The following is a 122036-nucleotide window of genomic DNA, read 5'->3' as shown; positions in this document are numbered from 1 at the left end:
ACTGATAAAAAAGGACTGGTGATAGATTCCACCTCTGTTGTTAGCGGGGAGTGCTTCCCTCCCTGCCATCCCTGCTGTGGCCATTTCTGGCAGCACACACAGAAACAGGGCAATTTATCCCCTATTTACCTGGGGAAAAGGGGACTCAGGGGGCTCCTGGGGCCCTGTGGCACAAGGCCTGGAGGAACACACCCTAATAAATGCCATGTTGCCCCAAAGCCACCTGGCTGCTGCCCTGGAGGCAGGACAGGCTCTCTGGCTGGGCAGGAGAGGGGCTGAGGGTTCCATGGACTTCCAGCACAGATCAGATCAGCTGGAGCTGCCCCTGATGCACTCAGGGGAGCCACCCCAACTGGGGGTTTGCCCTGGCTTGCCAGAGGCTTCCTTCCTTTTAAGCCTGCTTAATTTTATCTTGTCTTTCCCTCTAAAGAAGGAAATTCTGCTTGACAAGTTTTTGCCTGCTGGTGTCCACGTTTCGCAGTTTTTTTAAAAGGATTTGGTGATTTCCATTTTTGGGTTCTCTGGCATGCCCAAGAGACCCTTCAGTCCTCCTGACACAGCAAAAAGAAGGCTCTTTCCTCTGCGGGAAAACAGAGATGCTCTAGGAGGAGAAGAGGAGAGAGCAGAGGAGACCCGAGGGCTTACCTTGTGCACGTGGCCTGAAGGACTATGACCAAAGAATGAAAGCTAAAGAGAAAAATAAAAACAAAAATAAAAACTGAAAAGGGGAGAGAAGAGAGGAAAAAACGGAAGAGAAGAAAGAGATTAAGAGTTTACAGTGTGTTTAACTGAGAAATAAGCCGTGGTTACAGACAGAGCGCAACAAAACTCTCAGGTGAGAAGAAACATGGAGTGTGAAGCAAAGTCCGAGCGCTGGGGGCTCAGCTTGGCTCACCAGAGCTCCCGTGTCCCTTGGGTGGTGACAGCGACCCCCTGCCCCTCTGAGCCCAGCCAGCCACGGCCACAGGCTCGGGGGAAATGGGGAACATCAGCTGAGCTCCTCTGGCCCTATAAAACACCCCAAGCCCGGCCCTGCTGAGCCTGGCTCAGGCTCAGGCTCTGGCCCAGCTCAGCCACGAGCACGGCCATCCCACGGACAGGGCAGGGCTCAGCTGGGGCCATTCTGGGCTGGAACACACAGCCTGGCCTGGCTGCAGACCGCTCTGTGACACCAACTGTGGCTGCAGGCGAGGCAGGAGAGCAAAGCCCCCGCTCCTGCAGGGAAAGGCTGCTCCATGCTCTGCCTTTCCCGGGGCTGGCACGGGATGGGAGGGAACAGGGAGCAACAACCCCTTCCCCAGAGCTCTGCTGCTCTTCCAGGGCCACGGCCCCGTCCCTGCCCCAGTTCAGGCTGCCCCGAAGGGCAACAGGGAGGAAGGAGTCAATTCAAGCAGCTCATTTCCCTCCTCAGAGGGGCTGGTGCAAATGCTAGCTGTTTTCCTGGAGCTGTCCCCCTTTCTCACTGCACTACACGCACGAGCTCTCTCTAGGGTGGTTTCCTTGGCCCAGGTGAAATGGAGAATGGTCATGTGCACACACAGCAGCTGTTCCGTCTGCATGACCTTACCTTTTCCTCTAACTCTTTTATTTGTCTTTTTTGGCCTTCAATTCTTTCTTCTAGCTCTTTAATTCTCTGTCAGATTTCAAATAAAAAAATATTTATTAACCAACCAAATACAGACGTACCCGGGAGATGCATTAGTTTGGGGGATGTAAATCGTTAAGTGCTGTGCTTCCACCAGAACCAGACTGGGTATCGGGCTGCAGGCGAGTGCTCTGCGACTGTCACCGTGTGTGACAAAGCCAGGAACAGCATGCTGCCCTGTCTGCAGGGCCCAGCAAAGCCTGTCCCAGGCCTGGCCAGCTCGGGACAGCTCCAGGGGAGGCTGCTGCTCCCAGGGCCTCCCTCCCTGCAGGAGTGTGTCTTTTGTTGACAGAGTGACAGAATTATCCTTTGTCCCCAAAAAAGGAAAGAAGTTCAGAAGTTTTTCTCATGGATTAGGTGAAAAGCTACTTCATAAGACTTTGGGGACTTTACCTCAAACTTAAGGATAGCTAATTGGACACAAGCCAAAAAGTCCTGCCCGGGCAATTTAGTAGAAAAATAAGAGAATAAAGAAGCTAATGGCTTTTGTGAGGTGTTTTAGGAGTAAGATTTGTTGCATTTAGTTTAGAGTTTTTGATTTTACTGCCAAAACCTCCCGAGTGCCCCGGCCTGGGCGGCCCCACACCCACCTGCTGAGCGTGCTGGATGAGCTCCATCCTCTCCCGCAGGATTTGGGCGTCCCTCTCCCGGAGCTCGCTCATCACCTGCCGCTTCCACTGCTCCACCGCGCTCTTCAGCTTCTCCTTCTCCTCTTCTGAAAGAAGGTCGGAAATTTTGGCTCCAGCTTCTTGCTGCAGGGCATCATAGAGCATGGCTTCTAATTCCAGAATTTGCTAATCAAAAACAATATAAAGCTGTCAGCTCGAGCTTGTCCCCGGCGGGGCGAGGAGTTTGCGAGGAGCGGAACGCCCGACCCTGAAAGGCAACGGGAGCGGAGCGGGGGCTGCGTGCTGAGCGGGGAGAACTCCATCCAGAGGGAAAACACCCCGGCTGCCTCCACCCTGCAGGGCTCCCAGCACCCTCTGGGCCCAGCCTAGGCTGCCCCACAACCACGCGGGAGCCAGCTTCTCCTCCCTGGGGATGGGCCGTGACCGTGGGTGGAGGAGGAGAGGGAAAAAGCAAAGGCAGGGGTAAGGGGAGAAGGGAGAGGGGAAAGGGAGAAGGGAAAATGTAACCAGGAAAAGGAAAGAGGTTCATAGAAGACTCATTTTGTGAGTTACAGATATTTTTACGTGTATTTTTCAGTCCCTCAGCTCCCCTGCTCCCCAGCAGAGGACACAGCAGCACCGGTCCATGCTCCTGCCAGAGGGAACAACCCCCAGCCGTGCGTGTGCAGCACTTTGTACCAACCAGGGGAAAACGCCTCATGGGAAGACATTCCCAGCACCTCCTCTGTCAGCCCCAGGAGGGTTTGTGCCCAAGGAAGTGACCCTGTCCTGTCCCGGGCAGGCAGATGGACCCTCTGCACCCCTGGGACGGAGAAATGCGGGACACGGACTGCACCTCCCCGGGGCCACCGAGCATCCCTGCATCCCTGGCAGCCCCTGGGGCAGCGGGTGCTGGCAGGCAGGGCGCCCTGCCCTGGAGGCCGGGACAAGGGCTGCTCCCCGGGCAAGCCAGCAGCGGGCTGGAAGCTTTCTCAGCACGCTCGATGCGGAGCGGGAGAGGAGGCAGCAGCTGCGGCACCCTGCACAGCCCCGCAGAGCTGGGGCGCCTTGCAGGGCTCTCCGCGGCCCCGGGAGAACCCCCCGCAGCAGAATCCTGCATTGCTGAGGCTGGAAAGTCCCCTGAGCCCCCAGGGCAAGTGTCCCCAGCACCGCCGAGGCCACCGCGTCCCCAGCGCCACACCCACAGGGCTCGCCAGTCCCGGCCGGGTCTGGGGACAGCTCCGCTCGGCTCCACAGCGCCTTTCCAGCGGGGCTGCTGCCGGCTCCGAGCGGGCCGGGGGGCGCGGAGGGCAGAACGCTGCCGGCTCCGAGCGGGCCGGGGGGCGCGGAGGGCAGAACGCTGCCGGCAGAGCTCCGGCACCGCGGCAGGGCCGGGTACTGCTGATAACTGGGGATCACTGGCTAATAACTGCTGATGACTGGCTAATAACTGCTGATAACTGCTGATGACTGGGGATCACTGGCTAATAACTGCTGATAACTGGGGATCACTGGCTAATAACTGCTGATAACTGGGGATCACTGGCTAATAACTGCTGATGACTGGCTAATAACTGCTGATACCTGCTGATAACCAGTAACAACTGCTGATAACTGGCTAATAACTGCTGATAACTGGCTAATAACTGGCTAATAACTGCTGATAACTGGCTAATAACTGGCTAATAACTGCTGATAACTGGCTAATAACTGGCTAATAACTGCTGATACCTGCTGATAACCAGTAACAACTGCTGATAACTGGTTAATAACTGCTGATACCTGCTGATGACTGGCTAATAACTGCTGATGACTGCTGATAACTGGCTAATAACTGCTGATAACTGGCTTATAACTGGCTAATAACTGCTGATAACTGGCTAATAACCGGTGACAACTGCTGATAACTGGCTAATAACTGCTGATACCTGCTGATGACTGGCTAATAACTGCTGATAACTGGGTAATAGCTGCTGATACCTGCTGATAACTGGCTAATAACTGGTGATAACTGGCTAATAATTGGTGACAACTGGTGGTAACTGGTTAATAGCTGCTGATACCTGCTGATAACTGGCTAGTAACTGGCAGATAACTGGTTAATAACTGGCTGATAATTGCTGATAACCAGTGACAACTGCTGATAACTGGTTAACAACTGGTGACAACTGGTGACAACTGATTAATAACTGGTGATAACTGCTGATAACTAGTTAATAACTGGTGACAACTGATTAATAACTGGTGACAACTGATTAATAACTGGTGACAACTGCTGATACCTGCTGAAAACCATGGCATCTCCATGGGGAAGAACACATCAGATCTGAGGAGAAGATTCTGCTTTTCCTTTTAAAACAACACCAACACCGTGCTAACCCCGTGCCAGCACAACGCTGCTGTTTGATACCTGGATTTCTGCTGTGCCCCAGCCCCAGCCCTGTCTGGAGACACTGACCCGGGCAGGAGAGGGGCAGGGGGACCCTCCTGACCCCAGAGCAGCAGCAGTGCCAGCCTAGGGCTGCCTGGAGCAGGAGCCCTGCAGCAGCCAGGCTCAGAGGTTCTGCCTGTTAATCCTGTTGGCTCTGCTTCAGGGGCATCACGATTAGCTGCTCCTCATCTCCAGGCACAAAGGAAACGTGGAAGTGGAGTGGATTTTATAGAGCAAAAGAGCTTTTCCCACTGGAATTCCAGGGCAGAGCAAAGCTTCCTTTGCTGCTCCCAGGCTGCATTTGTGCCCCGGAGCAAAGCAGTGCCTTCAGAAAATACAGGAAAATGCAAATAACCTCAGCCCCCTCTGCAGGGCTGACACTCCTTGCACTCACTGCTTCCCAGCAGCAGTCTGCCTTCAGCTGCACAAACTGCTGCTCAGCACAGGAGGTGATGGAGCCACAGAGTCCAGAGTGGGGCCTTGAAGGGCACCTTGTTCCACGCCCTGCCAGGGGCAGGGAAAATCCACTGCAAGGCGTTTTAGGGCTGGGACCACGGCTGAGGGGGCCTGTGTGCTTCCCAAGGCTTCCACTGTGCCCTGGCTCCAGATACAGCTCAGAATGTGGCAAAATCAGCCCCAAAAGCCACCCACAGGACAGAAAATGTACGGAGCAAAAGCTCCCCCAAATGGCTCAAGACACAAGCAGACAACAGGAGGCAGCAACAGAGGCATCAGCACTCACTGCTCCTCAGAAAGTGTAACTGTGCTCTAGGGTTATGCAGAACTGGGAAAATGAGATTAACTGAGGAGAAACTTCATGCTTTTTGTGGATATATGTATAACCTTTCTCCCATTGATAGAAACAAGACAGCTGATGACTGAAAAGATGGGTGAAATGCCTTAGGATCAGCTAATGAGGAACCTGACTTACAAGCAGTTCCATTTCAAATTCACACATCCCGGAATACCTCCAGCTGCTCTGGTTACAGAGGGGGTCATCGAAGATCCAAGGACATGTCTAGGCTAAAATATCTTTTTAAAAATATAAGAAAAATTACTGAAAACCTAATTTCCTTATCAGTCTTTTACTGAAGCTTTGGTTGATTTAAAACTGGTGTTGAGTAAGTTAATGTGCTGACCCTGCAGGGGCCACTCAGACCCAGGAGTTCTGCTCATGAGGCAGCCCTGGTTAGCTCAGTGCAGTTATGATATTTTATGAAAATCCCTTTGTTAGGATTTTCTTCTCCTGAGAAGCTGAAGGGCCTCAGCTCCAAGTGTGAACAGTTTGTGATCTGCTGCTGTGGGATGCAGCAGGTGCTTCCTCCATTGCTCAGTGTGGGATGTTTCTGCTTGGTGGCCAATCCAGGGGGCAGCAGCTCTCGGACTCTCTGGAGTCACAGAACTTTGTTATTCATTCCTTTCTATTCCTGTCTCGCCTTCTGATGAATCTCTCTCTGTGCTCTTTGTAGTACAGTTATAGTGTGGTCTTTTTTAATGTAATATATATCATAATATAATAAACCAGCCTTCTGAAATGGAGTCAAGATCTCTCCTGCCCTTCACCAAGTCCTGACTGCCCTGAAAACCACCAGACCAGCTCAGGGGGCAGGGGATTTGCTGAGCTCTGCCCCCGTGCAGCCCTTGGCACAGCAGCACTGCCCAGGGCACAGTCTGCACGGGGCCAGAGCGCGTGGCCAGCGAGCTCACCCCTGTGTCCCAGCTCGGCCACCTCACCTTGTGAGCCTGGTCCAGGGACTGCTTCCTGAAGTCCAGCTCGTCGTCCAGGTAGCCCTTCTGCTTGCTGAACAGCTCCTGGGGGGAAGGAGGGGGCTGTCAGTGACCCCACGGCCCCAGCCCTGTCCCCTGCTGGCCCCTCCCCGGTACCTTCTCGTTCTCCAGGTCCAGCATCTTCTGCTGCAGCGCAGACTCGGTCACCTCGATCTGCTGGAGCCACTGAGGAACAGAGCAGAGCCTGAGCAGCAACCTGGGCAGGCACCACTCAAACAGCAGAGCACAATCAGCCCGTCACTGTGGTTTTCTCCGAAAAGCCACATTTCCCAGCCTGGCCCTTCCCTTCTGCGTGGCTTTGCGAGCTCAGGCACATTTCAGCTGCAGCTGCATGAAGCGAAGCCCTGTCCTGTGCTTTGCTGGCTGGGACAGAGCCCAGAGCAACTCCTCATGAAGCACCGTGCCTTTGTGAGGGGAAACCACAGGTTTCACCTCCCTCAGCAGGCCTGCTCACAGGGGTGGGTGCTTCCAAACACACAGACCAGGAGAGCTGCCCCGGGCCCCCCTTCCCAGCCTGTGGTCCTTCCTTACCTTCTCGGCCAGCGTCAGCACAGTCCTCGCCTGGATGATGACCACCTGCTCCTCGTTGGTCAGGTTCTGCACCAAAAGCAGAGCACAATTACAACACACCCCAGGTCTTGCTGCTGACCCACTAGCTGGGCCACTGCCGTTTCAAACACATCTGGGATTAAATATGTCTGAGGAACAACAAACTGAGGCAGAGAAAATTAATACTGTAACGCAAAACCATTGCAAAAGCCACTGTCACCATTCACTACCAATCCTTGTCATACATAATTCCTCCAAAATTCTCATATTTACCAGCGAGAGCAGGGACACTGGATCCATTTGTACCCAAGAGGGACTAAACAGACATTTACACAGGACAAGATCGAGCTCAGCACAAAGAGCCATGGGGAGAGGAGGTGCAGTGCTCGTGCCATGCACCACCCTCGCTTTGTGCAGCCAAGCCATGATTTTGGGAAGCATTTGTTGAGATGCTGGCCATTCCACCCATCTTCTGTCGCTGTCTCAAAAATATCAAAGCACTGGAACTGGGCTCTGCATTGCATCCCAAGCTCCAGTGTGACCACAGGTGCACAGGAGAGGGGCCAGGGCCTGGCTCGTGTGGGACCCTGAGGCAGAGCCAGGGCAGCTGCTGAGCAGGGGGACTGTGGAGAGCTTCAGTGCCAGGCACTGCTGGGACACGCAGTGCTGTCCTGCAGGGATTGAATCAGGGAATCCTGGCATGCTCTGGGGGGGAAGGGACCTTAAAACTCCTCCAGTGCCACCCCTGCCATGGCAGGGACACCTCCCACTGTCCCAGCTGCTCCAGCCCCAGTGTCCAGCCTGGCCTGGGGCACTGCCAGGGATCAGGGGCAGCCCCAGCTGCTCTGGGCACCCTGTGCCAGGGCTGCCCACCCTCAGGTATTTACAGTCCTGGTACTTCCAGGTTGGGCCATGGTCCTGGGGATGGCATTTTGCTGCTATCCAGCCTGTCCAGGGCAGAGCTGGGGCAGCTCCTGGTGCCCAGCCTGGCCAGGGGCAGAGCTGGGGCAGCCCAGGTGCAGAGCTGTGGGAACAGTGGGGACCCTTCTGCAGCCCCAGTGCTGGGGTGGGGTCTCCCAGGAGGGTCCTGGAGTGGCTGAGGGCTCTGTGAGACCTCGGGCTGGAGAGGGGCTTTGCTCTCCTTGGCCCCTCACAGCCCTGGGGCTCTGCTGGCACAGGAAAACACCCACAGGACGTGAATGCCTTCCATGTGCACAGGGTGTGCAGTCATTCACTGCCACCTGCTGAAGGAGAAGCACTTGCACGTTTCTTGTTATTTACTTCTTTTCACGCTGCTGTTCTGACTTCTAGTTTAATACCCTGGTAAGTATCAAGGGTCAATGGGTTATTAGGCAAACTCAAAGCACACAGCTGCTGAAATGCAAAAGCAAAGCAAATGCAGAGCGAGCAAATCGGCAAACCGTGTGTGACCAGTGGCCAGAAAGCCCCAAACACCAAGATGACTCTGAGTGGCAGGGGTCTCAGAGGCAATGTGGTGACACAAGCCCCTGCACTGCACTCTTCAGGTGGCAGCAAAGCCTTGAAATGCCAGCAAATGCTTTGCTCATGGCCCAAACCAGAGGCAGGACAGGCTGTGCAGCACCAAACCAGGCAGCTGTGCTCACTCCACACGAGGACAGGCACTCCCCAAAGCATGCACAATTTATTAAAGGAACATACACTTACGGCGTTATCCCCTAAAATGTCCAGCTTTTTCATCAGCTCTGCCACTACAATGTCCTGCCGAGAGAGAAAGGGAGGAGCAGGGTCAGCCCAGGGCATCTGCTTTTGCTGAGGGAGAGGACAGGAAAGGAGCATCCCTTACTGTTACACCTTCAGCCTCGCAGTACACCTGCAGAGGGCTCTTCCCCTCCGTGAAGGGGCCGTGGTGGAAGGTGATGGCCGGGGACCGTCTCTCTCTCTCCTGGAAGGACAATAACCCCTAGTTACCCCCTGGGCGTGTCACACCACGGCACCATGGGATGCTCTGGCCTGGAGGGGCCCTTAAAGCTCATCCCACCCACCCTCCTGCCACAACAACCCATCCACCGCACTGGCGGCGTTTGTGGTGCTCGCGGTTCTCCTCTTTGAGCAGGAGCCTGCACGGAGCCCCCAGCCCCTCCCTGCCCCTCTGCAGTGCCCCGCAGGACGGGGGCTGCCCCAGGGGCTCACCTCCAGCTCCAGGATCCTGAACTCCAGCAGCTCGTTCTGGTCCTTGGCGTCCTGCACGTCGTGTTTGAGGCGCGCCTCCTCGGCCTCCATCTGCCTGATCTGCCAGAGCACAGGGAGGTGAGCCACGGGCAGGGCAGGGAGGTGAGCCACGGACAGCACAAGGCAGGGCTGGGCTGAGCAGGGCAGGGCAGGGCTGAGCCAGCAGGCAGCACAGCACAGGGCAGGGCTGAGCCACCAGCCGGGCCAGGGGACACAGGGCTGGCCCCCAGGGCCACTGTCCCCATGCACAGGACACACACGGGGCGAAGCCAGAGCCCCAGTTCTGCAGCAGGTTTATGAGTGTCTCATACCAAGCATGAGCTGTTCCAGCAGGGCTGTGCCATACAGATTGGAATATCGCCCCTTCTGCGTCCCTCAAGGCACAAGTGCAATTTGGATAATGCAAATAGAAAGGTTGAATACCTTTTCTACCAGCTCCTGATTCCTTCTGTACAGCGCCTGCTTCTCCTCAATCCACTTCATGTCCTTGGGGAGAAATGAACAAGGCTGCAGGGGAAGCTGCAGCACCTGCAGCAGCACAGCAGCACCATTCCCTGAACCCCACGTGCAGAGAGAACAACGAGAGCTGTGAAACTGTAAGCCCATCACTTCCTAAAATAACTTCCTCAGCTAAACTTGCCCATATAATGGTAACAGCTCTGTAGTACACAAATGGGATAAAAACATTCCAGCGATTAAAAAACTCTTTCAGGAAAAAATCTGGTTTAAATTAAAAAGGATTCTAACTATTCTAACTATGTGTTTGCTATCAAATTTCTATTTTGCTAAATACAAATTACATATTTCTGCAGATCTGGCAAACCAAACTTTATCTGGAAGCTAATCTTAGTCTGAGGAATATAAAACCCACAAACCCAGAACATCTTTTATCAGCAAGAACAACAAGAGGAGGTTAAGCTGGGAAGGCAATGATTGAATTATTTTTTTTTTTTGTTATATTTTATTGTTATAATTTATTTCATGAGATTTGAGACAAATATTTTTTGAGACAATATTTTATTGTCTCAAAAAATATTTTCTGTTTACTTTCATTGTTGTTTTGGTTTTTTTGCTTTGTTTGGTTGTGGTTTTTTTTGTCAGCAGAAGTGGTGCACAAGCTGCAACCAGCCTGGGAACCTTTCTGGTCCCCAGCAGAGAGGTGGGGAAGGGTTGGAGTCAGCATTACCTGTCCCTGCTCAGCCAGAGCCTTCTCCAGGTCCTCTATCTGAGCCTGGGACCGGTGGATTTCTGCCTGGAGCTGCTCACGGGTCTGTGGGATATGAGAGAGAAACGAAAAACCAAAAATTGATAAAGAATAATTTAAAAGTAAATTAAAAAAAAAAAAAAATCAAACTTTCTCCAAAAGACCAAACCGAATCCAGTTACAGAAAACATTTAAAACACCAAAGGCTTTTAACAAATGATTTTGAAAGTTCTTTGGCAGAAGAAATTTGCAGCGGAGCGCAGAGTATCAAATAATAAAATGTAATCAAATCAAGTCTGGGAGATAGGATTACTGATTTTGAGATTTAACTGGAGATTAACAAAATGGCAAAGCAGAGCTGGCCCCTCGCAGCTGCTCATGGCAGGCTGCAGCCAGAGCCTCCCTTTCTCCAGGAAACAAAGAGAATTATCGTGGCACAACTTGGGCACACCTGGCTCCCTTAAATTTGGGGCACGTCAAACACTCAGAGCAGAGCCCACATCACCAACTGGCACACTTCATTGACCTTTGTGCCTTCGGTGCCTTCTCTGTGACTTAGACCCTCATCTGTGATTTACTGCCACATCTACTTCATACCCATCTCTCATTTTTTACTGTGTTTGCAGCTTCCTGCTTGTTTAAATAGACACCACATTCCTGCACGTGCTTTCTGGAGGACAAATGGGGTTGATTTATTTGTTACATACTTTCACAGAAGGTTTTCTTTCCTTGAGCCATTTCTCTGCTATTTATCCCATTATTTACACGGAATGTGATTTTGTTTGCACGACCAGCCCTGGTGCCTCCTTTGGCCCACTGTGCAAAGACTAAAATCCAGTCACTCCCACAGCTGGGCATGCCTTGGCCCACTGGGATCTTCCTTCCAGGTGCAATCCCTGATGTTCCAGAGTAGATGATTGTTCTGGGAATGTCAGTTTTCATGCATTACAGCCTGGCCCACTCCAGTGTTCCGGGATAACACCTCCACAGAACAGGTGCAGGAACAAATCAGGGCTCTGCAGGCACACTTCTCCTGTTAAACAGCAAATTCCTCCCTTTCCTGACTGCACCCACCCTTGCAGGCTGGGCATGACCCATCCTGCCAGCCCTGCAGGGAGTCAGGGAATGGTTTGGGTGGGAAGGGACCCCAAATCCCCCCCAGAGCCACCCCTGCCATGGCAGGGACACCTCCCACTGTCCCAGGTGCTCCAGCCCCAGTGTCCAGCCTGGCCTGGGGCACTGCCAGGGATCCAGGGGCAGCCCCAGCTGCTCTGGGCACCCTGTGCCAGGGCTGCCCACCCTGCCAGGGAACAGCTCCTCTGTAACTCCTTGGCACACACAACAAGCTCCTAACAAAAGTCAGGCCAGCTGTCCAGAGCCAGGGCAACTCTGTGAGGCAGACAGGCAGAATAGCACAGGGCACTTTGCAATTTAATTAACAGAAAAATCTCAGCTATAAGCCTTCTAAACATTTTATGAGGACTCATGTAATCTCTCAGAGCCCAGAAGGAATTAAAGACCACGCATTACGTACTTAAGGCTATCTGCCCCAGTTCTTTATAGAAAAAGAGCTTACTTTCAAGGATTTCCTGTAAGAAATTCTCCCTGGATCTCCCTTGAACAGATCAGAGGTGAAGAGCCCGAGCTGCAGCAGGGGTGGGCTCTCAGCAGCCCCTTCCCAGGGGGGTGGCAGCAGTCAGAGCACCTGGAGCTGCCTGGCTGAGCCCTGGTGAGCTGGAGAACAGCCTGAGCCCGGCCACAGGGACCCCCAGCCGCCCTCCCAGCCCAGAGCCCCGTTCCCAGGCCACGCGAGCCCCGCAGACCTTGACTTCTCTCTCTGCATCCAGGGTGCCCCCGACCTGCTCCTGCAGCAGGGCGTAGGCGCGCTGCAGCGCCTGGTACTCCATGGTCAGCTGCCGGAACCGCAGCTCCGTCTCCTCCTTGGCCATGCCCTGCCAGCACAAAAACACAAAGAAAGGAGGGGGTTGGGTTTGTTTCCTCTTTAAAGTGCCAAAGTTATCCCTTTTGAAATGCAGTTTGGAAGCACGGTACAAAAAGCCTTGGTTAAGTGCCCTCAAGCTGCTTCTCCTCTGTCCCCCACGCATCTCTTGCATGCTCTTACCTCCAGGAAATGCAATACAGAAATAAAAAGACAATCCCTGCCTTGGAAAGATAAAAGCCTGCCTTCCATATAGCACACTAATGACTGCACCACCCTTTCTCACTGGAACAGGGAAAATCATCACAGTAAAGGTGAAAATGCAGCCTTCTTTAACAACAAAAGGTTTCAGTCTGGAAAGGAAACCAAGCCTGACAGCCTCCCTCAATTATTAAAACACGAATCCAGAGTTAATAGTTGTAGAAGTGGTGACAGCCAACATGAAAGGAGCCCTTCATCTTCTTCACCCTGCTTACAATATCCAGCGTGGAATGCTTTCATGTCGGGCTGACCGGAATATTTCACTCAACATGAAATGGAATTACATCGCTGGGTGCACGCATCAGCTTCCCGCTGCTGAACGGGGGAAGAGTGTCAACAGAGGAACGAACAACAAACAGGCTCATGCATACCCAAACACATGCAGATTTCCTGCAGTGCAGCCTGGAAAACATCAGGTATCTTGCAAGATGGAGCGAGGAGTTCTGCAGGCTCCTTTGTGCAGACAGGACTGCACACCTGCAGCCACGCACCACGAAAAGGCTGCACATCAGCAGGGGCCACGAAAAGGCTGCACATCAGCAGGGGCCACGAAAAGGCTGCACATCAGCAGGGGCCACGAAAAGGCTGCACATCAGCAGGGGCCACGAAAAGGCTGCACATCAGCAGGGGCCACGAAAAGGCTGCACATCAGCAGGGGCCGCTCCCGTTTATTGCAAGGCTCTTGTTAAGCCCAGAGCTGTGTAACGGGCCCGTGATCTGACACACACTGGGGAGGCATTTGTGGGGAAGCCCTGGCAAATACAAGGAGTAATCCCCTTAATTTGTATTAGGTTTGTGTGCTCTGCTCTCAGAGCCTCCGAGCCCAGCCAGGAACCAGCCTTTCAGGGGAGCATTCATCCCCTCTCCCTGCTCCAACACAGACCTTCCTGCTCGGTGCTGAGCTCGGCTGGCCCAAACTGCACCCGCCAAAATCTGCACCAGGCTCAGAGTGAGCACACCTCCCAAGGCCTGTCCAATTTCTCGGTTCTTTAGACCTGCAAACCTGCCATAAATTCAATATTCTTAGGATATGAGATTTCCAGCTTGGCGAGAAGTTGTGAAGTTACTGAAGACCTGAGAGTTGGAGATGCTGACCACCATGCAGGTACCAAATTTAACAGAAGTGTTTCATTTTGAGGTCTGAGGTGCCAGAATGACAGAACAGATATGAGAGAGCAGCAATGACAGATAGAAGTGATGGAACAGAGCAGGGATTTCATTAGAAACCAGCACCAAGGTCACAGAGCAAGAGGGGTTTTTGAGGAGTACCTCTTCCAGGTCGTCCTCGGGCGTGCAGGGGGTCTGGTCAGTCCGGTCGGTTTGGTAGGAGATGGAGGAACCATCAGACTCCAGGGAAGCCTCCTCGTCGTAGCCATAGAACGTCTCCACCACTGGCTTCTGACAGAGAGCAGGGTCAGGGAGTGGCCCTGGAACCTGGACAGACAGCCCTGACACCTGGACAGACTGCCCCCGGCACCCGGACAGACTGCCCCCTGATACCCAGACAGACTGCCCCCTGACACCCGGACAGACTGCCCCCCTGCACCTGGACAGACTGCCCCCCTGACACCCGGACAGACTGCCCTGAACCTGGACAGACTGCCCCCCCTGCACCCGGACAGACTGCCCCCTGACACCCAGACAGACTGCCCCCCTGACACCCGGACAGACTGCCCCCCTGACACCCGGACAGACTGCCCCCCTGACACCCGGACAGACTGCCCCCCTGACACCCGGACAGACTGCCCCCTGACACCCGGACAGACTGCCCCCCTGCACCCGGACAGACTGCCCCCCTGCACCCGGACAGACTGCCCCCCTGCACCTACAGATACTTTTAATTGATGAGTTACAAAACCGTACCAGATTTTGGCCTTTGGTTTTAACTTGCAGTGGGGAACTTTGGAAGGAGAATCAGGGAATCCCGGAACGTGGCAGGGACACCTCCCACTGTCCCAGGTGCTCCAGCCCCAGTGTCCAGCCTGGCCTGGGGCACTGCCAGGGATCCAGGGGCAGCCCCAGCTGCTCTGGGCACCCTGTGCCAGGGCTGCCCACCCTGCCAGGGAGCAATTCCCAATTCCCAATCTCCCATCCAGCCCTGCCCCTGCACTGGGAGCCATTCCCTGTGTGCTGTCCCTCCAGGCCCTGTCCAAAGCCCCACGCAGCTTCCAGACAGAATGTGACTCCCTGCAAGGCCGGGATGTGATGCTGAGGATGACAGAGTTCTCCCCCATCGACCTCAATTAGTTATTCATGGGTTCATTAGCTCCAGCCTCGCTCTAATTGTTCATCAGTGGATCACAGCACACTGGCAGCCCTGACATTAAACCTGACTGTGGCATTTCAGTGTTAATATTTACATTAACACCCTGCCAGGCCCTCATTAACCAGCATCCCCTTTTCCCTGAGCTCTAACCATCGCTTCCCTAACCAGCAATTTTCACATGTTACTAAACTCCATCATGAATTATTTACTACGTACACATGTTTCCAGGCAGCACCATTAGAAGATCATTTGGAGATGTGTTAATCCATAAAATTTGTCTGCTCTTCAGACAACCGCATCCCACCAGAGTCCCACGGGGTAAATGCAGAGCGTGAGAAGGCTCAGAATGCTCGGTGCAAACAGGTCCCCTGCCCCCCTGAATATCCCAATACAGCCTGCCAGTGTCCTTGAGCTGCATCCCCCAAACTGAAGTTCAGGACCCATTTGCAGACCTTGAGGAGAGCACTGCCATGGCCCCGAGGTGCCCTGAGCCCCCCAGCCCTGTCCATCAGCACGTCACCGTGGAAGGTTTTGTTTTTTACCTTAGGGATTCTTGTCATTTTTTTCCTTTGCTTCCGGAACCTTAGCAGCTTATCCCGCTCCTGCAGAGTCAGAGACGCGTGTTAGCTGTTTGCAGGGAGCAATTACTGAAATCAACCACGCCAGCACAAGGGGCCACTGGGGAAGCACAGGCAGGAATGTCCCTGCTGGCCACTGTGCCACACCTCACTAGTCCAGGGTTATTTACTCCAACATCTTTCAGCTTTGCCACAGACAGCTAGAAATTGCTCTTTATGTCCATGAAAATCAAGCTAAAATAAAGTTGGGGATAAGCTTTAGGCTGAGAGTTTGGGTGTCCCCTTGAGCTGCTCCCCGGGTGACCATGGCCCTGCAGCCCTTGCCCTGCCCCTGTCCCTGGTGGCTGTTGGTGGCCCTGGGAGGGGCACACACTGCAGGGCCTCTTTGAACTCTGCACTTCCAGGCTCAGCTCCTTCTCCAAGGATCTGCAGGTTCCCCTCTGCCTCTGGAGTAAGGTTTGAGCCCTTACTGCTGCCAACAATTTTCCAATTGGAGGAAATAATGGAATAATTAAATTCCAGGTTGGAGGGACCTAAAATATCACCTCCTTTCACCCCTGCCATGGCAGGGACACCTCCCACTGTCCCAGCTGCTCCAGCCCCAGTGTCCAGCCTGGCCCTGGGCACTGCCAGGGATCCAGGGGCAGCCCCAGCTGCTCTGGGCACCCTGTGCCAGGCCTGCCCACCCTGCCAGGGAGGAATTTCTTCCTCTTTGTGGCATTAGGTCGATTTTTTACAGTACTCAGAAAAAAGTCTCTGTTCTGGACTTGCAAAGCCCAGGAGTGCAGAGAGGGAAGCTCTACAGGGGAAACCCTCAGCTGTTCCATCTCCCCCGCCGGGGACAAGGGTGTGGTGACCTTGGGGACACTGACACTGCTGCTGCTCAGCCTGGTGGCCAGTGCCAGGCCAGCTGCAGGGACAATCGAACTCTGGCAATGGGAACAGCACATCCCATCAATACCCATCAGTGGTGGAAGCCCAAACGCCCCTGCCCACCACACACAGGAATGGGGCAAGGGCAGGCTGAGCACACCCTGCTGTGGGTGACTCAAAGCAGGGGCAGCCAGAGTGAAAAAAGGCAGTTCCAAGCAGATAGAGCTGCCCTGGAGATAGGGACACTTGCCCTTGGCCATCAGGGGAGGTGGTGGGATTAAAGCTTTCCTGCCCACCCTCGCTGTGCTTTTCTCTGGTGAACAAGTGCTGATAGAAAATCTGCTCTGAGGAAACCCCTGGGTCAGCTCACTGCTGAACACAGATGGAAGGGAGAATAAATGCTAGTGTACCCTGCCTGCTTTCCACGAACAGCAATTTAAAGCATACATAGATGAGGGGAAGGTAATGTCACTCTCACCATGACGCTCTTCACATAGCCAGCAGTCTCCAGGGTCTATTGAAAAAGAATGAACTAATGTCAGTAACTGGACAGGCTTAAAAAGAAAGGCAAGAAATAAAAGTTATTTTCTAGAGGAGTATCGTGATTTTGGTGTTTTTTGTTTCCAGGGACAGAGAACATGTTAAGAAGGAAGCAAAACCCCAAGCCCAGGATTGCAGACCCCTCCCTGCAGACAGGAATCTTCAGCCCTGGTGGTGTGTCCAGCTGAAGGAGCTCGGACAGGTTCCCTCCCAGATCTGGCCACCAGCACATGCAAGGACGTGGTTCTATCAGGCCAGGCCAATGCAGATTGAAAGGGCTTTCCCAAACCTTAACCACAGATAATTTCTATTACTACTAAGCACAGGAATGCCCATCAGGTTCCCCTGCTGCTCACTCAGCTCCCAGAACCTCAGGCACCCCTTCCTTGGGCTTCCTCTGCTCTGCCCTTGGGCACTCTGATGTGGGAACAGCAGCCTCCCATCTCACCTTGGAGAGCTCATCAATGATGTTTTGCTGCTCAATTACTTGTAGCCTCAGGAAATCCACTTCCCTTTCTTCCTGGCTGTGGTCAAGGTCATTTAGGGAGCTTGGTCTCCTTATCGCTCCAGTTCTTTGCCTCTAGAATCCAAAAACCACAGGGCAGAAGAGGAAATGATCAGGAGGGGACTGATCCAGGGACTTGTCTGGCCCTTCCCTTCACAGCAAGTAAAAAACATCTCTGTAATGGCTGCCCTGCAGCTCTCCTGCTCCCCTTCTGCTGAGCCACATCCGGGCTCCCAGTGTGCCGGATGGTCCTGCTCCTCCAGCTGGAAAGAGGGGCAGGGTCACGGTGCAGATTATTCCCCAGGGATGGTGAGGTGATTCTGGCAGGGAAGTTGAAGGTGAACCATGGAGTGCCAGGTTTGGGTTGGAAGGGACCTGGCCAGAAGGGAGCAGTTTCCCGTGGCACCTGCAAGTGTGGGCCAAGGCCTGACTGGCTCGGCCCCACCAGCTGCACATGCCACGCTCTCCCAGGAGCACGGGCACTCACCATGGCAATGTTCTCCTGCGTCACGAATTTCAGTTTATTCTCCATTCGACGTAAGGCATGTGACAACTCCTCATTCTTCCTACTGAGGCGTTTGTTTTTGTCCAAAATGGGCTTATACTGACTTTCTGCTTCTCTGAGACGTTTCAACTGAAAGGTAAAGAGAAAAATAACATCTCTGGAGGTTTTTCGTCAAATATATTAACTGCTTTCTGTAACTATCACTGTAGAAGTATTTTCTCCCGATGCAAAGCAGAATTATCAAAAACTCTTGGGATTTTCCATTGGGAAGAGAGCATTCCCACACGAGACGATGACATGCCTGTGCAGCCAGCGTTCAATGTGGGGAATGTACTTGCTTTTAAAAAATAAATACATATAATTCAAGCTAATGCCATCTTAAAAATCCATTGCTGCACGAGCCAAGAGGGGAGTGAGCGACGCGGCCCAGCCCGGGCAGCGAGCTGAGGAGGAGGCAGCCCCTCGTTCCAGGCAGCACAGGAGCAAACCCCGGGGTGTTTCTGGGACAGGGCAGCATGTCCCCAGGCCCTGGCACTGCTGCACTCACCAGCTCGTTCCTCTCCTCCGACAGCAGCGCGTTCCTGTCCTCCAGCTTGCGGATGATCCCGCTCAGCTCCGCGATTTTCAGCTGGAAGCGCCGGGCATCCTTTTCATCCAACTGCTGTTCCTAAAACAAAGATCAACTGCAAATAACTGCTCATAAGTGTACACGCCAGAGCACATTGGCAAAGCTCAAACTTTCTCTTATCCCAGAGCCAAACATTTCAAAATGTTTTCGCGTCGAGTGTAACCCGTGGAACCCAAGTGACCATGGAAAGCTGCAGGGTGAGACCAACGGAAAGTCAGGAGTGGAAATGTAACAAAGAATGCAAATGCAGAGGCATGCATATGCATATGTATGTGTATATGCATATGCAAATACAGCATCACAAATGTGATAATACAAGTGTGCAAACACAAAGTTTACAAATGGTAAACTTGGAAACAACAGAAAATATCAAAACTGGAGGCCGTGTTCCAATGATGCCACTGTTGAACTGAGAGCTTCAGACACATCGTCCACTCTGAGGACATGGTCATAAGAAACTGCTATTAAAATTACTGAATTACTGAATGGGGAAAATCCATGCAGTTGTGCATTGAATAAGCTCTTCTTCCAGAAAGCTGTGGCCCTTATGGGGTCCTAAAGAGTCACTCGTAAAGCCACAGGGGTAGCACTTGATCTGAGTGAAAATGCTTCAATCAAATTAGAAATGAATAGAGATATAGGTAGAAGTGTTCTCGTTCAGAATCAGAGGAGTTACAGCAACTGACAAAAGTGACAGACTTTCCCCCTTCTCTACAACTTGTTCTGGTCTTAGGCAGAAGTTGAGTACAACTAGAGAGAGGCAAATTAGTGCCCGCAGTGCTGGTGGCACTTTTGGGAGGTCTAGGGTTCCTCATTCAACAGGTGCAGGAGAGGCTCGGGCCAAAGAATAAAACAGATTGGTTTGCTCAGGTATAAGTTTACACTTGAACTGAGACAATCAAGGCTGTCGCAAAAGAAATCTTGATGAGGATCAGCAATGAGGACGACCTGCACATGTCAGAGGCACGAGGGCAGTTACCCGGGGGCTCTTCTGGGCAAAGGGGGGCCCCAGCAGGGAGGTGCCAGAGTTACACTGCAAAAGCCACTGCGGAGGGGTGACTCCAATCGAACGCTCTGGCTGTTGCAGAGGATGAACAGCAGAGAATAGGTGAGGAGCTCTTTGGTTTGCTTCGTGTCCTGCTGACAGAGAGCAGCAGAGCAGGGCTGCCCTGGGGGCTGCAGGCTCCGTGCTGCCCCGCAGCGCCTTCCCCGTCCCCTCTGGAACTGGCCTCGTACATCTGCTCCCCAAGCCCCAGCCCGCGCCCCCGAGAGCTCGCACACACACAGCACCGGGTGAGAAATGCATTTGCATCGTTTGTTGGCAGAGTCGTGTCAAACTGGCAAACTAAGGTGGGTGGCTGAGCATGGCACAGTGAGGAAAAGGAGAGAGAGAACAGAGGAATTCCACCCTGCTGACAAAACCAAACCAAACCAAACCAAACCAAACCCAAACCAAACCAACCGGGAAACAAAACGACAGAAAGCAAAAGCTCTCCCATGGCGAGGTTTGATTGGAAATCTCAACGGTTTGGGCACGACAAAAACCAGAGCACCAGCAGGTGCCTCAGGAGCCCTGCACAGCCATGGGACAGCTCTTGCTGCAGGGTGCACTCATCAAGATTCTGTCACTCGTTTAGGTGGAACCACGTGGAAGTGCTTACGGGGCTTCCCGAATGATCTGAAGCGTCTCCTGCACCACTTGCATAAGGAAGTTCCCGCTTGGGGCTGCTCAGATGCCGGTCAGACTCTTTGAGCTGGGACAGTTGTTCATCTAAAGCCTCCTTTTGGAGCTGCAGTCTCTGAGCATGCCCGGCTCGCACCCCTAACTCTCTCTCCAGCACGAAGACTGCTCTGTCCTTAAACTTAATCTCCTCCATCTACAAGGAGAACAGAACACAGTCACACAGCGCTCGGCAGCACAGGGCACCCCGGGGCGGCGCAGCCCCGCTGCCCTGCCACCCCGCAGGGACACAGGCAGTGACAGTGAGCTCCGGGCTGCAGCACTGCCCCTCTCCAGGGCCACGCTGCAGGAAACCCCTCCTTCGGCAGGCAGCTGGCAGGGGAATATTGGGAAACAGCCTGAAATCCTATCACTGCTGCAGAATATCGTAAAAAAAATTAAAGCTTGGCACTCGCATCACACTTGGATTGTTTCACTCAAACACTTGAACGATTCTGCAGCGTTTTGCTTGGATGCCACCTCTAGAAAATGTGGATTATTAATCTTTAAACCTCAGTATCCTTTAAATTTTCAAAATTCCTTGAAGAAATATTTTTTTAAATTCTTTTTTTCCAAAAGTCTCCCTTGTGAGCTATTCCCTTTCCATGAGAGGTTTTACTTACACATAATAAACATTATGCAAAATCATGAAGTGCTTAAATAACAAATCCCCTGTGACCTCTAACGCTCTCCTTCCCCTGTGCCAAGGGCCTGTGCACATCCCGTGGGATCAGCCAGGATCCGACCCCTGGGGTCTGGATGGAGTTCACCAGGGTGGCTGGGTCCTGCCAGTGAAGGAAATCCCTGATCCCAGCCCGGGGAAGGAAATCCCTGATCCCTGCCCGGGGAAGGAAATCCCTGATCCCTGCCCAGCTGGGTCCAGCCCAGGGAAGGAATCCCTGATCCCAGCCCTGATCCCAGCCCAGGGAAGGAATCCCTGATCCCAGCCCTGATCCCAGCCCATCTGGGCAGGGGTGCTGCCCACCCTGGACCCCCAGGCCCATCACCCACGGCTGCAGAAGTGGTCGCAGCCCGGGTGGCAGGGGTTCCACAGAAAGGCAGAAATCACACCCATGCCCCAGGGGTCTGCCAGCTGCTTTCAGACTCCAGAAACACGAGATATTTGCCGTTGCTTTTTGAGATTTCAGACATCTAATTTCAATGGTCAGTTTTTGAACCTGGCCTGCTTCAAATAAGAACATTTTGCCTTGTAAGAGCTGTGATAGTACTTTTATCTCTGCTTTGTCTGTAAACCTGGAAAAGATGACACAAGGAATCAACAGTCACCCCAAGGACTTTGTTTGCAGCAAAGGCCAAGGTGGCCCAGCCAGGGCAGGCGCTGCAGGTCACCCAGGCACCAGGAAAGCAAAACGGAGCAAAGGAAAGGGATTTTGGGTGCCATTCACTCACGACCCTTTCAACAATGTCTGTGATGGCAGCGTCTGCTGACTTTGAATGAAACAAAGACACAGGTGCTCCAGAGCACCTGAGGTCTTTCTGCTAAATGCCTAATGAGGAGAAACCTGAATGGATGCACAGATGAGAAGATAACACACCATCAAATGATTATTTGTTTAAAATAAGCAGAATATCGGGTAGTTAATTCTTATTCACACGGAAACAAAGACATATTGCAACAAAGGCAACACATGAAATTGGGAGGAACAAAGAGATGAGAAAACACAAAACATTTTACAGCATTTCACCAACAGTTTGTTTTCCAGGAAAAAAAAAAATCCCTAAACACAACCTTCATAGACCACAAGCAAACATCAGCCTTGACATCGTCCTTCACCTGAGTAAATTCCCACACACGACATGCACAAGGTTGTGCCTGCAGCCACTGACAGACAGAGACAGTGTGGAAACAGCACAGATGGAAGGGAAAGATGTGCCTCAGCACAGGGATGAGAGGAAGGGAAGGCAGGGCAAGGCGCCCCCAGAACTCACTGGCAGTGCTGTGGGTCCGTGGGCACGCTGCCCTCGGGCAGGGCCAGCCTGGCCTCATGCTGGGCTGTGCTGGGCTGTACTGGGCTGTACTGGTGCTGTGCTGGGCTGTGCTGGACCAGGCTCCGGCTCCTCTCCCTGCTCCCAGCCTGCCTGGTGCTCCGGAGCTGGGAAGGGGCGGCAGTGCAGGAGCACCCACCCACCCACCTGCAGGCGCCCGCTGCACTCCAGAGCCGCACGAATGCTGATGAATATTTATGTGTCTGCTGGTGGAGGCAGCCCCAGCACAGCTGGTGCCAATTACAGAGCAGCAGCCGTGCTCGGGGAGATGAGCTGCCCCTCGGTGCTCCCGCAGCTCCAGGCTCTGAGCCGTGACTCTGGCAAAGTTATTACTGCCATCCTCCTTCAAACCCAGGCTGAGGGTCCTGCCTGGGACATCTGTCCCTGCAGCCTTCCTGGGGCTCCTGCAAGCTGACAGATGCTGACAAAAATGGCCTTTGAAGCTGCCAGGGCTTGGGGTCAAAGGCATCCCCCAGGCTGGGGGCACAGAGGAGGATCCCTGTCCAGTGGAAGCACATCTCCCCAGAGTCTGAGCTGGCATCAGGACATGTCAGGAGACCTGTCCCAGCCTCGGTGGGACTGCCAGGGCGCTGGCACCTGGCTGAGACACCCAGGTGGGGAGGGACAGGGTGGCCCTGGGGTGTTCCAGCCCTGGCAGAAGGGCTCAGGCACAGGGGACACACACCCTGCTTGCTCCCCTCCCTCCCCAGAGCCAGCCCCAATGCCCCCCTGTCCTGGGCACCCAACACCAGCACAGGGTCCTGGAGGGTTTGGGCTGGGAGGGAGCTGGAAGCTCAGCTTGGTCCAAGCCCAGTGCAGCCACAGAGCCACTGGGAATCCATGAGAGGAGCACAAACCCAGTGCAGCCACAGAGCCACTGGGAATCCATCCATGGAGCACAAACCCAGTGCAGCCACAGAGCCACTGGGAATCCATCCATGGAGCACAAACCCAGTGCAGCCACAGAGCCACTGGGAATCCATCCATGGAGCACAAACCCAGTGCAGCCACAGAGCCACTGGGAATCCATCCATGGAGCACAAACCCAGTGCAGGCACAGTTCCACTGGGAATCCATCCATGGAGCACAAACCCAGTGCAGCCACAGGGCCACTGGGAATCCATCCATGGAGCACAAACCCAGTGCAGGCACAGAGCCACTGGGAATCCATCCATCATCAGCTGGCCTGAAAGGAACCCCTCAGAAAGAGGAGGTTCCCTGACCCTCCTCACACTAGGAGTAATATTGTCTGGCTTTCATATACAACAAAATCCTTCAGCCCAGGTTTAGTTGGAGAAAAAAAAAATGTGGTAAATGAGGGTCAAACCAAAAATGACTAAAAAATCCACAGGTGGAAGGAGGAACAATTCACCTTAAACATAAGGTGCCCATACAAATGTCACCAAACACAGCTGTGCACTATTTAAACTGGTTTAGAACGCACAAAGCACAATTTAAGGACGGTTGACTAAAATGAGACACTCTCTCCAGGGAGGCTGTTCTCACCTGTACTCGCTCCCATCTGCAGGGGCATTTCACTTCCTGAGGGCCAGCCTGGGCAGGACAGACAGGAGAGCCACGTGTGCCAGCACAGCACCGGGGCCAGAGCAGCCTGAGCACACCCAAAGACACCCCAAAACACCCCAAACCACCCAGCTGCCTTCCCTGTGCTGCCTGCAGTGCTGGGAGCTGTCAGCCCTGGCCCTGGGAATGACTGCAGTGAGGAGCTGGAGTTTATCTGGGGAATACCCAGAATCACAGACCCTGGAGCCCCAGCTGTGCCCGTGCCCACCCTGTCCCCAGCCCTGAGTGCCACCTCCAGGGGACACCTGCAGGGCTGGGCACTCCAACCCTCCCTGGGCAGTGCCAAGGCCTGAGCCCCCTTTCCATGGGGGAATTCCTGCTGAGTCAAAACCTTCCTGCAGCTTTTCCTTATTACTGGCTGTGGCTTCCAGTCTTCCTCAAACCCCCCCAGATTTCAGGCTGTGAGCACACCGTGCTGGACGTGGTGCTGCTGCCCCATCTCAGCACCTTTTGAAGCTACAAAGGCTTTTTTTTTTTTTTTTCCCCAGAATCCTGGAATCCCTGGGGCTGGAAAAGCCCTCCAGGATCAGCAAGTCCACCCTGTGCCCAATCCTCACCCTGTCCCCAGCCCTGAGTGCCACCTCCAGGGGACACCTGCAGGGCTGGGCACTCCAACCCTCCCTGGGCAATTCCTGAGCCCCCTTTCCATGGGGGAATTCCTGCTGTGCCCACCCTGAGCTGCCCTGGCCCAGCCTGGGGCCGTTCCCTCTGCTCCTGTCCCACGCTGCCAGGCAATGCCAGCACAGAAAATGCCCTGAAGCTGAGTCAGTGCATCCCGGATTCTCTGTCACCCCAGGCACCAGGGCCCTCCCCACCAGGAGCCAGCAGCTCCCACCAAAAGGGCTGAGGTGGAGCCCATGGAGCTGAGAGCACTGGGCTCCACCCAGGAGGACTCAGGGCTTGGCAAAATCATGGCACCAGGTAAAATCATGGCACCATGTCATTCCATTGGTGCACTGAGGCAATCTGATTCTTTCAAGCAGGGACTCTTAAAAAATTCGATTTTCAAAGGCAGTTTAGATCACATCCCGCTGAACCAGCCTGCTCCCTATAACCAAGACCATATTTATTTTACAGCTGCTACATTAAAGGCCATTAGTGGGGACTTTCCACGTGAGGCAGCAGGTTTATTTAGGATGTCCATTAGCCCCCCATTCACTGTGCTGTGTGAAATCAATGCCCCAGTGATGTGTGGTCAGAGGAGAATGTACTTACACTGCAGGATACTTGAACAGCATCAATAGAGCAGTTGGTTGTAAATCATTTTTAATATCCTCTTCATAAAAATAAAATAATCTATGAAAAACCTTAACAGCCTAAAGCCTGAGAGAAGAGGAGGCTAAATAAAGGCAGGGGACACTCCAGAGCTGGTGTGCCAGTCCCTGCCAGGCCCTTTGGGGGCAGGGCCCAGGAGATGCTGTACAGCATCCTCCAGGGCAGGGGTCCTGCAGCTCACACTGCCAGCCTTTGACCTGGGGCCAGGCTGCAAGCTCCTCGGGCAGTCTAAATTCATTTAGGGCTCGGATAACAGCTAAGGGCTCATGACTCAGAAGACACCTGGAGGGGTGTGTGCCAGGACACTGAGGCTGTAAAGCAGCATGGCAAACACAAAACGATGGTGACACCACACGGATGCTGAGACAAGACCCAAAACACACCTCCTGAGGGCAGGGCTGTGTGCCCGGCCCCTGGGCAAGGCAGCAGCCCCCGGCAGCTCGGGAGTGCACAAGGCAGGGGCTGGGACAGCAGCCGTGACCCCCCGAGCCCCACAAGGTGCTGCTGGCCTGCCAGGCTCTGCTGCAGAGCCTTCCCTGCGAGGGAGCTCCCTCCCATGGGGATTTCTCCCTTTTCCAAGCACCACCACCCCTTCCAACCTCCCAGCTCCCTCCCAGTGGGATTTCCCCCCTTTTCCAAGCACCACCACCCCTTCCAACCTCCCCAGCCAGTCCCACACGGGCCAGAGGAGAACTCCAAGGCCACAGGGGTGCAGCTCTTGCCTTTGAGAGCGGAGCTGCTGCAGCTGAGGATCCAGGGCTGGGTTAGGTGAGGGCAGGCCGAGCAGCCACACACCTGAGGGCCAGGTGAGCAGGGCCAGGTGAGATCCCAGCGACCTGCTCAGGTGGGAGCCACACAGGAGCAGACCCAGCCCTGTGCTGGGGCACAGCACAATGGTGGGCATGGAGAGAAGTCCCCTGAAAGCCCTGCTGCGTGGGCAGCACTCAGGGGTGCAGGAAAAGAGCACTTGGGATTGGGTAAGCCTCGCTATGGGATGTTCATGGGAAGCAGCAAAGGCAGGGAAAGGGAGGGACCAAGGTGGATCAGGAGGGAAGGCTTGGTGAGGAAACAGAGGCATAACCCAAGACACACAGCTGTTGTAGCATTCCCCTGACCAGCCAGGAGCCTGAGGGCTCTTCCTGCTGCCTGTGACGTGAACAACACCCCCAGGCTCTCCCGTGCATAAAGAAGTTTCCCACGAAACATCCTAATACTTTTAAAAACCACTTTGCCCTTTCTACCAGTGAATGTAAACAGAGCTGGAGCGAGCCCCAGAGTCTCCCCACCCGCCCAGCCCCGATCATTTCCCAGCAGGAGCAGAAGCAAGAGGAGCAGAGGGCGACACGTACCAGCCTGCGGATCTCCCTCTCGCACTCCCTCTTGATGCGGGTGATCTCCTCCTGGTGCAGGTGATACACGCTCCTGATCTCCGCGGCCTTGATTTTGTCAGCTTGGATCACCATCGTCAGAGCCTCCTCCACCTGCTTCTTAGCCCCCTTCAGCTCGGAAATCTCCTGCTGCATTTTGATTTTCTCCACCTCGAAGCCCTTCTTGGCCTCCTCCTTGGCCTCGGAGAGCAGCACCGTCTTCACCTTGTCCGGGGCGCCGTCCCGCACGGCGTTCAGCAGGGTCTGCAGCCTCTGGATTTCATTGTCCTTGATTTTTATTACTCTGAGCAGCTCAGCTTCGTGCTGCCTCAGAAGAGTTTCTCGGACAGCTTGGAGCTCTTTCATTTTGTCTTCATGAAGTTTGACTTTGAGCTCTGTGACCACCACTGTGCTTTTATGCTGCTCGTGCTCCTTGATCTGCTTCACTTCCTGATTCTTCTCCCTTTCCAACTTGCTGACCTATTAGGAAAATCAAGAAAGTGTAGTGTTTTCAATCGACCAAACAATGAATACCTATCACGATATCATTTAAAAATGGTACAGATGACTTTACAGTCTTACACCTCAGTGCTGGTATGTCTGTGTCTACAAACCAGTGGTAGCAAAGACCTTTCTTTCACTGCAGGCTCATGTTTAATACACATTCAGGAATCTGCCAGCACCTTCTGAGTCCTCACTTTATTCTGCAGAAGCTCTCACAGCACATTACCCCCAAAGTAAGGGAAAAATCAGATGCCAGGGCCATCACTCCGGCAGGCAAGCCAAACCTGCACGTGCACAGGCAGGGCACAAAAACCTCTGTGCAAGCTCCTGCGAAGCCCCAAACAGCTGCATTTCACCAGATGGTTCTTAGGTGATGAATTATTCAGCAGAAATAACCGACTGTACCTGACCACGCAAGGCTCAAGTGACATTTCAGTTTAAAACCTTGCCACAAACTCTAGAGAAGCCATGGCCAAAGTGGCTGTGAAGGACGGGGAGGAGGAAAACAAAATCCTCAGCCTTAAAGCTGCAAGTGCTGCTCCACTGCAAAAGGATCAACAGATGTTCCATTTATTCATACCTGCGTGTCGGATTCATGGTCTAAAATGGCTAAAAGTGATGCAAATTCATGGAAAAATGCAAACTATCACTTTGTCCCTGCACGGTAACATATTTCTATTCTGGAACCAAAAACCCCCTGAAGTCTATCAGCGGAAACTGGTTTGGAGAATTGGGGGAAAGCAAATGAACATCCCCTGCAGAGGGCAGGAGCTGGGAGCCCTTAGAGCCGAGGCTCCAGCCCCGTGTGCTGCCCCTCTCCCAAAGGCTGAGGGAGAAGCTGTGCCTCCTTGGAATCTGGGAATTAGCGCAGGGGGCACAGCTGAGGTTTAGGACCGTACATCTGGGTAAGCACTGGGTTTGGAGGAGCCTGAGAGCCAAACCCAAACGAAATTAGTGTAACAGGGAAAGAGAAGAACCAGGTTTGGAGGTGTTAGAGTACAAAACCCAAATGAAATTAGTGTAAAAGGGACAGAGAAGAACCATGTTGGGAGGTATTAGAGTACAAAACCCAAATGAAATTAGTGTAAAAGGGACAGAGAAGAACCATGTTGGGAGGTATTAGAGTACAAAACCCAAATGAAATTAGTGCAAAAGGGACAGAGAAGAGCCAGCAGAGAGGATCCTGGCATTCCTGACCCCTCCAAACGACCCCGAATGCCCTCCCAGGAAGGGAAGCTGCCCACCTTACTCTTCTCCTGCTGGAGCTCGATCTGGATGTCGGTGAGCTTGGCCCTGAGCTCCTCGTTGGCAGCCTGCAGGGCGGCCAGGGCGTCGGGCTTGTCCCCCCTGGCGCGGCTGCTGGAGCCCCTCTTGGCCATGGTGAGGGAGGCCCGGCCCCGAGCGCGCCGCTCGCCGCTCTACATCTTCTGGGGCCTGCAGGGAGGGACAGCACTGTCACCTGCCAGGGGACACAGCACCCAGCACGCCCCAGGGCCAGCTGGAGGGGCTGCATTCCCCGGGCTGGGGGTGCCAGCACAGCTTTGCTCAGCTGGAAGGGTCAGCTGGAGGGGCTGGGGGTGCCAGCACAGCTTTGCTGGGTGGAAGGGTCAGTGGAGGGGCTGGGGGTGCCAGCACAGCTGTGCTCAGCTGGAAGGGCCAGCTGGAGGGGCTGGGGGTGCAAGCTCAGCTTTGCTGGGTGGAAGGGTCAGCTGGAGGGGCTGGGGGTGCCAGCACAGCTTTGCTGGGTGGAAGGGTCAGCTGGAGGGGCTGGGGATGCAAGCACAGCTGTGCTCAGCTGGGTGGAAAAGTCCTCTCAGACCATCCAGTCCAACCCCCAGGTGCCCAGGTGCCACAGCCAGGCATCTGCACCACCCAGGTGCCCCAGGCCTTCACATCCCTCCAGGGATGGGGACTTCCCATCTGGGCTGGACAGCCCTTTCCATGGAGAAGGGCAGCCCAGCATCCCACCTGAACCTCCTCTGATGCTGCCTCTCGTCCTGTCCCTTGTTCCCTGGGAGCAGGGCCTGTCCCCCCCAGCTGCACCCTCCTGCCAGGCAGTGTCCTGCTCCTTCATCTGGACAAGGATTGTCCTGGAACCCACACAGGGCAGAGGATGGGGAATTGAGACAGGGCAGAGCATGGGGAACCCACACAGGGCACAGAGCATGGGGAACGCACACAGGGCAGAGGATGGGGAATGCACACAGGGCAGAGGATGGGGAATGCACACAGGGCAGAGGGAACCCCCACAGCACAGAGGATGGGGAATTCAGACAGTGCAGGGGATGGGGAATGCACACAGGGCAGAGGATGGGGAATCTACACAGGGCACAGAGGATGGGGAATGCACACAGGGCAGAGGATGGGGAATGCACACAGGGCACAGAGGATATGCATACAGAGCAGAGGATGGGGAACCCACACAGGGCAGAGGATGTGGAATTCAGACAGTGCAGAGGATGGGGAATCTACCCTGCACAGAGGGAACCCACACAGGGCAGAGGACGTGGGATCCACACAGCACAGAGGATGTGGAATTCAGGAGGGACATCCACCCACCAGTCCCTGGCACTGCCACGGCTCAGAGACAGCAACCACTGGGAAGATTTTATTTCTATTTTCATAGAATCATGGAACCACAGGATGGTCATACAACAAACTTCCATTGAAAAGTGCTCATACTTGGGAAAACATTTCCAACCTTTTTGAAGCAATCCTGTTCACGTGGGCAGCAATGCTCCTGGCTGGGGACCCTCAGTGCCTCGGTCTGTCCCTCATGGTCCCAGCACAGCAGAGGCACTGTCCCTGTCCAGGCACGGGGACGGGGCTCAGCAGGTCAGGGCAGCTGCAGGGAGAGAGCAACCATAAATGATAGCAGCAAAACAGCAACAGAACCCACCCCCACAACAACATCGTAATAAAAAAAGGGCCTGGATTGAACTCAAGAGCAAAAGCCTGAATCCATCAGGAAGAAAAGAGCCAAGGGAGGCAGCTGCTCTGGGGGTACAAAAACGGGATACAAGGCTGGGAGAGGGCTGGAGTTTGAAGGGCAGAGCTGCTGAGAGACAGAGAAATCACACAGGACATTGGGTCAGAGAGGGGGAGGGAGGCTGAGACCTAGAGAAACAAGTGGGAGAATAAAATAACACTCCTGATATGAACTGTCCAAACCAAGGTGGTACAAACAGCGTCAGTTCTGCTGTTTCTCAGGCCGGTGCCTGACTTTGGAGCCTGGAAGTTCCTATAAAAAGAAACATGTTTGATTGGGCAAAGAAATAGAAATGAATTAAATTTTAAAGGCATTGCCTGTGAAATCTGTAACATGAATACATGTTCTTTGCATTTAAGATTCTTGCTGCTTTGTGCGAGCAGACACAACACACCAAAGGAGACTTAAAACCCCCTTTCTTTATTGATAAAAAATGGGGCAGCCTGTAGCCAGAGGCACAGAGCTGTACCTGCTGCAGCAAACGAGCCCTCTGTGCACATTACAGTTATTTTCTTAGAGGATTCCCTCGGAAGGCAGAGGCAGCGTGAGCCAGGTTAGTTCACAACCCGAGGAAACGAGAAGCAGCCACCAACAAGCTTCAGCTGCTTGCACGTGAACGGCAGACAAACCATCACTTGAATGGCACAGGGATTCGGGAGAGTAACTGCTGACAGGATTCCTTTGGACAGCCAGGGCTGTGAGAATTTACATTTGTGTGCTTACAGAAAAGGAAACTCGGGAGCTGCTCCCGCAGAGCAGAGTTTGCTGGGTGGGAACTCTGTCTGAGGCCAGTTTGCAGAGCACAGATCCTGGCACTTACAGTGCTGCAGCTTTTTAATTTTCTTTCAAGTGTTCATGCCAAGCAGCTTCTTGGATCACTGAACCCCAACTCCTGGGCCTTGCACAGTCTAGGAATGAGCACTGTGCCCACTAAACCAAGTCACAAAAGTCCCAAAAGTCCAGCCCTGAGGAGGAGTGGAGGGCCCGAGGAGGATGTGGGGACATGAGCGTGGTGAAGGATGGCCGAGCCCAGGTGTGATGCTGCAGCCAGGTGTGTGTGTGTATACATATTTTATATATTTTTATATATTTAAATGTGTATATCTGGCGCTGGGGCCAGCAGAGCTCAGTGCTGGCTGCTGCCCCAGCTGAGCTGCCCTCGCTGGGTTGTTGTTCCCAGGCTAAGAATGGAAACAGGGCTGAGGAGGGCACGGCAGCTCCCAGTGACAGCCACGACCTCGTGGGGGACAAGAGGCATTGTCGGAGCCACCACAGTGGTGGCTTGTGCTCCCACAAGCGTGGCCCTGCAGCAGGAGCAGCCCTGGGCACTGGGGCCAACTGCCAGGCCGGGCCTGAAAGGACATTTATCACAAATACTGGGAGGAAAACAGGCCACAGCAAGGCTCCCAGCCAGCAGCAGGCAGGAGGGGGCTCCTCCCGGGCTGAGGGGACACAGAGCTGCTCTGCAGGGCACAGAGCAGCTCCCCCTCCCCAAGCAGACATTCCCTGGAACACCAGCCACCCGCCCCGGGATTTTCCCTTTATTTCTCCAATGAGGCACACAGAAGGGGCAGCTATCAGACACATCACCTTAACAGAGCAGAAAGGTCATGATATTTCTGATGCTGGGAGAATAGGTTATGCATCTGATTCGTGGCATGTTTGATATTGAAAACAGCATCAATAATGCATCAGAGCTGCCTTGAGCAGGGCTCAGCGCTGCCTTTGCCTCCTGGCTTGCAATTCAGACATCAAGACTAATTGGGAAATGTGTTTTCTAGGTAGTAGCTGCAGAAATTAATGTTTCACCATGCTTAAAAATAAGTGAATTATTCCCTACCCAGGGTACCAATATTTGAAAGCAGAACACTGTTCTTACAAATATGGAACATGTCCAATGTCTGCCACAGCCCTGCAAGCACCGGTGTTCTCTGGTTTTGACAAATTGTTCTGATTTATTAGTTTAAACAAACCTTTTCTGAGCCTCTGGTGCACCTTGAAATATTATGATAGAAAGAAAATGTAATGGCCGAGTTCCCACTTTTCCACATGAGTAATACCCGTGCTCCGTTTGGGATTGCACCAGCCTAGAGATCCAAATGCAGGAAAATGAGTTTCCCTCTGAAAAGGAATTTCATGCTAAGCCATGCAATCGTGTCCCGTGCTGGAGCTGTGCTTTGGGCTTCATCCACATAAACATTTGCCATATATCCATAGAACCAGGATGTTGTATGGCTGTACATACATATATCCATAGCTGCGAGGCGAGAAGGGAACCTGTGGGGAATGGCGTGGGAAAAGGAGCGAGCAGGCCAAGGCAGGAACGTCCTGCACACAGGGCTGTGCTGTGCATTCCCTTCACACGCACACGCCACGGAGCCACAGGCAGAATCCAGCCCTGGGAGCCCCGGGGCTGGAACAGCCCCCCAGCCCTGGAGCCCCAGCTGTGCCCATGCCCTCCCTGTCCCCAGCCCTGAGTGCCACCTCCAGGGGACACCTGCAGGGCTGGGCACTCCAACCCTCCCTGGGCAATTCCTGAGCCCCCTTTCCATGGGGGAATTCCTGCTGTGCCCACCCTGAGCTGCCCTGGCCCAGCCTGGGGCCGTTCCCTCTGCTCCTGTCCCTGTTCCCTGGAGCAGAGCCCGACCCCCCGGCTGTCCCCTCCTGGCAGGAGCAGAGCCACAAGGGCCCCCTGAGCCTCCTTTGCTCCAGGCTGAGCCCCTTCCCAGCTCCCTCAGGAACTCTGCAGCCCCTTCCCAGCTCCCTCGGGAGCTCCCCAGCCCCTTCCCAGCTCCCTCAGCCCCTCCTGGGGCTCCAGCCCCTTCCCAGCTCCCTCAGGGATTCTCCAGCCTCTTCCCAGCTCCCTTCCCTGCCCTGGACATTCCATGAGGATTTTTTTCCTCCGTGCCCTTCAGATGGAGACTAATTTGATAAAATTGTTTTTTTCCAACATACAAGCAGTGTGGGTGGCCCAGCCCAGAGCTGCACAGAGGCACACCTGGCAGGTGCATGCTCCTGCTGAGGGAGGTCAGGCTCCCCACCCTGGTACCTACAGCTGCCTGCTGCAGAGCGAGTCCCCACTCCCAGAAGGGAAATAAACAACCAACCAACGCTTCCCAGGGCGAAGGAGGCCCTGAAACCTATCTTTCATGATATAATATCTGCTTTAAATTAAAGATAATTCCGCCCCTCACCCCCCAGGCCCGACGTCTCTGCAGATGGAGTCTAGGCAAAGTTTTGCTGAGGATTAGATGGATTCCAGCAGCAGCTGCAACAGACACATGTCAAATCCCCACTGACCTGGATTTTTCCTCAAAGATTAATCCTCCCACCGTTGTTGGCTTTAAGTCACTGATGGGCGATCATGTCCTCTGTGAGCTCTGCACTTGCAGCCTGCTCTGGGCAGCCTCCCCTGGTGCGTGAAGCTCCCTGCCTGTGCCACACCCAGGGGCTGAACTCCCACCTCTGCTTCTTCATCCTAAGCCTCACACAGTTTTTTGGGTTTCATTCTAAGTGCAAACCATAGGTGGGTGCCAATTATGAAGCTAATTATGGTTTACAGGGAGCGCCTGGAGCTGTGCCGAGGGTTTGGATGGATTTTAGGGAAAGGCTCATCCCAGAGGGTGCTGGGCAGTGTCCAGGCAATGGGCACAGCCCCGAGGCTGCCAGAGGTCCAGGAGCCTTTGGACAGCGCTGCCTGGGGGGCCCAGGGTGGATTTTGGGGTGTCTGGGCAGGAACAGGGTGATCCTGTGGGTCCCAGCTCAGGACAGTCTCTGAACACAGTACACAGACACAATCCTGCCGAATCCCAGCGGGTGCACTTTGAGCAGGACCCCTGTTTACCTGCACAGCTCCCAGGGCTAATTTGCAGAAAGAGCAACAATTAACTAAAACAATTAACAATTGACTAGGTAGGAAAGCAGTTTCTCCTTTTTCTCAGACAACCCCCAATATTTAAGGTTCAAAAATCCATTGGAGCCTCTGCAATAAACTCCAATAACGCACCCCTGCAGATGATCTGCTAAACTGCAGCAGCTCAGCGTCACTTGGGGAGGACTGCTCGTGGGGGATATATCTCAGACCCAATTCCACGAGTTTAACAGCGTGTCACTGCCTTCCCTTGCTCGCAAACAAGCTGTTAGAGCAATGCCATCCCTTCTCCCGAGGAATTCATGCCTGTATAATTAACTAAATCAACTGTAACACAGATGGCATCGCACGATCCAAAAGCACTTGATGGAAACATTTTAAGCATGTTATTAACATCCCCAAATAACTATTTAATGCTACCTCTCCAACCCTCTTCGGCACCAACACACAACACAGCTGGATTTGAGGATGGCAAAGGCAGTGTTTAATTGCTACGCTCTTAGAAAAGATTTTCAGTTCTTGGATTTATTCAATTTATAAATGAGCTTGAAAAATAACAGACTCAACGGTGGCAACAAAACCACTGTGCTTTGGTTTCAGAATTAAGGTTAATTTCCAGACTGATTCATCATCATTAAATTCAGCTGTGAGGAGCTGGGCAGCAGGAGAAGACACTGATGGGAGTAGGAACCTTTCTTTAGGCTGACCCAGACAACCCAAAAACTCCATTTCTATTTGACAGTGAGTTTCACTTCTCAGTAGGTGTGTGCCCAGCTCTAAATCAAGACAAAAATTGACATTTCACAGCAACAGACAAGAATTTGAATGGGAAGTCGATTAATCTCCCAAATGCAAACAGCTGGGAGATGTCCTTCAGGCTCTAGTGAAAAGCTGCTCCTGCAGCCTGGAAAACTGAGGATCAGATTATTCCAAACCTGATTTCTCATTACTAAATATGCCGGTTTAAATGACCTTTCTGTGACACCTGCTGCGAGTCCCCTGCCTCGTGCCAGCCCCCCTCTGCCCTGTCACTGACCGTGATCCTCACAAACACAATAATAAACACAGAGCCAGAAATAAACACAGATAGTGATTTAGGAGCAGAGAGGAGCGTGCCCAGAGCTGTGAGGGTGGCACCCGCGGGGCAGCAGTGCCAGGGATGAGCACTGCCCTGCAGCTCCACTGAGCACAGCACCAGGAGGGTGTGAGGCCTCCCTGCACCATGGCAGACCCAGAGGAGGGGAAGAAAAGGCTGCTTCACCCTCACTTGAACATTTCCAGCCCAAGCACCCCAGGCTGAACAATCTGCCCAGAGCAGCTGGGGCTGCCCCTGGATCCCTGGCAGTGCCCCAGGCCAGGCTGGACACTGGGGCTGGAGCACCTGGGACAGTGGGAGGTGTCCCTGCCATGGCAGGGGTGGCACTGGGTGGGGCTTTAAGGTCCCTTCTAACCCAAACCATTCTGGGATTCTCTGATCCATTTCTCTGGGAAGATCTTATTTTCAACACGAGAACTCTATAACCTTTTTTTTACCAAGACTAACAAAAAAAAAAAAAAAAAAAAAAAAAAAGAGGAACTTCAACAGCTGCCACTGCTTGTGCTCCCCACTGGGTCACTAAAATTGACTTCCTGGAGTTCACCTCTGAGGCCAAGTGACTCATTCATTCCCAAGTGGCCTCTCCTGGCTGATGCCTCCTCCCGGGGAACCCCTGCCCTGCAGGAATCTCCCCTCAGATGTGCAGATGATCGGGAAGAGCACCAGCCCTGCTTTCCCGTGTGAAATGTGCTGCATCATGAACCGGGGGAGCATTGCCCCCAGCAGCTCCAGTTACAGGCTGCAGAAGCTGCAGGGCAGCCCTTTCCCCCGCTGGGTCAGTGTGGCAGCTGGGCAATCTGGGATTTGAGCTCCGCATTCTCCAGTCTCTTAGCCCTCTGCATTTTCTCCCTCAGGGAAAGTGGCTCTGGCACGGCGCTGATCCTCAGCCAAGGCAGGGCTGAGCCCATCTGGCTCCTGAGCCCGCCTGGTCCCGACGGCTGCTCCGGGAGCGCCGCACCGGGCTCTGCCCGGCCGGGACGGCAGCGGGATGCTCCCTGTCCCCCAGCTCGGAGGGATGCTCCCTGTTCCCCCAGCCCGGGGGGATGCTCCCTGTTCCCCCAGCCCGGGGGGATGCTCCCTGTCCCCCAGCCCGGGGGATGCTCCCTGTCCCCCAGCCCGGGGGGATGCTCCCTGTGCCCCAGCCCGGGGGGATGCTCCCTGTCCCCCAGCCCGGGGGGATGCTCCCTGTCCCCCAGCCCGGGGGGATGCTCCCTGTGCCCCAGCCCGGGGGGATGCTCCCTGTGGGGCTGTGTCCCCCCAGCCCGGGGGGATGCTCCCTGCGGGGCTGTGTCCCCCAGCCCGGCCTGGCCGTTCTCGGGGCACTGAGGGAGGCCGTGAGGCTCTGCAGAGCTCTGGGCACCCGGAGGGGCAGCATTAGGGGCAGCATTAGGGGCAGCAATGGCTGTGGTTGCCGGCTCCGGGGCAGCCTGGGAGGTTTTTAATCCAAACGATGCACATTCACACGGCTCATTACAGCCAGGGGAGAAGCCCATGGCCAGCAAGCCCTGCCCAGCAAGCCAGCAGGCAGAGGGGCTGAGACACGTGGGCTGTGCTGGGGCAGCAGAGGGACCTCGGTGAGTCCTGGAGCCCAGAGGCGACGGGAGGAGAGGATGGAAATGCGGAGCTCAGTTCCACAAGGACGCCCCAGGGTCAGACACTGCCGTGATTCACTGCCACAGCTCTGGAATCACAGAATATCCGAGCTGGATATGGCCCACAGGGACCACAGAGCCCAGCCCCTGGCCCAGCCAGGGCATCCCGAGAGGAGAGTGAGCGGTGTGGTGAGTGACAAGCTGCAGCCACGGTGGGGATCCCAGCACAGGAGCTGCTGCTCCAGGCAGGAGATTCCCAGCTGTGAGCCCCAGGCCCGGAGCAGGGGCTGGCACTGCTGGGTGTGCTGGTGACCTGGTAAAGGGCAGGGCGTAAAAACCTGCTGATAACAGAGCATTATGTAGGTCAATCAGGAAAGAGGACAAGCAGGCAAAAGGAAAAAAAAAAAAAAAAACAAAAGCAATAACCTCAAACTAGAAAAAATAGGTAACTTAGCAACACGAAATTCAATCTGTGAAAGTACAAGATAATCTACATTCAAAAATACAATTTGACATATCCTGCACACAGAGATTTAGGAGGAAAGATCAAGTCATCGCTGAGCACATCTGCTGTGCACACAGCAATGTAAATAAGGTATTACAGAGGCAGGAGATGTGAAATCAGAGGAAAAGCATTGTGATGCTGCAGAAGGCTAAATGGTAGGCACTCATTAATCCACTCAAATTCTCCTAAATGAAACATAATAGGTGACCAGGCAATGGAAGAGTGAGGCTCTGGGATTTTTTGGAAGGACATTGAACAGGAAGTTATTAAAGGATTGATACTGTGCAGTGAAAAGGATGTTTCAGTTACTTTTCTGTACTAATGCAAGAACAAGAAACCACCCTGTGGGCGCTGGCAGGAAATGAAATGATTTTTCTGGTGGCAAGATGAATCTCCCACTTGGGATCACTCACCACAAACCCTGGGAGCAGCTGCCCATGGTTCTGCTGCTCCTGGGCTCAAGTCATCACTGGGCAGGAAAAGGCAGGAGCTGAGTCCCTGGTGCTGGCACCAGAGCGGCTGCCACAGGTCAGGTCAGGTCAGCCCAGCCTAGCCTTTCCAGCCCAGCCCAGTCCAGCCCAGCCCAGCCCAGCCCAGCCCAACCTAGCCCAGCCTAGCCCAGCCACTCCAGCCCAGCCCTTCCAGCCCAGCCCAGCCATTCCATTCCAGCCCAGCCCAGCCCAGCTCAGCCCTTCCAGCCCAGCCCTTCCAGCCCAGCCCAGCCCAGCCCAGCCCAGCTCAGCCCTTCCAGCCCAGCCCTTCCAGCCCAGCCCTTCCAGCCCAGCCCAGCCCAGCTCAGCCCTTCCAGCCCAGTTCAGCCCAGCCCAGTCCAGCCCAGCCTAGCCTATCCCAGCCACTCCAGCCCAGCCCAGCCCAGCCCAGCCACTCCAGCCCAGCCCAGTCCAGCCCAGCCCAGCCAAGCCATTCCAGCCCAGCCTAGCTCAGCCCAGCCACTCCAGCCCAGCCCAGGCCTTCCAGCCCAGCCCAGCCCAGCCCTTCCAGCCCAGCCTAGCCTTTCCAGCCCAGCCCAGCCTTTCCAGCCCAGCCCAGCCCAGCCCATCACCTCGAGCTGCAGCAGGCAGGGCAGGCCAGGACAGGCACTCCCTGGTGCCTGCACTGTGCCCTTGGGGGAGAGTATTGTCCTCATCATCTAATAGTCCCTGTGCTGCAATCACAGCTCCTGCGTTGCCCTTGCCAGGTGCAAGGTGGAATGGGACAGGTGTCCTGGTGACAGCTGGGAGAGCCCTGCTGGGCCAGGAGGAGAGGGAAGAGCCCAGAGGCTCGGGAGGGGTGCAGGGGGCTGGCAGGAGAGGTTCCCAGCTCAGTTCCTCGGGGTGAGAGCAAGCAGCCTCAAGCTGCACCAGGGGAGGTTCAGGTTGGAGACCGGGGAAAATTCCTGCACAGAAAGGGCTGTCCAGTCCTGCCAAGGGCGGTGATGGAGTCACCATCCCTGGAAGTGTTCCAAAAATGCAGATGTGGCACTCAGGGACATGGCTTAGAGGTGAACGTGGTGGTGGTGTGGGTCAAGAGTGGGTCAAGAGTTGGATTTGATGATCACCAAGGGTTTTTTCCACCTTATAAACTCTGTGACTTATGATTCCATGATTCTGCTCCATCCCTCAGGGATGTCAGCTCAGGCCACGGTGACCTGCAGTGGTCAGGAGCGGGAGGTGGGCTGATCACCCACACATCAGCAACACCACAGCTCCTAAGGATGCTGAGCTTTTAAACACTTTTAAAGCTTATTAAAAAGTACAAGGAAAACATGTCTAACAATAAAAACAACTTCAGATTTGCTTTAAAAACCAAATCTGCGATTGAAATGACCACAATGCCCTGGAAACAGCAGCCTAAGAGCATTTTTCTGTCTAGATAATAATATCTTGGCAGCATTTCAACAGAACTAGAATTACTTTCAAGTGTCAAATGCCACATTTTACTGGTGCTCAGGAAATGCTCCCGTGTCCCTGTCCTACCTGCAGGTTCTCTGCTGTAAGGGAGCCCTCCCGTCTTTCCTCCAGCAATCCCAGCTCCCTCCTCCCTAAATTCCTCTGGATTGGACACCCAGTTCTGTGGGCTCGAGGAGATAAAAAAGCTCCAGGAAACAAACACCTGGGACCGGGTATCTGCACCCCGGGACCGGGCACCGGCAGCCGGACACGGGGGCCCGGACGGAGCTGTGAGCCGCAGCAGACAAAGCCCGGTGCAGGGCTGGAGCAGCCCCGGGCCCGGGCTGCGCGGGGGTTTGCGGCGGCGAGGACAGCCCGGAACGGGAGAGCGGCTCCGGCACAGCCTCGGCACGGGCGCTGCCGCGGGAGAGCTCCGCCTGCCCCGGCAGCGGCCCCGCACCGAGCTGCCCTTGGCACCGGGCACGGCTCTCCGGCCGCTCCGGGAGCTGCCAGCCCGGGGCAGGGCTCGGTCCTGCCCGGGACACGCATCCCGAGCCGCTGGCAGCGCCCGCAGCCGCTCCGTGCCCCGGCCGGGGCTGCCCGGGATGTGCCGGGATGTGCCCGGGATGTGCCCGGGATGTGCCGGGAATGTGGCGGGATGTGCCCGGGATGTGCCCGGGATGTGCTCGGGCTGCCCGGGATGTGCCCGGGATGTGCCGGGATGTGCCCGGGATGTGCCGGGAATGTGGCGGGATGTGCCCGGGATGTGCCGGGATGTGCCCGGGATGTGCCCGGGGTGTGCTGGGATGTGCCCGGGATGTGCCCGGGATGTGCTCGGGACGTCCCGGGAATGTCCCGGGATGTTCCCGGCATCTGCCTCGGCACAGCCGTGCCACCCCCACCCTGCGGGCCACCAGGGCCGCCGCACGTTCCCACGGACACATTCAACTTACAGAGCCCTTTACTGAGATGTAAAAAATCCTCCCAGGCCAGAAAAGCACCCGGGCGGATGCCGGACCCCTCCGCTCACCTCAGCTCACCTCCAGCCCGGCGGCTCCCGGCTTGTCTCGGCTCCAGCTCCGAGGGCTGTGACTCAGCAAAGGAGCAGCTTTTCATTTTTCAGATGGAACTTACCAAAGCGTGCCAGTATTACGGGGAGGATCTGCTTCCTGCATCCGCCGCTCTGCCAGCCTCTCCCGAGGTGTTCCCACTGAACCCTCCCCATCTGGCTACGTTACGACAACAGGAAACGGCTTCTTGGGGGAAAAAAATCAAATGCAAAGCCTGCCTGGGCACCGGGGCTGGGCGAGCAGGGAGAGACTGCCGGCCTCCACCTGCGCCGGCTGGAAAGCAAAGGGGATGTCTCCCTGCCAGCCCGGGGGCTGCGGGGCTCTGAGCCGGACAGCAGAGCCCGGGAGCCGGAGAGCAGAGCCCGGGAGCCGGAGAGCAGAGCCCAGGAGCCGGACAGCAGAGCCCGGGAGCCGGACAGCAGAGCCCGGGAGCCGGAGAGCAGAGCCCGAGAGCCGGAGAGCAGAGCCCGGGAGCCGGAGAGCAGAGCCCGGGAGCCGGAGAGCACAGCCCGGGAGCTGCTGTGCTTGGGCTGGGCTGGAGCAGGAAGGGGAACAGGAATGGGAATGGGAATAGCAACAGGAATGGGAATAGGGAAGGGAATGAAACGGGAATGGGAATGGGAATGGGGCTGGGAACAGGAATGGGAATGGGAACAGGAATGGGAACGGGAATGGGAATTGAACGGGAACGGGAATGGGAACGGGAATGGGAATGGGAATGGGAACGGGAATGGGAATGGGAATTGGAACGGGAATGGGAATGGCAATGGGAATAGGAATGGGAACGGGAATAGGAATGGGAACGGGAATGGGAATAGGAACAGGAATGGCAACGGGAACGGGAATGGGAACGGGAGCCCCTGCCCCAGGAGCCCTGCCCGAGGAGCCCTGGCAGGATGGCAGGGATGCCAAGTGCCCCACGAGTGAGGCTGGCTCTGGGAGGATCCCTCCGGCCTTTCCACAGGCTGCAGGATCCCCCTGGATGGGACCAGGCTGGGAAAGAGCTCCTCACCCCCAGCCCTGAGCCATGGGGCAGACCCCACCACGTGCCCGGGCTCTGCACTGCCCCAGCAGGGAGGGACAGCCCGGGGGTCCCCGAGCGGGGTCTCTGTGAGCTGGGAAGGGTCCCCAGCTCTGGCACAGCCCACACCTGGGCAGGTGCCTGCAGGAGCGCCACAGCTCCAGGCCCAGCAGCCGGACACACGGACACTGTCCTGTCCCTGCCACCCTGCCCTGCCCCTGCACTTGTGGCCAGAGAGAGGTGAATGCTCAGCCTGCTCCCGTGGAAAGCTGGAAGTCACTTCCAGAATGATCCAAGCAGAAGTGCTCCAGAGTCCTGTGACAGACCAGCAAACACGTCCTTTAATTACAGAAAGCTCTTCCCTTTGATTTTTTAATTAGAAGCAAGAATGCAGTCCATTTCCACGAAAGGACTGTCTTGTTTTCCTTCCTGTGCTGGCACCACCGAATCCCAAACACAGCCTGCAAATTTCCATGGGTTTCACAAAGTCCTCAAGGTTACAAAGCTTCTGACCAGCAGGGTTTGAGATGCAGGGTGCTCCAGCAGCAGCCAAAGGCTGGTGCAGAAGAGATAAAAAGACATACATGTAGAAGAGATACATCAAGAATTCTGACATCTCTGCAGACATAAATCTGTTCAAACCACTAACATATTAGTGACCATCAGGTACAGTTTTCAGGTGTGAACCAATGAACAGCATCTTCTTTAAAAAGAGAAATACCAGGTGCAGTTTAGAGCTTTAGAATGGATTCAGTGAGTGAATGAGTAAGAAAGCAGAAGAATGAAATTTTCATGTCATGCAGGAGACACGAGGTGAACACTTCAACAATAAAATAATAAAACCAGAAAAGAAAAAATCAATATTAGCCTGAGGCACTAGAGAATCCCAATTTAAAAGAGCCTCCAAACCCCTGGGAGAGCAGGGCTGGCTGTGCTCCTGCTCACAGCAGCCCCGTGCACTGGCCTGGCTTCAAAGGGAAGGGGGCACCAGCCCCGAGCCCCCAAGGCCAGAATCCAGCACACTGCCCCTAATTACACACCAGCACCTGGGAGGGGGAGACTGCCCCTAATTACACACCTCTGGGAGGGGGAGGCAGACCCCAGGAAAGGCTGGAACCTCTCCATCTCAAACTCTGCCATTTCTTTCAGCAGTCTGACCCTTGTATTTGTTATATCCTTAAAATGCCAGGTTGGTTAGGGTTGGAAAGGAACACAAAGCTCCTCTCGCTCCACCCCACCATGGCAGGGACACCTTCCACCATCCCAGGTAGAATGTCCAACCTGCCTTTGGACCCTTCCAAGCCATGCCATGGGCTGGGAGCCTTCCAGCAGAGTAGGAAACAAACCAGAGGGGATGAGTGAAATGCCCTGTTTGGAGCTGAACAGGGGCTTTCAGTGCCCAGTGTCCCTGTCCTGCCCTGCTCCCCTTTCCTGCAGGATATAAACCAGAGGGGATGAGTGAAATGCCCTGTTTGGAGCTGAACAGGGGCTTTCAGTGCCCAGTGTCCCTGTTCTGCCCTGCTCCTCTTTCCTCACCAGAGGGGATGGAGTGACATGCCCTGTTTGGAGCTGAACAGGGGCTTTCAGTGCCCAGTGTCCCTGTCCTGCCCTGCTCCCCTTTCCTGCAGGCTCCCCAGCAGCCCCAGTGGGATCCCAGAGCCCTGCTTGGCCCTGCACAGTGACACGTCCCTGTCCTTGCTGCACTGAGGGAAACACGACTTTCTTCCCTGGCAAACGGCTTGTTCCAAGCAGATTCTGAAAACAAACACACGCTCAGGAGCAGCTTCCCCAGGCACGGCTGGAGCCGAGCGCTGCTGCTGCCGTTGCCATGGAGGCCAAAGCTGCTGCTCTTCTGCCTTTTCCTTCCTTTTGAAAAAGGGCACTGGCTGCTGCAAGCGGGGACTGAGCCTTCCCGTGAGCCCAGAGGCTGCGGGCACACACAGAGGCGCTGTCTGGCACACAGCATCACAGAATTGTTCAGCCTGGGAAAGCCCTCCCAGCCCATGGAGTGCCAGCTGCGCCCGGTGCCCACCCTGTGCCCAGCCCAGAGCTCTGAGTGCCACCTCCAGGAGCTCCTGGGACACCTCCAGGGATGGGGACCCCACTACCCCACACAGCTGCTGGGGCGAACTTTGCTGCCCGGAGCCTTTTTTGGTGGTGGATTTGTTTCTCAATCGTTTTAGTCAAAGCATGAAGATGAGAAATTGAGATGCTGTCAAAAATGAGACTGAAATGTTTTAGAATGGCATTTGAATTTTTAGAAGCACTTATGTTTAATTAAAATCAAGAATTTTAAAGCCCTATTTTGCAACTGCAGCCCGTCTGGAGCCAGGCTGGCACACCTGGGGGGCTCACCTGGAGAGGAGCAGCTCCAGGGAGAGCTCAGAGCCTGCCAGGGCCTGGAGGGGCTCCAGGAGAGCTGCAGAGGGGCTGGGGACAAGGATGGAGGGACAGCACACAGGGAATGGCTGCCAGTGCCAGAGGGCAGGGCTGGATGGGAGATTGGGAATTGGGAATTGCTCCCTGTGAGGGTGGGCAGCCCTGGCACAGGGTGCCCAGAGCAGCTGGGGCTGCCCCTGCATCCCTGGCAGTGCCCCAGGCCAGGCTGGACACTGGGGCTGGAGCAGCTGGGACAGTGGGAGGTGTCCCTGCCATGGCAGGGGTGGCTCTGTGGGGGGATTTGGGGTCAGCTTTGAGGAAAGCTCCTTACTCAGCCAGGAAGGAGGATGGGGTTTTTCTGCTGTTGCCAAAGGGAAGGGAGCTATAAATGTTGTTCTTTCTCCTTTATCATCTCTGATGACTTAGCATCAAATGCTAAAAATAATTTTTATGCTTCATCTTCAAAGTTGATGTGTTGCAATCTTTTTAAAAAAACCAAAACAGATCCTACATCCCAGCAGGAATATTACAAATATTTCAGCATCCAAATGAGACTTTCTGAAGAGGTGCTGCAGGGCTGCCCAGTGTGACATTTCACACAGAGCTGTTCCCTCTGAGCGCCCTCCCAGCCCTGTGCTCACGAGGAGACAGCAATTGAGACGGTGGCACATTTCTGAGAGCAGGCTGTGCTCAGCACCCCCTGCCCGTGGGCATGAGTGGGATCAGGGACCCGGGCCCGTGGGGGCTGCAGAGCAAATGGCACAGGGTTCTGATCTCCAGGGGAAAGCCTGGCCCAGTGAGGTTCCCCCTCACATTTCCGATGCTCAGTGCATTTCACTGTCAGCAGTGGGCAGGACACAAGGCAGAGCCAGCGCTGGGCCTGAGCATGAGCGCACAACGGCACTGAAACACAACTGGTGCAACAAACTGCTCCCACCAGGCCTGCGTGGCTGATGGCCTAAATTTAGATGTAACAAAACTGATCTGGCTGATAAAGAACGTGAAAAAACATCTCAGAGAATTTTACTCTGTGTGAGTCAAGCTGGCTTGGAATTCAGAACTCCAGGGAAACTGGAAGGCCCTAAGCTGGCACGCATGTTACTTTAAAGAGATGAGTGTCGTTAGTATGAAACCAGCAGCCATGAAACAACGTCCCTAAAGCCACAAGCACAGCACCCTCGGGAAAGCTGGAGCACCCTGGTCACACCAGGGCTCATTAGGGACTGAACCACCCGGTGCCTCTGAGTGCTGGTGTACAACAGCACCTCAAACTCCATCCTGTAGTTGTGATATTTTGTGAAAATCCCTTTGCTAGGATTTTCTTCTCCTGAGAAGCTGAAGGGCCTCAGCTTCAAGTATGAACAATTTGTGATCTGCTGCTGTGGGATGCAGCAGGTGCTTCCTCCATTGCTCAGTGTGGGATGTTTCTGCTTGGTGGCCAATCCAGGAGGCAGCAGCTCTTGGACTCTCTGGGAGTCACAGAAATTTATTATTTATTCCTTTCTATTCCTGTCTCACCTTCTGATTAATCTTTCTCTCTGTTCTTTGTAGTATAGTTATAGTGTGATCTTTTTTAATGTAATATATATCATAATATAATAAACCAGCCTTCTGAAATGGAGTCAAGATCTCTCCTTCCCCTCACCAAGTCCTACCTGCCCTGAAAACCACTGCATCAAATGGTGACCCCAGACGTGTCATCAGAGTCCCAAAGCTGCAGCTGTTGTTTGAACAAGCCCCGGGTCCTTGCTGCCTGCCCTTGCCTCCCGTTTGGGGATGTGTGAGATGTGAGCACATCCCTGCCTGTGCAGACAGCCCTGCCCGGGAGCCACGTCTGCTCCCTGCCACTCCCTGCCGCCCGTGCTGACTGACACAGAAACAGAAGCAGGAAAGGAAACGTTCCTGCCTGGGTAATACTCTGCGTCTCAATTCAGTCGTTGACTGGCTTGTTTTTAAACAGCAGCAATGATGTTTTTAGCAGAGCATTTGTTTCTCGTTGGTCCCATGTTTATGCAGAACGCCGAGTTGACCCACACTTGTTCCCCTCACAGAACTGTTCCTGCTCTTACAGCAGCACATACCCAAACCTCAGCCCAGCTCCTGGGAAGAAAAAGAGCCCTCACACTATAATGGCAAGGAATTTACAGGGAAAGGAGGAGAAAAAGGTTTTACACCAAGACTCTTCCCCCAAACTTACGCAAGTCCTTTACTGGGCTTTGTGTTGCACAACAGCAGAGTCCTCTGGGTGTTCCAAGGGGGCTCACGCTCCTGAGGGGTGGGGATGTGCCACCCCCCTCAGTGCCAGACTGAGTGTGACCCTCTCCTGCCATTCCAGGCCAGGCTGGACAGCGCTTGGAGTCACCTGGGCTGGTGGAAGGTGTCCCTGCCCGTGGCAGGGGGTGGAATCAGAGGAGCTTTAAGCTCCTTCCCACCCAAACCAGCCTGGGATGCTGCTGGTCACTGAGCACTGCTGAAGAAACTCTTTCCACACACTCCCATTTCATATTTTCCCTTTGAAGAGACAAAAATAACAAAAAAAAACCCACCCACCCACCCCCCAAGCTCCTAAAACACCAGGAAACAGCTTTGAGGAGAAAGACCATGTTTATATTTGTCTGCTCCTGCCCTTGATGCTAACTCTGACACCAGCCTTAGTGACTGTCCCCACCCCTGTGCCCCTGCTTTTCCTGGCTCAGCGTCCATTCCCACCTCTCATTTCCTGCAGCACAACTCTAGGAAGGCTTTAAGCATTCCTGGCTGTGCATTCTCTTCATATCCATGATCTATCCCATTTGCTGCATTCCTTGCTTCTCCACTATGTTTTTTTACTCGATTTGTGGTTGTAAAACCTTATCAAGCCAAAACCATGTCAGTGCTAGGACACACACTGATATTTTAGTAAGAGGGGAATTTGAAAAAAAAAAAATCCAGACCAAAGAAAGCAAAAAATTGCCTTTGTTTAGGAAGTGTTGCCTGGCAGAGCTGCCTCAGGCTGGAAGCAGGTCAGGCTGCTGGGCCTGCTGCGTGACTGACAGGGAACAAGGGGCACCCACCAAGCAGCAGCTCCTTTAACTCCTGCTGCACCTGAGTGTGTCCTAAGGGAACAAAACCTGATGGGATTCCCTTCCACTGCCACTCTGCAAACCAGCCCAGCGCAGAGCTTTGGCAGCGCTGGTTTTGTCCCTGGAGACTGGGACTGGCAATACGTGGAGCTGGAATTTCTGCATTCAGGAGCCAGCTGTGTATTCAGGAAAGGAGAGAAAACCAAACCCAACGACCACCCTCTGTCCCAAAGGCTTGTTTTGATTTGTCTCTGGCTGTGCTGCTAAATCACAGAACTGTGATCATGGCTGGAAACGACCCCTGAGCTCACTGCGTTCAGCTGTCAGCCCGGCACAGCCAAGGCCACCACCAGCCATGTCCCCAAGTGCCACATCCACACGCTTTTTGAACACCTCCTGGCCAGCCTGGGGCAGGGCTGGACAAGCCTTTCCATGAAATGTTTTTCCCCAATATCCACCCTGAGCCTCCCTGGCCGTTCCTTCTCCTCCTGTCCCTGTTCCCTGGGAGCACACCCCGGCCAGAAGGTCCCCCCAGCCCCCTTCTCCCCAGGCTGAGCCCCACAGGTGAGGGGGCAGAGGCAGAGCAGTGGGGCCGTGATGGGCAGGGGTGCCAGGAGCCCCCAGCTCTGTCCCCTGGGCTCCCTGAGCCCCAGCTGCAGGGGGAAACACCGGGGGAAGAGCAGGCACAGACAGCTGGGAGTGCCAAACTGTGCGAGGAGCCCTGCAGAGGCAGCTCAGACAATAAAGGGTTCCCCCGTGGTGCCCAGGCTGCCCAAGCCCTGCAGGAGCCTCCCCAGCTGCTCCCAACAGCTCTGGGGTGTACCAGGGCTGCCTTACAAACCCCAAATCCATCCTGCCTCCTTCACTGACAGCTCTGGGGGAACAGCTCTGGGGTGTACCAGGGCTGCCTTACAAACCCCAAATCCATCCTGCCTCCTTCAGAGACAGTTTGGAACAGCTCTGGGGTGTACCAGGGCTGGCTTAAAAACCCCAAATCCATCCTGCCTCCTTCACTGACAGCTCTGGGGGAACAGCTCTGGGGTGTACCAGGGCTGCCTTACAAACCCCAAATCCATCCTGCCTCCTTCAGAGACAGTTTGGAACAGCTCTGGGGTGTACCAGGGCTGGCTTAAAAACCCCAAATCCATCCTGCCTCCTTCACTGACAGCTCTGGGGGAACAGCTCTGGGGTGTACCAGGGCTGCCTTACAAACCCCAAATCCATCCTGCCTCCCTCAGAGACAGTTTGGAACAGCTCTGGGGTGTAGCAGGGCTGCCTTACAAACCCCAAATCCATCCTGCCTCCTTCACTGACAGCTCTGGGGTGTACCAGGGCTGCCTTACAAACCCCAAATCCATCCTGCCTCCTTCAGAGACAGTTTGGAACAGCTCTGGGATGTACCAGGGCGGGCTTACAAACCCCAAATCCATCCCACCCCCTTCAGAGACAGTTGGGAATGTGGAGAGCTCAGGCAGGGAAAAGTTGGGATCCACCAGTACAGCAAGTTTTAAATTAGTCATTAGTAGCCACAGTAGAAATCTCAAAAGCGTTTTGATTGGAGAGAAATGGCTTTTAACCACTGCAGGCATTATCTGGGATAGAATGGATAGATCTTGACCACTGAGTGTTTTCCAGTTGCTTGCTACACTACACAAAAAGCAAATGAATCTTCCTTCAAGACCATTCCATTGTACCATAACCAAGTGTCACAAACCCCAGGCAAGGATACCCCGAGCCCAGCACTCAGAGGGGACAACGGCACAGCAGAGATCATTGACAACGACACTGAGAACAAGCACTGGGAGCAAACAAAGCAGGCGCCGTGGCCAGTGACTACTGCCTGATCTGACACGTGCTGGTAGCAAACTCAGTTTAACACCCCCTGGCCAAATCCCGTGGTGCCTCAGCCCTCTGTGCCTCACGCCGGGTAAAACCTGGCTGGTTACAGGGGTGGGATGAGCTTTGAGGACCCTCCCAAGCCAGCCCAGCCCATGATCCCACCCCGGAGAGTGAGGGAGAGCTGCGGGGTCGCAGCCCAGCCCGCAGCCCTTCCCTGGGCAGCAGGGCCAGCTGAGCTGGAGCCACCCACAGGGACAACACAGCCAGGAGCATGAGCTGGGGGGACAGAAGAGCCACCTTCTGCAGCTTGAAGTGACCTTTCTGAGTTCCTGTTGGCACGTGACCTTGTCAAGGTCGAATGAGCACAGCGCCAGTGCAACAGCTCCAGCCCCAGCATCTCCACTGGGCTTCAGGACAGCCAGGACTCCACACCCTGCTGCTGGCTGCGTGGTTGAGGAGACCATTTATCCTCCAGACATTCTCCCAAGCCTTTCCCAGCTGCCTGTCCTCAGGCACTGCCTCTGCTCCACAGAGGAAATCCACTGAACCCTCATCTCGATTGCACAGCAGCAGTGAATAACAAACCCCTGATCACGTGTGCCTGAAAGAGCTGTGTGTCTGCACAGGAATGAAGGGATTTTCAAAAATCTGCCACCGGGTCATTCTCCACTAGAGTCATTCCTACAGAATTCTGCTCAACTCGGAGGCCTTTGGGGGTTTGTTTGGGCATGGCACGTTTGGCTGCAGCTGCAAAGGAGAATCAGGAATTAGCTTGCCAGGTGAAGTGACTGGAGACATGGATTAGCATTTTGCCTCCACAGCAGCCAGCACTCGATGCTCTGGGAGAAGGGAGCTCTCCTCTCCTCTGCATGCAGGTACCTGCTCCTGGCAGATAAAGACAGGATCCCATGAGCGATTTCGTTTGGATTTCTGAAGTATTGGCTAAATTTGTCTGTTTTTACCCTAAAATATATTCGTGCAAATGTTGCTATGTGTCTTAAAATTGTTCAGTGCTGTTAGAGTCTCGCTCCCAGAGTGGTTGGATGGGTTCAAATCCTACATCCCAGTCAACCAGGATGGGTAAAGTTTTTAGGACTTGCTTTTTAAATTATTTTTCCGTTTAAGCCGAGCCTCTGTTCCTGATCTTACATGAAGAGCTGCAGCACAGAAGGTGACAAGCTGAGAACACATGTTTTAAGGGAAAATGTTAAAGATCATAATTTAAAGGCCTTCACTTGTTAACATTCGTTTGCTGATGCTACTTTGAATTCAAGCCATCTGCAATAAAAAGTAATACTTTAGAGATGCATTTTAAGGAAAAAAAGCAGCAAAGTTTTACTCTTCATGCAAACTGACAGTGCACTGGGAAACTTGGTGAAACTTCACCACGTGGGAGGTGTTGACAAGTGAGCATATACTGAGGGAAGGGTGTACAGGCACACAGCTCCACAAATACATCCCAGACTGGTATTTGTCAAGACAGCCCGTGAGCCTCCAGCACATTCTTTAAAGCCTTATTCAAGTGGGGTGTTGTTTTCTCCAGCAGGGCCCTGGTGGCAAATGCTCTTTCCCGTGGCCTCGCACTGGGCCCACTGTCCTCCTAAACACCTCTGCAAACACCAAAATTCCTGCCAGTCTGGAATTTGCAGGTGAGGAACAAGGGGTTATGGGTCAGGGAGCTGCCAGGAGCCAACACAAACCAGGCAGAAATTCCACTGCAAACCAAAGTAACCTGCCCTGAGAAACTTTCAGTTCTGAGCATGTATCAAGCACCCAGCAAGCCCTCACACAGAGAGAGGGGCCCAAGTGCAGAGGCTGAGGATGCTGCGTGGCAGCTGAGAGCCCAGGCTGACAGGTCTGAGTCTTTCTTGCCAGGAAATTATTATTTTGTACTACACACATTTCTCTGGCTGTACCACAATGTGTGAAATAACAGGCAAAAGTCAACGGGACTCCAATGTGTTTTCTACTCTCTGTCTCCATTTTTAGCAGTGTCAGTAGAGGCATCCCTCAAACTGAAAGGAAAAGGAGTCTGGATGAGATAAACCACATTTAAAATGACTGAGAGAGCAAGCAGCTGGGAAGAAAAATAAGAGAACTTTCTTTTTTTAGGCTAAATAGCATAGAAAAGAATCAAAAGCCCAGGGACCTCAAAGCACATCCCATTCCAGCCCTGCCATGGACAGGGACACCAGTGTCACACCACGTCAAGTGCTCCAGGGCCCGTCCAGCCTGGCCTCGGGCTCCGCCAGGGACGGGAGCCTGCTCTCCTTTAGGACAGCATTGCCATGGAAGCAGTTCTGAGACTCGCCGTGCACGAGCAGGAAATGCCTGAACCAGCTCCTCGGCGAGCACAGACTCAGGTGATTTACCACAGCGATTCAGCAGGGCCTGCAGCACCCCAAACAGCAGCACCCCAAACAGCAGCGCCCCAAACAGCAGCGCCCACGGCTGCACGGGAGGCTCAGCAGCAGCCTCAGCCTGGCATGTCAGCTGCATCACACACGACAGAGGCTCCGGGAGATGCTGAGAACAGACGGAGCAGGAAGGTGCAGCTGGGCCCCAGTGCCAGGCAGAGCCAGCCCCTTCCTGGCACCCGAGAGCAAAGCCCTGCACGTCAGAGCCTGAGGGAGAACGGGAAACAGCCCCAGCACGGAATGCCAGACAGCACACCTGGAAATGCAGCCCACAAAGCCTTCAGGCAGCAGGTGGGTCGTGTGCAGCAAATCTGTCTGTCTGTCTGTCTGTCACACTTTACGTCCATATTTATAGATACATTACACAGGTAAGCACTGATTAATAAGCACAGGAAAGCACCAATTAAGGAGCATAGTTGGCACTCATTAGTGAGCACAGGTAGATGCTAATTAGGAGCACAGGTAGGCAAAAACCTCAGTCCCTCATGCTGCACACCGAGGGAGTCCCTGCCTGCAGTGCACTCCAGATAAAACCTGCAGGCTGCTTGTGCTGTCACGTTCAAAGAGATTTTTAACATTCACACTGCAAAAGGCTGAAAAAATAATCCATCCCTGCTGCAGATGCTTCTATTTTCCCTCTCTGTCCTCTAAACGGGGGGATCAGATGAGAAGTGATGCATCGATTGGTCCAGGGAAGCACTGAGAGGACAGAGAAGGAAAATAAAACAAAAAACCACTAAAAATCCCCCAAGCATAGAGTAAAATGTGCTCACCACGTAGCCGAGCGCGGATCCGAGCAGTCGGAGGAGCTAAGGACAGGTTTCCCCGGCAGGCTGCGGGATGAGCTCAGTGCCGGCAGGCTCAGCCATTGCGGAGTCACTGCAGCTCCGGCAGCACGTCAGCACTGCTCCTGCTCCAGAGCCCTCCCATCCATCCCTGCCTTCCCGAGATCAGCACTGCTCCTGCTCCAGAGCCCTCCCATCCATCCCTGCCTTCCCGAGATCAGCACTGCTCCTGCTCCAGAGCCCTCCCATCCATCCCTCAATTCCCGAGATCAGCTCTGCTCCTGCTCCAGAGCCCTCCCATCCATCCCTCAATTCCCGAGATCAGCACTGCTCCTGCTCCAGAGCCCTCCCATCCATCCCTGCCTTCCCGAGATCAGCACTGCTCCTGCTCCAGAGCCCTCCCATCCATCCCTCAATTCCCGAGATCAGCTCTGCTCCTGCTCCAGAGCCCTCCCATCCATCCCTGCCTTCCCGAGATCAGCACTGCTCCTGCTCCAGAGCCCTCCCATCCATCCCTGCCTTCCCGAGATCAGCACTGCTCCTGCTCCAGAGCCCTCCCATCCATCCCTGCCTTCCCGAGATCAGCACTGCTCCTGCTCCAGAGCCCTCCCATCCATCCCTGCCTTCCCGAGATCAGCACTGCTCCTGCTCCAGAGCCCTCCCATCCATCCCTGCCTTCCCGAGATCAGCTCTGCTCCTGCTCCAGAGCCCTCCCATCCCTCCGTTCCATTCCATCCCCGTCCCTTCCCAGGCAGCCGAGGATGCTGTTCCAGAGGATGGGCATTTCCAGCTCCCCGAGGAAGCCAAACTCTGCATCCAGCACAGCTGGAACCCGCACGGAGCTGCTCCTCCAGCAGGGCTGCCTGGCTGGAAAGGGCAGGGGGGGATTGAGGGATACTTGGATTTAAAAACAGCTACCAGGCTTTGCACTTGCTCCCAGGAATAGAGATGGGATCAGTTTACAGGATTGTGGAATCACGGGCTCTTCTGGGTTGGAAGGGACCCCAAATCCCCCCCAGTGCCACCCCTGCCATGGCAGGGACACCTCCCACTGTCCCAGCTGCTCCAGCCCCAGTGTCCAGCCTGGCCTGGGGCACTGCCAGGGATCCAGGGGCAGCCCCAGCTGCTCTGGGCACCCTGTGCCAGGGCTGCCCACCCTGCCAGGGAGCAATTCCCAATTCCCAATCTCCCATCCAGCCCTGCCCTCTGGCACTGGGAGCCATTCCCTGTGTGCTGTCCCTCCATCCTTGTCCCCAGCCCCTCTGCAGCTCTCCTGGAGCCCCTCCAGGCCCTGGCAGGCTCTGAGCTCTCCCTGGAGCTGCTCCTCTCCAGGTGAGCCCCCAGGTGTGCCAGCCTGGCTCCAGGGCCGAGGGGCTCCTCTGGACTCCCTCCCTGGGGCCCGTGTTCCATGCAAGCCCACCCCTGTGGAAGTGCAGGGCAGACATTGAGGTGTATCTCTTACAGGAATGGCATTCCTGGGTGCCAGCGTGCTCTGCCGTGACCTGGCAGTGCTGGGAGGGTGGAAAAGGCAGGTGTTGATGCAGGGCCCTGTAAGGTTTGACCTGAGGGCTAAAACACATGGATATAAAGCAGGTCTGTAACCCCCAGTGTGCTGTAACCCACTGCTCCTCATACCTGAGGAAATACCCATTGTCAATACTCACCTGCCCACTAAAATTCCCTTTACATCAGAAACTAATCACAAATATGCAAAAAGAAAATGCATTTGGGTCCAAGATACTTCTAACAGCCCCACACAAAGTTCTCTACAAGCAAATAGGATATAGGGCATATTTGTTTGATTTCGTGTTTTCCTGACATGAGAAATAGCGAAGACTGGGAAGAAGACTGGAACTGTTCCCAGTGTATGTCCATGAACTGCTGACAGGAATGACAGAGCAATCTGAGTGCAGGGCTGGGAAGCAGAAACCTACCCTGGAGCACAGTTTCAGTTTTAGAAAGCAGGGTCTGGGGTTTTCCCCGTTAAACAACAGCTAAGTATCTGGAACTTTGCACTGAAAATCTTCATTTTCCCTCCATCCGAAGCTCCCAGCTGTGCAGGACAAGAAACACGTGACTGCTAACCAGATTCCTTAGAAACGTTTTTGTGGATTCCAACGCCGCGTTTTGTGGATCCTGTTTTTGTGGATCCCAACGCCGCGTTCCCCCTGCCTTCCCCGCTCAGTGGTTCAATTATCCTTTGCCAAAGGGACATGTAGTGGCACTTGGAGACAACAGGACTGGCTGTGGCTCTGAGAGCTGTGACAACAACAGCTCTGGGACAAATAAAACTGGCATCTATTTTTAGAGCTGAATTGCAACACTCTGTGGGAGTTCGTAAGCAAAACAAGTCACGTCGCAGGCAGGGTTGTAAGTGACCCACACAAGAGCCCAGCAGTGGTTTGCATCACTCAAAGAATGGGGTTTGTTTTTCAGCTGGCAAGTGCTCAGGAGAAGCATTCCTCTGGCAACTTCCATGGGCCGAGCTGTACGAAAATGGGAATGGACTTTAAAAACCTGAAGGTAGTAAGTAAAGAAGAGCTGAAGGAATTTTCATGCTCTGCTTTTCTGATTCGCACTGGAAGCGGTCACAGTTTCTTTCATTGGGGGACTGGAAAGCAAACCAGCAGCATTGGTTTGGTTTAAGCCCTGGTTTGTGCCCTGTCCAGCTGTGCCAGCACAGGTTCTGAGCTCCCTGTGACACCGAGCTCAGGTCAGGCAGGACCAATCCACACCACACAGGCTTTTTATTAACTCTCCCAATGGAATAAAATCAGAGAATCAGCAAATCTCACAAGGGCTTGGGCTGCAAGGCTCACTGTGTTCCACCCGCCGTGGGCAGGGACACCTTGCACTGTCCCCCATCACAGCCTGGTGAGCAGCAGCGGCACGGAAATGACACCAGAGCAGCTGGGTGGTTAATGATGAACCTGATTCCAAGAAATGCTCAGCACGAAACACACGCACGGCTCCATTTCCAGAGGCAGCCAGGGAGGTTAATGACCAACCCTCGGTGGGATGCAGACAGGGAGGGCTCAGGTTCCAGCGGGGTTTGCACAGGAGAGCGACAGTCACCGAATCATTTGGGTTGGGAAAGCCCTCCCAGCCCTGGAGCCCCAGCTGTGCCCATTCCCACCCTGTCCCCAGCCCTGAGTGCCACCTCCAGGGCTGGGCACTCCAACCCTCCCTGGGCAGTGCCAAGGCCTGAGCCCCCTTTCCATGGGGGAATTCCTGCTGTGCCACCCTGAGCTGCCCTGGCCCAGCCTGGGGCCGTTCCCTCTGCTCCTGTCCCTGTTCCGTGGAGCAGAGCCCGACCCCCCGGCTGTCCCCTCCTGGCAGGGAGTTGCAGGCACATTTTCCCAAATCAGTCCTGAGATTCCCACTGTCTCACATTGTACTGCTAGGAAGGGAATGCATTACTTTGATTTTTATTAGTAAGAAACCAAAGAAATGTCGGCTAACATTAGCAATGTCTAAACTAATGCAAGTTTTTCACGGGTTTGGGATTACAAACAACTTCTGTGCAATGCCTGAAATACCTGTCCCTCATGCCAGGCCCAACCCAGAAGCTGAAAACAAACACAAAGTTGAAGCTGTCTGAGCAGCAAGCGTGACTCCGTACCCAAATCATCGCCTTTGTTATTCTGTGGAGGAGATGGTCACTGTTTCTGGCTCAAAGGGAATTAATCAATACATGACTGCTCTGTGATGTGCAAGTAAATAAGATTAGAGCGAGTCCCAGTTGTGCAGAGGATCGCTGTGCAACAAATTGATAACCTTTCAAAGATATCATCCAACAACAGGGAAATTCACAATTTTTTCCTGATGACAGCACAGTGTGTTTCTGCCAATAACCCAAAAGTTTCTGCCATCAAATTATACATGAAAATAAAAGCATTCACCCAATGACCAATGAAAGAGCAGCCGGGGCTGCCCCCGGATCCCTGGCAGTGCCCCAGGCCAGGCTGGACACTGGGGCTGGAGCAGCTGGGACAGTGGGAGGTGTCCCTGCCATGGCAGGGGTGGCTCTGGGGGGAGTTAAGGTCCCTTCCAACCCAAACCCTTCTGTGATTCCATGATCCCCACGTCCCTCCTGAGGCAGGCAGCCCTTGCTGGGTGCCCGCAGCGCTGTGCCCCCCGTTCCCCACAGCCGAGGCAGCGCTGCCTACAGGAGAGGAGCAGGTCCCAGAGGCAGAACCGGCCATGCCCCTGATCCAGGCTGCAGGAGAGGAGCAGGTGCAGGAGCCAGAACCAGCCATGGGCCCCGAGGAGCGGCTGCCGAGCCCCGAGCCCCGGGAGGCAGGCTGCCGGCAGCAGGGAGCAGCAGAGCGCTGCGGGAGGAGCAGAGAGCGGCACCGAGCGCAGGCACCGGGAACCGCTGCTCGTTACCCGGTTAAACCCGCTGCTCGTTACCCGGTTAAACCCGCTGCTCGGTGCCCGGTTAAACCCGCTGCTCGGTGCCCGGTCAAACCCGCTGCTCGTTACCCGGTTAAACCCGCTGCTCGGTGCCCGGTCAAACCCGCTGCTCAGTGCCCGGTTAAACCCCTGCTCGGTGCCGGGCCGAACCCGGCGTTTGCTCCTGCCACGGACAGCTCTTCCCTGCTACAGCAGAACTGGTTCCATGGCCCTGTTTCTCCATCGGCTGTACAGGGTCATGCCCACACCCCTGACACCCCGGCCCTGTCCTTCTGGGATGGTTATAAGGCAACATTCCTCACTCTCACAATAACTCACAGAAATTCACCTATGTGTTTCACTTGGGCTTTGTGACTCGGCTGCAGAAAGGCACAGGTGAAAACAGACAAGGTGAAAAAGCCTGCATGCTTTAATTGAGTTAATAAATCAGTAAAATCAGGCTTTATGCATTTGTCTTTACAAAGTCCCAGCAGTAAATCAGTATCTGCTTTCAAATAACAACACGAGTTAAGTGGTTCCCGCTGTCAAGAGCCCTGATGGCATAGCGTCAATTAAAGACCAAAAGGAGAAGATTTCTTTATTATCTATTATTTATTTATTTATTATTTTTTAATTTTCTTAGGGCTGTTCTGTGGAGGGCTAAGAGTCGGACTCGATGATGCTTGTGGGTCCCTTCCAACCCAACCATTCTGTGATTGTTACCTATTTTAAGGCCACACATCATTCGCTGTCGGGGCTGGCTTAGCGGCCGCAAGCTGTGATTTTGCAGGCGGATGTGTCTGCTGTGAAACCCCCTCCATGTCTGCTGTGAAATCTCTCCGTGTATCCTTTGAAACCCCCCGTGGATCCTTTGAAAACATCCCGTGGATCCTTTGAAACCCCCCGTGCATCCTTTGAAACCCCCCGTGCATCCTTTGAAACCCCCCGTGTATAATTTGAAACCCCCCCTGGATCCTTTGAAACCCCCCGTGCATCCTTTGAAATCCCCCGTGTATCCTTTGAAACCCCCCCGTGTATAATTTGAAATCCCCCGTGGATCCTTTGAAATCCCTCGTGTACGCCTGTCCCGTGTGACTGAAGCGCCCTGAGGGAGGCCCGCGGGCGGGCAGGCCGTGCGGAGTGCTCCGCGGCCAGAGAGCGGGAGTCATGAGGGGTGTTCTGAGGGATGGTGTCCCGAGGGATGATGTTCTGAGGGATGATGTTCTGAGGGATAATGTGAGGGATGATGTTCGGAGGGACGATATCCTGCAGGATGATGTCCTGCGGGATGATATCCTGAGGGATGATGTTCTGAGGGATGTTCTGCGGGATGATGTTGTGAGGGATGTTGTGAGGGATGATGTTCTGCAGGATGATGTTCTGAGGGACGACATTCTGCGGGATGATGTCCTGCGGGATGATGTTCTGAGGGATGATGTTCTGAGTGACAAAGTTGTGAAGGACGATGTTGTGAGGGACGATGTTCTGAGGGATGACGTCCTGCGGGATGATGTTCTGAGAGATTATATACTGAGGGATGATGTTCTGAGGGACGATGTTCTGCGGGACGATGTTCTGAGGGATGGTGTTCAGAGGGATGATGTTGTGAGGGATGATGTTCTGCGGGATGATGTTCTGAGGGATGATGTTCTGAGGGATGATGTTCTGAGAGATTATATACTGAGGGATGATGTTCTGCGGGATGATGTTCTGAGGGATGATATTCAGAGGGATGGTGTTCTGAGGGATGATATTCAGAGGAATGATGTCCTGCAGGATGATATTCAGAGGGATGATGTTCTGCGGGATGATATCCTGAGGGATGATATCCTGCAGGATGATGTCCTGAGGGACATCCTGCGGGAGCCGTCCCCGCTCTCCCGTCGCCCGCCCGGCCCCGCTCCCTCCCGCCCATCATGGCGGCCCGCGGTGCGCTGAGGGAGCGCGCGCCCCGCCCCGCCCCGCCCCGCCCCGCCCCGCGGCGCTGGCCAATGGGCGGGCGGCGCGGCGCTGACGTCACGGGCGGCGCTGAGGCGGCGCTGGGGCGGGCGGCGCGCGGTCAGTGCGTGCCCGGCCGCCCGCCAGCCATGTCGCGACAGAGCCCTCAGGAGGAGAACCTGCAGGGTAAGGCCGCGGCGAGCGGCGCCGGGGGCCGGGGACGGACCCGCGCGGGGCCCTTCTGGGTCGCGATACTGGGGGATTGCGGTGGCAGCTGTGCGCGCCGCAGTGCGTGCCCGTCGCCCCTGTCCCAGGGAGCGGGCTCGGTGGATGTGCCTGTGGGCAGGGCTCGGGCCAGTGGCGGGGATCGGGTGTTGGATAGCACCGGATTGGCCGGGGAAGGGAAAAATCCCCGCGCAGCCACACACAGCGCGGCTGGCACGGGGCTTGTCGCGATTTCAGGGGCCGTTCCCATCGCTCTGTGGAATTCTACTTCTTAATTCCCAGCGTTGAAAGCTGTGTCTTAAGAAAATGAAGCTTCCCAGCGCTGCTCCGGTGCTTTGCAGTGCTGGCCTGTGCTCGCACATGTGTCCTGGGCTGGGCTATCGTGACAGACCCCTCTGTCCCGAGGCCATCCCCGGGACTCGTCTGGCCGGGCTGCATCGCCTCTCCTGGGCTTCGGTCTGTTTGTGTTTCCAGCTTGATAAAAACACAGCTGCTTTTATCTTTAGATGGTGATATCACAGCCTGCTCCGTGTGCTCCAGCACAGCCCTGCTCTGAGGAGTGTCTGAAAGGGAAAGGGAAAGGCAGGGAGAATTGTAAACCACATCTTCTGTCCCCTTGCTCCTGCAATCGCAGTCCCCTCCCTGCTTTATCCTGCATTCCCAGCGCTGTACCCAGTAAGATTTCAGCAGATAATTTGAGCTCTAGCGGTTGTGATGGTTCTTTGGTAAGAACTTGAGCTTCCCTGGATTTCAGGGGAAAGGGTAGGGAAGGGTTTGTCTGGCTCTGAACACACTCCCTGCCACATACCAGGCACTGTCACGTGGAGGGGAAAATTCCCAAACAAACCCAAACAACAACAAACCAGCTGGGAAGGAAAAGGGCTTTGGAAGGAAAGTGTCTCTTCCAGACTCGGTGGCCTGGAATGTTTGTAAGCAGCAGGTTTTGTGGTACTGTGGCTGTCCAGAGGGAGGTCTGTGTTTTCAGAAGGGAGATGCTCGTGTTGCTGATGCACACGAGGCAGTTTGGCTTTGTGCTGTTCCCGGTTGATTTTGGAGCCCTCGGTCTCCTCCCAGCCCGGATATCTGGGCTGGCTTTGCTGGTTTGAGGTTCCTGCTCCACGCTCAGCCTGCATCCCTGTGCTGCTGGAGGGCTGGGCAGGGACCCTGCAGCTCCAGCTGTGTGTGCTGTGCCTGTGTGCCCTGAGCAGCCCCAGCACCACGGGCCGCGTGTCTGCTTTCCCTGCTCATTCCCTGGGCATCCTTGCCCAGAATCCAGGGGATCCCCGCTGCCCTCCCGCTCCTGTCCCCGCTGCTCTGCTCCCTGCGCGCTGCTGGGGCTGGGCCACGTCTGTTCCACGCTGGGTTCCTCTGGCACCTCTGGAACTCGGGTGTTTTCTGTTCCCTGAGCTCAGTCCTGGGGGCTGGAGGGACAGGACATCCCAGTGCCAGAGGGCAGGGCTGGATGGGAGATTGGGAATTGGGAATTGTTCCCTGGCAGGGTGGGCAGCCCTGGCACAGGGTGCCCAGAGCAGCTGGGGCTGCCCCTGGATCCCTGGCAGTGCCCCAGGCCAGGCTGGACACTGGGGCTGGAGCACCTGGGACAGTGGGAGGTGTCCCTGCCATGGCAGGGGTGGCACTGGGGGGGATTTGGGGTCCCTCCCACCCAAAGCATTGCAGGATTCCTTAGGGAGGGAGCAGCTCCGGGCCCTGCAGCGAGCTGTCCCTGCCCAGGAGTTGTTATTCCCTCCCTTAGGAAAACAAAGCCCATGTGACCGTGTTAAATATACTGCTAGCAGCAACCCATGACAGCCCTTGCCTCACACCCGCAGTTGCTTAACAGCAGCACCTGCAAATGGCACTGAGGAAAGGCTGCACTGAGCAGGCCCTGCGCTCTGGAGCCCAAAATAATTTCAGCAAACTAACGGCTGAGCTTTGGCAGCAAAAGTCCTTGAGATTACTGTGACTGCCACCTATGTTGAACAATAAAAATTTAACATATCCCAGAATAAAAGATCAGTACGTGCGGAGAGAAACACAACGTACTGCTAGCAGCTGCCTCCCAGCCCCGTGAGCCTTCCCAGCCCGGCTGCCTGCCCTTGGCACTCCGTGCTGTGAGAGCTGGGAGCAGGGCTGGCCGTGCCCCTGCGGCTCAGCTGTGCCCTCTGCCCGCAGGGTCCTGGGTGGAGCTGCACTTCAGCAGCAATGGCAGCAGCAGCTCCGTGTCCACGGGCAGCCAGGAGCAGGTGCCAGCCTCGCTGTCCATCCACAACGGGGACATGGAGAAGATCCTGCTGGACGCCCAGCACGAGTCGGGCAGGAGCAGCTCCAGGGAGAGCTCCCACTGTGACAGGTGAGCGGGGGCTCTGCCACGGTCACCGTGGGGTCCCAGGGGTGTCCCCGAGGCAGAGACAGCAGTGCCGCACGCGTGAATTCACACGCACGCGCCTGTTCGTATGAACACGCGAGTGGCTAGGGGTGTGTGTGCTCCCACATGAACACACGAGTGCCTAGGGGTGTGTGTGCTCCCACATGAACACACGAGTGCCTAGGGGTGTGTGTGCTCCCACATGAACACATGAGTGCCTAGGGGTGTGTGTGCTCCCACATGAACACACGAGTGCCTAGGGGTGTGTGTGCTCCCACATGAACACACGAGTGCCTAGGGGTGTGTGTGCTCCCACATGAACACACGAGTGCCTAGGGGTGTGTGTGCTCCCACATGAACACACGAGTGCCTAGGGGTGTGTGTGCTCCCACATGAACACATGAGAGCCTAGGGGTGTGTGTGCTCCCACATGAACACACGTGTGCCTAGGGGTGTGTGTGCTCCCACATGAACACATGAGAGCCTAGGGGTGTGTGTGCTCCCACATGAACATGCGTGTGCCTAGGGGTGTGTGTGCTCCCACATGAACACATGAGAGCCTAGGGGTGTGTGTGCTCCCACATGAACACACGAGTGCCTAGGGGTGTGTGTGCTCCCACATGAACACACGTGTGCCTAGGGGTGTGTGTGCTCCCACATGAACACACGAGTGCCTAGGGGTGTGTGTGCTCCCACATGAACACACGAGTGCCTAGGGGTGTGTGTGCTCCCACATGAACACACGAGTGCCTAGGGGTGTGTGTTTCGTGTGTGCTCCCACATGAACACACGTGTGCTCAGGAGCCACAGCAGATGTCCAGGAGTGTCACACAGTGTCACACAGCAGCCCAGCCCAGGGGCAGCTGCTCAGGCAGTGCCACTAATGCGTGTGCTGGATTTTGGTGGGCTGGGAGGTCTCCAGCCTAAGCTGTGTTTGGGAAAGCCCAAACTGCAGGACTCAGACTCCGCAGCAGGACCTGCCTGGCCTGGCTGGGGGGGATTCAAACCAAGCCCTGCTGGCACTCCTCGTGAGCTGCCCGTTGTGTCTGTGCGAGTGCCAGGGCTCCCCCGGCAGCGTGGGCAGAGGGCTGGGGGGCAGAGCGGTGCCTCTGGTGGCTGGGCTGTGGCAGCACTGGGGGCACGGTTGGGGCACTCCTGGGCACAGTGCCCAGCTGCCAGGCTGTCACAGAACGCCTCACCTCCTCCTTTCCTGGTGCTTCTGTCCTGGTGCAGCCCTCCTCGCTCCCAGACCCCCCAGGACAGCCACAGAGCTCTGGAGATAGAGAGCCACAGCAGTGGGGAGAAGAACAGCTTCCAGGTAAGAGCCTCACCTGGCCGGGGGAGAGGGCAGCTCTGGCTCTGTGCTTTGGGCAGGAGCAGCAGGAGCTGCTGAGGCAGAGGCTTCCACAGCTCACAGCAACCCTGGCAGATCCAGCCTGGCTGTGTTTGTTCCTGACACCTGGGGATGTTTTGGTTTGGTCTTTCCAATCTGTGACTGAGATTTTTCAGAAGGATTTGCCCTCTCCCTTTGGCCGCTGACAGGGTGCATTTCCTACATCCCCCACCAATGCGCCTCCACCAATTCAGCAGGAATTTTAAAAGATATTTCGACAGCAGCAAGAATTTCTAGAGCCACCTAAATAGGGCAGACAAAAATACACAATTTCCAAGCCCCGCCATAGCTCTGATTCCAGGTATTTTAACATTAATACCACACCTGAATATGTGCTGCTTTGGAAAACTCCCTGTTCTGTCTGATTTCACTTTGTAGGTTTGTTTACCTTGCAGGGAAAATGAATAAACACATTTGCAACAAGCGTGGGGGAAAGGATGTACATTGACCATGTCTAATCAATGCAGGGCTTATTGCAGGATGACAGGCTGAAATCTGAAGTCTTCAATGTAATAAATTAGCTTTTCATATTAAAAAAATGACTCACAAAACATTTTGAGGAAGGAAGTATTTCAAGGAAGTGAATTTTTCTGCATCATTTCTACAACTCCTGCCAGACTCCGAGGACCCCGCTTTAGGTTAGCTAAATGTGGTACAGCAAGTTAATTATTACTGGAAATTATTATTTTATATTGTCAGAAACACCCTTCAGCTGTTTAAAGATCATGATTTAGACTCTGAGAACAAATAACCCCAAGTTAGAAAGCCGACAGAATTTCAGCTGCCTGGACAGTTTTATTTCCATCCTGTGTGTGTGTGCATCAAGAGCTGCTGGAATTCTGGGAGCAGGATCTATTTTTATCCCAAGGCCTGGGCTGTGTGGAATGGAGCCGAGCTGAGCCAGGAGCTCTGCCCTGACTCAGCGTTTGTGCTGTAACTGCACAGAGCTGGGGCTGGGGGAGCTTGTTCTGTGAGCACACACCTGCCAGGCTCACCTGGCCCCCAGCAGGGCCCAGGGACTGCAGCTGGCCCTGCCAGGAGCTGGACAAGGACTGCCAGTGACACCTGCCAGCTCTGAGCAGGGCCAGGAGTGCCTGTGCCAGTGTCCATCAGGGCTGGGATAGGGCAGGAGTGCCTGTGCCAGTGTCCATCAGGGCTGGGAACTGGGATAGGGCAGGAGTGCCTGTGCCAGTGTCCATCAGGGCTGGGAACTGGGATAGGGCAGGAGTGCCTGTGCCAGTGGAACAGGGCTGGGATCTGGGATAGGGCAGGAGTGCCTGTGCCAGTGTCCATCAGGGCTGGGATAGGGCAGGAATGCCTGTGCCAGTGTCCATCAGGGCTGGGAATTGGGATAGGGCAGGAGTGCCTGTGCCAGTGGAACAGGGCTGGGATCTGGGATAGGGCAGGAGTGCCTGTGCCAGTGTCCATCAGGGCTGGGATAGGGCAGGAATGCCTGTGCCAGTGTCCATCAGGGCTGGGAATTGGGATAGGGCAGGAATGCCTGTGCCAGTGGAACAGGGCTGGGAATTGGGATAGGGCAGGAGTGCCTGTGCCAGTGGAACAGGGCTGGGATCTGGGATAGGGCAGGAATGCCTGTGCCAGTGTCCATCAGGGCTGGGAATCTGGGATAGGGCAGGAGTGCCTGTGCCAGTGGAACAGGGCTGGGAACTGGGATAGGGCAGGAGTGCCTGTGCCAGTGTCCATCAGGGCTGGGATCTGGGATAGGGCAGGAATGCCTGTGCCCACTGGAACAGGTCGGGGAGCTGAAGATATTTCAGGTCTGTGCATGAGGATTAAGCGCTGGGCTCTGGGATTTCACTGCCAGGGCAGTCTTGTCTCGGGCACACATGGGATAATGGGGCGTGGGGTATGGGATAATAGGGTGTGGGGTATGGGATAATAGGGTATGGGGTGTGGGGTATGGGATAATGGGGCGTGGGGTATGGGATAATGGGGCGTGGGGTATGGGATAATAGGGTATGGGGTGTGGGGTATGGGATATGGGGTATGGGATATGGTCTTTGCCATTCGCACCCCACTCTGAGGATGGTTCTCCCTGCTCCTGCTCTTGGTGTGGGATGTGAACACTTCCCAGAAGGGGCATGGGAAGGTGGATGTCAGTGCTGGCTCGGGCAGGGGTCTCAGGCAGTGATCCCGGGCAGGGGTCCCGGGCAGGGGTCCCAGGCTGTGGTCCCGGGCAGGGGTCCTGGGCAGGGGTCCCAGGCTGTGGTCCCGGGCAGGGGTCCCGGGCAGGGGTCCCGGGCAGGGGTCCTGGCTGCAGCCAGGGCTGTGCAGCTGCAGCTGCCCTGCTCGGTGCTCAGTGCTGTGGCTCTGCTTGCAGTCTGAGGAGGATTTCCTGGAGAGGAGGAGGGAGGTGGAGCGGCTGCTGCGGAGGAACGCGGATTGGATCTGGGACTGGTCCAGCCGGCCCGAGAACATCCCGCCCAAGTGAGTGCTGCCACGGCTGCTGGGAGAGCTCCTGCAGCTCCTGCTCCTGCCTCAGCACCCCTCACCTTCCTTCCCCAAACGCAGGGAATTCCTCTTCAAGCACCCCCGGCGCACAGCCACGCTCAGCATGAGGAACACCAGCGTCATGAAGAAAGGGGGGATATTCTCTGCGGAATTCCTGAAGGTGTTCCTCCCATCCCTGCTGCTCTCTCACCTGCTGGCCATTGGACTGGGGTAAGGTTCAATTGAGAAAAAAGAGGAGATTTTTTTACCTGCTTTCTTTGAGGCCTGATTCTGATTCCCAGTTCCCTCTTTGTCCAAGATGGTTATTCAGGAAGTGCTTCCTGCCTGTGGTATTGCTGGATGGTTGAAGTTTTCTGATTTTCTCCCTGGTTGGGAATTTCTCAGAACAATTAAGAGGCAGGGAAATGAGGAATTCTCTACACTGGAACTGTAGTGACACAACACTCGGCTCCACTGGAGATGAGACTCTTAATCTCACAACTAGGAGATCAGCAAAGCAAAAAGCTAATATTGAATAGATTTTAAAATTCCACTGACATAGATTTAAAAATATTTAATATTATTTTAAATTACCCAGTAGATGTTTTTAATTCCTGGGAGGGATGGGGGGTGTTTCCTTTCCAGAGGAGCGTGGGGGCAGGTGCTGGGCCCTGGAGCGGGGGCAGCTCCTGGGGCTGGGCTCCGGATCAGTTCTGTTCCAGCTCCGCTGGCAGCGCTGCTCCCGCCGGCAACTCCAGCGGCGCTGGCCTGGCAGGGAGGGCGTTCCCGCCCCGGAGCAGCCTGGCTGAGCGAGTGCTCTGCCCCTGCCCGCAGGATTTACATCGGGAGGCGCCTGACCACCACGGCTTCCAGCAGCACCTTCTAGCGGCGGCGGCGGGGCCGGAGCGCAGGAGGAGCCCAGGAGGGGAGCCGGTCGCGGCGCCGCGCGTGTGTCCTGTCCGTGTCCTGTTCTAGTTTAGTCTGAACACGGGAAGGGAGACGCCGGAGCTCCCGTGTCACATAGAGCCTTCTGGATCAACCCCCGCTGGATCAGCCCCGCGAGCGCGTGGCCGACGCTGCAACGTCCCGTAGTGCTTTGTAGTGCAGTAGTGAGCGTTAGAGCAGCTCCGTGTTTAGTCAGCCCCAGCTTTCAGCAGCCCCTGTGCTGGGCCGTGCCCGCGGTGGGAAGGCTGGCGCTGCTCCTGCAGCCCCCGAGGCAGGCAGGGATGAGCCCAGGCTGCGGTGGCCTTTCAGACGATCCGGGAGTTGCCAGGGGCTCTCCTGCCCCGGCAGCTTTCCCTCTGGTAGGTGTTGCTTGGTTCACGGGTGGGAGGTGAAGGTGTCGAGACACAGAGGTGAGCACGTGGGTAAAACTCCGTCGGTTTGTCCCAGTTCAGAGGCAGGGTTTGGATTTAGTGCCTACTAAAAGCTGCTTGTGCCAGGACATTTATTTAACCGCAGCAGTTACTGCAGGGTCTGTCGCTTACAGGCTTTTCCTGTCCCACATCAATCTGCACATGAACCACAGGGTGGCTTCTCCTTGGTTTTTACTGATGCAATGCCTTTCCCTCCCGTGATTTTACCTTATTTAATGAGAAGATGAATGTTTGCCAAAATACCATGTTTTATATATTTAAATAAAAAGGTTCCTGGTGAACTCAGCGTTCCCTCATTCCTTTTTCTCCGGGGGCTGATGAGGCTCTTGGCCTCTGCCTGCCCCTTCCCACCGGTCCTTCCTGACATGGAATTGAGCCGTTTCCATGGAAACAGCATCCTTCAGCCCTCAGCAGGCCCTGGGCGCCCTGCCCTCACTGCAGCGCGGGGCGTGCTGCTCCCGAGCGGCTGCAAACTTGGAATTGCTGAGGCTGGAAAAGCCCTGTGAGCCCACGGGGTGCCACCCTTCCCAGCCCTGCCCCGTGTCCCCAGGTGCCACCTCCGCAGGGCTGTGAAACGCCCCCAGGGATGGCGGCCCCGGGCAGCTGTGCCAGGGCTGGGCAGCTCTTTCCAGGAAGGAATTTTCCTACCCTCCAATGCAAACCTCTCCCGAGGCTGGAGCCAAGAGCCCCCGCCTGCTCCGCTGCCGCTTCCCTTTCCCGTGCGACAGAGCAGCAGCTCCCTGCCGAGCAGCGGCCGGGCTCCGGCTGACGGGAAGGGGTTAAACACGGTGTCCCTTGGTCACTGCCATTGTCCCCCGGCTCCTTCCCCCCCGAGGGGACGCCCTGGGGCGGCGCTGGCTGCGGGGCACAGCGCGGCGTTCCTGCTCACCCGCTCCCCGCTGCTGGGGCCTGCAGGGGCGCCGCAGCTCCTCAGCTGCTGCCGCGGGCCTGCCCAGAGCCCTGGGGCACGAACAGCCCCGCAGGGTTGGGGTGGGAGGCAGCTGGAAGCCCCCCCAGCTCCGCCCCATCCAGTTCCACCCCGCCCCACGGCGAGCATCTTTCACTGGCTGGGGCGGCTCCGCTAGCAGCAGCTTTACCAACCTGACACTGAAACCTGGTTAGCTAGAAGGATAAAAATGCCATGACAACGGTCAAAAGCCAATTGAAAGTGGTACAAGCAAAGAGGGCTGTAGAATAGGAGATCCCACCCTCTCCTTTTCGCGGGTATTGCGCTTGTGTTTGCTGAGGAAACAGATCCACAGCCAGCACCCCGGCCACCCCGACCGTCCCAGCTGGAAACACCCCCTGGGCTGGCCAACTCCCTCCCACAAGAAGGAAACACAGGGAGCACGGCCAGGTAAACATTTAAAATTTATTAAACTTTTTGGTCAAAAGAACTGAACAATTATGTACAACCCCACGGATCGGCTCGAGCAGGCGTTGGGAACGCGGCTGGATCAACGCTGCAGCGACCCCCCAGTTCCACATCTCCAGAGATCCAAAGTGTCACAACCAACGGACAGGGCAGGACCGGAGCGAGCCTTTCCTGGAGAGCCTCGGGCTTGTCCTTCCCCTCGCTGGGACCCAGCGGCTCGGGGGCGGTACCGGGAGGGACGGCCACGGCTTGCTCTCGGGACTGGAACACGCCTTTGTTCCAGGGAAAACGGAGTGTAACCACGCTTGGGGCTGGCCGGGGGAAAGCTTGGGGCTCTGGGAAGGAGTTCCCAGGCTGCAGGCACCTGGCAGAGCGCAGCCTCCGGCTGCTGGGGGCTGCTGGACGCGGCCCCAGGCTCATCCGGGGGAAGGGGATGTGATTTAGGCCTCTTTGGAAGAAAAAAAAAAAAACAAATTAAGAAACAGTACCTAAGGCTTAAAACAAGTGAGCGAGAGAGCTCCAGCAGCTGCTGTCCCGCCCGCCGGGGCTCGGCGTGGCCGCCCTGGGCAGCCCAGCCCGGAGCGGCTCTGGAACTGCAGTGGGAAATGCAAGATTCTATGCCAAATACTTAAAATAAACTGTTCCCTTTGTGACAAATACTAAAAAGGTTAAAAACCATAACGCACGTCAGGTCTGCCTCTGGCTGAGGGTGAGATGTGCAGGAAGCTGCATGCCCATCCCCAGAGCAGAGGCGGCGGCGATGTTTTGGTTCCCTCCGTGCAAGGCCGACACTTGGTTAAGGCTGTGGATGTTTCTAGGACCCTTTCCATCTCCTACTTGGCACACACAGAGCCTCTGACAACAAATCCAGTGCAACTCCAACTCTATGACAATGCCATGGAAACTCTAAATTCAGAATCTGAAATACTACACAAAAAAGTTCGTATTAGTCTGCCAAAAACTCGGTGTTTTGGGGCAAACCCTGTCAGAGGTGCCACCAGAACTGTTCTGCAGCAGCTCAGGACATGCAATACAAAAAGAAGACTGAATACATCCCTCCAGCTCTAAGAACACGTTTGATAGGCTGTTATTTATTAAGTGGTCTCCACCAGAAGGTGTGGTTATAGGTACAGTTGGTGAGTAAATAGCCATGGACACCTGCCTAGAGCCCAGCTCAAGCCCTGCAGCGCCCCGGGGTCAGGCCTGGCCCGGGCCCGAGGAGGAATGGACAGGCATCAAGCACGAGAAATGTTCTGAAAGGCCCAAATATTACAGCAGAGAGAGCGAGAGAGAGAAATTACACTTTTATGACAACTTTTTCTTCTCGGGTGTTAAATTTTTTGGTCTATAAACTGGAAAGGAAGGCTCAGACATCAATAAATACATTTGTTTTGAGTGTTGGCCTCATTGAGCACCGTCCACCAATTCTGCCCCGGAGGGTCCTCCCCGAAAGGCGCGTGGACGCCCCCACCCACCGCAGGCAGAACCACGCCAGGAACTCAAAGCCAGGCCAGATGCTCTCCGATAGCTCAAGGGAAGTAAGTGCATCAATGTTCCTCACTGATAGGACAACAAGGCCTTCTGTTACAGATAAACAACTGAGCTGAACTATGTGAGACGAGACTCTGTCCGCGGGCGGCCGTCCTTAGTTAACCTTTTCCTGGAATAAATACAAGTTATTGGTGGCAGCTACAGCGATGATGTTCTCCATGGGGTGCCACGCCGTGTGCAGAATCTTCTTGTTGAAGTCCAGACTGTCAACGGTAATCTCGTCCTTCTTCCTCTTGCCGGTTGTGCACACTTTGCGCGGCTTGAGGATGGCACGAGGCTTGCTGCTCTCCCGGGAGGCCTCCAGGGTGGTGTCCCGGCGCGTGTTCCGCTCAAACGTCCGGAAGAAGTTGTTGTAAGATCCAGTCATGATTGTACTGGTTCAAGGAGAAGGAAGGCACGTCTGGTTAGAAATAAATCCACCCCCTGCTCTCAGCGCCACGCGTGACTGTCGGAGCACGCGCGTCACCAGGCCGCGGCACTCCACTCCTCTCCCCTGCACTGGACACTGCTCTGCTCCTCTGGGGCCTGAGCACTGCTTCCAGTGCACCACTCCTCTTCCAGCACGAGTCCCCCTGGTGTCCCCTCCTGCCACTGGCACTCAGCCGCAGTGACGCTTTGTTCATCTGCACGTGAGCAAAGCAGGTTTTCCTGGTGCTCCTCCATCCCTCTGTCCCTTGTCAACACAAGTCAGACTGGTCTGGATTGGAAGGGACCCCAAATCCCCCCCAGAGCCACCCCTGCCATGGCAGGGACACCTCCCACTGTCCCAGCTGCTCCAGCCCCAGTGTCCAGCCTGGCCTGGGGCACTGCCCAGGGATCCAGGGGCAGCCCCAGCTGCTCTGGGCACCCTGTGCCAGGGCTGCCCACCCTGCCAGGGAACAATTCCCAATTCCCAATCTCCCATCCAGCCCTGCCCCTGGCAGTGGGAGCCATTCCCTGTGCCCTGTCCCTCCAGGCCCTTGTAAATACTCTCTGGGTTCTTGGCTCCTCCAGGTACTGTGAGGCCACCCTGGGGCCTCTGCAGGTGAACAGCCTTTCAGCAAGAGCCTGAATAGCCTCTCCCAGCCTTTCCCCCCAGCAGAGCTGCTCCATGCTCTGATCATTTGGTGCCTCCTCTGGCTTCTCTGCAGCAGCTCCAGGTCCCTCCTGTGCTGGGCTCTGCAGCTGGGGCTCACCTGGGCACAGGGGCAGGAACAGCCCTGGCAATCCTCTTGGTGTGACCTGTCTACTGCAGGGTTTGTGCCCTCACATCTGTCACTCGGAGCTGTTGGCCTGAGTTCAGAGCAGCCAGCCCTGGTGCTGCCCAGGCTGAGCTGAGTTCAGAGCAGCCAGCCCTGGCCTGCCCAGGCTGAGCCGAGTGTAGAGCAGCCAGCCCTGGTGCTGCCCAGGCTGAGCTGAGTTCAGAGCAGCCAGCCCTGGTGCTGCCCAGGCTGAGCTGAGTTCAGAGCAGCCAGCCCTGGTGCTGCCCAGGCTGAGCTGAGTTCAGAGCAGCCAGCCCTGGTGCTGCCCAGGCTGAGCTGAGTTCAGAGCAGCCAGCCCTGGCCCTCTGCAGGCTGAGCTGAGTTCAGAGCAGCCAGCCCTGGTGCTGCCCAGGCTGAGCTGAGTTCAGAGCAGCCAGCCCTGGCCCTCTGCAGGCTGAGCTGAGTTCAGAGCAGCCAGCCCTGGCCCTGCCCAGGCTGAGCTGAGTTCAGAGCAGCCAGCCCTGGCCCTCTGCAGGCTGAGCTGAGTTCAGAGCAGCCAGCCCTGGCCCTCTGCAGGCTGAGCTGAGTTCAGAGCAGCCAGCCCTGGTGCTGCCCAGGCTGAGCTGAGTTCAGAGCAGCCAGCCCTGGCCCTCTGCAGGCTGAGCCGAGTTCAGAGCAGCCAGCCCTGGTGCTGCCCAGGCTGAGCTGAGTTCAGAGCAGCCAGCCCTGGTGCTGCCCAGGCTGAGCTGAGTTCAGAGCAGCCAGCCCTGGCCCTCTGCAGGCTGAGCTGAGTTCAGAGCAGCCAGCCCTGGCCCTCTGCAGGCTGAGCTGAGTTCAGAGCAGCCAGCCCTGGTGCTGCCCAGGCTGAGCTGAGTTCAGAGCAGCCAGCCCTGGCCCTCTGCAGGCTGAGCTGAGTTCAGAGCAGCCAGCCCTGGTGCTCCCCAGGCTGAGCCGAGTTCAGAGCAGCCAGCCCTGGTGCTGCCCAGGCTGAGCTGAGTTCAGAGCAGCCTGCCCCAGCCCTCTGCAGGCTGAGCCGAGTTCAGAGCAGCCAGCCCTGGCCCTCTGCAGGCTGAGCTGAGTTCAGAGCAGCCAGCCCTGGCCCTCTGCAGGCTGAGCTGAGTTCAGAGCAGCCAGCCCTGGCCTGCCCAGGCTGAGCCCGGGCCCCGGGGCCTCACCTGTCGGAGCCGTTCCAGCAGCACTCGAACTTGTCGAAGATGCAGTCGTTCTCGTACAGGGAGCACAGCTTGCTGCGCAGGTACTCGTGCACCTGGGGACAGGGACAGCGTTGGACACGCACGCGGGGCACGGGGACAAAGGGACGGCTCGGCACAGAGGGGGCTGTACCTGGTAGGTCTCCACGGGCCGGTTCTCCATGTTGAGGTCCCACACCTTGACAGACAGGTAGTCTCTTGTCATCATGTATCGCCCGCTGTGGCTGAATTTCACATCAGATATCGAGGATATTATTTCTGAAAAAAATGATCTGCTGCTAGGATCTTCAGGTTCCTCAAAAACTGCAGAGAGAACACACAGTGCCACATGAAACCAACGCCAGCTCTTACGGCTTCCATGTTTTCAGTACTGGACAATTTTAAATCAGTGACTAGTTTCTTTTTGAAGAAAGTTGCTCTTTGACAGCTCTCAGAAACAATCTCTTTTTTAGCACGGTGGTGCTCTAGGTCACCAGACTGCCAGATGTCCTTCTCCAGCATTCAGCTGGAGCACAGCACCAGCAAAGCACAACCCACAGGCCTTGGGGATCTTGGGGAGCAGCAAACAGCCGTGGGTACTGTACCCATCACACCTGATCTACACGCCAGCCAGCACAGCAGCAGGTGGCAACAGCAGTGAGTTCTCCTGAACACCAGGAGACCACTGGACCATGTACTGTTCTTCAGCTCTGAACCACAGCTGTACTAAACAAACACTGAAATGTGAGCAGCTACATCTGCAGCACAGTTGGTGTGATTTCAGAGAGCAGATCAACACACGTGTTGTTTAAATCCACGAGTCAGCCTCTGAAAGCAGAGATTCCTGACCCAGGCTACCCAGATCTCACTCACATGTGACAGACCCCTTGTAGCAGGAAGTGATTCAGTCACGAGCAGTTACAAATAAAGTGCTTTTAAGTGATTTAATGCAACACTGAACCGGATCAGTGGGGTGGCCTCGCGTTAGTCACTTCCCATTGCACAAGAATTTCCTCCTAGCTCCAAGAAAGGCTGCAGTGCAGGAAGCTGGCCTGGAAGTGTGCGTGTGGCAGGCACCCCCAGGGCTGGGCACACTGCTGGAGCTCAGCTCTGCCAGCAGGGAACAGGGACACGGGGCTGTGTGCAAGGCCCGGGCAGGATGCTCATGGCTTCCACAGCAAAGCCTTCTTCCCTCACCCGCCCACACTCTGGCGGCTCAGCAGCCAGGGGAGCAGCCACCCTGCATCCCTGGAAACTTCCAGGGCGTATTCCTAGGGATTCATCCTACCCTAGCAGCTGCCCTGGTCACCCTGGTGACAGGGGACAGTGGTTCTGGCAGCAGCAGCCCTGTTTGCAATACACAGAGGTGCAAGAGCTGCCTGAACTGGCACGGGGAGAGCAGACACCTTGAGAGGCACCCGGGCCGAGTGTGGCCAGCAGACAGGTGTCACTGTGCCCAGAGCACTCGTTCCCGTCAGTTCATGAGGCACACAGGGGCAAAGAGCAGCCAGCTGGTGCCTCACGCTACCCTGTGCCCAGCCTAGAACAAGAGAACTGAGCCGTGCCCAGCCTAGAACAAGAGAACTGAGCCGTGCCCAGCCTAGAACAAGAGAACTGAGCCGTGCCCAGCCTAGAACAAGAGAACTGAGCCGTGCCCAGCACCGCCCAGCACCGCTGGCCTGGCACTGCCAGGGAGGTCGGGACCCCCGGGCTGGAGCAGCACGGCCAGAGGGAAGGACGGACAGAGGGAAGGAGGGAGGGCAGGCAGGAAGGCAGGCAGGCAGGCAGGAAGGAAGGAAGGAAGGAAGGAAGGAAGGAAGGAAGGCAGGCAGGGAGGAAGGAAGGAAGGAGGGCAGGCAGGGAGGAAGGAAGACAGGCAGGCAGGGAGGAAGGAAGACAGGCAGGCAGGGAGGAAGGAAGACAGGCAGGCAGGGAGGAAGGAAGACAGGCAGGCAGGGAGGAAGGAAGACAGGCAGGCAGGGAGGGCAGGCAGGAAGGAGGGCAGGCAGGCAGGAAGGAGGGCAGGCAGGCAGGAGGGCAGGAAGGAAGGAGGGCAGGAAGGCAGGAAGGAGGGCAGGAAGGCAGGAAGGAGGGCAGGAAGGCAGGAAGGAGGGCAGGAAGGCAGGAAGGAGGGCAGGAAGGCAGGAAGGAGGGCAGGAAGGCAGGAAGGCAGGCAGGAAGGAAGGCAGGAAGGCAGGCAGGAAGGAGGGCAGGAAGGCGGGCAGGAAGGAAGGAGGGCAGGCAGGCAGGCAGGAAGGAGGGCAGGCAGGCAGGCAGGAAGGAGGGCAGGAAGGAGGGCAGGAAGGCAGGCAGGAAGGCGGGCAGGAAGGCGGGCAGGAAGGCGGGCAGGAAGGCGGGCGGGCAGGAAGGCGGGCGGGCAGGAAGGCGGGCGGGCAGGAAGGCGGGCGGGCAGGAAGGAGGGCAGGCAGGAAGGAGGGCAGGCAGGCAGGCAGGAAGGAGGGCAGGCAGGCAGGCAGGAAGGAGGGCAGGAAGGAGGGCAGGAAGGCAGGCAGGAAGGCAGGCAGGAGGGCAGGAAGGAGGGCAGGAAGGAGGGCAGGAAGGAGGGCAGGAAGGAGGGCAGGAAGGAGGGCAGGAAGGAGGGCAGGAAGGCGGGCGGGCAGGAAGGAGGGCAGGCAGGAAGGAGGGCAGGCAGGAAGGAGGGCAGGCAGGAGGGCAGGAAGGCAGGCACTCACACTTGGAGTGCTGGTCGCACAGCGCTGAGGAGCGCATGTCGCACAGGCGGATGGTGCCCTTGCTGCTGCTGTACACGAACACGTTGCAGTGGTGCGGGTGGAACTCGGCCGCCGTGATCACCTCCGTCAGCTCCTCCATGTTGGCTGGTTTGATGTCCACGATGTCTGCCACAGCTGGTCAAGGCCTGCAACGCTTCACACCCGAGCCCCTCCGGCAGCTCATCGGTGGCAGAGCTGAAAAATGCCACCTAGGAAAGCGGGGCGAGAGCTTCCTTTCCACAAGGTAAGGTACAGGAGTGGGGGACAGAATGGAGGGAGAACTCTGGATTTGACAAGTCACAGAATCCCAGAATGGTCTGGAGTGGAAGGGACCAGATTGCCCTAAGCCCTGCCCAGCCTGGCCCTGGGCACTGCCAGGGATCCAGGGGCTGCCCACCCTGCCAGGGAACATATTCCTTCCCACCTAACCCTGCCCTCTGGCTCTGGGAAGCCATTCCCCTTTGGCCTGTCATTACATGCTCTTTTAAAAAGTGCTTCTCCACTTTTTAAAAAGTGCTTTCTGCATCCCAAATCCACAGATGCTGGACAGTTTCAGACTCCTGGAGTGAAAGAATACCTCACAAGAATCAAAGTCCAGCAAGTCTCCCTAAGGCTCCTTTTTAATGCTTCCTACTGCGCACCAAATAAACCTCATCTCTTTCCCTAAAGCTTTGGAAAACCTGACCTATTTAGGCATCAGTACTCCTACAACTTTTATTTGACTGCAGATTTGTCAGTGTAAAGCACCCTTGTAAGTGTTAACAGTGCTTTAACAGTGTAAAGCACCTGTTACTTTTAGCTGCACAGGTTTGCAGAAAGATCTGAAAATTACTTCTGCAGTTAATGGCATAATTTGACATGAAAAAAATACTGAGATTTGGTTTCAAGAGAAGTGTCACTTGGTTAAGAGACCACAAACTTTGAAAGAAGTATCCACAGTAACAAAGGATCTACTGTTCATATCCAGCAACTCTTATTTAAGCTGACTGAACTTCACAAGTTAGGGATGCTCCCACAATTCCTCAGTTTCCCCTTAGAACTCAAACCCTCTCTGGTGTTTCTACTGACAGTTTTGCTCTGGAGGCACGCTTGCCCTCAGCAACGACTGAGCATCCCAAAGCCTGCTTTCCCTGCATTACACCTCCAGACTTCAGAATCCTCTTTTCAGCGCTGGCTTCTAACACCCACTCTAATTAGTAACACCCAAGCGAGTCTCTTAAACACAGGCAGCTGTGCACCCGCTGTGCAGAGGGCACCGAAGGATACTAAAGCTCCTGTTGGTGACCTCCAGGTGCCAGAGGTTGATGCGGAGGTCGTCGGCAGACAGGTACGTGGCGTAGTCGCTGTTGACAGAGATGGAGTTGATGTGGTAGGTGTGGGCGTTGGCGAAGGTCCTGCGCGGGCTGGCCTCCACCATCAGGTCCATGGGCTTCAGCGTTGGCACCTGAGCGGGCACAGAGCACACGGGCTGGGCACAGAGGGACTGCTGACCCCCGGGGTCACTGCTGATCCCCACACTTCACCCTGGCACAGAGTGACTGCTGACCCCCAGGGTCACTGCTGACCCCCACACATCACCCTGGCACAGAGGGACTGCTGACCCCCGGGGTCACTGCTGACCCCCACACTTCACCCTGGCACAGAGTGACTGCTGACCCCCGGGGTCACTGCTGACCCCCACACTTTACCCTGGCACAGAGTGACTGCTGACCCCCATGGGGTCACTGCTGACCCCCACAGGGTCACTGCTGACCCCCACCCATCACCCAGCACAGGGTCAGTGTCTTAGGAAGGACCCTCTGGATTGAGTCCGTTCCCCCAGCACTGCTGAGGCCACCACTATCCCCTGTCCCCAAGTGCCACAGACAGCTGTGAAACCCTTCCAGGGATGGGGACTCTACCCCTCTGCCTGTCCAGTTTCCCCTGCAGAGCTTCCTGCCCTCCAGCAGATGCACATCCCACTCACCTTCGATCCCCTGTCAACTCAGAGGCTGCCCTCCATCTCCTCAGCCAGATCATCAATAAACACCACAAACAGAACTGGCGCCAACACCGAGCCCTGAACCCCACAGCTTGTTTGATGGCAATTAATTAATTGCACTGCACAGATTTCTGTATTGATTCGGTGACTAAACACTTCTGAAATCCACTGAGCACAAAAAACACTGAGAGAGCACACGGATGCTGACTTTGGACACTGCCAGCAGGAAACCTCCCAGTCAAAGGCAGCCCTTGGTGCCTCTCCCAACAGCACGTGGGCTGTGTTTGTAAACAAACCCTGAGAAATGTCCCCAGACCTCAGACTCGGGGTGCTCAGGAAACTGGCAAGAACAGCCTCCAAGGAGATTCCCAATTTGCTCATCAACAGTCAGCAGCAATTCAGGCACACCTGGATGTCCTGCTCCCCCAGCCGAGCTCAGGGGTGCCTAAGGTAACCTGTCCTCCTGGAACCGGGACTGATCCAGCCCAGAGCTCCCTACCTGCCTTCCTGGTTTGTTTACACCAACTAACGACTACAATTAATCCATTACTCTTTATCAGGCCACTGTCCTATCGCAGCAGAGTGCTCCCAGCCTGGCTGTGACAGCACAGGTGCACCAGTGGGAAAGATCAGGAATGGGACTTGGAAATGCCAGGGTCTCTGTGTAAAGTGCTGCTTCTCCTCCAGGGCCACGTCCCCACGACCATGGGCACTGAGTTTCTGTAGCAAAACCTGGCAAGAGAGCCCCAGAGCTCCTGGTACACTGCGGCTCTCCAAACCCTGAGCATTTTAACACATGAAGGTACCTCCAGGTGAGGTTTTTCCTCCAACCAGCTCTTGTTCAGATTTGGCTCATCCATCAGCCCTTCTCCCAGGCTGCGGTGCCTGCAGGGGCTGCAGCCCAGAGCAGCAGCAAGTGCAGGGACTGGCTGGAGAGGTTCCTGCTGCTGCTGCGGCCCCCGTGCAGGACCGTGCCTTAAGGAGCTCAAAGTGCCCCCAAAGTGCCCCAGCTGTGCCTGCTCCAGCAGGGCAAGGCTGCAGAACCCAAACTCCACCGGGACCTCCTTCTACCACTGATCCCAAGGGACGTCCTCGGGTTTAGCTGCTCTCCCTGGAACACTCGCTCCCACCCGAGCAGCGGTGCACACACCGAGGCAGCGGAAATCCTTTCCCAACGCATCTTGAACACCCAAAGCTTCTGTTCAATGCTCAGCTTTGGCAAAAGCAAGACAAAGCCCAAGAACTGCCTCCAGCTGAAGTCCCTCCCATGGAGGGGGGCTCTGAGAGCAGCGAGAGCCTCACTTCTGCTCCTGCTGATGGTGGAACAACATGAAACCCAGGAAAAACCCCAACCCCCCCTTCATTTCTTGGGCTCCTGCTCCAAATGATCCCAAGTTTGGAACACTAACCCTGCCACTACAGCATGACAGCCCAAGACTATTCCAGTGCACATTAGGTTATCCAAATGCTTGGAACTTGCTCTAACAAACACACCTTCATCCCGCCACAGAATTCCAATTTTTGAGTCGTTCTCTTAGAAATACAGTATTTTAACAATGGAAGTTTCCCTCAGGCTTTCCAGAGGAACTTTTTAAAATAGTTTTTATCTCTAAGAACATGAAGTGTTTCCATTTTTTTCTGAAGGTTTCAGTGAGCCTGACACAAATACCATTTTTGATTTGCACATTTCAGTTTGGTAGCACAGAGACAGAAGAGCATGCAGAGAGATGCACAGAGTCAAGGAGCAGAGACGTACCCGTAGTTCTGTGACTCGGAAAGGCTCCCTAAGTCTTCCATCTTCATCTTTTAAATTATAACCTTCGGCTCGTTTATCCCTTTCACTTATTTTCCATAGTTTAATAGTTTTATCTAAAACCAAAAAATTCACATGCTTGAGAAGGGATTGAATACAAAATGAAATCAGTAAATATGGACTCAGCAGAGTGGACACGAGTGACCTGTCTGCGTTTCCCCTGCCTGCAGCAGAAGGACCCTGATGGAGCTCTTTATCCACAACGTGAGGTGCAGTTTGAGTAAGATCCCAATTTGTGCCCGAGCACTAAGGCCCTGTGCCTCCCACCCAGCCAAATGCCCCTGCCTGGAGAGAGTTTCACACAGCAAGCAGCCAAACTCCCCACTAAGCCCTGCATGGTCAGCTGAATGCCATCAGGAGACCACTGCTAGGGACCAAACCCCACAAACACATGAACTCCTTGTCATAAAGGAAACCAGGTCTGTCCCAGGCACCTGCTCAGAGGCAGCCAAAGGTGGAGATCAGGGTGTGTCCCAGTGTTTGGGCTTCCAAAGGAAGGCAGGTGCCAGGCGTTACCAGAGAAGTGCTCCCTGTGCAGGCAGTGAGTGCACACTCGTCTCACCCAGCGGGGAGATCCCTGGCTAACTGGAGCAAACCCCTGCTCCCCAGACTCCTGCAGAGCATTTCAGTGACACAGTTTAAAGAGTGCTTTGTTAAGACTTCTATCAGAGGAAATTATTTTAATTGCACAGACCAGTAGACAGAAGTCACTCCTGCTTTTAGAATTTCACCATTGCCTCACAAAGTGATCCAAACTGTTGGGAATAACGTATTCCTCTGATAATAAGAGCAAGTTTTTTCCAGAATAGTTAAACAGAATAGTTTAGGTTGGAAAATACCTTGAAGACATGAGTCTTACTGTTCCCACTAACCCATGTACCCAGTTCTACAATTTCATTTACAGATGCTCCATGATGCACCAAAGCTAAACAGACCCAATATTAACACAGCCAACATTACAATCAAGACGTATTTTGCATGTAATTAGAGAAGACATTAAAACAACCCCAAAATATGTCAGAAAAAAACCCCAAGTGTATGACAGGTGAGACAATATTCCAATGACAGAGTTCTTTGTGCAAAAGAAAGGGCCCTTACCATTTGTAGACAGCAGGAAGTGAGCAGCATTCTGTTGTGGTAACCACCTAATTTTATTAATTTTTTCCTCAATTTCTAGACTTTTCAAGTAGTCAAACTCAGGCTCATGACTCTGGAAGGTACTGTAAACATTGTATTCTCCCCGAGAGAGAGGACGGCTTTTAGTCTGCAAGAAAAAGAGCATTTCTTGAGGCTGGTGGCACTGGGTCCCTCAGAAATGGCCCCCACAAAACAACCACTAGAAACTGTCAGTCAGAACGTCAGCTTTTACAACAGCTCTTGAATTTTGAACCTTCAGTCTGGGATATTGTAGCCAGTTTAGCATCAATACAGCGCACACAGCCTTTCTTTAGAAATGTAATTTTATGTATAAATATCTGTGCACCCTTCAGGCTTTGCCATTCTCATGTGGTGGCTGTGGGAGCGAGGAACAGAGAGCAAAGTCCCAAGGCTCCCCAGATTTGCATTATCAGATTTGAGGCAACCTGCTATCAGGCTCTTTCTGAGTAAGCTGGTGTCAGTGGTTTGTGCTGCAGAGCAGCCCCAGGGGTGCAGTTTGCCCTGCAGTGTCTCGTGCTGTGGAGCCTCCATGCTCTCACTGAACTCTCACACTGCACATGAGTGCACTCCCTACACGCCAGTGACCCGTAAGAACTGTGGGCAGCTCCTCTCACCTGACCCCACGCACAGGTTCCCTGCACTCAGGGCGAGCTGCCTTGGCACTGCTGCTTTCCCTCACACGTTTGGCTGGAGTAATTGCTGCTTGCAAGTGAAGTCAGGTCCTGTGAGCCCAGGGCATGATGCAGAGCATTCCAGGATGCTTTCCCAAATCCCAAGTGTCTGGGGAACTGTGTAACCACCCTAAGCTGTCCCTGACCTAGTTAGCCAAATCTTAAATCCAAATTGAGTAAAAAATATGGCTATTATTTTAAGGTTCCAGCATTATACACTTATTTGAGATTCTTTCCTGCAATTCTGCACATGACAAAAGAAATGCTCCTCATTCCCAACTCTTCCCTCAGTTTCCCTGTGCTCCCAAGGAGACAGCTGAATAGTCCTGTGTGAACAGTCTGACCTGGGGTTTGTTTTCCCTTTGCCAAGGAAGTGCTGTGACAGGCAGGTTTTGCTTTATGAAACAACTGAGAGCCAACCCATAATAGTCCCCCTCCCCATCATGCAACTCCAAGATCCTGAGAGGTCCAGGATGTGCCTGAAGCACTTCTGACCTTATCTCTGGGCCTCAGTCAAGCCTCTGGCCACCCCAGTAAATGATGAATGAGCCTGGAGCCGCGTGGCTCAGCCAGGTAACATTTCAGCAGCGCTGGCACCTCACTGCCCCAGAGCCCCCAGAGCAGAGAGGGCAGGGCTGGCAGCAGCAGCACAGCCAGCAGAAATGCAGAACACCGGCCAGGTGCTCATTAACACAGCATCATCTGAGCCCCTGCTGCAGAAACCCCACAGCACACGGAGATCTGTAACATTCATCTACAGACAAGCTGAATTAAAATGCCATGATCAATTCTGGTATCATTTCTGGTATCATCATTATCAATTCCATTATCATTTCTGACCCAGGAGAATGCTCAAACCCTCAAATTCCCCTCAACTCCTCGAAGGAGAGAATATGCAGACACTGGTGAGAACTGCCATGTGGAATCCTGACTTTAAAGAACACAATCCCAGATTCCTCCCAGACATGGCAATTACTTCTCCCATCCCCACTGCTGCTCTGGATATCCCAGCTCAGGATGAACACACAGGAACATTACAGCACTGTCACCCAGCTGAACTCATGAAGAGGAGCTGTGGAACTGCAGGAGGGACAGTGCTCCCACCCTCCTGACGGGAAATGCTCAAGTGTTTCTGGAGAAGTGGCTGTTTCCACTGGTTTTTAAATACTTAAACAATTTTAAACTACCTTATCCTGTACTCCTTGCAGCTTATTCCCTGAACTTCTATTACATTCTCTCCCCAAGTATTGTGATTTATCTCAGATCAGCCTGACCCAGTAGAAAAATTCAGGAGAAAGTCCAAATTCTGCAAAGCGACACTGAGGACACCAGGTACATACAAAGAGCTCACTTGGATTTTGGGGACTTTTTTTTTTTTTTTTTGGAAGGAGGGAGAGGAACCCTCACAAAACCAACTTATCAAGTACAGTACAGGGCAGATACTTAGAAACTCATCTAACTTGGGGTTTTCTGAGAAAACTCTCCATTTAAGCCTCAGGGCATGAACAGATGAAGCGAGACTGTGCAACACAAGAACAGCGTAGTAACAACACTTTTGTTTTTTGAGTCACTGACCTCTTGTTCCCTTTGAAATATAACCACTCTGCCACCTTTGTCTCCTGTTGCAAGAAGATCACCAGTGTAATTAAATTCAACTGTTGAAATTATATCAGCTGTAAAGAGAACAGAAATAAACCAGCACTGTAATGTGGAAAGCAAATCAAGCAGTTCCAAGACTTGAGCACAAAAAAAGCATTACAACTCGTATTAATGCAATGACAAAATTCTTCATTTACATCCACAAATGAAGCCATGCTTCAAAGTTTGACACACTTTTATTGACAAGCTAGAACACTTACTCATTCCTCAGCGCAGGCCTTTAGTCACCAGAGGCACACTGGCTCAGGAACCCAAGGTGTGTGCTGTGGGCAGTGTCCATGGGATATCCCTGAGCTTCCCAAGGTGTGTGCTGTCCCTGGGATATCCCTGAGCTTCCCAAGGTGTGTGTGCTTCCCCTGGGCAGTGTCCATGGGATATCCCTGCCCTGAGCTTCCCAAGGTGTGTGTGCTGCCCCTGGGCAGTGTCCATGGGATATCCCTGAGCTTCCCAAGGTGTGTGCTGTCCCTGGGATATCCCTGAGCTTCCCAAGGTGTGTGTGCTGCCCCTGGGCAGTGTCCATGGGATATCCCTGAGCTTCCCAAGGTGTGTGTGCTGCCCCTGGGCAGTGTCCATGGGATATCCCTGAGCTTCCCAAGGTGTGTGCTGTCCCTGGGATATCCCTGAGCTTCCCAAGGTGTGTGTGCTGCCCCTGGGCAGTGTCCATGGGATATCCCTGAGCTTCCCAAGGTGTGTGTGCTGCCCCTGGGCAGTGTCCATGGGATATCCCTGAGCTTCCCAAGGTGTGTGTGCTGTCCATGGGCAGTGTCCACGGGATATCCCTGCCCTGAGCTTCCCAAGGTGTGTGTGCTGTCCATGGGATATCCCTGAGCTTCCCAAGGTGTGTGTGCTGCCCCTGGGCAGTGTCCACGGGATATCCCTGCCCTGAGTTTCCCAAGGTGTGTGTGCTGTCCCTGGGAATATCCCTGAGCTTCCCAAGGTGTGTGTGCTGCCCCTGGGCAGTGTCCATGGGATATCCCTGAGTTTCCCAAGGTGTGTGTGCTGTCCCTGGGAATATCCCTGAGCTTCCCAAGGTGTGTGCTGCCCCTGGGCAGTGTCCATGGGATATCCCTGAGCTTCCCAAGGAGTGTGTGCTGCCCCTGGGATATCCCTGAGCTTCCCAAGGTGTGTGTGCTGCCCCTGGGCAGTGTCCATGGGATATCCCTGAGCTTCCCAAGGTGTGTGTGCTGCCCCTGGGCAGTGTCCATGGGATATCCCTGAGCTTCCCGAGGTGTGGGCAGTAGCACTGCCGTGTCCATGGGATATCCCTGAGCTTCCCAAGGTGTGGGCAGTAGCACTGCAGTGTCCATGGGATATCCCTGAGCTTCCCGAGGTGTGGGCAGTAGCACTGCAGTGTCCATGGGATATCCCTGAGCTTCCCAAGGTGTGGGCAGTAACACTGCAGTGTCCATGGGATATCCCTGAGCTTCCCGAGGTGTGTGTGCTGTGGGCAGTGTCCATGGGATATCCCTGAGCTTCCCAAGGTGTGTGTGCTGTGGGCAGTGTCCATGGGGATTTCCCTGAGCTTCCCAAGGTGTGGGCAGTAGCACTGCAGTGTCCATGGGATATCCCTGAGCTTCCCGAGGTGTGGGCAGTAGCACTGCAGTGTCCATGGGATATCCCTGAGCTTCCCGAGGTGTGGGCAGTAGCACTGCAGTGTCCATGGGATATCCCTGAGCTTCCCGAGGTGTGGGCAGTAGCACTGCAGTGTCCATGGGGACACCCCTGCCCTGAGCCTCCCCCAGGGACCCCAGCCCAGTGTGTGCATCGTGCCCCGATGCAGGTGAGGCTGAGGCACACCTGCCTTCCCCAAGCACTCAGGGAGTCAGGAACTTCAGGAGCCTGAACAGGCAGCTCTGCTCAGCCAAAGGGGCAAAATAGAAACAAAATTCTTCAGCTGAGCTTCCGGAACCAGCTCCCTGCAGAAGCATCAGCGAGGACACATGGAAGCAGGATAGCAAAGGAAAAGCCCTCAGGACCCGCAGTGCCCTGGGGCCCGGAGAGAGCCAAGTGCTTATCCCCAGAGCAGCCCCAGCGCCTCTGGGAGGTGGCAATAAAGAAATAATTGCCACTGAACAGCCCCAGCCGAGGGGAGGTGAGATAAGGAGCGGGAAATGTCTGTCCCGGGGCTGGGGCAGATGGTAACAGACCTGACAAAGCACTCAGCAAACACCGCTCCTGCTGGGCCTGCTCACATCAAATATTGCATTTATGATGCAGATAGCAAAATTCTGAGGCTTCAAGTGTATCACATCAATTAGTTCCAGAGTGTGCAATTGGAGACTCCCTGGAAACTCCTTTCCTGGATTGATCTTGATGTGCTATCTTTGAAATTCCTTTCGATAATGCCCCACTCTCACCAGGAAGGTGATTAGAAACACTAACCAGTTTTCTCAACACAAATTCATTTTTCATCTTTTACCAATGATGGCCTTAAAAGTTTTTTCCTAGTATGGAGAAATAATGATTTACCTTCCTGGATTAAAAAAAATATTATTTAGAACAACTAAATAAATGAGTAAATAGAATCTACAGATTTATGCCAGCCTTCAATATCACATAACTAACAGCTTTTGGACACATCCAGTTTTACAGTCACCTTTCTTTAAAGGGAATTACTAGTCAATTTCAGTTATTGTTAATTATACACAGGGATTTTGGAAGACACCCTGGAGAGCCAGGAAACCAAGAAAAAGAAACAAACAATCAGTGACAAGCAATCAGTGAAATGACTTCACTGAGAACTGTATGACATTTTCAGCACTCAGATAGAAAGAAGCCCTTGAGTTATGAAAGTTTATTAGTAGCAAAACGAATATTCTACTACCACCCCCACCTGCAAGCCCTTCCAGCAAGGATCCCTTTTACCCTTGGAGAGTTAGGAATAACAGCAGGAACAAATGCCTCCACAGCACATACAACTCTTCCAAAGTCACAAAAGCCACTTTTCCATTTTGTTTCAGAAAAGGAAGAAGTTATTATTAGCTTCTCCCATTTTCTACTGGAGTATTCACACAATTATTTGCTCAAAATAATCTGTGTATCATTTCTGTTTCCCAAAAATGCCCAAACCAGCTGCTGACACAGCCATTATTCCCCAGCAGTGCTACCCAGACAAACAGAATCTTGGGTGGAAACACAGACACTACCCAAATTCCATGGCTTGAAACAAGAAATGCAGGGAGAGGAGGGTAAAGAAGATGCACTGAAATAGTCTGTCAGCAACATGCTCTAGGGAACAGGGAACTGGGGGGGCACAGCAGGACAAAAATAGAGAAGCTTCCTTCAAATATCCTCTAAGTTACAAAATTTGGAATATGAGCAAATACCTGCTTTAATAGCCCTGTACTTGTTTCATCCATAAACGTATGAATGATAAAGCTTTCCCTATAGGCGTGTTTAATTGAAGCAGATCAACCCCCAAATCATTCCACCCACTATCCTCAGCACTCTACCATCTCAAAGCAGGTGAAACAAAAAAAAAGTATTCCAAGACTCCAAGTAAAGCACAGAATGAATTCCAAACCATCCCTGTTCTGCTCAGCACTGCACCCACCTACATTTGCTCTTCACTTCCAAGTCACCTTAAAACTTTTAGGAAAGAACAAAGCAAACCTCTGCAGGCTCCTCACCATTGCTTTAACTCTGGGATTTCTAGGCTTTTTTATTAGATGTCATAACTTCTTCTCAGGTATACAAGCACCATCTTATCCCCCTGCCTTACCCTTCTCCACGGCAGCAGAGTACCTCCCAGGGAATGTGGGGAAGGGTGAGCGAAGCCAAGCAGTGTGGTATTGCTCATGGACAGCACCCCAGGGCCCTTCTCAGGCACTGCTTTCTAGAAACAGAGGTTTGTCCAGCTGTCCCTCCAGTTCTGTCCCTGTGGGGCTGGGGCCTGCTCTGCACCCAGGGAAATCCTCCTCCTGAAACCAGGGAGGGCAGCAATCCCGTGACTTCACAGTAACACACAAGGCTGGCAATATTTCTTTCCAGACAAGAAAAATTCATGTTTAGCCTCACTTCTGGAAATGAGTTCCAACTTGGTTACACTGCATCCAGAGGAGAAACTCCGAGCTGTTTTCACAGCTGCTGTATTAAAAGGATTGCTGGCAACTACACTGTGATTCTGTACCCCCAAACTGAAGAGCACTGATCACTTCCATGGCTAGGAAACACCATCCCCACACACCAGAGGCCACAAATCCAGCTCTGCAGTGATGTGGTGGAGCCCACTGCCTGCCTCAGGACAGCCCTGTAAGCCTGACAGATGTGTCAAAGCTTAGTTCCAGTGCTCTGAGCCTTTCGCTATCTCTACTGAGTGCGAACCTCCCCACAAACAGCTCCCGCCAGAATTCTGGCAATTTCCAGCCTCCAGAGCCTCCTGGGCAAGCTCTGCTGGGACTGAAGGGGGCCAGGGGGGCAGAGACCAGCTTTTGTTAGGATTTGGAGATGGCAGCAAGCTTATACCTGCAAACTAACTTAATCCCCCCAGGATTCATCCCGGGTATTTCTGACACCGGTATCAACGCCCGGGCTCTCAGCTGAGGTAATGGAGAATGCAAAGAGATCCACAACATCTACATCAGGTGCCTAAAATTAGCTCCTGTGAACTTTTCCTCTCTAAGCTGGCTGTGCATTGCTGCTCTGGTTAAAACCCAAACCTGAAAACATGGAATTAGCTGATGGCTCACCCAGGAGAGAAGGAGTTTGCAGCTGCAGCTTGCATTCAGGACCAACACGAATGAGACATGGCCAGCACCAGCGCCTCTCATCCTCCTGAGCTGCTCAGAGCCTTTTGTCACAAACCCACTCCTCAGACATGTAGTGAAAAGGAACCAACACTCACAGCTCTCTAACAGCACCTAAAAAGGAGAATGCTCCAGCTTGCAGGGCATTTTAACCTAGAATTTTCCAAATGTGTAATGGACAATGTACCACTTCAGCACACAGCCTGAACAGTGCCTGCCTGCAAACCTGGCTCCTGCCCTGCTGCCTGAAGAGGAGCCTGAATGCACAGCCCCATTTCCCAGAGCCCACCCTGGGACCAGAGCAGGAACTTCTATAAGGCCCAGGGAAACCTCTGCAGAGGCTCCTGCTTTGAGAGGAAATGGCTGGACAGGCCTGCAGGCAGACGGCTGGCACGGACTGCCAGGGAGATTGGCAGTGGGAGCTGAGCAGAGGGAACATTGCTGTGGCTGTGACGAAGCTCAGAGGTGACACACCTTTCCCCCCAAAGCTGGAGTTATCTGCGGCTGGGCAAAGGCGTGGGAGGCACCGTGTGGTGTCCCACCGCGGATGGGAAGCGAGCAGAGTGCAGAAAGGATCAGGGTTACGTGCTCCCGCACCAGCTCAGAGAGCAGACACTGGGATCTCCCCAGAACGCTGCGCTGAACCGTGTGACACCACATCAGAAGGAACACCACTCTCTTTGCAGCACACAGGGACAACAGACCATTGTGAGGGACCGCAGGTGACAAACGTGGGCAGTGAGAACAGCAAGGAGCCATCGCTTCAGAGCAACTCAGGAGAGACTCCTCAAATAAAAAAGATAATAGGAGCAAATAAGATCAGTCAAAAAACAGAGAGCCCCTTTAGAGGGAAGAGATTATCAAAGAAAATGAAGCAATTTAGAGACCTGCACCTGCTAAAGAGCAAATCGTAGCAAAATTGTTTAAAAACCCAAATCCTATTGGAGATTAACAAGTTCCAGACACACAGGGCCTCAGAACTGCTTGCCACTGATCTGCAGTAACTGCACTTCCCAAACACTGCCATGGCCGTGCAGCTGCACTGGAGGCTCTGGGGCGGGCAGAGGGAAGCAGGGCTGTGAAGTCAGACAGCTCTCCAGCTGGGATGGCTGCTGGCAGCACCCTGCTCACCCTCCTCAGTGCTGCCACTGCAGGACTCTGGCTGCAGCAGCCACCTCTGCCCCCCAGCCTTGCCCTCCCTCCCTGTCCATGCCAGACTTGCTTCCAGGTGAAGGAGGGCTGTGCCCCACAGCTGCCAGGACAGCCAGCGGGACAGAGAGCCACCCTGCCGTGGGGAGGGACCCACTGCCTGTGCTGTCAGTGCTCCTAAAGTGCTGCTTCCTAAGAGCTGGCAGAAATCACAATCGTACTGAAACACGAGCCAAACCTCACCGCAGCCAATAACCACCTGACAATGTACACACACAGCCACGCTACTCAAATCACCTGTTTTCAGAATATGCCTCCTTATGTGCTCAATTTGTACATTTCCACTTCCAGGATTTCTTTGAGAGTTTCCACAGGAGTGAGGTGCAGCAGACATCAGGAGAATAAGCCAAAGGGCCATCGTTCTGCTCAGACCAAACTTCCCTCAGCTTACCCCGCTAAACACTCTGCCAACCCAAACTATCTGTAAGGTCTAACCATTTTCAGGCCCTAATACTCAAACCACTTGTGAAACTGGCTTTAATTGCCTTGAGGCACCCGGCAGTGTTTAACTTAGTCCAAAATAACTCCGCTTTTGGGACTAACTGAAATCCTTGAGCAGATTTAGGGCAAAGCACGGGCAGGGCAGCGGCCAGGCGGGAAGCAGAAGCTCTCCGAGGTCAGGGCTGCTGCTCACAGGCCACGGCAGACTCCAAACATCTCGTCTGGAGCTGAGTGGGAAAGGCTGCCAGCTCCTGGGTGTCCGGGATGCCCGGAGCTGAGCCACCCCGCTCCTGGAGGAGCGCGCAGCTGCTCCTGGGAGCGCCCAGCACAGCGGGGACAGACACACAGACAGACAGACAGCAGCAGCGCCCTGCTCAGGGGCTGCCAGCACCCCCAGGGATGCACCCAGCACAGCGTGGACAGACAGCCAGCCAGCAGCGCCCTATTCAGGGGCTGCCAGCACCCCCAGCCACCCCCGGGGATGGCCCAGCACAGTGTGGACAGACAGACAGACAGCAGCAGCACCCTGCTCAGGGGCTGCCAGCACCCCCTCGGGGATGGCCCAGCACAGCGGGGACAGACAAACAGACAGCCAGCAGCGCCCTGCTCAGGGGCTGCCAGCACCCCCAGGGATGCACCCAGCACAGCGGGGACAGACTGACAGACAGACAGCAGCAGCGCCCTGCTCAGGGGCTGCCAGCACCCCCTCGGGATGGCCCAGCACAGCGTGGACAGACAGACAGACAGACAGCAGCAGCGCCCTGCTCAGGAGCTGCCAGCACCCCCAGCCACCCTTGGGGATGGCATGGCACAGCGTGGACAGACAGACAGACAGACAGCAGCACCCGGCTCAGGGGCTGCCAGCACCCCCAGGGATGCACCCAGCACAGCGGGGACAGACAGACAGACAGACAGCAGCAGCGTCCTGCTCAGGAGCTGCCAGCACCCCCAGCCACCCTTGGGGATGGCATGGCACAGCGTGGACAGACAGACAGACAGACAGCAGCACCCGGCTCAGGGGCTGCCAGCACCCCCAGGGATGCACCCAGCACAGCGGGGACAGACAGACAGACAGACAGCAGCAGCGTCCTGCTCAGGAGCTGCCAGCACCCCCAGCCACCCTTGGGGATGGCATGGCACAGCGTGGACAGACAGACAGACAGACAGCAGCACCCGGCTCAGGGGCTGCCAGCACCCCCAGGGATGCACCCAGCACAGCAGGGACAGACAGACAGACAGCAGCAGCGTCCTGCTCAGGGGCTGCCAGCACCCCCAGGGATGCACCCAGCACAGCAGGGACAGACAGACAGACAGCAGCAGCGCCCTGCTCAGGGGCTGCCAGCACCCCCTCGGGATGGCCCAGCTCCCCGAGCCCGGCCCATGGCCCAGCGAGCGCCATCCCCTCGGCAGCTCAGGCTGGGTTTCTGCGGTGGCAGCAGGCCGGGAGCCGGCACTGGCAGTCCCCAAAGGACACCCCAAAGCTGCCTCCCGAGCCCGGGGTGCACAGAGCTGTGTGTGTCCCTGCAGGGAATGCCAGACCACGGCACGAAAAGGAGCAGCAAAGCCAGAGCTCAGTTCCACAGATGTGCTCCCTTCCTGCCTGCAGAGCTCGCCCTGCCTTCCCTACAAGCCATGAGAAATTCTGGAGGCTGTTTCTCAGATTCGTGACATAATCCAGTACTCTTTGTGCAAATCTACTGCCTCGGTGTTATTTTTTAACCTTTGGAAGACTAATTCCAATAAGCCTTCTCCTACTAGGAGTTATTTAATTAATTCATGCTATTGTTAGTTTTTTCTAAGTAGCTCATTGTGATGGTTTTGGGTGTACTTCTATCAGGAGTTCATAAAAGTCTTAACATGAGAAGAAAATCAAATTTTTCTTTCAGTTGAAGCTTTCACACCTTCCCATCCTTTAAAAAATACTGGGTTTTGTCATTTTTCATTAGGCTTTTCCCTCTGCACCCAGCCTGCCCGTCTGCAGGGACAAACGCAGTGGCTGCCACTGCTCACACAGGAAGACTTGCACTAACTCCTGCACTCCCACCACCCAAACTGCTTTGCTGGGCATCCCCACTTACAGCTCTGCAATCGATATTCACTGCTTTCAAACTCCTCACCATTCACAGGCTACGCCTCACCCAAGCTTTGTTTTTCATCGAAATATAATGACCTGAATCCCAGCCTGGTTTGGGTTGGAAGGAGCCCCAAATCCCCCCCAGTGCCACCCCTGCCACGTCAGGGACACCTTCCCCTGTCCCAGGTGCTCCAGCCTGGCCTGGGACACTTCCAGGGATCCAGGGGCAGCCCCAGCTGCTCTGGGGAACCCTAAGGCTTCAGGGAGGGCAAAGAGGCACCCGAGGTCCTGCTCGTGCCAAAGCACTGCCTTTCCAGGAAAAGCCAGCCCAAAGCCATTTACAGCCCACCTCTGCCCCTCTGCAGCACAAGTGCCACCTCCAGGCAGCACCAGTGGCCTAGGGTGACAGCAAACAGCATATGGCTCTGGAGTCACTAGTCCCCTACCTTCCAGTTCTCACAGAAAAAATACAGTATTAAAGCTTGCAACCAATTCTGCAGCTCCCTCCATGCAACTGAAGCAGGCATCACAGAGCTGCACCTCTTCCGCAAGAGTTTTTGAAAGCACAAAACCATGCCTGAATTTCCTTTAACAACAGGAGAGCAGCCAAAGTGAATTCCTGAACCACACACGAGAACGTCTTAGAGCGCTGATTTGTAACAACAATTTCTGGAGAACATTTCTAACTCGCTCGCAGCTGCGCTCAGGGTTACAGGCTAGTATCTTTTTATCAGATGGTGGCTGCCTTTGCTCCTTGTGCTCTGCCTCCTGGCAAACTGCTGAGGGGTCTGACCCGCACCCAACAGGCAGCAGAAGCAGAAGGAGAGCTGGCTGGAGGGACGGTAACGAGGGATGTCTCAGTTTGGCAGGACAGTCAATCAATACCAGCCACTATCTGGAGAATTAAAAAAAAAACAAGTTTATTTCTTGGATCATTAATGAGATACAGCACTGCATCCACAAGTGGGCAGGGATTAGATGCAGAACACCTGGCACACGGGAATTTGGGCATATCTGTACATTATTTAATAAACAGATTTACGTTCTACCTGCCCAAAAAAATGTCTCCCAAAAGGGACAATTTTGAACATGCAAAACAAATTCAACACAAAAATCATGGAAGTGATCTGGCAGCATTTGTATTCTCTATTTGGAAAAGTCTTTCTACAAAAAAAATCAGCCCAAGAATTACAAGTTCCAGGGCAATCAGTGCAAGTTTTAGAGTCACGTGGTTAACACTAGCAGCAAGATTACAACACAATCTTTAATTAGCTTTGTTTTCAAACTGTGATTGTTGCCATCCCTAATATTAAATCTTTCACTCAATCTCTGCTTTGTCCTCCAGTCCTCGTCCCTGAATCCAACTAAACTTTTCCATTCTAGAAAAGTCGCATCCAAGCCTTTACAAGACCCATGTTCAATAAGTGCTGGATTATCCTGGTCTTTCAGAAATGGCCAGACTGAACAGTGCCCTTCTCTTTCCTGACACAGAGCCTGAACAGAGGTCAGGGATTAGTCACCGAGGCAAGGCAAGGCACGGACAGGACAAAGAGGAGACAGTGATTTTCTGTATTAATGCCCCAGTCAGGAAAACCCAGCTGCCAGTCTGATACAGCCACTTGTCCCAGGGTTGGTGATGAAGCCAGGCACCTGAGAAACAACTATGGAAGATAAAATGTGTGTTAGACCTACACTGTGTAAGAAAGGATTGCTCGTGAAGTTGCCTGGCTGAGCACTTTCAACTCCTGAATAAACCTCTAAGAAAATCCAGCAAAACACTTTGCATGGCGTAGGCTGGACAGCAACCCCATGGTGTCCTCCTCCTCTGGAGAGCTGATTTTTCACAAAATAGACCAAAAATTCACAGCAGTAGCAAGTTTGCACCGTCACAAAAATGTATGTGCAATTTGAAGGCTATTTCAAGGCAACAGCTGTCCATCAAACAGCTTTAGATGTGCAGTTTGGTAAGGGAGGATTTAAAGGATGGTAATGAGTAAGTATGTCCCTGAGGCCCAAAACCTAGCCATGCATTTGTACTCTTGCTAGGAAATTAAATTTGGGCAGTTATTAGCAAATAAAGAGTGCATTGTTTATATTAAATTCCAATTTCAAGGCAAAATGTAACAGGAGGGGAAAGGCCACAAATCAAAACAAAAAAATCAAGAAGTCACAAAGCCTGTAAATAGTTCTGGTATTCCCACAGGAAAATGGAACTTCAGTGGTAGTTTTGCAAAGCCAGGTGCTGAACGATTCCTGGAGCTTTCCTGCTCTGTGCAAATCCAGGCTGCTCAGGAGTCACCTGGGAAGCAAGATGCCCCCAGGAAGCAGATGTCCCCAGGAATATATCCTTCACTTGTGGAGAACTGGCTTTTAGTCACACAGGTGACAGGTCAGAGAAAAAAGAACCATTTAAAAAAACACACAAGCTACTTATCTACACTTCTACAAGATTTCTGGGAACTTCAGAGCAAGCTACAAAGCGTGCAGAGAGGAGAAAAGGGAAGAAAACAACTGAGTGAGTCCAGTTTCCTGAGCAGTTTCCAGTCTATCCCTCCAATGGCCATTATTTTAAATGGAATGCCAAACAAGTGGCATGAAAATGAAAACACTGTCAGCACAATTTCCCGGTGGCAGGCAGCAAGGAAAAATATTTACTGCATCCAGTAACAAAAATAAAATCCCAAACCCAAGCTGAGCACACACGGCCCTGCAAGTTAATTCACACTTCAGAAAGGAGCACTGCCAGCCTGGACAGTTAGAACACAGAAAATTTAGGGGCAAAAAAAGAACTTTCTCATCGGAGTCAAGCAAAACTCCACCCAGGTTCTGCACTCTACAGAAAACACTTTTCCCAGTTAAAACATTTCTCGTTTTCTACTCTGTCCAAATCATGAAGCGCCTGGAAAGTTTCAGAGAAATGTGAAGGTGTGCCCTTTTTCCCTGCTTAATATCCCTATTTATAGCTCCCAAACGTTAACAAGTGGGAATCAAATCTCTCCACAGCTGCAGGAACCCTTTAAACTGCACTTTTCAATGCAGCACAAATGACAGAGCTGCACTCTCTGTGCGTCAGAGCGAAACTTGACAAGCCTGACAGACTCCACTGGTGTTTCTTTTTTTCCTCTCCCTGTATCGTATCACTGTTTTTACCTTTTATCCTAAGCCCAGAACTGTAGACAGTTATCCTAAGCCCAGAAGTGTGCCCAGCTCTGGGCTCCTCAGGAAAGGAAAGCCAAGGAGCTACTGGAGAGGGTCCAGCGGAGCCACAGAGGTCATTTTGGGACTGGAGCATCTCTGAGATGAGGAGAGGCTGCGGGAGCTGGGCCTGCTCAGGCTGGGAAAGGGAGGGCTGACAGGGGACCCCACCAAGCCGCACAAATGTCCCCAGGGGCTGCCAGAGGCCGGTGCCAGAGCCAGGACAAGCAGCACTGGCCAGGACCTGAACCACAGCAAGTTCCAGCCAGCACGGGGAAGAGCTTCTTTCCCTGGAGGGGCAGAGCCTGGAGCAGCTGCCCAGGGAGGGGCTGGGGTCTCCCTCTGCAGAGCCACTGCGAACGCTGCTGGCCACGTTCCTGCGTCCCTGCTGCAGGGGGCCCTGCCCGGGCAGGGGCTGGGCTGGGTGGTCGCAGAGACCCCCTCCAACCCCAACTATCTAGGGATTCACACCAAAGACCTGGAGGAAGGCACCGTGACTGCTCTGTGATGCTCTACGGGTGGGAGCTCGCTTAGTCATGGCACACACCCCCCGGCACGGCCGGGGATGCTGCGGCGCTGCCCCGCGGCCGCCCGGGAGGGCTCGGCGTGCAGGGGCTGCCCTCACCTTCCGCCACGTCCTCGTCGATCGCCCCCTTCACCTGCAAGAAGCACCACTGCACCTCGTTGTTGCTGCCGCCGCCGTCGCCTCCAGCTCTCGCCACTACTGCGGAGGGAGAAAGGGCGGTGAGAGAGGGAGGGAGAGCGGGGACCCCGCGCCGACCCCGGCCCGGAGCCCTCGGGGCCGCCGCGCTCCCGCATCACCCGCCGGTGCCGCCCGGCGCGGCCCGGCCTGCGGCCGGCTCCCGCGGCCACACGGAGCCGACCCGCGGCCCACCCCGGCGCGAACGCGGAGCCGAGCGCGGAGCGCGGACACAGACCTGCCATGGCGGGGGGAGCCGCGGGAGCGGGGCCGGGAGCGGGGCCGGGAGCGGGACGGAGCCGCCCGGAGCCGCGGGAGGGTTCGCGGTTTCAAAATGGCGCCCATTGCCGGGCGGCCCGGCCGTGACGTCACCGCCGGCTCCCCTCAGGGAGGGCGGGCCGGGCAGCGAGCGGGGCGGCGATCCCGGCCCCGGCCCCGAAACCGGCCCCGGGAGCGGCCCCGGGAGCGGCAGGGTGACCGTGGGGAGCAGGAGGAGGAAGAAGCGGTGGTCTCGGCGCTGTGGAAGCGCTCCCCGGGCGGCAGCGGGGGCTCCACGCGCGCCGCTCCAAGCGCGGCTCTACGTGAAGGGACGGGGCGGGACCGCCACAGCGGGGAGATAACGCTGCGCCTCCCGGCTGATTTCTGCTCGCTCCATGAGGGGTTAATTGTGATGAGGGGGGGAAAAAAAAAAACAACAAAAGCAACAAAAAACTCCAGACGTGCCTCTGACTCGTTTCCGCCCTCAGCGAGCGCCAGAGCCGGGGTGAGGGGAGGGAGGGCAGCGGGGCTCAGGGGTCAGCGCTGCTCTGGGACGGGTTTGTCACAGAATCCCAGAGTCACTGCGGCTGGAAAAGCCCCCCAGCATCACCGAGTCCCAGCTGTGCCCCGTCCCCACCTTGTCCCCAGCCCAGAGCTCTGAGTGCCAGCTCCAGGAATTCCTGGGACACCTCCAGGGATGGGCACTCCAACCCTCCCTGGGCAGCGCCAAGGCCCGACTGCTCTCTGTGACAGCATTTCCTAAGCCCGGCTTGGCTCTGGTGTCTCACTGGCATTTCCTAAGCCCGGCTCAGCTCTGGTGTCTCAGTGGCAGCATTTCCTAAACCCGGCTCAGCTCTGGTGTCTCACTGGCATTTCCTAAGCCCGGCTCAGCTCTGGTGTCTCACTGGCATTTCCTAAGCTCGGCTCAACTCTGGTGTCTCAGTGGCAGCATTTCCTAAACCCGGCTCAGCTCTGGTGTCTCAGTGGCAGCATTTCCTAAACCCGGCTCAGCTCTGGTGTCTCAGTGACAGCATTTCCTAAGCCCAGCTCAGCTCTGGTGTCTCACTGGCATTTCCTAAGCTCGGCTCAACTCTGGTGTCTCAGTGGCAGCATTTCCTAAACCCGGCTCAGCTCTGGTGTCTCAGTGGCAGCATTTCCTAAACCCGGCTCAGCTCTGGTGTCTCAGTGACAGCATTTCCTAAGCCCAGCTCAGCTCTGGTGTCTCAGTAGCATTTCCTAAACCCGGCTCAGCTCTGGTGTCTCACTGGCATTTCCTAAGCCTGGCTCAGCTCTGGTGTCTCAGTAGCATTTCCTAAGCCCAGCTCAGCTCTGGTGTCTCACTGGGGGGCTGTGCCTGGCCAGGTTTGGGGCACGGGCAGGGGTGGGAGCAGGGAACGAGGCCGGGGATCCCTCAGGAATTGCGCTCCTGGAGCCCCCGCTGTGGGGACTGCCCCTTGCCCGGGTCTCCTCCTCACAAACTGAATATTCCTGGTGCCCCGTTGAGTTCGGGCCTCTCGCACTGCTGCTTTTCCAAGCATGGGTTCTGGAAGTTGTGAAGATGCAATTTCTGCCCCTAAGTCCGAGCGAGCAGGAAGAAATGAAAGTGAATTCTGTGTTTGCCCCCAAACCCCTCTGTTGATGTATTCCTGGTCTCTGGGCCCCTTGGAAAGGGGTGCAACCTCAGGAACTTTAAAGCCCAGCTGCTTCTAGGGGAGGGCTAAGGGCTTGGGAAGGTGGCAGGTCTGCATTGTTGTCTCAGCCTGAGGTGGTTCCCTAAATCCTGTTTGTTGCAGGAAATGCAAGGAAAGTGCTTGATGAACAGACATGGTTAATTGTGATCTTGAGCCCAGATGAGTGAGGAACATCCTCTCACAGGGTAAGAGCCTTGTTAGGGACATGTAAATCTCTCTGCTGGGAGTCTATCTTACTGAATGGAATTTTACCTGGAGGTTCTTCGGGATTTTCCCGTGGAAGGACTGAAGTCTAGCCCTTGCCTGAGTTCAGGATGGTTCCTCTCAGAGACATTTCTCTGGGCTTGCAGCCTGTTCTTGGTAATTTAGATACAGAAATGCATTTGACTCAAGATTTAATTTCTTGCTATGACATCTGTACCCATTTATAAATTCATTACTTGATTTGTGTTTATTCCTTATGCAGTGTGTTGTGTATCAAGGGTTTAAATAAAATAACTTTTTGCTTAGTCTCTTGGCTGTCTCCCCTGTAGCTGTAGGAAAGTCATCCTGAAGGGCAAAGAATGCCCTTTGGCAGTGGCAAGTCCTTTCCCCGTGTCCTGGCACTCCAGCCCCTTGTAAATCATCTCTCCAGTTTCTAGTTGGCTCCTTCAGGCCCTGTGAGGCCACACTGAGGTCACCCCAACCTTCTCCTCTGCAGGTGAGCCCCCCAGGTGTGCCAGCAGAGCTGCTCCATCCTCTCTCTGATCACTTGGTGCCTCCTCTGGCTTCTCTGCAGCAGCTCCAGGTCCCTGCTGGGCTGGCTCTGCATTGGGCTCACCTGGGCACAGGGGCAGAGGGGCAGAATCCCCCCTTTCCTGCTGCCCACGCTGGGGACAGGGGTGGTTGTGGGGTGGGAGAGCTGGGAGAGCTTTCCCTGCTCAGCTCGGGGTTGTGGGGCCTGGCAGAGGCGTTGCACAAGCTGGGGCCGGGGCTGGCTCTGGTGCTCTTGCAGAATTCCCAGAACCGAGGCACAGGGTGTCGGCAGCGGCTGTTCCCAGTCACTGGGTCACCGCCGTGTACTCAGGGCTTGCACTCACGAGAAGGTGACGTTCTGCCCTGGCCACTCTGAGCAGGAAAAGCTCCTGAGAGCAAAGTTTCCACATGTGCTCTGGAAATGGATCCTGCGGGGCCAGCTGCTCCGTGCCCCCACGTGTGCTGTGGGACGTGCTGCCAGCGCTGCAGCCCTGTCCCTCAGCCCGCTTTCCATGAGCCCTGAGCTCTGCCTGGGGGCTCTCACTGCTACTGCTCTGAAAACAGAGGGTGCTGTACGGGTAATTTCAAAAAACACGGGGCAAGCCCTGGAAAGAGCGTTTGTCCTAAAGGGAAGTACAGCTGGTGGGCACACGGAGTCAGATTTCATTAACAGATAGAAACCACACACATATCACGTGCTAACTGACAGCAAGACACCTGATTATTCTTAGGTGAGAAGCGCAACAGATTTTTTTCCCATGGAATTTCTGTCAGTGTTCCAAACTTTGGAGCAAACCTGCGGTTTGGCAGCTGGTGGGTTATGAGCCCTGTGTTTAGTAATTTTGCCTGTGCTTTTTACACTGTATTTACCCCTATGGTATATGAAGATACCCTGGGCTTCAGTCCTTGTTAACCTCGGGTGGCTGCTGCCCAGGTCCCTGCTCCCACAGCTGAGCCCAGCTGAAACACTGGTGTGGAATGGGGTTCATGGCATTCAGACTTTGCCTGCTCCAAAGAGCCCCTCGGGACTGTCCCTTTGTCACATCCAGGCAAATGTCCCAAGCCTCGTGGTTCAGCTGCTCCCTCCCTGCTCTCCGGCAGTGCCATCACCTTCCTCGCTGTCACCAGCCTGTCCCGTGCAGAGCTCCCGTGGCTGCAGAGTGTCCCTGTGCCCTGGCAGCAGCTGAGCACGGCCCTGGGGAGGGCAGCTCTTCCAGGAAGGAGCGGCACAGCGTTTTCCTGGCGCTGTGTGTGTGTCCTGGCTGGCAGGGCGAGGGCACGCAAGGGACGAGGCCATGTGCTGTGCTCTCTATTTCTGGCTGCAGCGGCACGGTGTGCCCTGTGAGTCACTGCTCGTGTCCTGCTCACCCTCAGGTAGCGTTCCCAGGTGTTCCACAGGGCTGGCTGAGAGGCCGGGGTGTGAGGAGAAGGGAGGGGTCACAGAGCCCCTCTCAGCTGCTGACAGCCCTGAAGAGCCCTGGCAACGTCAGCTTTAGACATCTGAAAGCAGTGATGGGTTTTTTTCCCCCAAAATAGAAACAAAAGAATCTCTTTGATAGCTGAATCACCTCCTGACTGAAGAAAGTGTCTGTTCTATTGTGTTCTTCGAGCTGTGATCCAGTAATTGCTCTCTGGCTTTATAAGGAAAGATCTAGAGCTAACCCAACCTTCAGGCAGCTTCTCCGCACTCTGGGAGCACTTCTGCAGGAATCGCTTTTGGAGTCGTGTCAGAAACGTTGCTGCCTGTGGAGGATCTGGGGAATGGGTGCTCTGTGCCCCGGGCTGAGGAGCCACAGTGGCATGAATTTGGAAAAGGCTTTGCCTGTTCCTGGGGCCCAAGCCAGGGGGCACATCTCATTTGGTGCCTGACTGTTCCACAGAGCAGCAGCTGGGAGCAGCTGAGGACGACTTTGGAGATCGCCTCCCGGTTATTTGCCTGAGAGCTGGGAATCCCATCCTGCTTCCAGTCGCATTTATGGCAGCCAGCCTTTCAGGTTATCACTGCCTTTGACACAAGAGCTTGGTCGCTCTGCCCAGTCCCTGCCAGTTTGCTTCAGGGCTGGGTCACGGCGTTGCAGGGGTCCTGGGCACTTCTTCCCAATGGGAATCGCTGTTGGCAGGAACCAGCGTGCCACTGTAGTCTTTCAGGTTAAACCGGGAGCCAAATGTTTGTCATCTTCTTACCGTCATGAAAACCAAATAAATCTCTGCCTTGCCACGTGCTGCACTGCCTGATCTTGACCTCTCCCAATGTCCCCCAGCTGCCCCCGCAAAGTGTCTCTTCCCTGGGCAGGCTTTGCTCTGGGGACATGGGTGTTGCTTCTCTGTGCCGTGCTGTCCATCCAGAGAGGGCCCTTTGTGCTGCTTTCACACCTCAGCACCAATGAACTGTGAACGTCCTCCCAAAATATTCATTTCCAAGTTACCTTTGAAGGGAGCTGGTATTATAAATAAATGGAATTGCTCATCCCTCCGCTTCTCTCAGATTAAAGTGAAATTATCTTGATCTCAGGAGTCAGAGAAGACACCTGTCAGGCACAGCAGTGGGTGAGTCATATCTGTGACAGCAAGATTTCTCTCAGTGACACTTCCTTAAATGTCAAAATCTCATTCCCATTCCTCTGTAGCTGCTCCGCTCTCCAACTTCAATTAAAAACTTCGGAATAATTCCAAACATTTATGGGTTTGTCCAGCCTCACCCAGATTTTAATTGCTACCTGTGCGTTTTCCTCGGAGAAGAGAAGTTACAAACGTGTCCCAGCGGAGCCGTGAGTCACTGCCTGGCAAGGTGTGGCTGCAGGTCCTGCACTCCTGGGCTCTCAGTCCTTCCCCACGGGGCAGTGCCAGCATGGACAGCACTCGTTCCTCCAGCATTTCTAACTGCGTGAAACTAGTGTGGATGCCTAAGGCAGGGTGAAGAGAAAAACACTTCACTTTTCAAAGGAAATGTTAGAATTCCACTGTGAACGCTCCTGCTGGAGAAACACCATTTATTTAATAAAATCAGGGACCATCCTGAGCTGGAAGGGACCCAAGGATCATCGAGTCCAGCCCCTGTCCCGGCACAGGCACCCCAAAATCCCACCTGAGCATCCCTGGCAGCGCTGTCCAAGCTCCCCTGGAGCTCTGGCAGCCTCGGGGCCGTGCCCATTCCCTGGGGAGCCTGGGCAGTGCCAGCACCCTCTGGGGATGAACCTGAGCCTGCCCTGGCTCAGCTCCAGCCCTTCCCTGGGTCCTGTCCCTGTCCCAGGGAGCAGAGATCAGAGCTGCCCCTCGGGAGGAGCTGCAGACCCCGATGAGCTTCCCCTCATTTTGGGTCAGCTGCAAGGAGAAGCCCCCAAACCACGAATGTGGGATGGCATAAATGTAGGAAATGGCATTTTTCCTTGATGCAGCTTCTCTAGTTTGAGATAGTGACGGCTTGGATGAAGACCCCTTTTCCCCTCCTACCTTGCTGATGGCAGGCTGTGATCTCAGCAGGGTCAAAGGATCAAAGGGCCTCATGGGCCAAACTCAGGAGCTGAAAATGAACAGGATTAGCAAGCCCTTCTACGTTCCTTGTTGGCTGCTGCAGGAAATGCACATCCCAGCAGCAGTGCCTTGGAAAACCCTTGGGGTGCTCTGCTTGCCAGGCTTTGGCATGGAAAAAGTGTTCAGCAAAACTCTTAAAACATGAGGGGGTTTCTAAGGGAGGTGGGACTGAACAGGTGCTCCCCACACTCTGTCCAACAGGGTGATGGTAAGCTTGGTTGGCTTCCAGACCCATTATCCTCTTAAACTGTTGGTTTTTCAGTTATTCAGTTATTTTTTCCTTTATTCATTTTATTCAGAATAACAGAGGAGTGGCTTAGCTGTAGTGAAATACTGGAGAAAATTCAGTGCTGAAGCAAGTAGCACTGACATATGGTAGAGCTAAATTGGGTTGGAAGTCTCAGGAAGAATCCTTGAGGAGTTGGTGGATGTTGGTAACAGAATATGTTACTATGGGCTCCATAGAGTGAAATTGTTAAAACTCCTCTGGCTCCAGCCTGTGTGCCCTGTGCACCTCGTAGTGATAATGGTGCGTGAAGGGGAGGGAGATCCAAACCAGGGACAGCAGGTTCGGGTATTTTCACTGCCCCAGGACAGTCCTGGACACAGGGCCCTTCTCTCTGTGACTCCCTGAGCTGTGGCACTGAGGCTGCTTTGTGCTCCAGCCTGGGGACAGAGGGACAGCCCCGTGTCCCCCAGGGAGCTGCTGTTCCCTGAGTCCAGCTGTGCCCGCAGGCTGAGGCCATGGGGGCTCCCCAGGGCATGGGGGCACAGCTCTGCACGCTCCCACAGCCCCCACCAGCCCCTCTTATCCCAAATACTGGCACCAGTCAGGCAGCAGTGTGCTGGGGCCATGGGGGCTCCCCAGGGCATGGGGGCACGGCTGTGCACGCTCCCACAGCCCCCACCAGCCCCTCTTATCCCAAATAGGGTGCCAGTCAGGCAGCAGTGTGCTGGGGCCAGGGGGGCTCCCCAGGGCATGGGGGCACGGCTGTGCACGCTCCCACAGCCCCCACCAGCCCCTCTTATCCCCAGTTCTGGTGCCAGTCAGGCAGCAGTGTGCTGAGAGCACCGCCCACGTGTTGCAGGTCTTCCAGAATGTGAGACACGGTTGTATAGAGAAGAGAGCAGGAATGCTGTTGCTTAGGATAGCTACAACTGGGGCTGTAAAACATGGCAGGAAATAGACTCAGGTGTAACGTTTTGCCCGGGGGTTTTGAGCTGATCTGATGAGCTCTCAACACCCCAAAGTTACACCCCAGAATAGCTCAGCATTCGTTGGGAGGCATGAAAGGAGCAGGAGGCTGATGTGACAGCGTCAGCAACAAAAAAGGTTTAATAAAAGGCAAAATAACAAACTCAAACCGATCCAGGTGCCCCAGACTTGTGCTCCTAGTGCAAGAAACCTCACAAAAGCGATTTGGTTTCTTTGTTCTGTCCTTTTCTACTCAATGGCCCAGGCGGGACCTTTTGGCTTATGGCCAATGAGCTGTCCCAAAACTTGAGGTGAAGCCCCCAAGGTCCTATCAGTGACTTTCCTACCTGATCACTGGGAGAAAGTTCTGGCCTCTTTCCTTTTTGGGGGACAGAGGAAGGTTCTGTCACTCTGTCCATAGGGGGCACATTCCTACACTCAGGAGCCTTCAGCCGTGCTCTGGGCTCTGAGTGCCCTGCTCCCAGTGGCTCCCAGTGTCCCTGGGCTGTGCAGGTGTGGTGTTGTGCTCAGGGATGGGGGCAGGAGCACTGGTTACCCCAGCCTGGGACACCACAGCCCGTCACAGTCCCGAGCTGCACAGAGGAGCCCCCAAACGTTCCCGTGCCTGAAGGTGCAGAGCCACAGACACTCAGCAGGGCTGGAGCGTGTCCGTGGTGCTGCTGTCCTGGCCCTGGCCAGCTGAGGAAGCGTCCCCTGGCCCGTGTCCCGGAGCTGTGTGCTCAGGGAACAGCACGAGCTGTGAGGCACAGGCTGGCCCTGGGCCCGGAGCGGGGCACACAGCGCAGCTCAGCCTGCCAGCTGCTGCTGGGTCGCTGCTGGCCGTGACTGGAGCTGCCCTGCTTGCTCACCGCAGCCTCGGGACGCGTTTGCAGCCACTCGGGAAGAGGAATATCCTACTCGTAAAGAACGCAATTGTTATTAGCAGTGCTTAGTTAACTTGTCTCAACTATTGAACTCTTTAAAGCTGTAATTCTGAAGTGAAGCCTTTTCCATTGATTCATTTCCATCTCAGTGTCACAGAAGTTACCGACTGGGCCACACCTATGAAAAACACCCATGAGGCTGGTTGTTGAGTTGTATTACAAGCCCTGGCTGGTTACCTGGGCAGGTACTTGGCTGTGCTGGAGTCACTGGGCTCCAGTTCTTCTCTCTTTGCTGCTTTGCTTTGCTGTCACCCAGTTACACTCCAAATGGGGGGTACATTTTAGCTGTACCTGCCACTCATTCCAGTGTTGCAGCACACACCATTTTGAGCTTTACTGATTTTTGCTCGGTGTTTCCAAGGTTGAACCTTTCCTCTTTATCCTCACTCCAATATTTTTGCCAGCATTTTCTTGTGTCTGTCCTATTGGAGCTTCCCCTTGGTGGTCAGCAGGGCAAGAAAACATGCCAGGTTCAGGTCCTGGGGGGGATGTGGGGCTGGTGTGGTGTTGTGAGGCACCAGCAGTGTGAGGGGATGAGCTGTGCCCGTGCCAAAGCCCCTGTCCTGCTGCTGGCTGGGGCTCAGGCGAGCCCCCTGACAAAGGTGTGCAGGTGCCTGCACAGGCTCTCTGCACTCAGCGCACCAAAACCAGGCACTGTGCTCCTCATTTTACAGATTTCTGTGTTCAAACCTTTTGTCTCAGGCATGTTTTACATATGACTTCTTGAATCACCCCAGGCAAACCTCAAATCCCTCCGGAGGGCTCCAGCACAGCCACAGGGAGCAGGTTCCCCAGATCCGAGTGGTGAACAGTGAAATCACGTCAGCCAGAAGGTCCTAGAAGGAGAACACCTTCCCCCGGAGAGCTGGAAAGCCGTGCCCTGAGCCGTGCTGCTGAGTGCTGTCTGTCAGCCCAGTTTAATTTGGAGCTGCTCTCTGCTTTCACTCCGTTCTGCACAAGCCTCTCCATTGCTTGCATGCACAAGTACCACGTCCCCATCCCAAATTCAGTGCTGGGTTCCAGGCACTCTGATATAAACTGAAAGAGAAGATGTTTTCCCCTCTAATCAAAGCAAAGCTGTTCTCTCCAGGGATCCCAAAGACGTGGGAAGCAGTGGGGGAGAGCTGAGCTTACTAATGAGCCCTACACCAAAGGCTCTTTTATGGCAGAGGGTTTTAACTAGGAAGTTGGGCTGCCTAAAGTCAAAGAAAGGGAACTTCTTTTGAAGAAGGAAGCCATGTAATGCATTTCAGACTAGGTGCTGATCTGGGGAAGGTGTGCACACCTGGCAGAAACAGCTGCACCGATGAGAGGCTTTTCTCCAGAAGCACAGAAGTGCCCTTCTGCCTGTGAAATCAGAAGGGAATTACTGTTTCTGCTGAGAGGAGAGCTGCTGGGGTTGGAAAAGCTGCTGTCTCCCACCCTGGCCGCTGAGAGCTCCTCGTGTCTGAACAACTGGGTGAGTTTGATGTGTCTGTGTGCAGCCTGGCGCTGCCTGAGCAGCTCCTTGGAGGGGGAGCCGCTCCCACCCGAGCTCCTCCCCAGCCCCAGGCGTTTTGCTGAGCGCCAGCACGAGTGCGCTGGGACCTGGAGATGTGCAGCTGGGGAACAGAGCACCCGCCAGTCCTTCAGCAGGGTGAGAGTCCTGGGTGACAGGGATGGGTGAGACGGGGGAGCAGTACCAGGCACACCAGGGTACACCTGCAACGGTGGGGTGAGCTCTGAGAGCCCTGGCTGCTGGCTGGCAGGAGCTGAGTCCCTGCAGATGTGCTGCTGCTTGTCACTGAGCCCTGGGCTGCTGGCTGGCAGGAGCTGAGTCCCTGCAGATGTGCTGCTGCTTGTCACTGAGCCCTGGGCTGCTGGCTGGCAGGAGCTGAGTCCCTGCAGATGTGCTGCTGCTCGTGAGGGAGGGCTGGGGGTTCTGCAGCTGCTGCTCAGCGGGCCCACCTTGTCCCTGCACCTGTCCCACCCTGCTGCTGGCCCTCGATCCCCCGGCTCTGGGGCTCTGCTCATGAATGCTTGTCCCTGCCTGGAGACGTTGGTGGTGAGGCTCAAACCGCTGTGCAAACTGCCAGGAACACGCACGGGTGCTGCATCCCCACGCTTCTGTGCAGCCAGACAGAAAGTGAGGCTGGCTGCTGGAATGAGGCTGTGAGCCACCAGACCCCTCCTCGTCTGGGCCCTTGGTTTGGGCACTTCATCGCAGGTTAATGCTGCCTGGGCTGCCTGGATTCTGGGCAGCAGGTTCTCAGGCATTCTCCCCCCTGCCCAGGGGCAGGAGCCTTGTCAGTGGCAGTGATGTGTCACACTGTGGTGGCTGCACGGGCAGAGGCCAGCGGGTGACAGTCAGCAAGGCCAGAGTGCCAGGTCCTGTCCTGGGTGACACCCTGAACGCTCCAGGCTGGGGCAGAGGGGCTGCACAGCTGGGAAAGGCCCTGGGGGCTGGACACCATGGCAAGAGGCCCATCGCCCCGGGTTGTGCCAGCCCCAGCGTGGGCACAGCCCTGGGCAAGGACTGTCCCCAGGGCAGGGATTGTCCCCTGGGGCAGGGATTGTCCCCTAGGACAGAGATTGTCCCCTGTGCTGGCCCTGCTGAGGGATCCCCTGGGATCCTGGGGCAGCTCTGGAGAGCCCTGGAGGGGCTGGAGCAGGGAAGGGAGCTGGGAAGGGAATGGAGCCCCGGGAGAGGCTGAGGGAGCTGGGAAGGGGCTCAGCCTGGAGCAAAGGGGGCTCAGGGGGCCCTTGTGGCTCTGCACAGCTCCTGCCAGGAGGGCACAGCCGGGGGGTCGGGCTCTGCTCCAGGGAACAGGGACAGGAGCAGAGGGAACGGCCCCAGGCTGGGCCAGGGCAGCTCAGGGTGGGCACAGCAGGAATTCCCCCATGGAAAGGGGGCTCAGGCCTTGGCACTGCCCAGGGAGGGTTGGAGTGCCCAGCCCTGCAGGGATGTAAAAGCCCTGTGGATGTGGCACCCGGGGACACGGGCAGTGGTGGCCTGGGCAGGGCTGGGGATGGTTGGACTCGATGGGCTCAGAGGGGTTTTCCAGCCTGAACAAGTCTGAGCTTTTCTGGCTCTCAGGGTCAATGTTTGCACAGATAAGAAGATCTGGCTGCCCCTGGGTTTGGGAAGCTGGCACGAGGTGTTGTCTTCATCTGTGACCAGAGAGTTTTCAGTATTGACAGGAGTTACAAGGATTGTATTATTGTATATTGATTTCTTTTGAGCTGGTTGGCACTCTGCAGTTAGAGACTCACAGAAATATGCTGTTACCCATACAGCAAACTTAACAGTAGTACTTAAAAAACTTCTGGCATTTTTTATTTTCCTTTTCTGCCGTGTTTTAATTTACCAGTTGCTGACTGTGGCCATTTGGCTGGGGTCTCTCGGGTTCCCTTAGCACTGCTGGGACATTTGTGACAGCAAAGCCTCCTGCACCCAAACCTCTCCCCATCTTCCTGGAACGAAACATTACAACAATTCCAAACACCAAACAAAGCTCCTGGGAGAAGGTCAGGCTTTGGAATTTTAAAATATTCCTGCTTTTATCAAAGTAGTACATTTTAATGAGTTGCAAATATTTGGTTTATTGCATGACACAGTTCTTTGGTGCTCAAATGCTGCCTGCTTTACCCTTTTTTCTTTTTGGTAAGAGCTGGGGGTGATTTCTCCTGCTTGCTGCCTTGCTTTACCCCTGCCTGGCAGAAAATCCTGGCACTGTCTGGGGGTGTTTTCCATGGGCAGCAGTGCTCCCTGCTGTCTGGGCTCTGCAGCAGGGACATCCCTCAGCTGTGCCTCAGCCTCTGCTCCTGCCTTCAGCCCCAGGGGTTTTGTGTTCTCTGCTGAGTTCTCCTCCGAGCTGCTGCCCGTGGTTACAGAATTCCAGACTCCCCTGGGCTGGAAGGGACCCCAAATCCCCCCAGTGCCACCCCTGCCATGGCAGGGACACCTCCCACTGTCCCAGCTGCTCCAGCCCCAGTGTCCAGCCTGGCCCTGGGCACTGCCAGGGATCCAGGGCAGCCCCAGCTTCTGAGTGTGTAGAAAAAGAAGGCATTCGGAATAGGAAAGACTTTTCCCATGGCTTTGGATTTTTCCGATTTTTTTCAACTCCGTAGTGCTTAAAAATTTAAATAACAGATGTGGAACCCCAGGATCTGAGGGGACAGGCCGTGTAATGGCCTTCACTGCAGGGGCTATTCTGCTTTTCCTGACTTTCCGTCCCAACGAGGAATCGGAGAAATCGCGATTTTCCCGTTTCAACACGTTCCCACTTGGTGGCACCATTGGTCCTTATTACACCACACCTGCACCTGCGGCTTCACCAAACACCACTCGAACTTCTGGGGTCTTTCCGACACAGCTTCTACACGTGAATGAAAAGAGGGACAAGTAGGATTTTTTTTTTTTTTTTTTTTTGTTTAATGACTACAAAATGATGGAGATTGATCTTAACGGACTGGCTTCTCTGGGTCATGGTTTTTCATCTTTCTTTAAAGTGATAAATGTGTAAAACACAAGGAGACGATTCTGAACCCATTTCCAACGTTCACACACTCTGAGTCTGTGGGTAGAATACTGATAAAGGAGGAGGGTTTCCAATGGAAATGTTTTGTCACAGGGTAAAATTTGAGGATTCATTTCATACCCTGCAAGAGTGAATGCATAATTTCCATCTGCTAATTCAGGAAGCCCGGGGATGGATTAATAACCACGGGACCAAGGGCACAGCAGAGAAGATGGGCAGCAGGGTTGGTTTAGAGGAGGAACTCCCTGGGATAGCTTCCATTCATGTTCTGTTTGTCCTTCCTGACACTTCCCCGTGTCCTTGTTCCCCTGGGGCTGGGCAAGGGCTGCTCCCCAGTGCTGAGTGCACAGAGCAGCTCCAGCTGCAGCTCCAGGCTGGAGGAGCCCGTGCAGCCCCAGCCCCTGCACATCCCAAATTCCTGCACTTCCCGAGTTCCTGCACATCCTGAGTTCCTGCACATCCCCAGTTCCTGCACTTCCCAAGTTCCTGCACATCCCCAGTTCCTGCACATCCCCAATTCCTGCACAGCCCAAATTCCTGCACATCCTGAGGTCCTGCACATCCCCAATTCCTGCACAGTCCCAATTCCTGCACTTCCCAAATTCCTGCACATCCCCAGTTCCTGCACTTCCCAAGTTCCTGCACATCCCCAGTTCCTGCACATCCCAAATTCCTGCACTTCCCAAATTCCTGCACATCCCCAGTTCCTGCACATCCCCAGCTCCTGGACATCCCCAGTTCCTGCACATCCCCAGTTCCTGCACATCCCCAGTTCCTGCACATCCCAAATTCCTGCACATCCCCAGTTCCTGCACATCCCAGTTCCTGTGCCTAAACCGCATCAGGTTAACATTTTCCTTCGGGCTGGCTGGAGTAAATTGGGCTCTCACTCCCCTAATTAGCTGCTGAATGGGAAGTGTCTGATCTGCAGAGATACAGAGCGCTTGTTGCTCCTGGGGAACGAGCTGAGTGATGAGTTCAGCGCGGGGTGATTCCTCCTGGAGACAGCCCAGGAGCTGCCCGTGGACCCTTCAGCACCAGACACGGCCACACGGATCAGTGAGCTGGGATTGCCCCATCCCAGGGAGCTGGGAATGCCTCATCCCAGTGACTGGGAATGCCCCATCCCAGTGACTGGGACTGCCCCATCCCAGCGGATCTCTCTCCAGCTGCAGGTATCCCCCATCCCCCATCCCGTATCCCAGATCCGGTATCCCGCACCCCACATCCCACACCCAGAACCCCCTCCCCATAGCCTGTATCCTGGATCCAGTACCCCCTATCCCAGATCCAACATCCCGGATCCCCTATCCCAGATCTGACAACCCAGATCCCACATCCCGCACCTGGTATCCCCTATCCTCGATCCCTGATCTCATATGCCACATCTCGGATCCGGCATCCCGGATCCCATACCTGGTATCCCACATCCTGGATCCCAGATCCCAGATCCCAGATCCAGCAACCCAGATCCCGCATCCCGGATCCGGTATCCCGCATCCTGCACCCGGTACTCCCCATCTAGGATTCCACATCCCTTATTCTGCATCCCGGCTCTGGTATCCCCCATCCCAGATCCCCCATCCCGTATTCCACATCCCCCATCCCGTATCCTGTATTGTGGATCCGGTATCCCCCATCCCACACCCGACATCCCCTATCCTGGATCCCATATCCCGCATCCTGCACCTGGGATCTTCCATCCCGGATCCGAGACCCCACACCCCACACTTGTGGGGGTTCAGCAAACCCGCCAGGACCGTGTTCTGTTTGTTACCTCTCCGTGTTCCGTTAGCTCTCTGTGTTCCGTTAGCTCTCTGTGTTCTGCTTGTGACCTCTCCATGTTTTGTTTGTTACCTCTCCGAGTTCTGTTACCTCTCCGTGTTCCGTTTGTTAGCTCGCCGTGTTCCGTTACCTGTCCGTGTTCTGTTAGCGCTCCGTGTTCTCTCCGTGTTCCGTTAGCTCTCCATGTTGTGTTTGTTAACTCTCTGTGTTCTGTTAGCTCTCCATGTTCCGTTAACTCTCCGTGTTCTCTCCGTGTTCTGTTACCTGTTCGTGTTCCGTTACCTGTCTGTGTTCCGTTTGTTAACTCTCTGTGTTCTGTTAGCTGTGTTCCGTTAGCTCTCCGTGTTCCATTAGCTCTCCATGTTAGCTCTCCGTGTTCCGTTAACTCTCCGTGTTCCGTTTGTTAACTCTCCGTGTTCCATTAGCTCTCCGTGTTCTCTCCGTGTTCCGTTAACTCTCCGTGTTCCATTAGCTCTCCGTGTTCTCTCCGTGTTCCGTTAACTCTCCGTGTTCCGTTAGCTCTCCGTGTTAGCTCTCCGTGTTCCGTTTGTTAGCTCGCCATGTTCTCTTAGCTCTCCGTGTTCCATTAGCTCTCCATGTTAGCTCTCCGTGTTCCGTTAGCTCTCCGTGTTCTCTCCGTGTTCCGTTAACTCTCCATGTTCCGTTAGCTCTCCATGTTCCGTTAACTCTCCGTGTTCTGTTAACTCTCCATGTTCCGTTAGCTCTCCGTGTTCTCTCCATGTTCCATTAGCTCTCCGTGTTCTGTTTGTTAGCTCTCCATGTTCCATTAGCTCTCCGCGTTCCATTAGCTCTCCATGTTCCGTTAACTCTCCATGTTAGCTTGCCGTGTTCCGTTACCTGTCCGTGTTCCGTTAGCTCTCCGTGTTCTCTCCGTGTTCCGTTAGCTCTCCGTGTTCTCTCCGTGTTCCGTTAGCTCTCCATGTTAGCTCTCCGTGTTCCGTTAGCTCCCCATGGTCGGGGCAGGAGAAATGCTCAGCTCGGGCAGAGCCACTGCCAGGGGCTGCCGTGGGTTTCACGTTTGTTCCTCATGCTGCAAAAAGCAATCAGAGGGAGAAGCCAATCGAGGAAAAAAACATTTCCTTAAATTATTTTTTTTAATTAGTACCTTACAAAAAATGCATATTAGGAAGTAAGGATTTACAGCTGCACAAATGGGTTTTAGCTGCTTAGAATGAAACGACTGAGGAGTGACGAGTCTCTCCCAGGCAGCTGTGATGAAATATTAATTGGATAAAAGCTTTAATATAGATTTTTAAAGCAGCTTTTTTCCTTTCAGTGTAACATATTATAGCTGGAAACTGCTCTCATCTGCTGCTGTAAGAGCAGATGAGGATCTGCCTGCCTGCCACGGTGGACATTTCCTACTGGTTCCTCAGTCATTTTTTATAGGAGGAATTAGGAGAGAATTAGGAGTGGAACGGGAGAGGAAATACAACAGACAGATTGGAGGAGAGAGATCAAAGCAGCGAGAGGTGCTAGAGCAGAGGTGTCAGCCGAGGAAACGAACTCGGGAGGATTTTGTCCCTCTGTTCCAGACAGAATGCATCAGTTCACTCCTGAGTTTTCAGCACAGAAACACGTGAGAGCCTCTGGCTCTGGATCCTGCTCAGAGAGCCCTGGCTTTACCCCCGGGCTCTGCTGGATCCCTGCAGCGCTCCTGCGTGCTGGGTCACTCCCAGCTCCAGCCAGGGGATCCGGGAAGGGACAGCAGGGGACTGGGACAAGCATCGGTTCTAAGGCAGGAGCTCTGTGTGCCCGAGGAACGGCAGCAGCAGAGCTCACAACGGGGCACGGATGGGCTGGGCTGGGCTGGGCTGGGCTGGGCTGGGCTGGGCTGGGCTGGGTGGGCTGGGCAGGTGAGCCAAGGCAGGGCTGGGCTGGGCTGGGCTGGGCTGGGCTGGGCTGGGCTGGGCTGGGCTGGGCAGGTGAGCCAAGGCAGGGCTGGGCTGGGCTGGGCTGGGCTGGGCAGGTGAGCCAAGAGCCTGCAGCTGGGCTGAGCCAGAGCTGTGGCCCATCAGCTGCCCCTGAGCTGGGTCACACAATCCCAGGCTGGTTTGGCTCGGAAGTGACCTCAAAGCCCACCCAGTGCCACCCCTGCCACGGGCAGGACAGTTCCCCTGTCCCAGGCTGCTCCCAGCCCCGTCCAGCCTGGCCTGGATTGATTTGTGCCCGATTCACCGTGGCACCTGCTCTGACCGTGGCTTTTCCGTGGTGTCTGGGGGGCCGCAGTGGGGGCTGTTCCCTGCTGCTGGCATTGCAGTGGCAGGGACCCCACGAGCTGGGGATTATCCTCATCCTGAATCCCTGGCTGTTTCACTGCCTTCTCATTTCCAGGGTGGGGTGTTTTCCACACACAGCTCAAACCATATGAGCAATCAAGATGCAGCAAGACACGAAACCCAATATTTTACCGCAACTCCAATTTATAACTTTTCATCTTCCAACTCTGTAACACTGTCAGAGAGTCGATCAAGTTTCTCCAGAAAGATTTCTCCTTTAGAAATTGGTGTTTATTGCATGCCAAGGCACTGCTTGATTGATTTGAGAGATTAGTGGTTTTCCCCCTCTCGGAGCTGTCTCCAGGCAGAGCATCCCCTGCTGAAATAAACATCTGAGCGTGTTGCCCCCAGGGCTGGTGCTGGAAGAGCTGCTCCTGGGGAATTGAAGCAGGACCGTGGAAAAATCCTAGAGAAAAGAAACCATTGGCTCATCAGGACAAGGAGAGGACACAGAGTGGATGGAAGGTGCCGCTTGTCCCCGTGGCATCTCCTTGGCACGCGGCTGGGTGCCAGTTCTGCCCCGTTCCGCTGCATTTTCCAGCCAGTGCTGGAATTGGTGCTGCTTTTCCACAGCCGTATGTTCTGGCCAGGCTTCACCCTCCTCCCCCTGTTTGAATGCGCTTTCCATGAGCGTTTTTGCCTTCTGCAAAAGAACTTTAATATTTCTGTTTACTCTTTTGGAGACAAAATCAATATTTGTTAGATGCAATTATGAAGAATGATGGATGCGCTGTCAGCGGCATGAGAGTCGGGAAAATGATATTATGGCACAGGGCTGTGCTTAGCAGAAGCAGAGAGGAGACACAAACAGGCTGGCCTGCAAACCCCAGCCCAGAGCTGCAATAAGCAGGAAGCTTGTCAAGGGCTGCTCTCAATTGGCGTTGATTGCCTGCTTTGGGCAGGGACTGAACATTTGCCTAAATAGGAACTGAGTTTGCTCGGGCTGTGTGTGCCCCTGTGGGTTTGTCGTGGTGGCAATCCCGGGGGTGTCACACAGGGGTGTCACATGTGGCTCCGCAGGCCCCCACCACCTCCAGCCTGGCTGGGGAGCTGCTCCTGCTGCCAGGACAGCCAGATCCTTCACATTCTCCCCTTTGCCTTCCATTTTAGTCTTGGCTTAAGCCGGGTGAGGTGGGGTTATGGCACTGTCCCACCGGGACAGGCCATGCTCCCCACGCTGCTCTTCTCCCAGGTGACAGGGACAGGGTAGAGGAAATGATCTCAGCTTGGGTCAGGGGAGGTTCAGGTTGGAGATTTGGAAAAAAATGTCCTCATGGAAAGGACAGGCTGGCCAGGCAGGAGTGCCCATCCCTGGAGGGATTCCACAGCCCCTGGATGTGGCACTTGGGGACATGGGGCAGTGGTGGCCTGGGCAGGGCTGGGGACGGTTGGACTTGAAGGGCTCCTCAAAAATCCCGAGATTCCATGACTCACAGGTGTTATGCTTACACTGATAAGGGAAATCTGGCTGAACGGAACCAAAATCCTGGATGCTTTTAGGCTGGGAAAGCCCCTGAGCCCAGTGCACCCAACCACTCCCATCCAACCCCTGCCAGCTCTGCCCATGTCCCCAGCTGCCCTGGCTGCCTTGGGCAGTGCCCCCGAGCTGTCCCTGCCCCTGAGCTGCCAGCAGGGCAGCAGGGGCCCGAGGCACAGGCAGGAATATTCAATTCCCTGCTCTCCAGTGTGGCTGTGGGAGCTGGGCCAGCACTGGCTGAGCTGAGGGGAAGGACGGGGACCCAGCTCAGCTGGGGACTGCAGCTGATCACAGCCCAGAGATTCAGATTGATGAGCCTCCCTGGTTTACCTAATAGATAATTTTCCTCCTTATTCCTTTCCTGCCTTGGAGACTTTCCAAGAAGTGAAGCTCAGAATGGGGTTTTCCCAAGAGTTTCCCCAGGACGGGTGAGGGGATGGGATGCTCACCCCAGCTGTGCCTTTCTGACCCAAACCCTTCACAGAGCCAGCTGGCTTTGGGCTTGAGCTTCTTCCCTGCTCTGTGTTCAAGGTTAAACTTTCACTACAGAGAATTAGCTGGTAAGAGACAAAGAGCACTGCTCAGGAGGGGCAGGGAAGATAAATTTCACAAAAGATTTTCAGCTGCAGTACCTGAAGATAGATCAATATTTTCTATTTGCCTTAGCACTAAGCTTATTTTCCTTCATCACTGAAGAGATACTCACTTGTGCCTTCTACCAGAACATTAAACTGTTCTCTGCTGATAAATGGTTAAGAAAGACAAACAATAGCACTTTCCAGGAGCTGCTTTATCTTGCAGGACGACATCAGTCCTTCTGACAAACAGAAAACTCACGCTTCTGTCTTAACTTGGAGAGCCCCTGCTGGAGCCCAGCCTGGCTGGCTCCCTGCTGGCTGGAACCCCCAGTTCCCCCGTTTCTGGGAGCCTCTCAGCATGCTGTCCCTGCAGGCTGCTGTCCCATCTCCCCAGGACACAGAGCCATTTCTGGGAGCCTCTCAGCGTGCTGTCCCTGCAGGCTGCTGTCCCATCTCCCCAGGACTCAGAGCCATTTCTGGGAGCCTCTCAGCGTGCTGTCCCTGCTGTCCTGTCTCCCCAGGACTCAGAGCCATTTCTGGGAGCCTCTCAGCGTGCTGTCCCTGCTGTCCCATCTCCCCAGGACTCAGAGTTATGGCCAGGGGCCGTGGGGACAGCGGGCTGCAGGCGTGTGCTGTCCGTGCTGGGGACGGCTGTGCTGAGAGCTGTCCTGTGCACAGGCACAGCCAGCTCAGCAAGCACAGCCACCAGGGCTGCCACGGAGCCTCGTGCGTGCTGACAGGGTCAGGGGCTTAGGGCCGGCTGCCAGGCCAGGAGAGCACGGAATTACTGACATTGCAGCAGTCATTGGGGCAGAGCTGCACCGTGCGTGGGAGGGGAACGGCTCCCCTGCCAGAGGGCAGGGATGCACGGGATGCTGGGGAGCCTCCCGGGGAGGTGGAGCAGGGCATGGCTCCTGCTGCTCCCGAGCTGAGGGACAAGAGGGGGGTCACATTTTGAACCCTGAGCATCACGAAGGGAATGCACCAGGGAATGTTGGCTGCTGAGTTGTTCCCTGCGGGGCAGTGAAAGTTTAAGTGATGGCAGAATGGTGGTGAAGGGATTACCACGAGTTCTGAAGGATACAGATATTCTGATTTTCACTAAATTTCTGGATTCTTGTAAATAAATCCATGTCAAGAGCCCCAGAGTTTAACCCTTGAGTGCCAACAGCACATGGCAGAGAGGGAAGTGGGGCCATGGAGCAAACCACTGCAAGGACAGGTTTAGAATGGGCTGGAAACACTCGAGCCAAGGCCTCTTTGCTTTGTGAAGGATGTTTGCTTGCTCCTCCTGCCCAGGGTGTGTTTGCCATCTGCTAAAACCAGGGGTAGCAAGCCCTGCCTGGTGCAGGACCCGCTGAGGGCTCGAGGCAGGCCTGGGGTCCTCAGGGGCTCTCTGGAGCTGGGCTGTGGGATGGGTGTGGGATCACCCTGGCCACGTCCCCACAGCTCCTCATTGCAGGGCTGATAAACACCTGCACTGTCTGATTGCACCAGGATTTACTGGGATGTGACCGTGCTTCCAGCTCCCAAATCACAAACATTGCAATTCCTCGCTCAATTGTGTACATGTTTCAAACCCAAATCACATTTGTGTTTTCGAGCAGCTTTACAGCCCTGGCAGATGGAGGGCTGCACAACCATAGGTCAGGTTTTGCAAAATAAAACTGTATTTTTCCTGGAGAACGGCTCCCACCAAACAACAGAGAGGATTTAGATGTTTTTCAGTGACATTTGGCTCTTCAAACCCGATTTCACTGTGGAATTGTGGCTGGCGCTCAGGTGCAGGACGTTCTGGGAAGGCAGAGCCGTGCTGATGGCTCCTCTCAGAGGCTGCAGGGAGCAGGGAGCTGCTTGTTCAGCTGTGCACAGGTAGTGCCACGTTAGCCGTCCCTGGCAGACCTTCAGAGATCCGTGGCTGCAGCATCAATCCAGCTGTGCCTGCCAGCAGCTGTGCAGGCGGTGCTCAGGGGCTGGGGCCCCGGGGAGCTCTCACCCCCGCAGCTGCAGCCCCACATTGCTGGGCTCTGCTCCCCTAGCCCTGCCTTCCCTGCACGGCAGCTCTGCAGCTCTGGGGCCTGGCCAGAAACTCTGGTGAGCATCAGGGATAGGGACCCCCCCTGGGGGGACAGGGGGACACCTGCGTGGGACAGCTGCCATGGGGACGTGCCCAGGGACACCTCCCTGAGCCTGGCCCGTGCCCAGCATGGCAGGGGTGAGCAGCCTGGGCACAATGCCTGGCATCCCAGACAGCTCTGGGTTGGGAGGGACCCCAAATCCCACCCAGAGCCACCCCTGCCATGGCAGGGACACCTCCCACTGTCCCAGGGGCAGTGTCCAGCCTGGCCTGGGGCACTGCCAGGGATCCAGGGGAAAGCCCAGCCCTGCATCTCCAGTGTTCACGGGGGTGGTGGCACACGCAGGACGCAGAAATTCCGGGGGCTCTGTGTGGTGCCGGGTGCCACAGCAGGCTCTGCTCCTCGGAGCACAGACAGGGAGGCGCCTGGGCTGCAGCAACATTTCGTTTGTGATTAAAACCTCCTCTGGGGCCAGCCCTGGCGCAGCTGGCCCTGTGGGCAGCCGAGCTCTGCTCTGTGTGGCACTGGTGGGTGGCACCGGTGGCACTGATGGCACTGGTGACTGGCACTGGTGGGTGGCACTGGGCAGGGCAGGGGCACATGGAGCCAGGCACACAGAGATGCTCTCCCCAGGGCTCGGGGGGCACAGGGAGCTCACAGACCCAGCAAACAGGAATCTGCAGACTCCAGTCCAGCTGCGCTGAGGGCTGCTGCCCCAGGGGCTGCTGGAGCAGGGCCCTTCCAGGCTGGAGGAGTGTGGGGTCTCATTCCCTGGATTGGGGTGACCCCGAAAGATGGAAAAGTCTCTCCTCCAACCCGTGCCTTCCAAGAAAGACTCAGCAGTCCTCTGTTGTCTGGTCTCAAGGTTGTTTATTGTTGGTTATCTAAAAGATTCTTCTCCTGAGCTGCTGTGGCCTGTTCAGCAGGTCAGACAAAGGCACGCTGCCCTCCCAGGGGGCTGGTGCCATCTTTTATATCATATATTACGTACTACATGTTTATACCTTTTCCCCAATGCCCATCATCTATATTGAATGGTGACTTTCTACTCTAAACCAATCTGTGAGTGCCAACATCACCAAAGACATGGAGGCTGGGAAGGAGAGAGGAGGAGGACAGGGCACACCCAAATCCCTCCATCTTAGAACCCCTGACCCCCATGGACAAAACTTGGACCCCTGCGTACAAGGCTTAAACCCCCCTGTACAGCACTCAGAAATTGTTCCTTTCACTTCGTGATTATCTCTACTATGCTATCTAAACTTGTGTGTGGCTTGTAATTCTTCATACAGAGTTGGTGATTTGCTCCATGGGCTAAGATCCAAACCCCACGTGTGTCTTTGGCTGCTGCCAGGGTCTCAGAGCCCCCTGCCAGCGGCTCTGGCCATCCAGGGCACCCAGAGGGATGTCCTGGGTTCCCACAGAGGAGCTGGGCCTTTCCAGGCTGCTGGAGCTGGGTCCAGGGGCTGCTGGAGCTCGGCCTTTCCAGGCTGCTGGAGCTCGGCCCTTCCAGGCTGGAGCTGGGCCTTTCCAGGCTGCTGGAGCTGGGCCTTTCCAGGCTGCTGGAGCTGGACCCATCCAGGCTGGAGGAGCTGGGCCTTTCCAGGCTGGAGGAGCTGGGCCCTTCCAGGCTGCTCTTGTTGGGTTGGGTTTGGAGAGAAGCATCTTCTCTGCTGGGCACACTCAGAGACACTGAGCGCTCACCACTGGGTGAATGAACAGTGTCCAGGGACACCTGAGACTTGAACGTGGCATGGTTTTGTTTGTTTTTAAAAAGTGATTTCCCCTCCAGCGCCCCTCCCCATCCTGCCCCTGCATTTATTTCCCTTTCCAAGGCAATTCCTCAAACACTGCGTGCACGGAGCCTCCCGACCCTGCTTAGTGCAATCAGATAAACATTGATTGCACTTGACCTCCCAGGGCTTCCAGATGGAGAGTTTCAGCGGTTAATTAACAATTGTTAATAGTTCTAGCTGTGGGAGGATGCCTTTGTTCCTGCCAGCCCTTACCCTGTGCTCTGTCCCCAGCTGCCACCACCCTGTCCAGCCCTGCCTGGGATCCAAATAAAAACGAAATGAATGAATGTGTAAGTGCAAAGCCCATGTCACTCCCATGATTTGCTTCAGAGGAACTGCTCCGAGTAGGAAAGTTATTTTTAAACACCATTAATTCCTGTTGTTGTTGCAGAGGTTCTCTTGTACATCCAATTAAAAACCATGCTTGGTGTAATTTGTAACTTGAGGAAAATCGATTTCGGCGACAAGCCTTTCATGTTCAGGGCTTTGGCAGCAGGTGTGTGGCTCTGAAAGGGAGCCAGGTCAGGCAGAAAATCAGAGCAGGGATGGACAAACACCCACCCAGAGGGACAGACAAAAACCCACCCAGAGGGACGGACAAACACCCCTCCAGGACAAACACCTCTCTAGAGGGACGGACAAACACCCACGCAGAGGGATGGACAAACACCCACGCAGAGGGACGGACAAACACCCCTCCAGGACAAACACCTCTCCAGAAGGATGTTTTTTTTTGTTGTTGTTGTTGTTGGTTTTGTTTTGGTTTTTGGGGTTTAGTTTTTTTTTTGTTTTTGTCGGTGTTGAGTTTGTTTATTTGTTTGTGGGTTGTTTCATTTTGGTTTGTGTTTTGTTTGGGGATGGGGTGTTTTTTTGTTTGTTTGTTTATTTTCACCCTGCAGGACAAACACCCCTCCAGAGGGACAGACAGCCCTGCTGCCAGCACCCAGCAGGGCTTTGGGAGCAGCCAGAGCCACTCGTGGGGTGCAGGATTCCCTGTGGGGTGCAGGATTCCCCATTTGGAGTGCAGGATTCCCCATTTGGAGTGCAGGATTCCCCATTTGGAGTGCAGGGTGCAGGATTCCCCATCTGGAGTGCAGGATTCCTCTGTGGGGTGCAGAATTCCTTGTGTGGGGTACAGGATTCCCCATTTGGAGTGCAGGATTCCCTGTAGTGTGCAGGATTCCATTTGTGGGGTGCAGAATTCCCCATGTGGGGTCCAGGATACCCCGTGTGGGGTGCAGGATTCCCTGTGTGGGGTGCAGGATTCCCCATTTTCAGTGCAGAATTCCCCGTGTGGGGTGCAGGATTCCCTGTAGGGTGCAGAATTCCATTTGTGGGGTGCAGAATTCCTCCGTAGGGTGCAGGATTCCCTCTGTAGGGTGCAGGATTCCCCGTGTGGGGTGCAGGATTCCCCATTTTCAGTGCAGAATTCCCCGTGTGGGGTGCAGGATTCCATTTGTGGGGTGCAGGGTGCAGGATTCCCTGCAGAATTCCCCCGGCCCTGCAGAGCAGGGGCTGCTCCCCACGCAGACCCCTCCTGGTGCAGGGTGCAGGATGCTCTGTCCCGCTGCCAGACCTGCTCCACACCCCCTGGAAGAGCCACCTGGCTCTGGTCCCAGCCAGGGGCACCTGGGGACCCTCAGCCCCCGGCTCCTGAGCTGACCCAGCCCCGACAGAGCACTGGGAGCCTCTGACAGATCTGTGTCACATTTATTGCAGATTTATTGCAGATTTTTTGCAGATTTTTCTGCAGATTTTTCTGCAGATTTTTCTGCAGATTTTTCTGCAGATTTTTTGCAGATTTATTGCAGATTTGCTGTCAGGGCAGCTCACTGGCGTTTCCATCCCGAGCAGCTGGTGCTGCAGATGGTCCTTCAGCTCTGTTTGTGCCTCAGAGGGATCCCAGGAGGCTGAGAGCAGCTCCAGCCCCTCCTGGGCCCGGGCTGTGCCCAGCCCTGCTCACCCGGGTGGCTTTGACAGGGATACACACACACTGCACTGGCCTGGCAAGGAATAAACACAAACAACCCAAACAGAGCACAAAACAAACAAAAACAATCTCAACAACCCCAAACAAAGCACAAAACAAACAAAAACAAACTCAAACAACACCAAACAAAGCACAAACCAAACAAAAACAAACTCAACAACCCCAAACAAAGCACAAAACAAACAAAAACAATCTCAACAACCCCAAACAAAGCACAAAACAAACAAAAACAAACTCAAACAACACCAAACAAAACACAAAACAAACAAAAACAATCTCAACAACCCCAAACAAAGCACAAAACAAACAAAAACAAACTCAAACAACACCAAAGCACAAAACAAACAAAACCAAACTCAACAAACCCAAACAAAAACACAAAACAAACAAAACCCCCCACAAAACAAACAAACAACCCCAAACAAAGCACAAACCAAACAAAAACAAACTCAACAAACCCAAACAAAGCACAAAACAAACAAAAACAATCTCAACCCCCAAACAAAATACAAAACAAACAAAAACCCTCACAAAACAAACTCAAACAACCCCAAACAAAGCACAAAACAAACAAAACCAAACAACCCCAAACAAAGCACAAAACAAAAACCCCACAAAAACAAACAAACTCAAACAACTCCAAACAAAGCACAAAACAAACAGAAACAAACTCAAACAACACCAACAAAAACACAAACCAAACAAAAACCCCCACAAAACAAACTCAAACAACACCAACAAAAACACAAACCAAACAAAAACCCCCACAAAAACAAATTCAAACAACCCCAAACAAAACACAAAACAAAAACCCCCACAAAAACAAACTCAAACAACACCAACAAAAAAAACCAAAAAAAAAATCAAAAAAACTCCAAAAAAGAAAACAAAATGACAACAACAAAAAAACCCCCAAACCAACCAGAAAAACAAACCAAAACCCCCTAAGCAACCAAGCAAGGCAGCAAAGAGCCCCAGTGGGGCAGGGGCAGGGCTCAGCTTCTCTGGCTCAGCACCCCAAACCCCCCAAAGGAGAGCCATGAAAAATGTCCCAGTGCCTTTGGAAACTTAGAGAAAGGCTTCAGCTGATTTTAAAAACCAGCCCTTGGAGCTTTTCCTTCCTGCTCTTTGTAGGGGGTGCCTTTGCCCTTTTATTTGGAGACATTCTGCTGATTAGATGTTTTACTACACAATATGATAATTATGCAAATAAATGCACAGTACCTGTGTTCAGCTCAATACCAAATTCTGTTCCATACGTTCAATTTTTCCTTTTTCCTATTCTCAAGCCAAACAAAACCCACAAACACTGTAGAAAGAAGATAACACTGAGCCCCCTTCCAGCAACATGTGCTCGATCAGAATGTCAAAAATTGCCTTTATTCTCCCGTTTGTGAGATGACAAAACCTCCTCTTTGCTGCTGCCCCAGGGGAGCAGACGTTGGTTCAAGTAAGGTTTTATTCCTTGTGACTCCAGATCAATTTATTATAAGGGTTCTTCGAATAATGAGGAAAGACTCCCACATCCTCAGAAAAAGACAATCCGGCGGTGAAAAAATAGCCACAGAAAATTGGTCAGCAGGGCAATTTCCAGCTAAGGGGCACATGCATTAATCTCTGCTCTGAGAGTCAAGGGCTCTTGCTGCTGCTGGCTGATTGCTCAGCGCTGCCTTGCTGGCAATTTAGCCCCAGGCTTTTAAACAGCCAAGGAGAAACCGAAGAGCTGCGGAGGGTCAGGATTCCAGGTCACGGGGCAGCCGAGGCCAGTGCCTGCTGCTCCCAGGTGTCCCCATGCACACAGGGACACCCATCAGGACAGGCTTTAAAAGGGACCAAGCTCATTTAGAGCAGGGCACGAAACCAAAGCCCGGGGCTCTGCAGAGGCTCTTCTTCTTCTTTCTTCTTCTTCCTCTTCCTTCTTCCTCTTCTTCTTCCTTCTTCTTCTTCTTCTTCTTCCTCCTTCTTCTTCTTCTTTTTTCTTCTTCTTCCTCTTCCTTCTTCCTCTTCTTCTTCCTTCTTCTTCCTCTTCCTCTTCCTCTTCCTTCTTCTTCCTCTTCCTCTTCCTTCTTCTTCCTCCTCTCCTTCCTTCTTCTTCCTCTTCTTTCTTCTTCTTCCTTCTTCCTCTTCCTCCTTTCTTCTTCCTCTTCCTCCTTTCTTCTTCCTCCTTCTTCTTCCTCTTCTTCCTCTTCCTCCTCTTCCTCCTTCTTCTTCCTTCTTCTTCCTCTTCCTCCTTCTTCTTCCTTCTTCTTCCTCTTCTTCCTCTTCCTCTTCTTCCTCCTTCTTCCTCCTCCTTCTTCCTCCGCTTCCTCTTCTTCTTCCTCTTCCTCTTCCTCTTCCTCTTCCTCCTCCTCCTGCTCAGCCCTGTGGGAGCTGCTTGTGACCAGAGCGTGTCTGTGGCTCAGAGCCCCCGTTCACACCCCGGGATTGTCCCCTTTGGGCAGCCCGTGGGCACGGGAGATAAATGGTGTTTTGGGGAGAATAAATGGATAAATGGTGTTTTGGGGAGAATAAATGGATAAATGGTGTTTTGGGGAGAATTCAGGTGTTCCTGTGCTCTCCTCTGAGAGCTGGGCTGATGGAATCCAGCCCTGGCCAGCCCAGCAGGGACCTGCAGCTGCTGGAGCCAGGCCAGAGGAGGCACCAGGTGATCAGAGGATGGAGCAGCTCTGCTGGCACACCTGGGGTGCTCACCTGGAGAGGAGCAGCTCCAGGGAGAGCTCAGAGCCTGCCAGGGCCTGGAGGGGCTCCAGGAGAGCTGCAGAGGGGCTGGGGACAAGGATGGAGGGACAGGACACAGGGAATGGCTCCCAGTGCCAGAGGGCAGGGCTGGATGGGAGATTGGGAATTGGGAATTGTTCCTGGCAGGGTGAGAGGGGCTGGGATGGAATTCCCAGAGCAGCTGGGGCTGCCCCTGGATCCCTGGCAGTGCCCCAGGCCAGGCTGGACACTGGGGCTGGAGCAGCTGGGACAGTGGGAGGTGTCCCTGCCGTGGCAGGGGTGGCACTGGCAGGGATTTGGGGTCCCTCCAGCCCAAACCATGCCAGGATCCTGTGGTTCCGTGACTGGGTAATGGCTGGAGTTGCCCATTGGGTTTTCTAGCCAATGAAAAAAGCAGGAGCTCAGCACAGGAACAAAACTCTCCCTCATCCTTCTCCATTCCTGGAATGATTTCCCAGCCCCCCCAAATCCGTGCTGAGCCCCAGGCTCTGGGTCCTGCAGTGCCACAGGGTGAGCTCCCCTGAGCAGCACCACGGCTGCTGATTCGGATCTCAAGCTCGTTCCTCCCATGAGCGGGGAACATTTGGACAAAGCCTGACTCCTGGCAATTGTTTCCTGTGGGAGAGTGCTTGGTTAAACCTGGGGGCTCGCCCAGCCCGGCGTGGCTCTGGCTGATCTGGGCTCCTGCTGGTTTTCAAAGCTGAGAGGTGTTTTGTGTCTAACCCCTGCCGTGTTTGCTCTGCATCTCGTGACACCATTTACCCAGGGGAGGCTTAACCCTGCAAGGCTTTGCTATGAGAGTAATTCCCCTCTCACACGTGCCCCAGTAAGGCAGGCAGCCGTGCAGAGGAGCAGGATCAGTGCAGGCAGCCCCAGGGACGTGCTAATGGGGCAGGGCAGTGCAGGCTGCAGGGGAGAGCCCCCAGGAGGGGCAGGGGAGAGCCCCCAGGAGGGGCAGGAGAGGCTGGAATGCTGGAAAATCCACTGCACAGGACTGGAGCTGTGAGGGGGGGGATGTTCCTGCCAGGGGAGAGAGCACCTGCTCATTTCCTGAGCACCTGCAGGGCCTGAGCACCCTGTGGGGAGGAACCTCCCAAAATCCCACCTGAGCCTGCCAGT

At 54.6% G+C, this 122036-nt stretch overlaps 3 protein-coding genes across 5 annotated transcripts; 1 reads left to right on the top strand and 2 right to left on the bottom strand.

The window, feature by feature from the left end:
• Positions 1 to 520: 520 nt before the first annotated feature.
• JAKMIP3 (Janus kinase and microtubule interacting protein 3) lies at positions 521 to 51699 on the bottom strand. The gene is made up of 23 exons (XM_038141354.1): positions 51492 to 51699; positions 29690 to 29833; positions 28233 to 28422; positions 26467 to 26964; positions 20193 to 20408; positions 18451 to 18570; positions 17886 to 18032; positions 17342 to 17473; positions 16832 to 16867; positions 15445 to 15504; positions 13906 to 14034; positions 12260 to 12388; positions 10419 to 10502; positions 9656 to 9718; positions 9194 to 9292; positions 8847 to 8945; positions 8708 to 8761; positions 7004 to 7069; positions 6569 to 6637; positions 6419 to 6496; positions 2236 to 2439; positions 1568 to 1633; positions 521 to 718 (listed from the first exon to the last, which is right to left on the bottom strand). Exons 3-23 carry the CDS (start codon positions 28365 to 28367, stop codon positions 668 to 670), a joined length of 2535 nt encoding a protein of 844 aa, XP_037997282.1. The 5' UTR covers positions 28368 to 28422; positions 29690 to 29833; positions 51492 to 51699; the 3' UTR covers positions 521 to 667.
• A 6191-nt stretch (positions 51700 to 57890) lies between these two features.
• Positions 57891 to 65927, top strand: LOC119702843 (BCL2/adenovirus E1B 19 kDa protein-interacting protein 3-like). The gene is made up of 6 exons (XM_038141472.1): positions 57891 to 58022; positions 60234 to 60411; positions 61660 to 61744; positions 64161 to 64267; positions 64352 to 64501; positions 65105 to 65927. The coding sequence occupies exons 1-6, from the start codon at positions 57986 to 57988 to the stop codon at positions 65154 to 65156; spliced, it is 609 nt and encodes a 202-aa protein (XP_037997400.1). The 5' UTR covers positions 57891 to 57985; the 3' UTR covers positions 65157 to 65927.
• Positions 65928 to 67004: 1077 nt separating this feature from the next.
• PPP2R2D (protein phosphatase 2 regulatory subunit Bdelta) lies at positions 67005 to 94037 on the bottom strand. Of its 3 annotated transcripts, none has more exons than XM_038141070.1 (10): positions 93560 to 94037; positions 93247 to 93342; positions 80874 to 80971; positions 78568 to 78733; positions 77413 to 77525; positions 74942 to 75119; positions 73637 to 73801; positions 71098 to 71267; positions 70929 to 71020; positions 67005 to 68946 (listed from the first exon to the last, which is right to left on the bottom strand). In XM_038141070.1, the coding sequence occupies exons 1-10, from the start codon at positions 93564 to 93566 to the stop codon at positions 68667 to 68669; spliced, it is 1365 nt and encodes a 454-aa protein (XP_037996998.1). In that variant the 5' UTR covers positions 93567 to 94037; the 3' UTR covers positions 67005 to 68666. The 3 variants fall into 3 exon arrangements, with proteins under 3 accessions (XP_037996998.1, XP_037996997.1, XP_037997000.1); XM_038141069.1 differs by having other exon boundaries at positions 93247 to 93345; positions 93560 to 94035; XM_038141072.1 differs by lacking the exons at positions 77413 to 77525; positions 78568 to 78733; positions 80874 to 80971; positions 93560 to 94037 and having other exon boundaries at positions 93247 to 93325.
• Positions 94038 to 122036: the final 27999 nt, after the last annotated feature.

The sequence above is a fragment of the Motacilla alba genome, chromosome 6 (assembly GCF_015832195.1).
Source record: "Motacilla alba alba isolate MOTALB_02 chromosome 6, Motacilla_alba_V1.0_pri, whole genome shotgun sequence".
In the NCBI taxonomy this organism is placed as follows: Eukaryota; Metazoa; Chordata; class Aves; order Passeriformes; family Motacillidae; genus Motacilla; species Motacilla alba.
This window is presented reverse-complemented; position numbering and strand designations above follow the sequence as displayed.

Excerpts from the sequence above, each read along its gene's own strand:
- LOC119702843 (XM_038141472.1), top strand. The coding sequence starts at position 57,986 with ATGTCGCGACAGAGCCCTCAGGAGGAGAACCTGCAGG. Across the intron at positions 58,023-60,233 it reads TCAGGAGGAGAACCTGCAGG|GGTCCTGGGTGGAGCTGCAC; the intron begins GTAAGGCCGCGG and ends CTCTGCCCGCAG. Across the intron at positions 61,745-64,160 it reads GGGAGAAGAACAGCTTCCAG|TCTGAGGAGGATTTCCTGGA; the intron begins GTAAGAGCCTCA and ends CTCTGCTTGCAG.
- PPP2R2D (XM_038141069.1), bottom strand. Across the intron at positions 77,526-78,567 it reads CTTCCTGCTGTCTACAAATG|ATAAAACTATTAAACTATGG; the intron begins GTAAGGGCCCTT and ends TTTTGGTTTTAG. Across the intron at positions 71,268-73,636 it reads GTGCGACCAGCACTCCAAGT|TTTTTGAGGAACCTGAAGAT; the intron begins GTGAGTGCCTGC and ends TTCTCTCTGCAG.
- JAKMIP3 (XM_038141354.1), bottom strand. The coding sequence starts at position 28,367 with ATGGCCAAGAGGGGCTCCAGCAGCCGCGCCAGGGGGGACAAGCCCGAC. Across the intron at positions 18,571-20,192 it reads CAGATCATTCGGGAAGCCCC|GAACAGCAGTTGGATGAAAA; the intron begins GTAAGCACTTCC and ends TCTTTGTTTTAG. Across the intron at positions 15,505-16,831 it reads GCTATGTGAAGAGCGTCATG|GAGCGGGATAAGCTGCTAAG; the intron begins GTGAGAGTGACA and ends CTGACTCTGCAG.